This window comes from Lissotriton helveticus, chromosome 11, assembly GCF_964261635.1.
Source record: "Lissotriton helveticus chromosome 11, aLisHel1.1, whole genome shotgun sequence".
In the NCBI taxonomy this organism is placed as follows: domain Eukaryota; kingdom Metazoa; phylum Chordata; class Amphibia; order Caudata; family Salamandridae; genus Lissotriton; species Lissotriton helveticus.
The window spans coordinates 1,014,436,930-1,014,581,108 of NC_136072.1; positions in this window are offsets into that span (position 1 = coordinate 1,014,436,930).

Consider the following 144,179-nt stretch of genomic DNA (forward strand, 5'->3'; position numbering starts at 1 on the left):
ACTGAAAAGCAAGGCAAACTCTTTTTAGGAGGTGAACCTCTCCCTCTTGTGCATGGTACATTACTAATGACGTGGCATGGGCGCCATATGCACCTGGGGAAATAGGGAAAAAGCCTAGTTTGGATACTAAAATAGAAATACAGCAATAATCAGAGTTTGGTGATCCTGGTGCCACTGCACCTGCTGTCTATAGGTATCTACGCCCCTGCACAATACTATCAAAAGTGAGGCTTAAAATCTGTCACATAAGGACTTTATATTTGATATAAAGTGCACACGTAACATTTGATACACAACAGCTGCATGCTCTTGTACAATATGCTGCTACGTTTAAAGGTGCTCTGGAGATAAATCATATGCTTCCCCATCTGCCATATTTCCCCAAATAGTTAGGGTCCATGGAGACATATGTAATTTAATGCATTTGAATTAAATGAAACTCTTAACTGTGGCATCTATTCTTATATAAGGTACGTTATAAGAGGTTTGCAAAAATGTACCTAAATTCCAATTGCAACGTTATGCGACATTTCTGCAAAAATATGTCAAATGAAACACAATAATCCTCCCACTTAGCACTATATTTGGGAGGCGAGGTCGTATTTCATGCTAAAAAAGAGTGGAAACACAAGTGCTGAGAATAAAAGCCTCTCGTGTTCTATTTGTCTGCAGTGTTATCGTGCTCCCACAATACGATGTTTAGCTGACTGAACTTGAAATTATACAACATGCGTAATGGCATACTTTCAGGAATATTGTGTAACAAACATAACACGAAATTCTGAAATTACATAAGCGTAATGAAAATTTCCACTACATATTACCATTGACACTCTTGATTCTTTACTACACTTCAGTGACTGGTGAAGCGTTTCATACCTGTGTATATTGCCAAGGAAGAAAACAAGCATTGAAAATCCAGAGGTCTCACATTTGGTTAAGTTAGAGCTAATGGTGTTGTAAATGACAACTCTTTTACCTATGTGTAATGGGGTGTATGTATGTGGTGTGCAGTGTAAATATGTGGGTTGGATTGGAAGTGTTAGTTTGGGAATTGTGTGGCATGTAATTCTGTGGATTTGTGTAGTGGAATTATGTGGCATGGTGTGCAGTGGAAATATGTGTATAGTACTTATGCGGTAATGAGTACTGGAATTATGTAAAGTGGGATCCTGAGTTATGGGGTGTAATACTGTGGAATTTTTTTTGTGTTGTGGAGTTTAATTATGTGGTGGGCTGTTGACTTATGTGGCCTGGAACTGTTTGGATGCAGCAATCATTTAACTCTTTCCCCACCAATGACATAATCGGGTTGCCCCGGTATAGTAGTTCCTTTAGTACTTCTCGCTCTAGCCAACTCTTGCATATTCCACTTGTCCACTGTCCCCTAATGAAAACAGCAAAGTGCTTTTAATAAAACGTGTGTTATTTTTATTTCTGCATAGCTGTGTGAAACGGTCGAAAGGTTAGTGAGTTAAAGGATGGCTGGATGGATGCGTGAAATGGTGGATGGGTGGGTGAGTGAAGGGGTTGATGGATACACGCATGGATGAATAAGTGAAATGATGAATGAATGGATGGCTGAATGGGTATGTGAAAGGGTGGATGAACTGTGAGGGAAAAATGGATTGATTAATGAGTGAAAGGATGGATGATGAGAGAAAGAGTAACTGGAAGGATGGGTGAAAGGCTGGAGTGATGGGCAGGTTGAATGAGTGGATGAATGGATAATGGATGAATGGGTGAGGGAAAATATGATGTAAGGGCAGATGAGGGAAAGAATAAATGAATGAGTGAAAGGGAGGACAGATGATAGCTTGGTGAAAGGGAGGATGGATGGATGGATGAGTGAAATTGTGAATGAATGGAAGGATGAGTGAGTGAAAGGGTGTTTGGATGAGTGAAAGGATAAATGAATGGATAGATGTGTGAGTGAAAAGAAGGATTGCGGTGAGTGAAAAGATGGATGATACATGCATGGATGAATGAGCAAAATGATTGATGCAAGGTTGTATGAATGAAAGAGGAAGGGTGGGCGGCTGAGTGAAAGAATGGATGGATGGATGGATGGATAGGTGGATGAATGGATGGATAAGATAAAGGGTGGATGAGTGAGTGAGTGCAAGGATGGATCGTTGAGTGAAAGGGTAAATGGATGGATCAATGAGCAAATGGATGGATGACTGAGTGGAATGGTGGATGGATGGGTGAATGGATGGATAGATGGATGAATGAAGGAATGGATGGATGAGTGAAAGTGTGGATGGTTGAGTGGAAGGGTGAAATGGATGGACGAATAAGTGAAAGGGTGGATGGATGAGTTAGTGAAAGGATATATGAGTAAAAAGGTAAATGGATGGATGGATGGATGGATGGATGGATGGGTCAAAGGGTGATGGCTGAGTAAACGGATGGATGGCTGAGTGAAAGGATGGATGAGTGAAAGGGAGGATGGATGGATGGATGAACTGGTTGGTTGGATACGTGAAAGGATGGATGGATGAGTGAAAGTATGGATGGATCACTGAAAGGATGGATGGGTTGATGAAAGGGTGGATGGATGAATGAAAGGATAGATGACTGAGTGAAAGGAAGGGTTTGTGTTATGGATGGGTTTAAATATAGATGAAGAGGTTTGGATATGGATGGGCGGAAGGTGACAGACTGAATGTTAGATGAAAAACTGAATGGATGACAGAATGTAAGCATGAAATGGTGAATATCAGCAGGTGGATGAATGATGAAAAGATGAATGGGCAGATGCTTGGATGGAATAGACAAGCAATTTATTCTGGGGAGGTTCACAATGACTTGCTTTGCCTGCCGGTGCCATAAGACCTTTGGTTGAAAATGGGGTGTATTTTAATTTTCTGGCTACTCCCTTGATCTGAAGAACACCGGCTCACCTTGCCTGTTAAATGTGATCAAGTTTGAATAGCAGTCTTTAGAGTCTCTGATCAATTCAATCAATCAATCAATCAATCAATCAATCATAACACTTGTATAGCGCGCTACTCACCCGGGAGGGTCTCAAGGCGCTTGGGGGAAGGGGTCCGCTAGTGTTCGAACAGCCAGCTCTTGAGTTGTCTTCTGAAGGCGAGATGGTCCTGGGTCAGTCGAAGGTGGATGGGGAGGGAGTTCCATGTTTTGGCCGCCAGGTAGGAGAAGGATATTCCTCCGGCGGTGGCTCTTCGGATGGGTGGAACGGCGGCGAGGGCGTGGCTGGTCGATCGTAGCTGGCGGGTGGGTGTGTAGAAGGTCAGGCGGTCGTTGAGGTACTTGGGGCCCAGGTCGTGGAGAGACTTGTGTGGGTGGGTGAGGAGCCTGAACGTGATCCTCTTGTTGACGGGGAGCCAGTGTAGGTCCCTCAGGTGGCTGGAGATGTGGCAGCATCGGGGGATGTCCAGGATGAGTCGGGCGGATGCGTTCTAGATGCGTTGAAGTCTTCTCTGTAGCTTGGCTGTGGTTCCGGCGTAGAGGGTGTTTCCGTAGTCCAGTCGGCTGGTGACGAGTGCCTGGGTGACCGTCTTCCTGGTTTTGGTCGGGATCCATCTGAAGATCTTGCGGAGCATGGGTAGGGTGTGGAAGCAAGATGATGAGACGGCGTTGACTTGTCTGGTCATCGAGAGGGAGGAGTCCAGGATGAAGCCCAGGTTGCGTGCGTGGTCTGTTGGTTTGGGAGCGGTGCCCAGGGCGGGGGGCCACCAGGAGTTGTCCCAGGCGGAGGGTGATGGTCCCAGGATGAGGACTTCCGTCTTGTCTGAGTTCAGTTTCAGGTGGCTGGTCTTCATCCATTCGGCGACGTCTTTCATCCCTTCGTGTAGGCTGGTTCTGGCGGTGTCGGGGTCCCTGGTGAGGGAGAGGATCAGCTGGGTGTCGTCGGCGTAGGAGATGATGTTGAGGTTGTGTTGGCGTGCGATGGCTGCAGGAAGTCTCATGTAGACGTTGAAGAGGGTGGGGCTGAGTGATGATCCTTGTGGTACTCCGCAGATGACTTCAGTGGCCTCGGATCGAAACGGGGGGAGGCGAACTCTCTGTGTTCTTCCGGCGAGGAACGAGACGATCCACTCCAGTGCCTTCTCCTGGATGCCGATGTTGCTGAGGCGTTGAACTAGGGTGCGGTGGCAGACAGTGTCGAATGCTGCAGCGAGTTCCAGGAGAATGAGTGCCGCTGTTTCCCCGTTGTCGAGCAGGGCTCGGATGTCGTCAGTGGCTGCGATGAGGGCGGTTTCGGTGCTGTGGTTGGCTCTGAAACCGTACTGCGAGGGGTCGAGGGATCCGTTCGTCTCGAGGAAGGAGGCCAGCTGTCTGTTGACGATCTTCTCGATGACTTTAGCAGGAAAAGGGAGGAGCGAGATTTCGGCGGAAGTTCTTGAGGTCGGTGGGGTCCGCTGTTGGTTTCTTCAGTAGGATTCATAAAAGGGGGTGGTGATGGACAGAGCATCTGAATTAAGCAGAACACTCATACCCAGTCAAAAGATCAGGGCTTGATCCATCACCGTTTTTTAGCTCACTGCACCATCCCAGTTCAGAACCTGGCTACATGCAAATTAGTCTGGCCCTGGCCCAGTGCATCATGGGAACAGGGCAGACCAAACTACCAAGCCAATTCTTTACTGGAAAGGAAACAAGCTTCCGGGGACCGGTTTCTGGCATTGCAGCCGTCTTCGGCCCGGCTTGCTTGAATCCTGATGGTGCAGTGAGCAAGGGACTCATGTCTGAGCATACCCTTCCACACCTGTAGTGGCCAAAACGATTCATAAAAGGGGGTGGTGATGGACAGAGCATCTGAATTAAGCAGAACACTCATACCCAGTCAAAACATCAGGGCTTGATCCATCACCGTTTTTTAGCTCACTGCACCATCCCAGTTCAGAACCTGGCTACATGCAAATTAGTCTGGCCCTGGCCCAGTGCATCATGGGAACAGGGCAGACCAAACTACCAAGCCAATTCTTTACTGGAAAGGAAACAAGCTGCCGGGAACCGGTTTCTGGCATTGCAGCCGTCTTCGGCCCGGCTTGCTTGAATCCTGAGGGTGCAGTGAGCAAGGGACTCATGTCTGAGCATACCCTTCCACACCTATGGTGGCCAAAACGATTCATAAAAGGGGGTGGTGATGGACAGAGCATCTGAAATAAGCAGAACACTCATACCCAGTCAAAAGATCAGGGCTTGATCCATCACCGTTTTTTAGCTCACTGCACCATCCCAGTTCAGAACCTGGCTACATGCAAATTAGTCTGGCCCTGGCCCAGTGCATCATGGGAACAGGGCAGACCAAACTACCAAGCCAATTCTTTACTGGAAAGGAAACAAGCTTCCGGGGACCGGTTTCTGGCATTGCAGCCGTCTTCGGCCCGGCTTGCTTGAATCCTGATGGTGCAGTGAGCAAGGGACTCATGTCTGAGCATACCCTTCCACACCTGTAGTGGCCAAAACGATTCATAAAAGGGGGTGGTGATGGACAGAGCATCTGAATTAAGCAGAACACTCATACCCAGTCAAAAGATCAGGGCTTGATCCATCACCGTTTTTTAGCTCACTGCACCATCCCAGTTCAGAACCTGGCTACATGCAAATTAGTCTGGCCCTGGCCCAGTGCATCATGGGAACAGGGCAGACCAAACTACCAAACCAATTCTTTACTGGAAAGGAAACAAGCTTCCGGGGACCGGTTTCTGGCATTGCAGCCGTCTTCGGCCCGGCTTGCTTGAATCCTGATGGTGCAGTGAGCAAGGGACTCATGTCTGAGCATACCCTTCTACACCTGTAGTGGCCAAAACGATTCATAAAAGGGGGTGGTGATGGACAGAGCATCTGAATTAAGCAGAACACTCATACCCAGTCAAAAGATCAGGGCTTGATCCATCACCGTTTTTTAGCTCACTGCACCATCCCAGTTCAGAACCTGGCTACATGCAAATTAGTCTGGCCCTGGCCCAGTGCATCATGGGAACAGGGCAGACCAAACTACCAAGCCAATTCTTTACTGGAAAGGAAACAAGCTTCCGGGGACCGGTTTCTGGCATTGCAGCCGTCTTCGGCCCGGCTTGCTTGAATCCTGATGGTGCAGTGAGCAAGGGACTCATGTCTGAGCATACCCTTCTACACCTGTAGTGGCCAAAACGATTCATAAAAGGGGGTGGTGATGGACAGAGCATCTGAATTAAGCAGAACACTCATACCCAGTCAAAAGATCAGGGCTTGATCCATCACCGTTTTTTAGCTCACTGCACCATCCCAGTTCAGAACCTGGCTACATGCAAATTAGTCTGGCCATGGCCCAGTGCATCATGGGAACAGGGCAGACCAAACTACCAAGCCAATTCTTTACTGGAAAGGAAACAAGCTTCCGGGGACCGGTTTCTGGCATTGCAGCCGTCTTCGGCCCGGCTTGCTTGAATCCTGATGGTGCAGTGAGCAAGGGACTCATGTCTGAGCATACCCTTCCACACCTGTAGTGGCCAAAACGATTCATAAAAGGGGGTGGTGATGGACAGAGCATCTGAATTAAGCAGAACACTCATACCCAGTCAAAAGATCAGGGCTTGATCCATCACCGTTTTTAGCTCACTGCACCATCCCAGTTCAGAACCTGGCTACATGCAAATTAGTCTGGCCCTGGCCCAGTGCATCATGGGAACAGGGCAGACCAAACTACCAAGCCAATTCATTTACTGGAAAGGAAACAAGCTTCCGGGGACCGGTTTCTGGCATTGCAGCCGTCTTCGGCCCGGCTTGCTTGAATCCTGATGGTGCAGTGAGCAAGGGACTCATGTCTGAGCATACCCTTCCACACCTGTAGTGGCCAAAACGATTCATAAAAGGGGGTGGTGATGAACAGAGCATCTGAATTAAGCAGAACACTCATACCCAGTCAAAAGATCAGGGCTTGATCCATCACCGTTTTTTAGCTCACTGCACCATCCCAGTTCAGAACCTGGCTACATGCAAATTAGTCTGGCCCTGGCCCAGTGCATCATGGGAACAGGGCAGACCAAACTACCAAGCCAATTCTTTACTGGAAAGGAAACAAGCTTCCGCGGACCGGTTTCTGGCATTGCAGCCGTCTTCGGCCCGGCTTGCTTGAATCCTGATGGTGCAGTGAGCAAGGGACTCATGTCTGAGCATACCCTTCCACACCTGTAGTGGCCAAAACGATTCATAAAAGGGGGTGGTGATGGACAGAGCATCTGTATTAAGCAGAACACTCATACCCAGTCAAAAGATCAGGGCTTGATCCATCACCGTTTTTTAGCTCACTGCACCATCCCAGTTCAGAACCTGGCTACATGCAAATTAGTCTGGCCCTGGCCCAGTGCATCATGGGAACAGGGCAGACCAAACTACCAAGCCAATTCTTTACTGGAAAGGAAACAAGCTTCCGGGGACCGGTTTCTGGCATTGCAGCCGTCTTCGGCCCGGCTTGCTTGAATCCTGATGGTGCAGTGAGCAAGGGACTCATGTCTGAGCATACCCTTCCACACCTGTAGTGGCCAAAACGATTCATTTCAGTAGGGCGCTGAGCTCGGCATGCTTCCAGCACTCCGGGAAGGTGGCGGTGTTGAAGGAGGAGTTGATGATGTTCCGGAGTTGGGGTGCGATGGTGGAGTCGGCCTTGTTGAAGACGTGGTGGGGGCACGGGTCGGTGGGTGATCCGGAGTGGATGGTGTTCATCGTGCGGGCTGTGTCTTCGGTGGTCACTGTGGTCCAGGTGTGGAGGGTGGTGGTGGGGGGCGTTGGTTTGACGGTTGGGTGCGTGGGTGGTGCGCCGAAACTGTTGTGGATGTCGGCGATCTTGCGGTGGAAGAACGAGGCGAGAGAGTCGCAGAGATCTTGTGAGGGAGTGATGTCGTTGTTGCCGGTGCTGGGGTTGGAGAACTCCTTGACGATGCTGAAGAGTTCCTTGCTGTCGTGGGCGTTGTTGTCCAGTCGATCCTTTAGTGATTTCTTCTTGGTGGTGCGGATGAGCTGGTGGTGCTTGCGGGTGGCTTGTTTGAGGGCGGTCATGTTGTCTGTTGTCTGGTCGAGGAGCCAGGCTTTCTCGAGGGTGCGGCAGTTGTTCTTGGAGTCCTTGAGTTCGTCGGTGAACCAGGAGGCCTTCTTGCTTCTCGGTCTGCTGGGAGGGTTCTTCAGTGGTGCGAGGTCGTCGGCGCAGGCGGTCAGCCACTGTGTGAAGTTGCGGGCTGCTTCGTTGGGGTCCGTTGTGCTGGCAGGTGGGCTCTGGCTGAGGGAGGTGGTGAGCTGGTCGGCGGTGATCTTGCTCCAGCTCCTGTGAGGTACCTGTTGCGGGTGGTGGTGGGTCGTGGTTCTCTTGAAGCTGAAGTGGACGCAGCTGTGGTCGGTCCAGTGGAGTCCGGTGGCGTGGCTGAAGGTGATGTGCTTGCTGGAAGAGAAGACGGGATCAAGCGTGTGGCCAGCGTAGTGGGTGGGGGTGTTCACCAGTTGCTTGGCGAGGTTTTCCAGCAGGGCAGCGGTGTTGCGGTCCTTGTTGTTCTCCAGGTGGAAGTTGAGGTCTCCTAGGAGGATGTAGTCGGCGGAGGGGAGGGCGTGCAGGCTGATGAAGTCGGCGATGTCTTCGCTGAATTGTGTGCGTGGTCCCGGGGGTCTGTAGATGAGGGTGCCTCTGATGGTGGTCTTGGGGTCGGTGTGTATCTGGAAGTGGAGGTGTTCCGCGGTGGCGAAGGTGTCGTCGGAGTCGGTCGTGATGCGGATGGTGTTCTTGTGGACGATGGCGATGCCTCCTCCGGTCTGGTTGATGCGGTCCCTCCTGATGATCTTGTACCCGTCCGGGATGGCGATGGCGATGTCGGGGGCTGAGGAGACGTTCATCCAGGTTTCCGTGAGGAAGGCGATGTTGGGTGATGTTGCGTCGAGGAGGTCCCAGAGTTCCACGGCGTGTCTGTGGACGGAGCGGGTGTTGAGCAGGATGCACTTCAGGTGGTTGCTGCTGGAGTTTGGCTTGGCGGGTGCGGTGCAGGTTCGGAGGCAGGTGAACTTGCAGCTTTTGCAGGTGAAGGGTCCGTGGGTGCGTTTCGGGGTGGCTCGGTAGCAGGCGGTGTTCCGTCCGGCGTTGAGTGCGTTGAGTCTGGCGGCATTGTAGGTCATCTTGCATCGGCGGGGGCCAGGGGGTCCTGGCGCTGGGCGCGGGCCAGGCGCGGATGGGCGCAGACGGGCTTGCCTTTGGCGTGCCTTCAGCGCACAATCGGCGCGCCCGCTGCGCGTCAACTCTGCGCGTTCATGGGAGCGACATAAGAAGGAGCCGGGAGGGAGGAGCAGCTGGGTGGCGGGAGCGGGGCGGCGAATGGGCAGGAGTGGGGCGGGGCCGCAGGGAGGCAGCGGCGGGAAAGGAGGGCAGAGGGCGGCTCAGCGGCGGCTGGGTCGCCCTGTGGGACAAATGCAAGTGAATACGAGTAAAAACAAACTAAGGCAGCAGAAATGAAGGCAGCAGAGGGCAGAGGGCACCAAGGGCAGCAGATGGCAGATGACAAGAGAGAAGGAGGAGGCAAAACGTGGAGTGAAAAAAACGAGAAAAAACGGGAAAAAACGAGTAAAAAATTAAGACTAAGGCAGCAAAAACAAAGGCAGCAGGGGCACCAAGGGCACCAGAGGGCTGATGGAGGCAGTAGCAGGGGTGTGTGGGGGCGACCTCGCCTGGTTACAGGCTCAGCGGTCGCCCAATTCAAGTACTTCAATGAAGCCAGGTCTTTGGTTTTGAATTGCCATAGGTTGGAAACGTGTGACTGGACAAACTATAGACATTGTATCTCCTTTTATAGCTTTCTGATCTCAATTGAATGTTTTGGGAATGTTTACAGTCTCCTTGAAAAAGTCATGTCAGTCAGAGTCAACTGTACATTTATTTATATAGCACTTGCAACTGACAGGGCTGACAGGCTTGCTCTTCTGCCCTCAGTCATTTAAACAACAAATGTCCTTCTTTGAAACTTGACAATACTGGGAAGTGAGAGGCAATGTGATCTGTCATTGGTCTGGAAGAAATACATTTACTTTCTTTTTTCAGCGCAGTACTAGCAGAACAATACACAAACGTAGCATTAAATTTGAAGGTGGTATAAACTCGAAATTAACATGAATTTCTACAACTGCTCATTATTTTTGTAATGATGGGGTGGAGGGGGTCATACTTAAAATCAGATCCCTGCCCAGAATTTCTGTGCACTAAAGTAATGTGCTGAGCACAAACTTCAAAAAGTCATCACCTATCAAGCTTCAGACTGAGGGAAGCTTTGCAGAAGGAAAAGCTAGAATGTACTTTGTCCGTTCACCCAACTTTGTTAAAATGGATATTGGGATCCATGAAAAAAACATTTCCACATATAGCATTTGTGGGGAAAAAAAGTCCCTCAAAGTGATTCAGCGCCACTATTTCCTATTTAAAACTTACAGATATTGACCATGAAGAATGAAGCAGAGCGCAGTGAGTGTTCGGAGGCTGATTCAAGAGCTGTTAGTTTGTAGGAAGGTTCTGGTACTGGTGGGCGTGCGTGGAGTCTGTTGGTGAGCAGCTGCATTTAGTGGCTTGAAGTGATGCAACTAAACTGTGGAGCACTAATTGAGTCTGCAAAGCATAACATCAGAGGAGCTAATAAGGTTTCCAAATAATACATCCATCTCCGCACTGTTGGCTTCATCACGCTGCTGGCTGCTTTCATTTCTGCACTTTTAGCTCGCAATTCCCGCCAGCCCAGAGCCCCAATGACTGCCTCCCTGTTGCAAGGTCAGGCAGTTTCCGCATAAAGAAGTCCCCGGGCCTTTTCCTCTTGTCCGGGACCCCGCCAAATCTACCTAAAACTTAGGGATGGGTGGGTGGGCAACTGTTCCCGCTGCGCCTTTCCGGCTACTCCACAAGGCGAGAGGACAAAGAGGGCTACTCCCTATTTTATCAACTAAGGGGAGGGACCGCCCATGCACCTCCTTCTTTAATCGCATTTCAGGTGTCCCTCCCCTTGCCCACTTTCAGGGAAACGAAACTGTTCCCTCGGCACTAAAATCCCACTAAAGGCACCCCTCCCCTAGATGCGGGGGGTGCCTCTCAGGAATGGATTCATGCTTGTTGTTTGCACTGTTACATTGCGTGCCCTAGTCTATGTTTTATATGTACATATGTGAGCACATGACCACGTTCGCCAAGGCATTTTTGTATGTAATGTATGTAATTTAAACAAGGGAGCAAACACATTAGGAAAGTTAATAAAAAAATAGATCACAGAAATAAATGCCAGTCTGCTTGCACAGCAGCGGTGTGCATCAGTATTTTGGTTTGATTGTAAACATGCCAATGATTTTGAGAAATTATTTCATATAAAGTACTACATGTAAATAATTATTTCCAAGCAAGCGCTCTAATTTCTTCAACAAGCATGGGCAAGCTTCGATATTTACTGATACTAAGGGTTCTGCACGTGAGGAGAGCGCTAACTATAAGAAGCCTCTTATCGTGCTTTTTCAAAATCATTCATGGGTAGGATGCCTTGGGTTGAAAAAGTTGTGTTTTCGGTATGACTGGTGATTGGAGGGATGGCGAAAGGAAAAACAGCATATGATGGGGCACCATGGATAACAGCGGCTTGGCCTGATGAAAAGAAGTTGCGCTAGGCATGCCTGACCACTTAGTTTATTTTGCGTGGTTTGCGTGGATTGGTGGTGGGTGGGAGGCAGCATGGAGGGTATTTTGACACGGACAATGGCGGGTGGACATTCGGGAGGTCTGTTGACCAAGTGCAGATTTTATCAATTAGGAACCAATCCGGGGATCGACTATCCAAGTCGTCAAATGGGGCAGCGTTAGTAGGCTCATGGATCTTTAAAAAATGTGGCGCCCTATCACACAGTTCTCTGCGAGCAGCAAGGGGTTGTGATGTCCACAGCTGTGGACATGGGAGAGGTGGGGCTTGTGTGCAGAGCTGCATTCCACATTCAATTTAAACATAAATAAACAGTAAGCGTTCCTATTTTAAAAGCATAAGTGCAATGATAGCAAAAAACCTATTACAATCTAGCTGACAGAAAAAAAATTCGGAAAGAATTAACCAACATTGCTCAGTTTAAGAAATGAAGAAACAGTTTCAAAGTGAAAAAAAAACCATGAATTACAAAAGCACCATGTGAAGGTAGACTTTCATTGCATAGAAAGTCACAAATTGAAGCACGCTGCTTTCGGAAACTGCCTGCAAACGAACTCCCATCGGGTGAATGTTAGGGCAAAAACATGTACACCAGAACACAAGCCGAGGCAGAAAACAAAGCAGAGGCAGGAAAGAATAAAAAAATATTTGCAATGCAATAGGTCTCGCATTGAAATGTGAGACCTATGGCATTGGAAACAAGCGGCCGCCATAGTCCCGGCTTCTTTGCCTAATGTAGGAACTCAATAAAGAAAATAGAACACACTCTGTGTAACAACCAAGTAAAGGGGCTAGTAGCCATGGGAGGATCCAAATTACGACATTGACATACTAAGGAGGGACCAACAAGCCTATTAAGGAATCAGACGCCAGCAGTTACATAGGACAAAGACATAAGCCAATGACAAATGTGGGCATGGCTTCTCCTCCCACAACTGATTGCCAGACAAGTGCTTGCGCGCTGGCTCAGGCTCGACTTAAAAATCATACTCAAGTAACTGGTGTGATTTCAGGGAGCAATCCAAACTTGCTACTGTTCATTCAACTTGTGAGCCAATCCCTTTGGCTTGTCTGGCAATGAAGAATTCATTTGATGCTTTAGGCACACTGAAAAAGACAGACAAGGAACTCTAAGTCACCATATTGGTTTCATAAGGAAGTAGACACAAGGTTTTAGTGGCATGGAGGCAAGCCTCTTGAACTTTATTGTGGTTACTTCGCTGCTCCGTTGCCTTTGGTTAGATTCTTGGGACAAAATTATCAGATATGTAGAGATTTCAGGCTGCATTACGATTCTGGAAGCACAATGGCTAAGAGTTGAGGAGGAGATTTGGGCCCACTTTTCACGCCCCTGGGGACTCTGCAATCTCTGTGTTACATAAGCGACTGCGTAGACTTGTTCAGACTACCTTTGTAATACTCATGGTAGGGTGCCCTTTTACTCATGTTCAAAATAAAGAGTGTTACATGTTCTTTCACCATATTACTGGCACACCTGAAGCAAAGCAGTTTGTATACTAGCATTTTAGTGCTCTAACATACGTTTTTAAAAATAAAAACTACAAATCCCAATAATGAAACTTGTCCTGGAGCCATTTAGCAGCTATTGGAGAAAGCTGATGCTTGCACCAAAGTTTTGGACAAAAATACAAAAATCAATTCAAAAGGTTTATGTTTAGAATAGGACAAAATAAACAACAATAATGGACATTATATATCAATGTGCTCTTCCGTATCAAAAACAATATTACAGGAAAAGCAATCAAATACACTTACCCATAAGTGGCCTGACATCTGCTCTCTCTACTAAAGAAAGTGAAATGTTTCCTACTGGAAAGCGACATCAGAAATGCAGTCCAAGTCCTTTTGTACTCCTCTACTACAGAGTACCTTTTATCAACTCTCATGTGGAAATATGTCTTGTGTGCCCTCCTGTATACTATTAAGATTACGTTCCACTGTGAATGTCCTACTTGGCACTTGAGCAAATTATTATTATTATTATTATTATTACTATTACTATTATTGTCATTATCGTTAATATTAGTATGATTACTTAGGTCTTTGTCTTATTGTATGATTTATTATACTTTCTATTTGTCATTTGTTTGTTATTATTCAATAAAAACGATTTGAATAAAAAAAAGAAATGAAGTGTAAGTTGTATTTTTGCATGTTGATGCAGATGATGAAATAAACCGAATTGAGCCAACTCAACCACATCCCTCCCACCCTGAAGGAACTTTCCTGGCTTCCCATAAGCAGCTGCCTCTCATATATGGGTGACATGGTCACCATCTTAAGTGGTGAACAGGATACCCGGAGCCTGGAGACCACCCAAATGGAGATGAAGTGCACAAAAACGGGAAAAAAAACAAGAAACAGGCCACCTCTATTTGCACACTGAGATATGAAACCACATCTCCACACCCACCAGGATGTCCCAATCATTCATCCATTCATGAAAGAACTGAAGACAAGCCTTTAAAGAATAACAAATCTCAACAAGTAAAAAAGCCCCTTTCCACTCTACTACCCAGGACTTTTACTCCCCACCCTGGAAACTCTCTCCAGTTGTACGCTCGACCCTCACGCCATACAAATTCTCATAGCTGAACGAAAAGTAGAGGAAAAACTTCGAGGAACTTCATATGGAACTGAAATTGTCTGTGCCTGGGCCAAGTACACATGGCAACACCGCAATTCAATACTTAATGGATAATGCATGTGCTAATGACGTATCTCAAAGGAAAGGGAGAGACTGCGAAATCGTCTTAGAGTAACAAAACAGGATGGTTGTCTCCATTTACGATGAAATGTATTAATGTGATATATAGTAAATATAGTTTCTCTGCAGAAAGGAGAACATAGTGTGACAAGCGTCATTTCAAATACCGTAGACAACTACTTTCAGTATTTGCGACTCATAATGTATGTTTTGTTGATACTGATAACATATAGGGCAAGATGTATGAAGCTCAAATGGGTTCGCAAACGCCGAAATTCGGCGTTTGCGAACTCATTTGAGCAAAATGATATGTATGTAGCACATTTCAGTGCAAAATAAGGAATCGCAAATTTGCGATTCCTTATTTTGCGATTGCATTTAAGGAATCGTAAAATTTGTGATTCCTTAAATGCAATGTATGATGCAAATAAAAATTGCTAATTGTCCCTAAGGAATCGCAAATTACCACCAACTTCAAGTTGGTGGTAATTTGCGAATTTCTTGAAAAATTCCCATTTTTGCATTTTTCAAAGTGCCATGTGATGCACATACATGCCCTTAGGGCATGTATGTGCACCCATGCTTATTTCATTGGTGCAACAGGGTGTCCTTTGGACACCCCGGCACCCTTGAAATTATTCTCAATTTGCGATTAGCAAATTGCGAATCGCAAATTGAGAATAATTTCACATTCATTCCTATGGGCCTCCTGGCCCATAGAAATGAATGGGAAATTATTCCTTAATTGCGATTAGCAATTTAGTAATCGCAATTAAGGAATTTTAAGAAATCACAAAAAAATTGCGAATTTATACATGCATACCATTTTGCAATTCTCAAATAGCGATTCCTTAAAAATCGCTATTTGAGAATCGCAAAAGTGTATCTTGATACATCTGGCCCTTAATGCCGTTTTTGTAGGAAGAAATGAAAAACAATGTTGGTGTGACTCGGAAAAGTGTGCTGAGTGCACCAAAACGCTCTGATCTCAAGACGAGGCAGATTCGGGTTTGCTGATGAGTCTTACATTGAACGGTTGATTTTTGTTCATTTATTTTTGGCTAGTGTGTGCTCTTACTGTCTCTTAATATCGCTCTGATAGGAAGTGATAGTCCAGCTCGGAAATGAATGGTGGCATTTGTTCTTGTTTTACTCCATTCAAGTTACTTGTAAGCAATGAGATCCAAACTCGGGCAAAAGGAAGGTGTTTACTGAGGCAGACCTGCTCTGCAAACTAATCACAGACCAGTGAGAACCTAAAGAGTGGAGGCTCAAGTGAAAACAACCAGCTGCCTCCCGCAGTCCTCCATGCCCCTCCTTTGTGGTGCCATTGAATGGCATGGAAAATAATGCCCATTGACTTCTGTGCAACATCTCAAACTACATACCTGCTGTTTTTTTTCATAGATCCATTTTTCCTCCTAAGATATTTTCCTGCCCACCATTTAATCGGTAATGCCATGTTGTGGAAATTATGATGCTGCAGTTAGACATTTCCTCTTTAAATCATAGTTTCTCTTTTCAAATGCTATTGTGCTGTGCACGCCTATTGTGTAAAGGTGTATTTTTTCTTCATGTTTTAAAATACTCTTTCAAGTCATCATTTTATACTGGTCATTACAGCAAAGAAGGACGCTGGGACATTTCAAGAGACAAAGCATTGTATGTTAGCAGAATTAAAGCTGCAATAAGCCCAATAAAATATGAACATCTGCAGAGTGAAATTTTACAGCTGACACTTTTTTGTTTGTACCTACCTACTGGCAGATGACCTCTATTCCATTTATTTTCAAACCTCCTAACACTTTGCCTACTTATTATCCATTTCCTTTTTTTCTGTCCATTTCGAGGAGCCCGTATGGGTTTGTATCATTTTTTCGGCCGAGCTGGGACCTAGGGAGAAATAACATTTTACATGTTAGGTATTTCCAAGTGCCTTCTCCATCTCACCTGGCAAAAAATGCTACACGATCAATCGGTGGGGTGCTGCAAAACTTTGAATGCAGATAGATTTCTTAGTGATCCCTTAATTGTTTCACCTTTTTTGAGGAACTTTAAAACTCAGGAGCCAAACCTGATCATCTTGAGGAATTGTACTAATTTGCACCCTGCGTCACAGTGAGAAGACCAGTCTTTTGCCTTTAATTAACGCACCAAACAGGTGCCGGGGAAGCAGCTGTGTACAAGGAGTGCATAGGGCATCAGGTTAATATTCATGAAGAAGTGCTGGGTGCCCCCGCTGGTATCTAGCTGCAGACAATAGCAAGTAAAGGAACAGAGGCCTGCAGGAGACAGCAGATCTCCATGTGTGCATTCAATCTCCCAATGTTTTGGTATTTCAGCCATTATGCCTTAAGGCTAGAGAATCCATAAGTTACAATACCACCAAAAGAGGTGCATTGAGAAAGAGACATCAGGGGGACTTGCTTGCTCCTCCTAATTACATTTGCACAGTAGAGGCTCTTTGGAATGAGCACCTGTGGTTTTATAATTGGGTACCACCCAACTTCAGAAGTGGGTAATCATTCCATGAATAAGAACAGCATGTACCAGAAGCCTTCCCCTTACTCTCCTCAATATACATGACATTCATGGACTGTCAGTCTTTTCGTGGCAACCACAAATGCCTCTCCAGAAATGCAACATTTGCGAATGACCAGTGATTGAGTCAGTGTGTATGATGCCGAAGCAAATCAGGAACCTCAAATAGCTGTCTAACCCTTCATCCAGTGCTCACTTTGCAAAACAATAAATGCCGGTGTCCAAAGCTGAGCTCAGAAGTCCGCAGCGGGTGAAATTAAACTTCAGCGTGTCAAATACCAAGGATGCTAATCTTAAGTGCCCCTCAGGCCATTCCCTGCCCCTTTATCTCACTTTTGCAGGGTACTGCTGTCTCCCTTTGTGGTGATTTTTCCATCTTCCTCTTCTCCTGTCTTCTGGTTTGTGTGTGCTTTCCTCTCTTGACCCCGGTAAATGTCTAATGCTGAAATATAAATGCCTGTCCCCAAAAATGAGTGCCTTACCAGTAAGCACCAGCTCGTATTAAGCACTGCCCCCAACTGGCTATATTCTAATTATCATCCTGCCATTTTTGCTAAAAAGAACTACAGACAACGCAGAGTTCTAAACGTGGCTAAAGGGATGAGGCATAGCTCTTTATAAAACTCTAAAATAAATAAATATATTACATGATGATGAGCATATTTCTCATTTTAGTTTTTTGGCACACTCTACCTCTCTCATCCTTTCTTTCTAGACTCTTTTGTGGTCCTTCTTTACCAATTCACTCTTACTTACCCTCTCTTTAATGCCAGACTCAATATTACCAAATGCAAGCTGAAATTGGCAATGTTAGAAACGGGGGGTCTCTAGTTGGCAATGTTTTGCACCTTTGTTCAAGTAGGGACCCTTCTTCCTAGTCAGGGAAAGGGGGTTACACTTCTAAAATAACCCCTGCTTACCAACTTGGAAGCTTGGCACGATCAGGCAGGCTTATCTCACAGGCAGTGTGTAAAGATTTGTACAGTAATACAGTGAAAACACAACAAATGGACACCACACTAGTTTAGAAAAATAAGTAATCTTTATCTAAACCAAACAAGACCAAAATGACAAAAATCCAACATACAATAATCAAAATGTGATACTTAGAATGTAAAAATAGTAATGTCCATAGAAAACTGTAGATGCTGCACTTTCAACACAAATTACCTTGGATACATCAAAATCATAAACAAAAACAGCCACAGGGAAGGCGGTGCATCGGTTCCTTACACCCAGTGAAGGCGATGCATCGGTTCCCCACTTCAGGGGAGGTGATACGTTGGTTCCTTACTGCCATGCAGGAGAGGTGATGCATCAGTTCCTTATTGAAGGGGGGTGATACATCCGTTTCTTACTGTGCGGGGAGGTGATGAGTTGGCTTCTTACTGCGAGCCTGGTGTTCTTATAGACTTGGCACCCTGGCGCGATGTGTGGGGATTGGGGTTGCGTTGGTTCTCGATGCGGCAATGGCGGCAATGGCGGCAACAGCGCTGCATCGGTCTCTCCAACCACGGTCCCACGATGGGTTGGTTCTCAGAGCCGGAGAGCAGGGCCTGCGTCGGCATCGGTGCAGTGATCTCAGACTTCAGAATTCAGTGCACAGGATACAGCGTGCAGCAATTTCACTAGCCATGGGCAGGCGCTGCATTGGTTTCTTCAGCGGTACAGTGGCGATGCATCAGAAACAGGTACGGACGCGTCACACTTCTCTTTGTTCTGTCTCTTTCCCAGCTCCCAATAGCAGGAACAACCTCCAGAGTCCCAAACAAGCAACAGGCACCTCTTAGCAGGTCCTAACTCCCAGCAAGCAAGTTCAGGGAAGCTGGTAGTGAAGTCTTTGTGTCCCTAAGACTTCAGAAGAGTAGGCAAGCTCTACTTCAAGCCCTTGGATATCTTCTTCAAGGAGGGGACACAGCACACAGCACAGACTTTATACTCTCCTTGGCAGACACAGCCACTGTAGGCCAACCCCAGACAGCAAAGGGGCAGTACTTCTCCTCCAGTCTTCCCAGCTCTTCTCCTTGGCAGAGGTTCCTCTTGAGTCTAGAGTAATCTAAAGTTCTGGGGTCTGGGCCCCAATATTTATACAGCATTTTCCTGTGTTCTCTTGTGGCAGAGAGGCTCTGTGCTCTGACAAAACCAGTTTTGTCCTCTCTGGTCCAGCTTCCCAGCAGGAGGTGGAGACAGCATTGTGTAAGGCTGACCAGGCCTATTCAGGTGCAAGGAAAGCCAGACAGTCAATCCATAAACCAGCAGAGGCACCCAGATTGGCTAAGCAAGAAGATACCCATTTCTAAAAGTGGCCTTTTCAAACACATAATATAAAAATCATCTTCATTAAAAGATGCATGTTTATATTCTGAGTTCAGGCATATTAAACTCCATCTTTCTCTCTTGTTCTAATGGAAAGCTATACCTATAAGATGGTATAAGTAAGCTCCCATTCTATCCTATAGGACAGATAGCCTTTCAATAGTGAAAAACTAAATACACTGTATTTCACTATCAGGACATGTCACACACAGCAGTACATGTCCTGCCTTTCACATACACTGCACCCTTCCCACAGGGGTACCTTGGGCCTACCTTAGGAGTGACTCATATGCATTAGATGTTAAGGTTAGGGCCTGGCAAGTGGGTGCACTTGCCAGGCAATATGGCAGTACCAGACTGAGCACAGACACTGCAGTGGCAGATCTGAGACCCTTTTGCAAGGCTGCTTGTGTGGGTGGCACAACCAGTGCTGCAGGCTCACTAGCAGCATTTTATTTACAGGCCCTGGGCACATACAAAGCACTGTACTTGTGACTTAGTAGTAAGTCAAACAAGCCAATCATGGAAACACTAATCCATAATAATCATTTACACAGAGAACATATGCACTTTAGCACGGATCAGCAGTGGTAAAGTGCCCAGATTCTCCAAATTAACAAAAACAGGTCAGAAGCAGTAGGCCAAAAAGCAAAAATTCTGGGGATAAACCTGCTGAAAAAGCCAGGTATAACAGGCAACATCTAACACACATGCTTTGTGTTTGTCCTGTCATTTAGTTTACAGGTCTTCCTCACCAAGCTTTACAGGCTATCCTTTCTATGACTTTCACATGACATGCCTCCTGATTATCGAAGCTAGAATATTGAGATATACAAATATCGAGGAAGGGCAGATGTGGAGTCAAGAATAGTAAATCTATACTTTCTCTTTATGCACTTACCTTTCAATATTTATTTTTCAATATTTGTCCAGATACTCTTATATCTTGATATTCTTATCCTCAATAGTCTTAGCCTTGATATTTAGTAGTACAGTCTTTCACATACACTACTCACTACAAGCCTAATTCACAAAGATTATTTTTTCATCTGTAGGTATGACCTATGATAGTAAACTCAGCAATAAAGAATAAGAAACAATTCCCCAGAGTAACTTTGGGCAATCAAGAATTTTTCCAGTGTGATTGCTCAGGCTTTATGTAGTTAAAAGGTATGGACGGGGGCGTGTTCAACATGGTGCCCGAGTATGAAAAGCCTTGCGGCGCTCCACTGCACCCACTCAAGGAAGGGAGGTCTGGGGAGCAGGACCATCTTGGACCACAGACATCAAGAGGCCATGGGGTAGGGTGCAACAGCATCCACTTTTATTCTTATTGGGAAGTGAAGTTCTGGCCCCTGCGGCTTGAAAAGGAGCAGCAACGGGGTGCCATGATAGCGGCCATCACAGACGGAGCAGTATGGGTCATGGGGCCTGTTTCCCAGAGCTCACGACGGAGAGAAGTCCTACCATCCTTGAAGACAGAGCTTCTGGATCCTGGCCTGGGACAGCAGTGCCCCACTTTGAGCTGAGGTCCAGATAGCCCGCCAATTCCATAAGAGGCTGGTGCTAGGCCCGCCACAACAGGGGAGGCAGCCCACTGCAGCGGGGAACACAAGAGGCCTCAGCAAAAAAATGAGGAGAGTGTGACCTGCCTGCACATGAGCCAGCTGTGGAGATGGCAGCCCCATGAGCAGTGAACCCGGGAGAGATAGGGCAGTTGCGGGGGTGCTCTCTGGGGGGTTGGCAATGCGGGGGCCGTGGGCATTTGACCTGGGATTTAAGCTGAGAAGCGCAGCATAGAAATTACCTGAGAGACCAGAGCTGGGCCCATTGTGAAAGGGGAAGCAGCATGCCGTGATGGGATCACGTAAGATCCCGGCGGGTGGAGAAGGAGAGCATCTCCTACCTGCGCCAATGACGATGGTGGAGACGATAACCTGACCCCATGTGAGGTGAGCCCCGGGGAGGTAGAGTGATTACAAAAGTGCCCTACTGGTGGTAGCCCGTGTGAGGGCCCTGGGTATTTGGGCTTGCTCCGGCAGGGAATTGCTGAGAGCAGGCCCCCCCACAGACCCTGACTGTGTCGCCCTGCTACAGGGACCAGGCACACTGATCGAGGGGCTCACTGGAAGGCAAAGGGAGTGCGGCCTTCTAGTGTGCATGGTGACGATGGCCTGGCCCTGTGAGAGTGTTTTCAGGGGACATAGAGCAACTGTGGGCCACCCCTTGGCAATACCCACACAGGGAATCTTAACTTTTGACTTGGGAGGCGTAGTTCTGCTGGCTTCTTCTGCCTGATAGACCCAGGGCAGGAACAAGACAATTTGCAGATGCCCAAATGCCCCAATTACCCAAGATGGGCATGACACCTCACCCACCTCGTGAACATACCACTAGAGTCTGCAAAAAAGGAAAAGCTGCCGGGTTGTAGGAGACTGCACTACCTGTCACGTGGTATGCTATTATTGCCCACCTCAAATGATCAGCTGCCCCTTGACCATAAATAGAAACATAAATATAAAAACGAGTAACAGGTAAAGAGATACAGTGTTTACAAGTTGACAAGCAATAGAAAAAGCGTTGGTAAAAATCTTTAAGTAGTTTTATTTCAGGAACGCTTGGTTTGCATTAATTGTAAACAGCCAACCCGTTTTGCCCAACATGGGCTTATTCAGGGCGATTAGCGATGCCGTGTAGCGGGCATCATAGGAAAAGATAGGTGTAATGGGTATGAGAGGTTGTCAGTAATGAAGCCTCACACCCTGAGAGTCGTCTGTGGGTGAGTTACACTATGGTCCAGTGTTATGCAGTCCATAGAGGGGTATTCACTCAGTTGATATATTAATTTGTTCTTCAATCGTAGCGCTGTCTGAAGAGAGCCATGTCCGGATATCGCCTGAAGTCTGCGGGATGAAAGGCTCCCCCGGACCATAGTCTAAGTCATCCACAGACGACTCTCAGGGTCTGCTGCTTCATCACTGATGACCTTGCATACCCATTACACCTATCTTTTCCTACGATGACCGCTACACAGCATCGCTAATCGTCCTGAGGAAGAGATAATAGGGGAACAGCTCGAAACATGTTGACTACCTATTACTGAGAGAATCGGACTCATTATGGTCCTAGTTTTCAGTAATAACCCTTGATTTTAACCTTACGACTAGGGGCGGGAATAAAATAGTGGCCTACTAGTTAGGTATTTGTAACTTCACTTTTTCCACTCCCCCTTACTTCACTTCTTAAACACACCAGTAAGTGCTGCTGCGTAATCGCTAAGTCGCAGCATGCCTCAATCCGTAGAGGATTGGGATAAACCCCAATGATGAAGCATGCCACCTAGGGGCTACCCTGGTGGGTGAGGGGTCTCTAGAATTTTTTTTTCCCTATTAAGTGATTTCAGTGGATTTTCGCTGTATCCTATTCACCATTCCCTTGGGCAGGTTTTCTTTGAAGTATTCAATTGTTGTGTGTCACATTCTCACGTGTCTCCACAAGAAGGAATTCATCCTGGATAAGCCCCATGTCCTTTTTGGGGGGATCAAAGTGCACCTTTACCAAGATCACTCCTTAATCACGTTACAACGCCGTCGAACCATGAAACCGGTGACCGCCTTTCTGAGAGATAAAGGGGTCCGCTACAGGGGGGGTCCATCCTTCCGTCTCATCTTTGTTTGGGAGGGAGAGACACATATGGTTTGCACCCCGTCTGAGGTGGCAATGATTCTGGGACTGGTCTTGAAGCAGGATGACCCCTTGTGACTCCGAGGTCCCTCTGCGCCCTCCCAGTAGCTAGAACCCAGGAAATCACTTAAATCTGGGTGACCGTTCTCTCCGCTCCTGTTTGCACTTTTGATGGAGTCGTTAGCAGAGTGTGTGCGTGCGTGCCTACTCACCCGCTTATTGAGGAGGTTCAGATGGGGGTCTCAAAAGATAGCTTTGTGCGCAGAACGCTGCCCCCTTTGTTGGAGGAACTTAAGTTGTTTGGGAGGGCCTCAGGTTTCAAGGTGAACACCACAAAATCTCAATCAGTGGAATTGTAAGCATGCTACTTACTCGTGAGGGTCTCAAGGCGTTGAGGGGTTCTACAGATCTGTTGGCCAAAGAGCCAGGTCTTGAGGAGCTTCCTGAAGGTGTTCAGGGAGGGGGCGCATCTAATGTCTGCTGATAGCCCGTTCCAGGTCTTGGCTGCAATGTGAGAGAAAGACCTTCCGCCTGCTCTGGTTCTGTGGATGCGTGGGCTCTCGGCCTGTGAGAGTTTGGAAGATCAGAGATTTATTTTGGTTACGTGGAAGTTGATTCTGTCGTTGAGGTATTTGGGTCCATTGTTGTTGAGGCATTTGTAGATGTGAGTGAGGATCTTGAAGGTGATTCTTTTCTCCACAGGGATCCAGTGTAGTCTTCGTAGGTGTTGGCTAATGTGTTTGTGCCGGGGGATGCCAAGGAGTCTGCTGGTGATTAGTGCATGTGTGACAGTCTTCCTTGATTCAGGGGGGATCCATTTGAAGGTCACGCGGAGGGTGTTGAAGCAGCTGGAGGCAACGGCGTTGACCTGTCGGTTCATGGTTAGAGATGAGTTGAGCATGATGCTGAGGTTCTTGGTGTGGTCTGAGGGGTTGGGTGGGCTTCCAAGGGCCACCAGCCACCAGGTGTTGTCAAATGCTGAGGGGGTGGTTCCAAGGACGAGGACTTATGTCTTCTCGGCGTTGAGTTTCAGGCAGCTGTTGGGCATCCAGGCTGCGATATTCTGCATTCCCTTCTGGATGTTGAGTTTGGCGGTGGTGGGGTCTTTGGTGAGGGGAGGATGACCTGGGTGTCGCCGGCGTAGGATACAATGTTGAGGCTGTGTTGTCGGACGATAGTTGCGAGGGGGGCCAGGCAGATGTTGAAGAGGGTCAGGCTCAGTAATGACCCCTGTGGAAGTCCGCAAATGATTTTCATTGGACACGAGAGGTAGGGTGGTAGTCTGATCCTTTGGCTCCTTCTGGTGAGGAGTGATCGGATTCAGTCCAGAGCTGTTCCTTGTATGCCATTGTCGTGTAGTCTGGAGATTAGTGTGCGGTGGAAGACGGTGTTGAAAGTCGCTGATAGGTCAAGTAGAATAAGGGCTGCAGAGTGGCCTTGGTCCAGGAGGGAGCTGATGTCATCTGTGGTAGCAGCGAGTAGGGCAGTCTCGGTGCTGTGATTGCTTCGAAATCCGTGTTGAGACGGTTAGACGATGGCGTTCTCTTCGATGAATCACGTCAGTTCCCTGTTGACTGTTGTCGCTACAACTTTGGCTGGAAAGGGGAGGAGCGAGATGGGCCGGTAGTTTCTCAGGTTGGTGGGGTCAGCTGAGGGCTTCTTTAGCAGGGGCCTGACTTCTGCACGATTCCAGTCATCTGGGAAGGTGGCTGTTTTGAATGTGTTGTTGATGATACGTTTTAGTTCGGGTGCGATGGCGGCTGCGGCTCTGTGGTAGATGTGAGGAGGGCAGGGGTCGGTGGGGTCCCCAGAGTGGATGCCTTTCATGGTCAAGGCAGTGTCCTCCCCTGTGACCGGTGTCCAGTGGGTGATGGTGGGCTGGCTGGTGTCTCTGGGAGGTGGGGGTCCGGCTGTGGCATCTGCTGGGTGGTTGTTGAAGTTGTTGTAGAGGTTTTTGATCTTGAGGTGGAAGTAGGTTCCAAGCTTGTTGCAGAGGTCTTGGGACGGGGTGATATCTGTGGCTTTGCTGTGTGGGTTGGTGAATTCCTGGATGACACTGAAGAGTTCCTTGGAGTTGGTGGAGTTGGCGCAGATTTTGTTGTGGATGAAGTTCCTCTTGGTGGTTCTGATTTGGTTGTGGTAGTCCGTCATGGCGTCCTTGTAGGTGGTGTAGTCTTCTGTTGTCTTGGCGTTCCTCTAGTTCTTTTCCAGATCTCTGCAGGTGCATCTGGCTTCTTGGAGAGCGGTGGTGAACCAAGAGGCTTTCCTAAATCACTGTTTGTCTGGGTTGTGTAGCGGGCGAGCTCGTCTGTGCAGTTGGAGATCCAGGTGTGGAGTCCTCTGGCTGCGACATTAGCGTCTGACGCACAGGCAGGGTTGTGTCAGGTGAGGATGGAGATGAGTTGATCATCGGTAACCTTGCTCCAATTCCTTCGTGGTGGGTGTGGGGCTGGTTTAGGGGCCTTTTGTTTGTCGATGGTGAAGTGTACGCAGTGGTGGTCGGTGCATGGTGGTTGCATTGTGTGGCTGAAGTGGACGCTGTTTCCTGCAGCGAAGATGTCGAGGGTGTGTAGGTGTGGTGACCAGTTGCTTAAGTCCGATGTTGGCGAGGTTGTCACGAAGGATGGTGGAGTTGGGGTCGCTGAGGTTGGCGAGGTGGAAGTTCAGATCTCCAATGAGTATGTAGTTCATTGAGGCGATGGCGTGGGGTGCGATGAAGTCGGTTATGAAGGTGGCCAAGGGTGTCTGAGGGCCGGGGGGTCTGTAGATGAGGGTTCCTCGGAGTGTGTCATTGAGGCTGGTCTGGATCTGGAAGTGCTGGTTATCGGCGGAGGGGAAGGTTTCGCTGGAGGTGGTCGGGCATAGGGTGCTCTTGTGAGTGATATCGAAGCCCACTTCCGAGCAGTTGGGGCAGTCCTTACTCTGGACCTTGTATTCGTTCGGGATGGCGGTGTTAATGTCGATGGAGGAGGAGACGTTGGTCGAGGTCTCCGTGAAGAAGGTGATGTCAGGCGAGTGAGAGTCGAGTAAGTTCCAGATTTCCATGGCGTGATTGTGTACGGAGCGCACGTTGAGGAGGATGCATCGTAGGGTGTCGCCGGTGGCGGTGTCTGTGGTGTTGGAGGCGAGGGTGGTGATGAAGGTCTGGCGGCAGTGGAGGCAGGAGAACTGGCTGTGGGTCTCTCTGCATCTCCCGGTGTTGAGTGCAAGGAGGGTGGCGGTGTCGTAGCGATGGATGATGGGAGGTCCAGAGTTCCTGGCGCTGGCCATGATCGGGTCGCTGACTGGAGCAGACGGGCTTGCCTTTGGCACACTTTCGGTGCGCCGGCCGTGCGCTCACTGCGCGCTACCACCCTTATGTAGGGGAGGGGGAAGGATGAGAGGCTGGGAGGCGAGAGTGGGGGCTGTCCGGAGGGGAGGGGTCGCAGGGGCAGCAGCGGCGGAGCAGAGGTACAGACAAAAACAGAGGTGGGAAACAGATATCTACTATGACCAGGCACTAACGAAAAGTAGTGGGTAAAAGAAAAACAATATTACATATACAGTGGTGGCACAGCAGTTTACCAGACAAACTGGAGAAATTAGTTGCGGCAAGAGCAGCAGCCTCAAATCTCACTGGAGGAGGTCGGGTCTGAAGACAGGAGCAGGCGACCGCACGGCGGAGCTGCGGGAAGAGAGTGGACCTAGACCGGGGTCTAGGTACTGAATCTCACCATTCTGCAGGCCAAGCAGGCCTCCCTGGCCATAACCTTTCCATTTTCATGGGCTGCACAGGGATTTTCCTACTTCGGCATTCAATTGATCTCAACCATAGAGAGAGCCATTTCACACAACTACGCGTCTTTTTTAGGTACTGCACGCTCCCTAATACAATCTTGGTATGGGGGGGCCCACTTTCTTGGCTGGGGCGAGTAGCCACCATCAACATGTCTCTGCTACCTAAGATCTTATTTTGGATGCAAGCGATACCGCTACATTGCCTCCCTCCGTGTTGAATACACTCCAACACTCCCTGGAGACCTTCATTTGGGGTGGCAAACATGCTAGAATGGCACAAGATTGCACATGTCTCCCAGTGGCCAACAGCGGGCTTAGCATACCTCATCTCCTGAATTACTATCAAGCAGCTCAGCTGCGATTTGTGGTGGAATGGCAACATCCAGACACAGAGAAACATTGGTGCTTCCTCAACCAGGCCGTGGTGGGGATTCACATTTGGAAGATTCCATGGCTTCCACGACTAAACCGATAACCGGGAGTATATATCTCCCCAGTGATCTGGGGCGCAGTAGGGGCATGGGATAAACTTTGTGTCTCCAAGCAACTTTTCACCCCCATTTCCCCCCTTACCCCAATCATAGGGAATGCAGATTTCCCTCTGGCACTACATGGTCTGGCCTACTCTTAGGGGCCTGAGGCGAACTTCGAACGCATTGGGGATCTGTTTGATGTACGGGGTCTGATGGAATTTTCACAGGTGCAGCAGGATTTTTGGATTGCCGGACTCTGAACACTGGCACTATGTAGCAATCCGCCATTGGGTAACTCATTCGTTAATATGCCCATATGCTAGTTGGCAACTCACCCCATTTGAACGTTGGCTCTTATCAAGGAGGGATAAGCAGTGTCTGCTGTCAGGTATTTATGCCCTCTTGAACACTTCAACGAGATCTTTGCTTTCACCGGCTAGCACACGGTGGGAGTTGGAATGGGAGTGCCAATCCTGGAACAAAGAAGGGTCTGATATTTTACGGCAGGCTCACACTTCGGCCGGTAGCGCCTCGGGCAGGGAACCCCTTCTCAAAAATGCCCACTACTGGTATTATAAACCCTCCCAACTAGTTAAGTGGAAGAAGGGAAATGCCTACAGGTGCTAGCACACGGTATACAACGGTAACCACGCATTTTTTACAACGCGGTACCGTTACCACGCTACTTTTACCACGCAAGTCGTTACCACGACTTGCGCTGGGGGGCGCTCCAGGATAGTAAATAGATTCATTTACTATCCAACTCCTTTCCCTAGAGTCCACGGGGACTGGAGTTGGAATAGTAAATTAAAAAATTTACTATCCAGCGCCCCTCCACGCAAGTCGTTGTAATGACTTGCGTGGTAAAAGTAGCGTTGTAACGGTACGCGTTGTAAAAGTACGCGTGGTACCGTCATATATCCCTAGCACACTATCCCATCTATTGTGGCACTGCCCTATATTAAACTGCTACTGGTCCGAGGTCCTCACAGATATCAATATTATGTTAAACATTGAACTGCCCGGCTTCCCCAGCTATATTTTATTGGGATTTCCCAATGCTCTAACGTACCCACTACACTCAGCTAGGGGGGGAGCCATATCACTGGCATTGTGCACCGCAAAGCAGGTTTTGCTGTCACGATGGAGCCAAGATTTCATACCCACTCCTGCAGATTGGACACAGAAACTCTGGGATCTGCTCGTCATGGAGAAGTTGACAGCAGTGGTAGACAACACAGTGCTTAACTGTAAAATGTAGGAACCCTGCCTGAAATACTTGTCTACCATTTTTAGAGAGCTCTCCTGCCCAATACATTTGCGAGTGCTACACCTTAGCACAGGTAGGGAGCCCGACTCATAAGACCTTTGCATGGTGGGAGGGGGACAGGAATTAATACAGGTATTATATGTACCGGCATGGTGTGGTTACTTTGTCTATTTGAATGTCTAATATTCATGATTTTGGCCTCTTCCTCCACTTCTCCTTTTCCTTTGTTCATCGCCAACCGTTGGATGTAGGTGACTGTATTTGTAACTTTCTTCAAAAATAAAAAAGACAAAATCCTAAAAGGCATGGGCAAGGCCTCTAAAATATTATTAAATGTCAAGGAGCACTTTTTGTGCTATGCTGTTTCATCTGCAAGGTAACCAAATGTTAACATTCACCATATTTCCATGTTTGGGATGTCCTATTACAAAATATTGTAAAATTTTTCAGCCATCCAATGAGTTTGTTTGAAATTAACCATGAGAACAACTCATAGAACTCATTTACAAAACCTTCACAGCCAGCACCCCGGAGCAAGATGTAGTCAGCGTGAGTGTTCGCGCTGCTCACGCCAGACGCGTGAATGATCGGCTAGCTGCCCCGCGCTTTGTGAGGAGATGCCGGTCTGCCGAACGCACAGAGCGCACCGGATTCAGAGACTGCAGAGAGCGCTGCGGCTGCTCACCTGGGATCGTGATCTGCTCAAGCTTTATCCCGGATGTGTGAGCGGTAATAAGCGGACCGCAAGGCTTCCTCTCTATCTGTCCGCGATTCTGCTTCCCTGGGGTCGTGACTTTTCTCGACCTCACTCGGGACGCATGAAGGAAAACGAGGCGTTCCGCAAGGCTCCTTTGACCTTGGCTTTGATTTCGCTGGACACTCATGTTTGGATATCTCTCCTGGTGGCCACAGCTGCATTCTTCGCTTTTCCGCGTGTCCCTCTGGTCCCAGGTACTGCTGCTGCCCTCGGGTTTTCTGACTGCTCAAAGCTGCTCCCCGCCTCAGCTCCCAGACTCGGTCCAGAGATGAGCGCATGGGGGACACGGAAAGGAGGCAAACCGAAGACTCCTGCAGATGCCAAGGCTACAGCAACGAATGAAGGAGCTGCTAAATCAAAGCAAGAGGTTAGTGGCAACAAAAAACTGAACTTGGGCAAAACAGGGGGGGTTCTGCCTCGAGACAGTAAAGATCCGGGACTTACTCACCCCCCTCACAAACATGTTTATGGGAGCTAAAAATCAGTCTACCTGCGCCAGTCTTAAGACTAATATAGGGAGACCCCTCTCAGCTACACCTAAGTACGCTTGCAGCAGGAGGGCTCCATTGCAGAAGACAATCCTAGGGAAACTTTATCCAACAGTATTAGCACCAGCAATGACATGAGCATTAATGACTCCTCTGCCGCGCCAATCCAAGATACCTCTTCCAGGGCACCTGATAATGACCTACCTACTGGGAATGCTGGGAATGCTGCTCAACAAGGCATTCCGCCTCAGTCCCCACCTGTTGCTCAACAACAAGAACCGAACAAGGGATCCGGTAATGGTAATAGTAGCTTTGGCATTCCTCTTGCCACCCTAGAGACACAGATGGCAGGTACAAACGACATCATCCAAGGCTTAGTGGTCCCTCCCGGTGCACAGAACCCTTGGACCCCTGAAGCAGGGATTGAGCACTTTTATTCAGTCTCAGATAGCACACCCAGCTCATCCGGTGAGGGGGGGTCCGACGACGACGCTAGTGAAGGTGACAGTGAGGTCTCTTGTAATAACACTGGCACAGTCTTGCGCCATAAGAAGCGTAGAAGTAAGAGCAAGCGGCGCAGCCAGCTGAAATGGGACTACTCCGACTCCCAAATGTCCTATCCTTTGGAAGAAGACGATCCCAACCTAACACAGTGGGGGAGCTCAAACAGCTTACAAGCAGATACAACCGAACCCTCCCTAGCTTCTATATTAGCCTCTATAAAAGAATTCCAGGAGGAGGTGCAGGCTGATAATCGCACCGCCAAAATTGCGGCCATAAAACTGCAGGGCGGTCTAAGACGGCTGAACAAAACGTGCACGGATATCAACGATCGGGTCAGCATGGTGGAAGCTCGAACCGAGCACCTAGAAACCGAAGCTGGGGCTTCTAAACAGCAGACCTAGTCTAATACCGCCTGCCTTGTAGACCTGATGTCCAAGATGGAGGAGCAGGAAAACCGTCAACGCAGGAACAACCTCCGCTTGCTTGGTATCCTGGAGAGGAAAGAGGGGGACGACCCCAGACGTTTCATTGTTGAACTACTGCAAGACTCCTTTCCGGAACACCAGGGCTGGGACTGGGACCGGGAGGTACAGAGGGCACACCGCTTTCCATTCTACCAGAAACGGCAATATAACAGCGGCTACGCAACTGGAGGTCAACCAAGGGTATTTCTTGTGTACTTTGGAAACTTTCGCCTCAGGCAACTAATATATGACCAGGCCCGTCCTAATTCCAAGAAAGAGGCCAATGGGATAACATTCTTCGCCAAGCCAGACTTTTGCCACCAGACAGTGGAACGGAGATGGCGCCTGAGGCAACTGATCTCTCCTTTTCAGCAACAGGGCGCCAAAGTTTACCTAATGAATCCTGCCAGGCTTAAAGTAATCTTCAATGGAGCTATCAAGGTCTTTCTTTCCGAGATCAAAGCTGGCAAATATCTGGAAGAGGTGAAAAACAAGAAAAACAGCAGATAACCAAATGAACAGATTGTTTACTACTTTCTCACCAGAAGTTCCACAATATCACGGGTTGGGACAATGGCTTTAAACATGGCAGATTCTTTTTTCTTTCTCGAACTCTGCTGCTGACCTTATTCAGTCGTATTTAAACCCTCACCGATGGGACATATATGTTTCTCTCTTTTCTCTCTTCTTCTTTTCAGGAGACAACCAAGACTTTGAGACTCTCGTCAAACTTAAACTACCTCGCTTTCTTGTGCTGCCTTCTCTTCTACAAGGCCACTAGCCGATCAAAGATTTAATCGGCTTCTTTAATGCGTGGTAGACAGCCGGGGCTCATGTCTGACTACCATCATTCAGGCTTTTCCTGATTGCTCAAAGAAGGGGTGGGTAGGGTGGGCGGGACGGGCACTTTAAGAAACAACTCGGGCGCAGAAGCTTTGAGAGCACTTTGTTTAACTCACATATATGGACACTCATAAATACAAAAAAAATTCTAGAGCAAAAATCAAAGGCCCTTTACCTCTTTTTTTTCGTTCCCTCTTAGATGGCTAGTATAGACTCACTATGAATTTTTTCTGTTAACATCTGTGGACTGAACGAATCCTCTAAAGGCAAAATGTGGCCCAAGGATTACGGTCCCTTGGGGGAAACATCAACTGTTCACAGGAAACCCATATGGAAGGTTCACAAAAACACTTGCTAGAGACATTAGGGCTTAAAGTAGTCGGGCCACTACACAGGGTGCCAAAACTAAAGGGGTCGGAATTTTGATGGATAGAAGACTCCCTCTTCACCCCTTCGGGGCGGATGATGAGCTCAGCTCGTCATGGGCGTAACCTGCGCTACGCGGATGACGAGCTGAGCTCGTCACGTAACGCGGGTTTTTTTAAAACGCAGCGCGCAGCGGGAAAACCGCTAGCGCGCATGCGGGTAATACTCCCCGGAATAAATCCGACTCACTGGGGAGATGGGTCGTCACTGAGTGTCAGCTTCCCAACAACTTTTCCTTCACTCTTTGCTCAATATATGGAAGTAACGCTGATGACCATGGGGTTCTTAAACTGGTCTCAGGCGACCTCGCACACTGGCCTACCCCTATCATTCTGTGTGGGGATCTTAATATTCATTTACCCTGTAACTGGGGGGCTGACAAGAAATGGAGATACAAAGGCAGGAAGCCTTGGGTCTTTCAGGCCCTAGCCAATCTTGCTCAGGCCCATGGATAGAGCGACATCTGGGCCTGCTTAAACCCCACTCAGCCCGGCTACACGTTCTTCTCAGCTCCGCACTAATCATTAGTCAGACTAGATTACTTCTTTGTTTCATCTATAATTGCTAACAATTGCACAATTGACACTGCACCTCGCTTCATGTCTGATCATAACCCTCTTATTCTCAACATCAAGGGATTTGGGAAATGGAAGGAGGTGCCTAAATGGAGCTTTGAGAAAGTGTTCTTATACGATATCAACTACCAAACACACATGCAAGGATGGCTTCAGGAATTCCAGGAAATAAATATTGGCTCTGCCTCCTTAAGGACTGTCTGGGACACCTTAAAGGCAGGGATTAGGGGCGAAACTCTTAGGTTCTCAGTCTGTAAGAACAAAAAAGAGAAACGTCTGATTGGTGACCTACAGGGCAAACTTAGGATAGTAGAAACTAAACTGGCCCAACTGATTCAAGCAGGACTAGATACCAACGCTGTCCAAAATGAAGTAGTCCTTGTTAAAGCTGAAATATGGGCAGTTTTTGCTGAAAAAAACGCAGCTAAGTGGGCATGTGCACGGGAAAACAATTATGAGTGTAGTGATAGTATTGGACAACATCCGGCCGTTAGGACTAGACAACAAATCACCAGTAGCGAAACACATGCAATAAAACTTCCTTCTGGGTCTGAGACCAACGACTACTAACTCCATACGGAAAGGATTCCAGGAATTTTACAACAAGCTGTACACAGAAGAAAATCACCAGGCCACTGAAATACTCGAAAACGAGATTACTAACTATCTCAACGAGATCAACCTTAAACGGCTCAGCCTCGATAATAGGAAGCTATTAGATCTCACCCCAACCTGGGAGGAAATTCTGGATTCCCTTTTAAGTCTCCCATATGGGAAAGCCTCAGGCCTGGATGGCATCCCGGTGGAGTTCTATAAGATCTTTGCACCTCAAATTTAAACAACTTTCTCGGGGGTAGTACCCTCTATCTTCAACGGGGCCCCCCTCCTGCTTCTTGGTCGAATGCTAGAATATCTATATTTCCAAAAAAAGATAAATCTCCATTAGAGATGAGCTCCTATAGGCCCATCACTCTTATCAACTGTGACTCCAAAATCTTTTCCAAAGTACTGGCGTCTAGAATCTCCCTCATAGTCGAGTCATTAGTTTCCGAATGGGAACATGGATTCATTCAAAAAAAGGGGACAACAGAACACGTCAGGCGGGCCATCACTCTGTTCGACGCCGCTCAAGCGGCTGGAGACCCAATGTCACTAACATTGCTCGATGCCGAAAAAGCGTTGACCGGGTCTCCTGGCGATTTTTGTGGGCCGTTATGAGCAGGATGGGATTTGGGACAAAGCTTATACAGGCGGTGCAGGCACTCTATCTTGAACCCACGGCATGTGTATCCATAAACAGGCAACTCACCGGCCAGTTTAACATCTCTCGGGATACCAGGCAGGGTTGCCCCTGCTCCCCCCTGCTGTTCGTTCTCTACTTAGACCAGGGGTCTCCAACCTTTTGTGTAGTGTGAGCTACTTCTGGTCAGTGAAAATCGTTATGAGCTACTAAACCCCAAGCAACTCGCGCATTTTTCGAGCGACCTCCCCCGCCCAGTTTTATTGACGTTAAGCCTATTTCTTCCGAGCCCATGGGCCCCATACTGTGGCTTCAACACAATAACACTGAAAGAAACAACTTTTTTTCCCTTTTTACCTGTGCACTGCCTTCTGCAGCACAGTGAGACAAAAAGCTAAAGCACAAGCCACAACAGTGACACAACAAAAGCACAAGCCGTGCAAGTGGAGGCTGATGCTTGTAGGAATGGGACAGAAAATAGGCTCTGGCACCAAATTAAAAGCAGCCCCATAAGCCATGTCTGATGGCTCACTGCACTAAAGCAGCCACTGCAGGGGCCTGTGCTTGACCTCATGGTCACAGGTTTAAATTCCAGCAGGTCCACTCATCCTTTCATCCATTTGCGGTCGATATAATGAATAGCCTTGAGTTGGGTAACAATAAACATCTGGTATTCAGCCCCAGGACACCTTCGGGTAATCGTGTGCTTTGCAATTAGACCTGTTATGTTATTAAATATAGGCCAGGCAAATGAAATAGCTCAAAAAAGTGGCCCACATTTGCAAAATAAGTAAAACTTAGACATGTTGTAGGACGGTGTTTTTCAAGGTATGGAAGACTACTTGGCTATTTGTGCTTGCAGCAGGCAATGTTTGGTACTATCAAAAAAATTTACAATAAAAAGCAGTGCACCAGCCAATAAAATCGGCACACAAATAGCCAAAAACCCACGCACAATCATTAGTACAGACTACCAACCAATAAAATTGTCACACAAATAGACCACAAAACAACCATACATAACATCCTGAGTGGCCACACGACACCATGAAACAGTCAAGGCCTCACTGTGGAGAGGCCAGAGCTGGGAAGCCAGAGCTGCCTGTGTCCCTGAAGAGCACACAGAGGCCAGAGAAAAGGCACATTGTGGTCCAGCCCACCTCTAGTTCAGTCAGCACAGGCTCAGAATGGACCAGCTTGAGAGGTGCTTCCGGTGCCCTCTTCCTGCCCCATGCCCATGCTATCGCCCCCTGCACCCTGTCCCCTGTTTCTGCTCTCTGTCCTCGCCTGCTCTCACTCCGTGCTTCCGGTACCCCCTGTCTGTCCAGTTCTGTGCCACAGGACCCTGCCTTTGTCCCACTCCCTACTCACTGCATATCCATGGCTAAGGTCCCTGCACCTGTACCTGCCCTGCTCACCACTGTCCTCTATCGCTGCACTCCCCCCTGTCCCTTGTTCTGCCCAACATGTCTGCCTTTCTGCCTCTGCTCCCTGTCCCAACACCTGCACTCTGTCCTGGGTCCCGGACACGCTCTCTGTTACTGCACCTTGCCCATGCTCCCTGCCCCTTCTCTAACCCTACACTGCCCTTATCCTGCCCTTGCTCCTGCCCTGAGCCCTTTTCACCATCTCTGGCTCTCCCTCACTCTTTCCTTGCCCCCCTCTCTCCCGGTCTACGCCCTAAGTCTGTCGGTGACATCTCAACAATCTTCTCGTCGAACCCTCTGTCTCTCTCCATCCCCACTGTCTCTCCCCAGCCCCTCTCTCTCCTCCTACCCCTACTGTCTCCACCAGGCCCCCTCTCCATCCTGCCTCTCATGGTATCTCTGCACCTCCACTGTCTCTCCCGAGCCCCTCTCTTGTCTGCCCCTCACTTTCTCTCTCCGCCCCAACTGTCTCTCCCCAGCCCCTCTCTCTCTTGCTCCTCACGGTCTCTTTCAGTACAGCTGCGCCTCTCTCTCTCACTCTCTTTCCAGCGCCCCAGTCTCTCCCTAGCACCACTGTCTCCTCCTCCCCCTGTCTGTCCTGCTCCTCACCGTGTCTCTCCAGCGGGGTCCAACTACGAGGGGTCCTTCCTCCTCTCAGCCGGAGGGTTGGACACCGGGAAGGTTGCCTTTAAGCATGTTGCGATGTAGCACTCGTCTCCCAAGCCTGATCGGGGTTCCAGGTTCACCCCGCCCCCTTTGTGTTGGCGGGGGCCTCCACTTATGAGCCCCTCTCCCCCCTCACCACACCTCCCGGTATATTTTGACTGCCAGCAGAGCTGGCTCTGGTCCGCTGCGGGTAGACAGTATCTAAGAGGCTCAGCCTCGCACTGACCGCGAGATATCTTCGCGGCCGCCGGGTTTTACTTGAGTGGGGGGTAGGCTTGCAAAAGCCCGCGCCGCGCTGCGGCCCATAGTCGGGGGGGGGGGAACAATGCCGGTGGAGCACTGGGGGCTGCCCAGGGTCTCTGGGCCTCCAGGTTTGTGCCAAAACGGGCGCCTGTGCCTCTAGGTCTGATGCATCGCGTCGGGAGGTAGATTTTTCGGCGGTGAGTCCGTGCCCTTAGGGCATTTTCCCTCGACTTGCACATTGCTTCGGCCCTCGTCACCATTCCACTGATCCTCCCTCTCGCGAGACTGCAGCATATGAACGTCATCCTCTTTGGCCCGCCCCACCCCACCCCACCCCATCTAAGCGCAAGCCAATTGGAGCAGCTGCGTTGGGTGAGGGCGGGCAACAGACACGGAAATAAGCCTGAACAGCCCAAAATAAAACTAATGGGCTAATAAATTGAGCAGCACTCGGCGAGCTACTCACAGGGTCTCGGCGAGCTACCAGTAGCTCGCGATCGACCGGTTGGAGGCCCCTGACTTAGACCCATTCATCAAACAAATTGAAAGAAACATTGACATCTTACTGGTCAGCTTCCAGGGTACCAACACTAAAATCTTGGCCTACTCTGACGATCTGGCCATTACCTCCCCTGACCCGGCGAACACTATACTAGCTCTTGAAAGGGAGACTCAAAAATTTGGGAGATTATCCGGATATGCCCTGAATAAAAATAAAACAAAGTAATAGTAAACAACCAAATTACCTGGGTGGACAGCAGGGTAGTACCAAAGGCTAAATACTTTGGGGTTTGCATGTCATCCAATATGGAGGAAATTGTGACAGACAACCTAACACCTCTTGCTGCTCATACCAAGAAGGCCCTAAAACAAATTGACAACTTGCACCTAACTCTTGTGGGCAGATGCAATGTCCTAAAAATGACATACTTTCCTAAATTTATTTATTTCTTTTGTATCATACCCCTGGAATTTAGCAAAGCAAATCTGCTCAAATTCCAACAAATCTTCACACAATTTATTTGGGCCTACTCCCAACCTAGGCGGGCTCTAAAGCAGCTATCGCTTCAGACAGAACGAGGTGGCTGGTACTTCCCCAATATCATTTTATACTACTGGGCCTCAGTGCTGCAATACAGTTCTGAACTAGTGAGGGAACCACCCCTCCCTCCTGCACTTGGACCTCCTTCGCCCTTTCAACTTCTGCTGGGTGAACAGCACTGGGGATGCTTGCTCCGAGAGATGTCCTTAGGATACTATAAGCGCGTGCAGATTAAGACCCTAATGAATTCTTACAAAGTCTTCCGCAACATCCGCAGAACCTTCGGGCTGGGTAGATTCAACTACTACTCTCCCACCCTTAATAATAGCAACCGACCAGCTATCTTTGGAAAGTCCTACTTTTCCGACTGGTATAAGGCTGGCATCACAAAACTAGTGGATCTGATTACCAGTGAGGGAGTTAAATCTTTCTCAAACTTACAAGCTAAATTCAGTCTTAAAAATCAAGATGCCTTTAGGTATCTTTCCATTTATGATTGTCTTTCTAGGAAGGTTGGGGGGCCATTGGGTTTAAGGAAATTGAGCTTCTTAACACACTGCGCAATGCCTCGACCCCCCGAATTGGTCTTATATATAACATTCTTAATAGGTAAACCCCAGATGACTTACATACCCTTGCAGACAAATGGCACGTAAAACTTGATTCCCCTCACAGTATCTTTTATAACTCTCTAGCCCTCTCACAAAATGTTTTACTTTCAGCCAAGCTGCAAGCACAACACTTTAAAACTATCTTTTTTTTTGTACATTACCCCTAGTAAGATCGCCAAATGGGGAGTAGGCAAAGGGACATTATGCCCTCGGTGCTCTGAGTTTGGGTCCGACTCAATCCACATTTTTGCAACTTGTCCGAAACTTACCTCAACACTTTTTCGTATACATGAATCACTAACCAGTCCATTTCACTAAACCCTACAGTTATCTTGCTGGGGACCCAGTGTCAATCCCCCAGGATCACAAACGACAGACTAGTTTTTATTGCTTTGGCAGTTTGGAGGATTTGTGTTGCCTACGCTTGGCTGGGTTCTGACCCCCCTTCATTCTCTCAGTGGTTGGCCAGACTAGTGGCCACATACCATTTGGAAAAAGTTGTATATTCCAAAAAAGGGCGTAAGAATCGGAAAAAGGGCTTGGAGTTGTGGGAAAAATTATCCTCATGGTTGGAGCAACCGGGGCATTAGGATAACCTTTTTTTCCTGTTTTTGTTTCCAGAATGTTATGCCTTTTTAATTCTTTCTGCCTTTTTTCTTCTTCCTCCCCTTTTTTTTCTTTCCTTCTTCTTTCCTGTTTCTCTCTTCGTTATCCTTCCTTTCTTTTCTTTCTTCAAACCCGACAGCTATGTGCCAACTAGATCTCTTTCTTCTTCTCTTTTGTCCTTCTTCCTTTCTTCTTTTTTCTTGTCTTCTTGCGCCCGTTATTTCTTTTCAATACATTGCTGTTTCTTCTTTGTGGGGGGGGGGAGAGATTGAAACGTCATACCTATGTATTATTTCGTGTTATCATGGCTTAAAATAAAATTTAAAAAAACCAGCCAGGACTTACATGCAGAAAAGCTCACAATCTGTTGTAGTTCTTGGCACAACCACAGCCAGGACATCCTCAAACTGCAGACAAAAAGCAGTTAAAAAGAAGAAAAAAACAAGGCTTTAGTCCCTTTTCCTCTATGATCTGAGGGACAGAAACACACATCAGGACCACCTCAAATCCACCCCATTTTAGGCAATAGTTGAAGACTCACCTCTTAGAAGAACATTCACCTTATCTATCCATAAACCAGCTACCTCTCTATCAATCAGTGGCTTTATGCTTATCCTTGACCCAGTACAGCGCTTCGCTGCGCTTTGGTTAGGTTCACGCTATAGAAATATGACATACATGCATAGAATGCAGTGGACTGTAAAATGAAAACCGAGACCGGGAACAGTAAAGTGCATCTACATATTTTATGAAAGCATTAGGGTTCTTTATTATGATTCTTTAATATTAATACATTGGAATAAATAGAGACCTTTAAATATTGCCACAGTGCTCGTAGCTTCACATAGTAAGCCGGTGTTCAGTGCCATCTGGATCAGTTGGCAGCATCATTACTCAGGCAAAGAACTTTTAGTGATGTGTTTGTTTATGGCTGTGGGATTATGATGATTTACAGGAGGATAAAAATAAGGTCAACTTTGGAAATAAACAAAATCAGAGCATGTTGTTCTGTACATTTTGCAACCATGGCCATTTGTGCAGATTCTTTGACTCTACATCATACAGGAAAAATATAATTAAAATGTAAATTAGAACGCATTAAATTAAGAATACCAAACAACGGAATATTCAATTTCCTCTCGAATTATTAGTGTAACTCTAAACGACATTATGCAGAAGGTAGTCCTCCAAACTAGACGGCTGTAAGAATCGGGAGGTGTCCAAGGAGTGAATGGTCAGGTCAGTAGTTCTGACAGACGGCTGTAAGAATTGGGAGGTATCTAAGAACTGAAAGTTTAAATGAGTAGTTCTGACAGCAAATTTGTTTGTGCCTTTTAAATAGCTTGTAAATGCCTCCAAGGCAAAATAAAAAAAATCACATGTCACAAACAATTCCTTAAAAGGCCACTGTGACTGGTCAAATTGCTTTAGTTTGCTATTGTCATTCGTGCAGTGCAGAGGTGCCACTTGTGTGTCCCATGGGCGCCGGTTCATTGCCCAAGGGATTTGCAAGCTGGAGCCCATATGGGCAGAAGGGAGCGTATGTTGAAGGTTTTCTATGTGCGAAACCTTTGCTGCCATCTGTAAGAGCCAGGTATGAGCATATGTTACTCAATTCAAATTCTTAGGGGTATATTCACAAAAACATGTGATAACTACCGCAAGAGTAGCGTAACGCAACTTTCAACATCGCAGCCTATCGCAGAAAAATAACCCTGTGTCAACGTGGAATTCACAATGCGACTGTAGTATGCGTTAGTCAGCCAAAACCGCGGCCAATGTCCGCGATACAACCACCTCGATGGAGACAATAACACAACACCAAAAAACCTGCAATGGGCCAAAGTGTGATGAGGAAATCAGCGATAAGCAGAGCCAGGCCTGCAACACACACCTGGCAGGCGGAAAAAATCACCATCAAAGTAGAAAAAGCACCCAAACACAAACTGACCAACACCCAAGCACCATGGAGGCAGCCGGAGCAGGCGCAGTGGACGAGCGCAACCCCACAAGCATCCCGGACGACCAGCCTGGGACCTCGGGGACAGGGAAGGGCAAGGACAAGAAGACGAGGTTCAGTCCGCAGGCAAACAGGATCATAGTCATGGAGGTGATGCAACACCATCAACAACTGTTCGTCACCTCCAACGTGTCATTGGGCACCTAAAATGGAATATGGAGGGACATCGTGGACAAGACGAATGCCGGCGGAGAGCTCAAGAGGACAATGGATGTGGGCAAGAGGCGAGGGAATAACATCAAGCGGAGGACCAAGTAGGAACTCTCCGCCAACCAGAAAGCAGCAACGCAGACTGGAGATGGGGGCCCAGCGCCACAGGTCGAGCTGGGCGACATGGAGGATCTGGTGTCCACAGTCATCAGTGTGGAGACTGTGGCCAGAGTCTGGGTGATTGGACACTGCTCGACGGGACACAACACAACCGCAACAGGGTGAGTGACCACCAGGTACTGGGGCGACGGGTGGAGATGCGCTTAGAGACCGGCGGTGATAGGCGCTATACAAATATTCCATAACATAACATAACAGATGGGCACAATGGCACACATGCACAATCAAGCAGAGCACAGTGCACACCCACAATGATTCTGGGTCCTCGCCCAGATCTACAGACTGTCACAATGTACAATGCCATGCTGTCTGAATGTCAACATGCACCATGCCGCTACATAGATGTGGACACATTGTAATATAACATCTCCCCTTGATATCGCAGGGGCACCGTCAACACCTCCTGCAGAGGAGTCCCAGCCACTCTTCACTGATGACGAGGAGCCAGCATGGACATCCAAACCGTTAAAGGCATCATTGACCTCATCCGCCACTCACCTCCAGGATCAGGGCAGCACAGCTACATCGAGGAGACCCCAACCACTGCCCAAAGCACCCAGCAGGAGGCACCAACAGCCCCGGCACTCCATCAAGACTCCCAGGACCAACAGGACCAACACATGGCCTTCCAACGCCGTGTGCTGGAGTACCAGAGGGGGACCGCAGAGCACATGCGGTTGGGCTTCGGCATCATGGCAACCAAACTTGACGCCATCCTTGGGTGTGTAGACCTGCTCCATGGTCTCCAATGAGCCCTGACTGACATCACTGGAGTCATGACCCGGAGAGAAGAACACCTGTCCGCTCAGAGTGGCTCCAGCGATACCAGCCGTGAGCTGGCACACATGCGGAGGCTCCTGGATGACATGGATGACATGGTGCGGATGGAGGCGGAAAGGATGGCAGTCACCGCTGCACATCAGGGGAATGTAGCTGGGATCTACCATGCCCTGCAGATCCTCATCATGGCATTGCTGCCACAAGGCGTGGTGAGGATGAATGCTGCTGCCCCCACACCATCCACATCTCCGCCCCCTGGTGTGTCCCTGCCTCCCAGTGCGGCAGGCCTAACCACTCTGGTACCTGATGTGTCAGTAGGACACAGTGCGGCCGACAATCCACCTCCGGCCCCTGATGTGTCAGTGGGACACAGTGAGGCCGACAATCCACCTCCAGCCCCTGATGTGTCAGTGGGACACAGTGCCGCAGCCGGTAAAGCAACACCCATAGGTGGGGCAGAGCACTCCTCCGGGGACGAGGAAGTGGATGTGCCTGTGCCTGTGACCAGAAGGACTCAGTAGCATTCATTTCCGCCACTTGACCTGTTTGTGCTTGGTCCCACACATGGCCTCATGACCTTCCACTGACCCACGATTCACTCAGATGCACTCACCTTGGACAACGACATGGACTGCCACATCCTGTTTGATGACCAATGACACAGCGACCAGACTGTGGACTGTACCCTTCCTCTTCCGGAGTACTTGTCATCCCCGGATGGACTCTGGTTGGCCCTCCACAGGCCCATATTGTGTAGTGTGCTCGGTATTGGCCTGTACCGCTCCAGCTGCAGAACTGCACAGGTTGTGCAATAAACATCCAGTGACGCCCTACTGTGTCATGTCTTTCATCATTCATGTATGTATATGTGGATGAATGTAGGGTCAGTGATTTTCCTTGTGTCAATGATGCTCATCCTGTGGGATGCCAGTCAGAGGGTGCTATATTGCAATTTGTGAAATGGGTCCTGTGGACACCACAACAGGGACACACGTATCAGCCACTTCCTTGTCTGGACATGGACTGAACCATGCCCAGTGCCCACGGGTCATTTGTGCAAGCCCAGCGCTGTTCCAGTGTACGGCAGGCCAGACCACTCCGTTAACGCTCGGAGGGGGAGGGGGCCTCATTGCTACCAGTCGCAAGCGTACTCACAGGGGGTGTGCAGGTCACAGGTCTAGTTGTCAGCATGTCACAGTCACTCCCTGAGGGCATGTTTGCACGCACATCACACTCATCCAGCACAGGCATCACAGGCCATGTGACCCCGCAAATATAAGGGGCTGATGACGTCACATACCCCTCTGCTGGTGGTGACTGGATGACGGACCCGAGGCTTGAGGCCGGAATGGGCCTACCACCACATGGCGCTGACTGAGGTTGAACAGGGTTTGTGGCACATGGTGCATTGCGGCCGGCACAGGCACCCCACCACGGGATGCCGACGGGTTGAACAGGGTTTGTGGCACACAGTGCATTGCGGCCGCACAGGCACCCTGCTAGCGGACGCTGACTGGGGTTAAACAGGGCTTGCGGCACACGGTGCATTGCGGCCGGCACAGGCACCCTGCCACGGGACGGTGACTTTGGGTGCACTGAGTCATTGGCACCTTAAGCTGCTGAGCGGGTGTGCAGCCTGCGATGATGCCCCGTCCCGGCAGTCCGGACTTCTCAGGATTTGTGTGCCCTGATGGACCGCAGTGTAGGCCGAGCCAGCGGGCAGTGCGGGCCTACTGCCACGTGGCTTCGCTTCTGGGATCACAGAGTAAGTGGAACCTATTGGGCTGCGCTGGTGTGCAGCCTGCGATGGTGCCGGGTGCCCTGGTATGTCCTATGCCATGGAGTATTCAAGAACCAGCACCAGACGTGAGACCTGGTGGCCTGCGCAGCGTGGCTACATGGTGTTGAGGGTGCCATGCCCATGGGCCCCGGGCTTGTGGCTAGCAGCGGCACGTGGTGGCACCTCCTGTCTACACACCGGTGGCAGGAGGTGAGCTCTGAGGCCCGGATGTGCATGGGCGGGCATGCTCCGATTGGCGGCGGGAGGGGCTGGGGTGCCTCTGCTGGGGTGTACAGGGGCAGGCGGGCGATGTTGTCTTGTGCAAGTGTGTGTATTGTGCCAGTCATGTATCTGGACTCTGTTTCAGATGACGGCTCTGACTCTGATGTGTGACCTGGTGTACTGCTATACATACCGGCAAGTGGTTGGAGACACACCGGTGTCAGCAGGTGAGCAGTGTGGCCTTGGTGCGCAGGAGTGTCACTCTCTCTCTCTCTCTCCCCCTCTCTTCTTCTCTCTCTCTCTCTCTCCCCCTCTATTGTTCTCTCTCTCTCTCTCCACCTCTCTTCTTCAACCTCTCTCTCTCTCTCCCCTTCTCTTCTTCTCTCTCCCCCTCTCTTCTTCGCTCTCTCTCCTTCGCTCTCTCTCTCTGTCCTTTGATGTGCGCAGTTTTTAGCAACAACATATATCCAGGCATTAACAAAGTAGACAACTGGCAAGAGTAGATCAAAAAAACACAAGTAAAAAATATACTAACACATAATCATGATGTCATGAAATTTAATAATACTGATAAAAACGATGGGCATATTCAAGTACATACTCATAATAATAAAAGATATACACAATAATAAAAAGAGAATTTCACATTCAATTATTATGTTCTTTAAAAGTTAGTGAGGGGAGATAGACTGAAATAAGTTCCCCAGCTGATTGGAGGAACGCCTACTCTGCATCACATTAGCGATAGTTGCAGGGGTCCTCCGTGGCAATGTTTTTTCCAGCTGCTATCTTGGGTAAACTGGTGCTGTGGGCTGTTAACACCAGCTTGTGACTGAGGAGGTACATTTATCACGACTTTGGCTGCGTTAAAGTGCCATTAATTAGGCGATAGCTCCTTGTGAATATGCCCCATAGTTATATTCAGCAGCTCTTCCTCTTCCATAGCTCTATGGAGGCCCCTTGCACCTCTCTGTTGATATCTCCTCCATTACAATAGGCGTTCTTAGGGCAGGAAGCACTACACGCTTGTTATCCTCCTAGAACCCCACTTTCTTGGCAAAGTTATGAGAAGTCGTGGGGTACCTGATGGCTGTGCTTTCATTAGGTGGGTGACGTACCCTGGGCTGAATATGGACATAGTATAGTCAGTCACCTCTAAATGACCTCAAAGTTCCATTTGCGTGGGTCAATGACTTGACTTTGCCTTTTTCTAACATATCATATAGTACTCTGCTATATTTAAAGGCCTCTTCCATAGTTGCCAGTGTGAAACTAGAGATAACAGGTGAGAGGTAAGGGTAATCTTGTGGGCCAACTCCTTATTGACAGTTCATCCAATGTCTCGAGAGCCATTTTTGTAAACTGGCTGTCATTTAGATTTGTGAGTCGCTGATCCTAAGTTAGCCAAGTAAAATCTCATAGTGCCCCTCTGAATACTGCCACATTTTTTGATGGTCTCTTGGACCACTCATTAAGGGTGCAGAGGTGTGAAGCCTGGTATTATTTTCATAAAATATAGGCATGACAATCTCCCCTGCCTTTCAGGGCTAGTTAGTAGTTTACTTTATATTCTCTTGCTGCCTCCTGTCCAAACAAGTTTGAATTATATTTTCTGTATCTTGTAACCCTGGTTGCAGGATAACAAGTTGCAGTGACTGGACTAACGCGGAAGTCAAGGAAGGACATTTATTTTTGTGACATATATTTTCCCAAACCAGATGAGAGAATGAGATTTCCATTTGACCAGTTCTGTAGTTATGTACTCAGTGAACTTGGGCTAGTTGATGCCGTACCACTTGCCTCTCAGCTTAGGCATCAATTACACGTCTCTGTTGTCTCTGCAGGGAGAAGTCAAGGTTGGAATGAATGATTCCAGCTGGTATCTCCCAATGAGAATACCAGAAACACAAGTGAAAGCCTCTCGAACTGGTACTTAGCCGCTGAACCTGGGAATACTGTGTCCTTTTGAACAGGTTTTTACAGATTCCTGAAAGTTTAATTCAAATATTTAACACCTGGTCTGAGCAGAAGTGAAAAATATATGGGGTTGTCAGAGGATGTGGTTTGGGTGTGCACACTGCACCTGGGACGTGGAGAGGCTGCAGGCTCTCAATCAATCAATCAATCAATCAATCAATCAGGGGTTTGTTAAAGCGCGACTACTCACCCGTAAGGGTCTCACGGCGCTAGGGGTGGGGGTGGGGGGGGGGGGGTGCAGGTTCCATTGCATCAAGGAGGGGGTCTGTCGAAGAGCCAGGTTTTGAGGTTTCTTGCGAAGATGGGGAGCGATGTTGTCTGTCTGAGGTGGAGCGGAAGGGCTTTCCATGCTTTGGCCGAGAGGAAGGAGAAGAAGTGGCCTCCCGATCTGGTCTTTCTGGTGCAGGGGACCACGGCGTAGGAGAGCTGGGCTGATCGTAGGGTCCTTTGGGGTGCGTGGAATTTGAGTCGGCTGTTCAGGTATGCTGGTCCGGTGCCGTAGAGGGCCTTGTGTGCGTGGGTGAGCATCTTAAAGGTGATTTTCGCCTCGACGGGGAGCCAGTGGAGTGTGCGCAGGTGCTGGGAGATGTGGCAGTTTTTTGGCAGCTTGAGGACCAGTATTGCGGCGGCGTTCTGGAAGTTCTGTAGCTTGCGGATGAGGTTTTTGTTTATTCCGGCGTAGAGTGCGTTGCCGTAGTCGAGTCTGCTGGTGACCAGGGCGTGAGTGACTGTCTTTCGGTGTTCGAGGGAGATCCATTTGAAGGTCTTACGAAGGAGGCGGAGGGTGTGGAAGCAGGAAGATGAGACAGAGTTGATCTGGCGGTCCATTTTGAGCTCGGAGTCCAGGATGATTCCTAGGTTGCGTGCGTGGTCTGTGGGGGTTGGCGGGTTTCCGAGGGCGGTGGGCCACCAGGTGTCGCTCCAGGCGTCGGAGTTTGGGCCCATGATGAGTACTTCTGTTCTGTTGGTGTTTAGTTGTAGGCAGCTGTTTTTCATCCATTTGGCGACGGCTTCCATGCCTTCTCGAACGTTGCGTCTGGCGGTGTTGGGCTCATTGGATAGGGAGAGGATGAGCTGGGTGTCATCTGCGTATGACACAATGTTGAGTCCGTAGGTTCTGATGATGGGGGCAAGTGGAGCCATGTAGACGTTGAAGAGCGTCGGGCTGAGGGAGAAGCCCTGGGGGACTCCGCAGGTGGTAGGTGTGGGGTCCGAGAGGAAAGGGGGGAGTCTAACCCGCTGCATCCTGCCGGAGAGGAAGGAGCAGATCCAGTCGAGGGTCTTGTCCTGGATTCCTGCGTCGTAGAGTCTGCGTATTAGGGTGCGGTGGGAGACTGTGTCAAACGCCGCTGATAGGTCGATGAGGATGAGGGCTACTGTTTCTCCTTTGTCCAGTAGGGTGCGGATGTCATCTGTTGCGGCGAGGAGGGCGGTTTCCGTACTGTGTTTTTTTCTGAAGCCGGATTGGGAGGAGTCGAGGATGTTGTGTTCTTCGATGAATGTGGCGAGTTGGCTGTTGATGGGTTTTTCGATGACTTTCGCTGGGAACGGGAGCAGGGAGATCGGTCTGTAGTTTTTGAGGTCGGTGGGGTCTGCTGAGGCTTTCTTTAGGAGGGGGTTCACCTCAGCGTGTTTCCAGTCGTCGGGGAACGAGGCGGTCGCCAGGGAGCAGTTGATGGTGTGGGGGAGCATGGGTGCGATGGTGTCTGTTGAACATGTGGTGGGGGCAGGGGTCCGTGGGGGCCCCTGAGTGGATTGACTTCATTGTCTTCAGAGTGTCTTCGGTGGTGAGGGCTGTCCAGTCATCAACCGCTGGTTTCCGGGTGTCGGGGGTGGTTGGTGAGGGTTCAGTGTGTTGGTTGTCTTCGTCGAAGTTGTCATAGATGCTCTTGATTTTGTGGTGGAAAAAGGTGCTGAGTTTGTCGCAGAGTTCTTGTGAGGGAGGGATGTCGGTAGACTCGCTGGTGGGTTGGGTGAACTCCTTGATGATGCTGAAGAGTTCCTTGCTGTTGTGTGCGTGGGTGGAGATTCTGTCTTCAATCGCTTTTTTCCTCGTTTCTCTGATGAGTTGATGTGGGCGTTGGTGGCGGTTCTGAAGTGGTTGTGGGCTTCTGTGGATTTGGTGTTTCTCCAGGCCTTTTCGAGGCGGCGGCATGTGCGCCTGGATTCTCGAAGTTCGGTGGTAAACCATCTGGCTTTCTTTGCACGGGTATTGTTGTTTTTCTTGAGGGGGGCTATGGTGTTGGTGCTGTCCGAGATCCATCTATGCAGGGTTCGGGCTGCGGTGTTGGGGTCGTCGTTTTCCGCGATGGTTGGGGTGGAGTTGTTGAGTGAGGAGGTGAGCTGGTCGTCGGTGATTTTGGTCCAGTTTCTTTGTGGAAGCAGGTGCTGGTGTCTGTGGATGGTGGGTGTTCTGAAGGTGAAGTAGACGCAACGATGGTCGGTCCATGGGAGTTCGGTGGTGTGACTGAAGGTGATGGAGTTTCCTGTAGTGAAGAGGGGGTCGAGGGTGTGTCCTGCTGAGTGCGTGGGCTCGGTCACGAACTGGCGGAGTCCAATGTTGTGGAGGTTGTCCAGGAGGCATGTGGTGTTGGGGTCCATTTGATTGTCGAGGTGGAAGTTGTGGTCTCCCAGCAGGGTGTATTTGGTGGATGCGATGGCCTGCGGGGAGATAATGTCCGTGATGGAGTTGGCAAAGGGTCCGCGGGGTCCAGGGGGTCGGTAGATGAGAGTTCCTCAGAGGGCGGCGGTGGGGCTGGCCAGTATCTTGAAGTGAAGGTGTTCCATCAGTTCTGTGGACTCGTCAGGGAGTGTGCTCAGGCGGAGGCTGGATTTGTGGACGATGGCGATTCCTCCTCCTGGGTGGGTGGGGCGGTCCTTTCTGGAGATCTTGTATCCTTGGGGGATGGCGATGGGGATGTCCGGTCCCGAGGTGGTGTTGGTCCAGGTTTCGGTGAAGAATGCTACGTCCAGGGTGGTGCTGTCGAGGAGGTCCCAGATTTCTGTGGCGTGTTTGTGGAGGGATCGGACGTTGAGGAGGATGCATTTCAGGGTCTTCGGTTCGGTTGTGTTCTTGTGGGCGGGTTGTGGTGGATCCGTGTTCTTAGCAGTGCTGCAGGTGTGCCGGCAGCGGTGACAGCTGAAGGGTCCATGGGTGTCGGCTGGTGATGCTAGCTTGCAGTTGTTGTTGCAGCCTGGGTTGAGTGCGTGGAGTGCTACTGGGTCTTAGCGTTGGCGGGGCGGAGGTCCAGGGTTCCTGGTGCTGGTCGCGGACGGGTCACAGACGGGCGCAGACGTGCTTGCCTTTGACGCGCCTTCGGTGCACCAGCAGCACAAAAGAGCAGAGATGCAGAAAGGTGCAGAAAGGTGAAAGATAGAAAGGGTAGAAAAACGAGTGAAGGAGCAGAGTAAGAGAAAGGAGACAGAGGTCCACTGGACCACCAGGGATGAGGCGCAGGGAAACCTGCGGGTGGAGGAGGGCCTCGAACAACAACACTCAAGAGTGCGGGGGCAGGGGTACCTCACTTAATGGTGGAGCTGCGAGGGTGGGAGAGCAATTTCACTGACAATGAGTCAGTGGTCTTGCTCGCCTGTCCCCGTAGTGGCCGCCATTAAGTAGGGGTCGGGGAGGGCTGGACAGCTGGGAGGCGGGAGGGGGAGGGGATCTGGATTGGGCCGGTCGCACTGGGGGGGGGGGGGCCGCGGGGGCAGCAGCGGTGGGGAAAGGTAAAGGGAGGAAAGAAGGGATAAAGAAAAAAGGGAAAATAAGCAGAAATAAGGCACAAAAGAGCAGAGATGCAGAAAAGAGCAGAAAGGTGAAAGATAGAAAGGGTAGAAAAACGAGTGAAAACGAGTGAAGGAGCAGAGGGAGAGAAAGGGAAAATGGGCAGAAATAAGACACAAAAGAGCAGAGGTGCAGAAAGGTGAAAGATAGAAAGGGTAGAAAAACGAGTGAAAACGAGTGAAGGAGCAGAGGGAGAGAAAGGGAAAATGGGCAGAAATAAGGCACAAAAGAGCAGAGATGCAGAAAGGTGGAGAAAGGTGAAAGATAGAAAGGGTAGAAAAACGAGTGAAGGAGCAGAGTAAGAGAAAGGAGACAGAGGTCCACTGGACCACCAGGGATGAGGCGCAGGGAAACCTGCGGGTGGCGGAGGGCCTCGATCACCAACACTCAAGAGTGCAGGGGCAGGGGCACCTCACTTAATGGTGGAGCTGCGAGGGTGGGAGAGCAATTTCACTGACAATGAGTCAGTGGTCTTGCTCGCCTGTCCCCGCAGTGGCCGCCATTAAGTAGGGGTCGGGGAGGGCTGGACAGCTGGGAAGCGGGAGCGGGGAGGGGAGCTGGATTGGGCCGGTCGCGCTGGGTGGGGGGGGGCGGGGGCAGCAGCGGCAGGGAAAGGTAAAGGGAGGAAAGAAGGGATGAAGAAAAAAGGGCAAATAAGCAGAAATAAGGCACAAAAGATTAGAGATTCAGAAAAGAGCAGAAAGGTGAAAGATAGAAAGGGTAGAAAAACGAGTGAAAACGAGTGAAGGAGCAGAGGGAGAGAAAGGGAAAATGGGCAGAAATAAGGCACAAAAGAGCAGAGGTGCAGAAAGGTGAAAGATAGAAAGGGTAGAAAAACGAGTGAAAACGAGTGAAGGAGCAGAGGGAGAGAAAGGCAAAATGGGCAGAAATAAGGCACAAAAGAGCAGAGATGCAGAAAGGTGCAGAAAGGTGAAAGATAGAAAGGGTAGAAAAACGAGTGAAGGAGCAGAGTAAGAGAAAGGAGACAGAGGTCCACTGGACCACCAGGGATGAGGCGCAGGGAAACCTGCGGGTGGAGGAGGGCCTCGATCACCAACACTCAAGAGTGCAGGGGCAGGGGCACCTCACTTAATGGTGGAGATGCAAGGGTGGGAGAGCAATTTCACTGACAATGAGTCAGTGGTCTTGCTCGCCTGTCCCCGCAGTGGCCGCCATTAAGTGGGGGTCGGGGAGGGCTGGGCAGCTGGGAGGCGGGAGTGGGGAGGGGAGCTGGATTGGGCCGGTCGCGCTGGGGGGGGAGGGGCCGCGGGGGCAGCAGCGGCGGGGAAAGGTGAAGGGAGGAAAGAAGGGATCAAGAAAACAAGCATTTGCAATGCAATAGGTCTCGTATTAGGAAAGTTTGAGCTATTGGTCTTGTAAATGACAATTTTATTATTTATGTGTTGGTTTTGAAAATAGCTAAATTAATAGCTTTGTCATTTACAATGCCAAAAGTTATACCTTTCGCAAATGTGACACCTATAGCATTTGTAATGCAACATGTTTTGTATTTACGTGACTTAGATGTATGGATATTACAAATTACAATGGCTTTTAATTTTTTTAAATAATTAATACCTAAATAAAAGTGATTGTAATTTATAATGGCAATAGCTTAAACTTTTGTAAATAACTTTTGTGAAGATTATGTTCAGTGTATTTTATTGTGACGAAAATTCAAGAACAGAAGTGAAATATTAAAAAAATGTTGTGACATTTGTAATAAAGCTTGAAGCATTGAGAGAACATATTTTAACCAGTTGTTGTTGAATGGTTGCGCAGATTGATGCTGGGGTGGCACTGAGTGATGCTGTGGTGGTGCAGAGTGGTGATATGGTGATGCTGAGTGGTGCTGAGTGATGCTGGGGTGGTGCTGAGTGATGCAGGGGTGGTGCTGAGTGATGCTGGGGTGGTGCTGAGTGATGCTGGGGTGGTGCTGAGTGATGCTGGGGTGGTGCTGAGTGATCCTGGGGTGGCGCTGAGTGATCCTGGGGTGGCGCTGAGTGATGTTGTGGTGGCGACGAGTGATGCTGTGGCGTTCCGTGGTGCTGTGGTAGTGCATAGTGATGCTGTGGTGCCCCTGAGTGATGCTGTGGTGGTGCGATAGATAGATAGAGTGAGGGCAATAGATAGATAGAGGGAGGGCGATAGATACAGTGAGGGCGATAGATAGAAAAATAGAGTGAGTGCAATAGATAGAGTGATGGCGATAGAGTGAGTGCGATAGATAGACAGATAGAGTGAGGGCGATAGACAGATCGATAGAGTGAGCGGGATAGATAGATAGAGTGAGGGAGATAGATAGATGTGTGTGGTTATGTGTGTGATTGTGTGTGTGTGGTTGTGTGTGTGGTTGTGTGTGTGTGTGTGTGTGGTTGTGTGCGTGTGTGTGTGGTTGTGTGCGTGTGTGGTTGTGTGTGTGTGTGTGGTTGTGTGTGTGTGGTGCTGTGTGTGTAGTTGTGTGTGTGGTTGTGTGTGTGGTTGGGTGAAATATTAACATCTTTTTGTGACGTTTGTAATAAAGCTTGAAACATTGAGAGAACATATTGTAACCAGTTGTTGTTGAATGGTTGCGCAGATTGATGCTGGGGTGGCACTGAGTGATGCTGTGGTGGTGCAGAGTGGTGATATGGTGATGCTGAGTGGTGCTGAGTGATGCTGGGGTGGTGCTGAGTGATGCTGGGGTGGTGCTGAGTGATGCTGGGGTGGTGCTGAGTGATCCTGGGGTGGCGCTGAGTGATGTTGTGGTGGCGACGAGTGATGCAGTGGCGTTCAGTGATGCTGTGGTAGTGCATAGTGATGCTGTGGTGCCCCTGAGTGATGCTGTGGTGGTGCGATAGATAGATAGAGTGAGGGCAATAGATAGATAGAGGGAGGGCGATAGATACAGTGAGGGCGATAGATAGAAAAATAGAGTGTGTGCAATAGATAGAGTGATGGCAATAGAGTGAGTGTGATAGATAGACAGATAGAGTGAGGGCGATAGACAGATCGATAGAGTGAGCGGGACAGAATGATAGAGTGAGGGAGATAGATAGATGTGTGTGGTTGTGTGTGTGATTGTGTGTGTGTGGTTGTGTGTGTGGTTGTGTGTGTGTGTGTGGTTGTGTGTGTGTGTGGTTGTGTGCGTGTGTGTGTGGTTGTGTGCGTGTGTGGTTGTGTGTGTGTGTGTGTGGTTGTGTGTGTGTGGTGCTGTGTGTGTAGTTGTGTGTGTGGTTGTGTGTGTGGTTAGGTGTGTGGTTGGGTGTGTGGTTGGGTGTGTGGTTGGGTGTGTGGTTGTGGATGGATGGATGGAGTGGGGGGATGGATGGATGGAGTGGGATGGATGGATGGATGGATGGAGTGGGATGGATGGGTGGAGTGGGGGGGATGGATGGATGGAGTGGGGGGGATGGATGGATGGAGTGGGGGAGCCGAAGGCAAGAAACAACGAGTACAATCAGGGAAGCAGAAGGCAAGAAAATCAGGGGAGCAGAAGGCATGAAAAAAACGAGTACAATCAGAGGAGGAGAAGGCACAAAAAATTAGTACAATCAGGGGAGCAGAAGGCACGAAAAACGAGTGCAATCAGGGGAGAAGAAGGCACGAAAAACAAGAGAGGGTGAGAGAGGCAGTCACAGAGAGAGGCAAAGGCAGGAAGTGGATAGTGAGAGAGAGGCAGAGACGGGCAGTGGAGTCAGATAGAAGCACAAGAGAGAAAGGAGAGAGGCAAAGTAGAAAAGGCAGGCAGACAGAGTCAACCGAAGAGAAATGGCGACAGGCATTCAAAGAGAGAAACCGTGAGACAGTCAGGGCAAGAAACAATGAAACAGGCAGAGAGAGCAAGTCAAAAAGAGAGAGCGGGGCAGAGATAGAACGTGGAAAAGTGAGAGAGGCAAAGTAGAAAAGAGAGAGACAGCGGGACAGAAAGAGAGACGGGCAGTCAGAGAGAGAGGCTGAGACAGACAGTGGAAGAGAGAGAGGCAGGGACAGGCAGGGAAGAGAGAAAGAGGGGCAGAGACAGACACATTGACAAAGAAAGAGATGCAGCAGAAGCAGAGAGCGGATCAGAGAGGGAGGGAAATACAGGGGAAACGATAGAGGGGCAGAGACAGACAGTGGAAATCACAGAGACAGGGAGGCTGATACACAGAGCAAGGCAGAGGCGGACTGTGGAAAGATAGATACAGAGACAGACACAATTGAAAAGACACAGACATTCAGGGGCAGAGATAGAGAGAAGCGAAGAATGACAGTGGAAAAGAGAGGGGCGCATACTGAGGCACAGAGAGAGGCAGATAGCGACAGCTGAAAAGAGAGAGGCAGAGACAGGCTCAGTGGAAAAGATAGAGAAGCAAAGGCACAGAGAGAGAAAGCGATAGACAGTGGAAAAGAGGGCACGAGAGAGGCGGATATATTAGAGGAGAAAGAGCGGCGAAAGAGAAGGAGAGACAGAAACAGGAAATATTTCTGCGGTTTGTTTTGGTTCTGGCTGGCGGCGCCTCGGCCATAAATAAATGAAAGATAAAGGGAGAGACTGCGGCATGGGGAGCGGGGCTGAGACTGGCTGCAGAGGAGAGAGCGCGCGAGTTGGGAGGGGGTGACAGACAGTCATAGAGAGACCTCCAGCAGAGTCAGAGGAGAGAGAGCGCGCGGGATAGTACCTCATACCCTCCCAAAACAGAAATGTCGTATTAGTAAAGATCCCCAAAAGAAAATACATCTGATGCAATTCACCTGCAGGACTTTGGAATGGAGAATAATTCGATATATGTAACCCAATAAATGATTCCAGGAGGATGTTTTGCTTTGTCAATACTTTGCTTTGTCATGCTCTTTGTAAAACTGTATTGTTGGGGAAGCTGCTGTGCCGTCAACAATCCAATCAAAAAGTGGCTAACAGCTAAATATATTGTTTTGTCTTAAAGAGCAGATATTGCCACAGTTGTCCCTAACACAAAAGAAACTTCTTGGGAAGCAAATATGCTCCTTCTGAAACGACAGAGTGCTATCCCTCACAGACAAGTTAGCTAATGGCTAAAATGGGCTGACCCATTGCCCCATGTTGTGCGCTGTAGTGGTCGGGAGAAACCCTGAATTACAAGACACCAATAGATGAGGAGGACTTTCTGAAATTCCCCTTTAGTATATTACAACTATATTTCTAAAAAAAGTTTGTAAAATTTTATAGTGCCAAATGAGCAAAACATGTATATTTGGAAACCAGTAAGGCAGTCTAGCAAAGTAAAGTTAAGTGCATATGGAAGCAGCGCAGCAAGTAACAGCACTGTATTTTTACGGTACTATAACTTGATTCCCCTGGCTTAGACATTTAGGCCAGCACCTCAATGGCTGCAATTAAGTAGATTAGTAACACAAAGGCCGTGGAGGTGCCACAGAGTTTGGTTTTGAGTTACAGACCTTAACTAGGCTACACAGCTACGGGTAGAATTTAAATACATGTTCACTACTACTTCCAGAAACGGAGGCTTGTACCACGCTGTGCTTTATGCAGGGAAGAAGGGGGAGAGACAAGGGGAACCAACAGACAGACGGAAAACAAAGGTGCCTGTGTGTCTGTTGTGTCTGTGCGCATGTATGGTTGTTAGTCCGTGTGCAAGGGTGCTTGTTTGTCTGTGCGCATGTATGTTTGTTGGTCCGTGTGCAAGGGTGCTTGTTTGTCTGTGCGCATGTATGTATGTTGGTCCTTTTATAAGACGTACCTCTACTATTCTGGAGGGAATACGTTTTGCTTCTAACACAAACATCCGCATCAAGATGTCTGTACTATATGACTGTCAGTAATCCTTTGACACGGTATGTTCGAAGGTGAACCCAACAGGCCAACCCAATGCGAATGCAGATACTTAAAACAGAGGCTAAATCGGTACCAGTTCCAAATGGGGAAGCCTCGGCACTTATAGTTTCCCGGAAAGAAAACGGGAAATAAATATTGTGTTAAAATTGCGGTAAAGAAACTCGTGGCTTTCATCTCTTTCTACACAGTCACATTGCTGCTGTCAAAAGACCAGAAGTGTAAAACCCATCAAGGGCCAGATTATAGGTGCACGACCTTGAGAATTTCTGTTGCATACAAGCTTCAAAGCGCCGCATGAACACCCGAACGGTACACCACATTTAAACAAGGGAGGAAGGGTGACGAGACTGCTAGCTCTTTGTTTCTAGTTGTGTGAAGTTGAATAGAAAAGGAGGTTGTGGGAGGGCAGAACTCTACGGGAAAGAAAACACAAATGAAAGAGCAATGAAAGAAGGGAATGCATTACTAGCTACCAGCATTCGCTGCTTAATTTGTGCCGGTGTTTGCAAGTGTCGGCTCAGGCTATCGCTGTTAGAGATCAGAATGTATATTTCAACATTACACTTTGATTTACATCAAGCGAGAGAAAGGGAAGGAACGAGATAAGTAAAGACTAAGAGAAAGATAAGAAAGCAGGAATGAAAACGAAGCTGTAAGAGTGGACTACAGGCAGTAAGCGCAGGCCGTGGGACAATGTGGCATGTGCGGGAATCAAGACTAACCCTGGTGTTTAAATGTAAGTATTCGACGGCGCCAGCAGTGGCCTTCCTATAAAAACATTTGTCTGTTACGATTATTAATAGTTTTTTATCTTATTTACAAATGGATCCCCGTGAGTTACATTGTTGTCAGTCTATGTACTAAAAAAGAGTTTACACAGACAGTGACAAGAAACAAAACACTAATCTTATTGGTGCAATGAAACACAAATGTGACTACAGGTCTGGGAACGGCAGGTGACAGGACATGACAGAGACAAGGAAGGGTTAATCTGTAGGGATTCAACAGCAGACCAAGCATTAGGCGCATTTCAAGATGTCATTTAAAACTCAGTGGGTCATTTCGTTCCAGGAAGAAATGCTGCAGTGTAAAGCTGCACGTTTTGTTCAAGACAGGAGTTCACGTGTTAATGAAGCTGGTCGGGGCAGCGCTTTCTGGATTAGCAGCTACGTGTGAAATTGAAGGCTTGGTCTGCCAAATGCCGGAGGCCAATTAACGCGTTATGCACACAACACAAAGGTGGCAGACTGTGGATCAGTAAAATACAAACTATAAGCAGACAATTGTGATAATACAATGAGCTGAGCAGTCTATGGCCAGTGAAGAAGCAGCTTCTGATGAGAGCCAAAATGAAGCCCGTGGAATGTCAGGCAAGAGTAAATATACGGTGAATCAAAATAACACGAGAAAGAGACATGACAAAGTGCTGTGGATGTGGCAGTATTACCCCATAACGAATAATAAAAGATGTTCAGCAACTGTAAAGCTCGACAAAGGGTTTGAAATAAACGAGTCCTACGTATACCTATACAAACAAGCAGCAACAAGCAATGTCCTGAGCAAATGGTGGGGGCCTGAAGCAGTGGAGTGGGAGAGGTGAGGGGGGAGTCACAGGGAGATTAAGGCGACAGGGGCACTGCCTGGCGGCCGTGAAGTGAAGATAACGAGATAGACGAAAGGAGGGTCCGGCTGGGAAAGAGGCTAAAAGGGCTGAAAGGGAGGGGAGAATGCACGTAGCACATTCCAATGAAGTCTGGTGGGGGGCGGGGGTGGGGAGCAGGCATATGGTGTTTCAGTGAGCAGCCTTTGATGTGAGAGCGAGTAGGAGGGAACAGCAGGGGGCGGAGAAGCAGATTGCCTTCAAGGCAGGAGGCAGGCAGAAGGCTCGGGCAAAATCGTGCACGAGAGCACATGCACTCGTGAAAAACCTCTTTTTTGGGCTCATGGTGAAACTCTTGGTTTCACTGCTATAGACTCGTCCTATTCCATTTCCTGCGGAATGGAAATAGTCCGAGACCTAAAAAGGGAAAATAAGCAGAAATAAGGCACAAAAGATCAGAGATGCAGAAAAGAGAAGAAAGGTGAAAGATAGAATGGGTAGAAACACGAGTGAAAACGAGTGAAGGAGCAGAGGGAGAGAAAGGGAAAATGGGCAGAAATAAGGCACAAAAGAGCAGAGGTGCAGAAAGGTGAAAGATAGAAAGGGTAGAAAAACGAGTGAAAACGAGTGAACGAGCAGAGGGAGAGAAAGGGAAAATGGGCAGAAATAAGGCACAAAAGAGCAGAGATGCAGAAAGGTGCAGAAAGGTGAAAGATAGAAAGGGTAGAAAAACGAGTGAAGGAGCAGAGTACGAGAAAGGAGACAGAGGTCCACTGGACCACCAGGGATGAGGTGCAGGGAAACCTGCGGGTGGAGGAGGGCCTCAATCACCAACACTCAAGAGTGCAGGGGCAGGGGCACCTCACTTAATGGTGGAGCTGCGAGGGTGTGAGAGCAATTTCACTGACAATGAGTCAGTGGTCTTGCTCGCCTGTCCCCGCAGTGGCCGCCATTAAGTAGGGGTCAGGGAGGGCTGGACAGCTGGGAGGCGGGAGCGGGGAGGGGTGCTGGATTGGGCCGGTCGCGCTGGGGGGGGAGGGGCCGCGGGGGCAGCAGCGGCGGGGAAAGGTAAAGGGAGGAAAGAAGGGATAAAGAAAAAAGGGAAAATAAGCAGAAATAGTAAAAGTAAAGTAAAAAGTAAAGTCCACATTTGTAAAGCGCACAATCACCCGTAAGGGTCTCTAGGCGCTGGGGGCCGTCGGGAAGATTAAGCGAGCTATTGCACAGAGTCACATGGTGCTGGGCTAACCTGCCGCCGGAGCCGGGGATCAAACCGTGGTCCCCAGATTCCAGTGTCAGTCGCCCTGGCCGCGGCGCCACACCTCTCCCTCTAGGGCACAAAAGAGCAGAGATGCAGAAAAGAGCAGAAAGGTGAAAGATAGAAAGGGTAGAAAAACGAGTGAAAACGAGTGAAGGAGCAGATGGAGAGAAAGGGAAAATGGGCAGAAATAAGGGTCTCAGAGAGTAGCATTGTCTGTGGTGCCTGAGTGGTGGGGCAAGCCTTTTCCTCTTCCCTGCACCCACTGCCTTGTTTTTTCCAGGGACAGATATTGACCCAGTAAAACTGGTCCGATGTTTCGCACACGGAAATGTAGAGTCTAAAAACAGTGGACCACTCAGAGTTGTCTAGGAAACCTGTAGTGGAGGCCTAAGTCAGAAACAGTATTGGTTTCAATTATCCAGTGAATAGAATGTTGGAATGTTAGTGCCTTTTCTTGTTGTGAGAATTTTAGAATCAGATGCCTTCTCAAAAGGGTCTAGTTCTCGCATAATCTCTGACATGGAGCTTTGTAGATCAGTTAGAGTCAGGAAATACCTTCTATGAAGAGGCAGAACTGATGGGTGTTGGTGCCAAATATCAGCCCCCTCATGTATTGTACTTTGTGATGCCAGGGACTCAATGGTCATTTCAATCAGTATTGGTGACAAGAACAACCCTGTCTTCCCCCTCCTTGTAGCAGCTTCCTGTTTAACAGTGAAGCATTGATCATGTTCTTTGTCTTAGGTGATCAATATCTAAACCACCTTTTTCTGCCACATTGCTAATACATTTTCTTAAAAGAAAGTCAGAGAAACACAGCTAATTAATTTCCTCTTAAATTACTCTGCCCATCCTAGGCTGTCCCTCCTCACCTCACTGTCCTGAAGAAGACCTGCTGTGACGTTTGTCCAATAATGCACTTTCCCAGGTCGAAACGTCGACGCTCCACACCAATCGATGTCCTACAGTTTCTTCACCCCAAAATCAAAATAAGACTTGTGTCAAGGTGTTTGAAAATACATGGCAAATAATTTACTTAGGACAGTTGTTAATTGAGTCGCTCATTTTACTTTGTCGCATTGTTGCCTTTTTGTACATATTTTTACGGAACATATCAATTGTTCACTTTATTTACTTACTCACTAAAACGTCCCTGAATTATGATTGCAATTTGTTGAAATGCTCTTGTGACAGCCATACATACGAACAACAATGTGTTCACCTGTTTGAATCATTCAATAACTGTTGTGGTGTGTTTCTTTGTACATATTAACTATATCAGAATAATGCTGACCGACACGCGCACGGTGGAAGATTGTATTCTCCTTTCTTTTTAGCGGACCGACTTATCAAGGTTGGATTCCTGTGCAATATAGATACTTTTATTTGGCTGCGTTTGCAGTGTGTGCCTGGATGCTTCGTGTAGGATTGCAGTGTCCCGGTTGGGGTCAAGACTTGGGATGGTGTTCACTCTACTGTAATTAGACACCAACTACTTGCTACGTTTTTGATAGTTTGGCTGATTCGCCAACTACGTCAGGGTGGTTTGACTATTTTGTTCCCCTTACTTGGACACCACCCACTTTAGAAACGTTACACGATGTGGAACCCAGACTTGACTCTCTATTTTGCCTTGAAAAAGTCTGAATACTAACATTGTACAGATGAAACACGTGTTGGCTTTGATAAAATTGCTGGAATTTGCACTATACAAATAAAGGAGATCTGCTTTCATCTGTTGTGGAGAATCCCTGAGAACCTGTGTGTTTTGTGGACACGCTTTATTCGCCTCAAAACTAGAATCTTTGAGAATTTGTGTGTTACTAGAACACGCTTTATTTACTTTACAACCAGATAATTGTGACATATATTGTTGTATTATGTTCCAACATTAATTATATGCTTTATTGAAATTGATTGTGTCTATCCTAGGGAGTGCTTTACCTATATTTCTCAATTATTAACTATATCATGTTAAGAAATTGTGCTATCCGACAGAAATATTTGTAGTATTTTTGCACAATGCCCAGGTTCTGAGGGACACAGGGTTGTTCCTTGAGTGCGCTGACCTCCTGGGTGGCTACAGCTCGGTGGACCTAGTGGACAGCAACTTCTTTAAACTGGACATTGCAGTCGGTGGCTGCAGGGGAGTTGCTCCTCTACTCCAAGAGAGACTCTGGCTGCTTGGTGAAGTGCTGGCAACACTTCTGGGCTTGTGGAGGATGCACAGCTGCAGGAAAAGTCGGGTTTTTGTAATTATCAAGTTTCTATGCAGCAAGCAGGGTTTGGCGCAAAAAGTCCAAAGCAGTCTCCTGTTGTAGTGGGGATCGGCACTTGATTGTCATCTTCTTCTTTGTAGTCAGTGGAATCTGAAGCTCTGGGTTCAGGGAGCCCCCTAAATACTAAATTTGGAGGTATGAGGGGATTGGCGAGTAGTAGCCAATGGGCTACCTAACCCTGAGGTCACCACACCTCTATATGACCACATCCTGTGGGAAGTGGCCATAATCCTGTCCCAGTTTCCTAAATTCTGTTATCACCAAGGTGGTGGACTGTTCCTAGTGTGGGGCACATCAGGCAGCTCACCTCTGGGGTCTGACTGACTTGGGGGTGCTCCACACCTATTTTGTTTGCACACTAATTTCCCATATTTCCGGGTGCCAAATGGGCCTCATGGCAGACAGTGGCATCTTGGAGGTCTGGGGGATGCCGGGGTCGCATATCAAAGGTGGTATGCTGATTGTTAGCCATCCTGTTTATAAGAGGTATAAATACCTCCTTCCAGAGCAGGCATTGTTCCTGACCTCTGAGAGTTGGGTCTCACCCTCTATGAGGTCAGAAGCACATCTGTTGTGGAAGGCAGGACTGTACCAGTCAGCAATCACACTAGTGGACTAGTATGTTTTTGGGGGGTACCTCTAAGGTACCATCTGGGTGCATGTATTAATAAATTCATCATTGGAATCAGTGTGGGATTATTAATACAAATTGTACTATTCTACACCAAGCATGTTAACTTTATGTCCCTCAACTTTGTTGAACATCAAACTTTATTGGCTTATTTTATATATTTATTGCATAGCCTGCAAAGACCATGACAGGACACAGAATGATCAGCCCTGACCCTTTTGTAAACAAATGTTTTTTTTTTCTTTAAATGCATCCTTAATGCTATTTTTACTACTGGTATGCTTAATGTTTCTTGGACAAAATAGTTGCTTTTGATGTGGGCATTATCCGCTGAACACACTGTTGTTAATGTTGAATTCCTTTGGCAATATTAAAACTGACCTGAAAAGCAATGTCCATGCCAGCTCACAATCTCCCCTAATGCTTTCCTTTCTAAACAATTCTTGAAGTAGGAAAATGTTCTTTGAACTGAGCAATTTATTTCTTCTGGGACCACCACAAAAGCTAAAGATGTTTCTTACTAAAAAACCTACCCGTATATGTGGTTTGGTAAACATAATTACCAGTGGCTGTGATTGATTCAAGTATAACATACAATGACCTTTTATTCTGCTGCTATGTTGGCCAAGTGCAAGTATGTCCTGTCAAATGATCCAATTCATAAGGATGACCTACATCCAGCCTGCTCAAACAGCCAACAGCAGTAAGTGTACTTGGGCTTTTAAGTCCATTGTTTTAAAAGGAATAGTTGAAATACAAGTACCAGGGTCAGTGGTGGCTGTCATCTATGGGGGGAGTGGGCAAAAGAAAAAAGAAAAAGAAAAAAAACACTTCCTTACACGTCCTTCTCGTTCCAGAACGTGGACTCCTTCTTCCATCGACTGCAGTGGAGGCCTGCACTTGCTCTCAACCCAGTTGTCCTAAAACAGCTGGGTTGAGATGTTTAAAGTGCGCATGTCTGGCTGGCCAAAGAGACACACACACTTTAAACAGTGCACAGGCAGCCCTCTGCCCACCAGTCCTCCTTGCTGCCACTCCACAGGCCCCACCCCGTCCTGACATGGTGATGAATTACCATTTTATTTTTCATCTCTGGGGTTTGGGGGTATTTAAGTTGGGCGACTCTCCTCGGCTCTCACGGAGGAGCCGCCCCTGCCCAGTGCGCTCAGTGCTGTTGGAAGAAAAATAAGGAGTGCCGCAAGGTCATCCGCATGATACTGAACCAGTTGACAGCTATGCTGAGTAACACTATAGGAGCTACATTTACATTTACCTTTATAACATAGTGATAAACATACAGAAGTGGCAACATCCTGAGTGCAGTGGATAGCCGCAGCGCATTCCCTAAAGCTGGTAGATGGGAGAGCGGCTCAGCTTGCTCTACAATGGAGCCGCTCTCAGCATAAGAATTAGAAGGAGCCGGGGGCGATAATTCATCGGATAGGAAGCATACGATGCAAAGATAAACCAGGAGTGATGCACAGTCCCTATTTTATGTCTGTCTTTCTTACACAATTGCCTCTAATCTTCGCAGTATTTCCCAGCATCAGCTCAGAGAGAACAACAGGCAAGCATAAATTTCCAGCCGTGCATCTGCGGTGATTTTATAGGGCTGCCCCGGATCACGCGCTGAATGCGGCCACGAAAGTAATTATCGATTCCTATTCTCTTTCACGCTACGGTTTGCCTTCTCAGCCTCCACCTGTAAATTTGGTTGACACAGCAGGATTCCTTGTTTAATCAGGCTTTGGAGTTTGCCTGCAGTCTAAAGGGCTCGAAGTAGCTCAGATCTGCAACTGGAAAAGATGGTAATGATTTAAGGCTTGCGGTAATGGAGTGGGATGATTTTGCAGGGAGCTAGCTGCTTTATGGAGAGAGTCAGGTAGAGTTGGTTGTGTCTGGTCATGAACTAGGAGTTAATTTTTAACCTATGAGCATATTTAATATTTTTAAAGGAGAGACATTAAAAGCGCAAGAAAGTGCAAGTTCACGAGTTGCAATGATGGCAATCTGTCTTTAACTGAAGTGAAACATGTTAAATATTATGTTTTATTATTTGACTGTATATTCAAACAGAATTTTTTTTAACCTAATAATGACATAGTATTTATATGGCCCTCTTGCCGAATCAAATCATATGATTACTGTTACCCCAACTGAATTTGGCAATCATTTCATTGACCTCAGAGGGAAACAAGCACTGTCAAATCTATTAAATCTCGGTTTTAATACGTAAAGCTATTTGCTTTGCCAGTGCTTCTTTGCCCTGGCATTAGTTCATGACAAAAAGTATATGCCAGTGTGTTATAACAAACGTGCAAGAACCCATCTTTGTACACAGCAGCAGCCAGCTTAGAATGTATTTATTAAAGAAAAACCATTCCAAGATGCACACCAATTTGCATACATGCGCATGGTCAGCGACTAGCTGCCGCCTCCCCCCCAATCCGGCACCCAACACCCAGGAACGTGGACACGAGACGTGTTTTACTTTTTGGAAGGCGGGCGCTAGTCGCCCGGCCGTATTTATTAAAGTATGAAATTAAAAAAGGTTTTAATTGCATAATCAACAATGAATACAAAAATCAGCAGGATATTCAGTTATACAATCGTTATCAACAAGTTTGAGAGCCTGACCTTAACAAAACTCTAATACAAGTTGTTCCTAGCTTAAACTAAACATCCTACCTTGATTTTTGTACATTTCTGGCCATATGGCAGGGTCACTACCGGTGTCAGGTCCTACAAGCTGCGCCTCCCCCATAGAAGTGCGCATGCGCAGTGTTACCCCGGGAATTGCCCGGTCTACGCCCCAAACTCCATTTACCCACTAAAGGAGGGCCCTTACTCTGCGCCGGTGGCGTCATGAGTCCACGCGCGCGGGGTGGCTACCAGCCTAAGGAAAGCGTGAACTACTCCTACCCGCGCTCTTTTGCATATTACCTTGCCCCTGGAGTACTGGGAGTGGCCCGCAGGCCCCTCCCCCCGGGCGGGAACCTCCATAGGATGATGCCCGCCCCCTCAGACCTCAAATATGTGCTCACCGATAATGACCTTACCGCATGCCCCATACCTAATAAATACGACGACCTATGGAAAAAATTCTAAAGGACAACTACACTGGCTAATAAATAACAGTATCCACGCATAGCTAAAGGGGAAAAAAGGCCTAACGACACATGGCATAAAATTACAATTCGGTTCACGCATGTTACTCAAAATCACAATATCCACGTATATCTACAAAGGGAAAAAAGGCCTAAAGACACATATCTTCAAATACAGTTCACTTCACACATCACTTTTCTACAAAGGGAAAAAAGTCCTGACAACAGATCACAAAATACAACAACAGCCTACTCTCTCCCGCGGTCCATACATTTGAAACTTACCATTAAACCGGACATAACGCTGCTTAAACTTTGTACCAAGGGATGGTGGGTGGGAAACAAAGAAGCCCCGAACGCGGGGCACAACGTTCAGCGAGGGAGCGTCCAGGGACAAGGGGGTCTCCTGGGCGCTCCCTACCTCTTATTCCCGAGGGGCCGGGTGGCCCCTCCTAACGCCCGCCCCCCCGACCCGGAACCAGTCCATTGAATCCGGGTCAGGAGGGGCGCCGGCCAATCGGCGGTGGGCCGCGCCCCCCGGGGCACGCCCCCACCGTCGAAGGACCCGAGGGGAGAGGAGGTGAGGCGGTCGCCGCGCCGCCATGCGTGCGGGGGGGCCGAGGGCCCCCCCTTTTCACATGGTCAGCGACTAGCTGCCGCCTCCCCCCCAATCCGGCACCCAACACCCAGGAACGTGGACACGAGACGTGTTTTACTTTTTGGAAGGCGGGCGCTAGTCGCCCGGCCGTATTTATTAAAGTATGAAATTAAAAAAGGTTTTAATTGCATAATCAACAATGAATACAAAAATCAGCAGGATATTCAGTTATACAATCGTTATCAACAAGTTTGAGAGCCTGACCTTAACAAAACTCTAATACAAGTTGTTCCTAGCTTAAACTAAACATCCTACCTTGATTTTTGTACATTTCTGGCCATATGGCAGGGTCACTACCGGTGTCAGGTCCTACAAGCTGCGCCTCCCCCATAGAAGTGCGCATGCGCAGTGTTACCCCGGGAATTGCCCGGTCTACGCCCCAAACTCCATTTACCCACTAAAGGAGGGCCCTTACTCTGCGCCGGTGGCGTCATGAGTCCACGCGCGCGGGGTGGCTACCAGCCTAAGGAAAGCGTGAACTACTCCTACCCGCGCTCCTTTGCATATTACCTTGCCCCTGGAGTACTGGGAGTGGCCCGCAGGCCCCTCCCCCCGGGCGGGAACCTCCATAGGATGATGCCCGCCCCCTCAGACCTCAAATATGTGCTCACCGATAATGACCTTACCGCCACAGGCCAGTATTGTTAACCGACGATCTGGCCTCCCCCTCTAGCCCCTGCCTAAGGACACACTCCTCCTACCCCAGCCCTCTAGCCAAGCCCAGATATTGTCAGCCCATAGGACATTACCCTCCTCTGTCAGATGCACCCCGTCCTTCAAGTAATACTTTTGACCCCAGATGCACCCATGAGGTATTGTATTGACTGTAACACGGGGGTTCGAAACAACCTATCCAACCGTGTGTTGATCCTCTTTACCGAGTGATTCAACGCCCTGACCGAATGACCCCCCCGCCACTGAAGTCGAGGTATTAGTTGTGACCATACTAGTGTGCACCCGGGGCAGGTCCTGGCTATCCAACCCGCTGTTGAGATAATCTCCTCAATCAAGATGCGCCTGCCCAGTGTTGCCAAATCGTTCTCCCCAAGGTGAAGTATCACCACTGACGGTGGAGCCCACTGGCGTGCTAACAGCCCTTGGAAGAATCCCCTAAACTCGTGAAGACACAACCCTCCTCTGCCAAAGAACGTGATATTCAACCCTAGTTGTGCCGCCCTTTCCTTCTTGTCACCTGACAGGAAGACACATTCCGCTCGCTTCACATATGAATGACCGACAATCCAGACATTGTTCTTTGTTGTTTCCTGTTCGCCGCTCCGTGCCGATGAATATTGGCGGTGCCCGACGACAAATTCCTCCCCTGCGTAACAGGTCTGAGAAACTGTAAGAGAGCGGAAAGAGACCAAGCGTGAGTGACAGGTAATCATAGCATGTCAATCCGAACATAACGTTTATAGCAGTCTGACGACCACCTCCCAATTGTCTTCACTCTTTCCACTGGGAGGCCCCCCGCCACCGCCTCAGTTGCTGCCCCAATCCTGAAGGAATGAGATCCAAAATCTCTAGGATCAAGACCCGCTTTTGTAACCCCTATTTCGAACACTCTCCTGAATTGATACCTGGTCAAGGGGCTCCCGTCGGCGTGACAGAGCAACGCCCTGCCCGCTGAACCGACCAATAGTCCCATGAGTGATTCTACGTGCCTCACCGGGCAGCACGGGTTGGCGGGGGCCCGTTGCAGAACTATGGTGTGACCCCTAGCTTCTTGATCGGTCTTTGATTTCTGGATAATCACCCACATGGTGTCACCCCTTATCGTCACCCCAGCCTTCTGCAAGCCACCTAGTATGTCAGACTTGGATCCTGCCACAAGTTCACTAATTCTCAGTGCCCCATAAAATGCCAGGGAGAATGCCGCCCTAAAAAGAAGCACTTCCCACTCCGAGTTACAAACAATCTCCAGCATGCCCAGTAAGGCTGTTAGCCGGGCCAACCCCATGGGCTTCCTCTTATCCTTCTGGTGTCCCTGAATACGGCGCCATCCCCTTAACGCCTTGCGTATCATAAAGGTATTAGTGGGATCCCGGAAGCCCCTAGCTTGAGCGAAGAATGACACTGCTGCCCTATGTCTGGTTGCCGCTGCTACTGAGCGCCCCTCTTTGTGCATCCATTCTAAATAGGCTGCAAACCCATCCTCCTTCGCCCAAAGCACTTCCCACTGTGGCCCCAAGAAAGAACAATAAGACAGAAACGCCCCTTCGTAAGCCGTCTTGGTCCTGGGGGCTAGGCTAGCGACCACGAGGTCTTGTAATCTGGGGCACCAATCTGCCAAAGTACTGCTGGGAAGTGTGCTGGCGAGGGGTCTGCTGTGGGGAGATGTTCCCTGAAAACCTGCATTTTGAAGCGAGAAAGGGAGTCAGCAGCATTGTTTAAAACACCAGGGACATGTTTGGCTCTAAAATTAGCATTCAGTTTAAGGCACCGCAGAACAATTTCTTTGATCAAACGAAGTATGAAAGGACACCGCGCCCCCTGCTGATTGATACATTCCACCACTGTCATGTTATCTGACCAAAACACCACTGATTGGTTACATAGGTGTTCGGGCCAAACCATCAGTGCCACCCATATTGGAAAAAGTTCCAGGAAGCCAATGTTGCTGAGCAAACCCCATGTGTTCCATTCTTCTGGCCATTGTTGGGCGACCCACCTATTCCCTAGGATGGCACCAAAGCCCACACTACCGGCCGCATCAGTCCATAGTCCCAACTCCGCTGATGTCGTGAGCGGGTCGGGCCAGACCACCCTACCGTTAAAATCCTCCAGGAATGCCATCCAAATAAGCATATCCTGGCGAATTTCAGACGATAGGCGCGTGCGGTGGTGCTTTTCCCTCAGCCCCTTCATCGCGTGCGCGATGGAGCGAGAGAAGGGGCGAGCCATTGGGATGATTCTTAGTGCAAAATTCAGTTGCCCTACCACCTCCTGTAATTGCTGCAAAGTGACCTTCTCCTTCCGGAGGCATAACTGTAGCGATGTCTTGAATTTGCACACCTTGTCCTTAGGTAGTCTAAAACATCTCTCCATTGAGTCAATCTCAATGCCCAGAAATTCCAAGCAGGTGGTCGGGCCCACCGTCTTCCAAGGCGCAAGCGGGACCCCAAAAGCCCGCATGAGCACGCAAAATTCCTGCAATGCCAGTGCGCACTCCTGAGAACCCGCTGTACCGAGGAAGAGGAAATCATCTAAGTAATGCATGACCCTTTGATGGCCCGTCACTTGTCTCATGGCCCATTCAAGAAATGAACTAAACATTTCAAAGTAGGCGCAAGAAATAGAACAACCCATAGGCATGCATTTGTCCATGTAGAACCGATCCCTAAAGGTGAAACCTAAAAGATGCTGGTCCGCCGGGTGGACTGGGAGGAGGCGGAAGGCGGATTCTATGTCTGATTTCGCCATCAGCGCCCCGGGTCCAGCGGCCTGCAATAAGGTAACAGCCTGATCAAAAGAGGCGTACTTAACACTACAGATACCCTCGTCAATGGCATCATTCAGTGACGCCCCCTTTGGCGCTGACAGGTTATGAATCAATCTGAACTGCCCCTTCTCTTTCTTGGGGACAACTCCCAGTGGGGAACACACAAAATTGGGTACTGGTACTTCAGTAAAAGGGCCAGCTATCCTGCCTAAGGAAAGCTCCTTGTCAATTTTGGCGGCCACAACAGCCGGATTGTGTTTGACTGATAATTGATTTCTACAGTGCGCACTGCCTGTGTATCCCCCGGCCGGGATCCTAAAACCTTTAGAAAAACCTTCTTGGAGTAAGGTGGCCGCTTTGTGGTCCGGGTATCTGTTCAACAACGGAATCATCGCCACCACGTCCACTGGAGTGGGGGGGCGTAATCTGTCCGACTTATAGTGGCTTACCCCTACCCCTCTGTCCTGTGTTACCCTGCTTGGACCTACAGGTAGTTTCTGGATGAGAGGGGTGCCCACAGGAGGAACATGCATGCCTAAACTTACACGCGGCCCTTGTGCAGGTCCGCCTATTAAAATCCCAGCACACCCCTTTCTTCTCTGGCCCACCTGCCCTAAATTTCCCAGGTATTTCACTCGTTTGGGGGGGCCGAAAGGGCTGCTGTGGTCTAGTGAACACCTTGACCGCACCGAACTGAGGGGGAGGTGCAGTGTCAGAGAACTGTTTGTGCCAAGCCATGGAATCTACCGAGTCCCATGGCAATGATCTATTGAATTCCAATGCCTTCCTAAAATTGACATCATAACCTTTCCATGCTTCCCCAGAATACTGTTGACTCCACCCCACAATCCTGCTCGAGTAGCAAGCCAATGCAGCCTGCAGATCCGGAGGACGCTCAGCCTTAATCGCAGTGAAAACGGCCCATGCTTGCATCCAATTATTGAGATTTTCCTCAACCCTGAATCTAGTACACTGCGCCCTCCATTCACTTGGGAGCATCCACTCTTTCAGTGCTTTTGCCTGCTCCATTTCCCTATTATCCAACAATAAAGAATAAATGTACACGTATTTATCAGCCCAAATCATTTCTTTCACAGCTAATGACACATGCTGAGCTAGATTTTCGCTCCTGGAAGGTATCACACCGTCCCCCAAGAGCGGCAATGCCACTTCCTTACCAAGTGCGGGCACCGGGGGCGGCTGCCCTTTAACTCCGTCCAGCTGGGGAACACTTGGACCTGCAAGGGGAGAAGAAATTGGCAATGCAACACTGTCGGCGACCGGTGCCGATCTGATTTTTTCTACAAACCTTGCCGCCTCTGCCGCATGGTCTGCAGAATTCGGGAAGGCTCCCCCTTTTTGGAGCCATGGCATCATGGCCGTTAACTGAGATACCAATTCGGGCGGCATTGAATCTACATTACCCCCCGGGACAACAGGTACCACTGGGGTTATGCCCGATGGTCCTGGTACAGGTGGCAAGGCGGGCGCCGGGTGAGGCCAGCCTGTACCCGGGATTGTGGGCACCGGTGCGGGAGCAGACCCAGCGTCTACTGGTTGACCTGCCGGCACCGGCACCACAGGGGCAATGGGTGTAGGCACCTGCGGGGGTGGGACCTCCGCGGGCGGTGCGGCGGGTAACGGATCCCCTGTGCCTGGGGTGGGGACCGCCTCCTTGGGTCTTTTGGACCTAGGTTTCCCTTGTGGGGTGACAAATTCCCCTCTTGGCACTGGTGCCACCCTCTTGCGGATCGGTCGCCCGGACGGGCCCGGTGCCTCACTCTCTCTGTCATCCAACCGAGCTTCCCGCTCCTTAATTTGACCTAGCTGTTGCTTAATGTCACTCATCTCCCGCATCATAGCCCGCATCATAGCCTCCATGTTGGACCCCCTTTTTCCACCCCTTGGGCCCGGCATGACGCTTACCCCAAACAACACCCGCTGCCTACTCTCTTAGTTCCCAACAGGTCAACTGTGTGTACCTTGCAGATGGAGGGTCACCAGGGGGCTTTCAGCACCATGCAATGGCGACCGCAACACCAGCGGCTTGTCCGCTTATGTAAGGGGTGAGTAGACCTAATGTAAACCCACCCGGCGGCCACCAGGAGCAATGAATGCTAGCCCCCCGTACCCCTCTTACCGATCAGTCCTGCGTCTCCGCCGCTGATGATGATCTGCGGTCGCAGCTCCCACAATGTTGCGTGCCCTGTCTGCGAGTGAAAACGTGCCGAGAGTATTGTTAAGGTTGCCTGAAATTGAAAAAGGTATTACTACTGTGCCATAAAGCCGGAAAAAATTTTTGGGAAATCCCACTTAAATACCGTCCTTTAAAAAGCCACCAATGCAAAAGGCCGGTACACTATATTGCAAAGGCTCGCAATTATTCTCTGTTTTGTGTCATTACTTGAACAACAAGTCATGAGATAAGTAATACCACAGTAGAAAAATACTTTAAACAATGTGACCTCTTCTGTATACTTGGACAACAATTCAACACAATTTGATACCACACAGTAATGACAAACCCCTAAAGAAATGCCACCTCGTTTTCTGAAATTGCACCCTCTGTTGAACAATCTGTAAAATGTATTATAACGCACAAGGCAATGTCACTTCGTTTTCCTTCAAATTGCACACTGTGTTGCCCAAACAGTACAATGAATTATCACCAAATATATGAATGTAACGTGAAAACATTTACATAGCCTCCTCGTTTTTTGCACAACCCTCTTCTTTCTTAAATTCGCTCTCTTCGCTCTTGCACACACTTTATATGGGGCCCCCCCTACAAAAATGCCCTACGCGCACCAGCGTGAAACAACAGCGAAAAAAGGGCGCGAAGCGGGTAATCCCCGAAGCGAGAGCTCCTTCCAACCGCCCAACAATCACCGGCCGTTCGTTTACCCTAGGCCACAATCCTTTGTCTTAAAGCAAGCCCATGTGGGGCGGGCAGGGACACAGAAACCCTCCGTTCGCCGAGCTGCACCCTCTTCTCAGAGGCCGACGCTCTCCCGCACGTCTTTGCCCTGCCCCTTCCCGCCGTCCACACAATACCTCACGAGGCCCGACCGCCTCACTTTCCTTCCGCCGCTCCTCCGCTAACCCGCACTAGTTGTACGCGACGCTCCTGCCTCTCGACGCGGTTGGCTCCGACGTGGCTCCGCTAAATGCGCCACAGTCACCGCTCCTCGCCACCTCGCTCCTGCCTCGCCACCTCGGAAGCCTAAAGGGAAAAAAGGGGAGAGATGAACCCAATCGAAGGCGCTCTCTGCCCACTCGACGTCTCCCCTGCACCGCTCCGGAAAGTCCTGCAAAATAAAGCAAAAAGAATTATAAAACAAAGAAGCCCCGAACGCGGGGCACAACGTTCAGCGAGGGAGCGTCCAGGGACAAGGGGGTCTCCTGGGCGCTCCCTACCTCTTATTCCCGAGGGGCCGGGTGGCCCCTCCTAACGCCCGCCCCCCCCGACCCGGAACCAGTCCATTGAATCCGGGTCAGGAGGGGCGCCGGCCAATCGGCGGTGGGCCGCGCCCCCCGGGGCACGCCCCCACCGTCGAAGGACCCGAGGGGAGAGGAGGTGAGGCGGTCGCCGCGCCGCCATGCGTGCGGGGGGGCCGAGGGCCCCCCCTTTTCATTCTGACGCATGGGAGCATTCAAAGAAGGCTACCTAAGCATTCTGATGCGCCCACAGCAATTTTGCCATTGTTTTTAACGATTCCAACATGGCCTACAGGCATTTTAGAATGCTAGATTAAAAGTGGAAAAAATAGTTTGCAGGAGCACCAAAAAACGAAAGCAAGCAGGCTGGTAAAACTTTGCACGTGTCAGGTCTGCGTTGTAAACTAACCTAAAAACAGGGAGCGAGCTGGGGAGGTGAAGGGCGAATGGGGGAGAGATCGTGACGGGGGCATCAGTGAGCAATTGAAGTGTATGAGAGCTGGAGGGGAATAAACAGAGACCGGCTGGGCCTCAGGTGGGTTAGTATGTCAGCCCGAGCAACCACTGATAGACATGCATTCTCCTGAAGGTCAGTAAGGAAAACAAAAAAGAGTTCCTTCAACGGAATCAGTGGAAGGATACAGTTTATCCAGTAGAAACATCTAAAGACTGTTAAAGCTGTCAGTAGCTGAGACCTAACAAGCCTGTGTTGACTCGTATATGATTAAAAACAAAGGCACATTATACAGAGATATTAGTCGAGAACACATTTCTTGTGGCGCTTTCTTATTGGCTCCCAGCATCACGTTAAAGGCCTGCAATCTAACTTTTGAATGTGACATCAATTTGGGTGGAAACCTTAGTTTGTAAACAAGTCAGCTTTATAAGAAATGTGTACTGCATGTGGTCTCACGATTTCCGGTTTTCTTAGGACAAGTTTTGCCATGTAAACCTGGTAGAAATTACCTAGTATAAACAAATCACCTCTTGAAATAGGAAGCTATCACATTTTTCTCTGTTAATTCTCATTTCAATGGGAAAATATGTAATGTAGTTACAATTTTGAAAATGTGATTTAACAGTCTATGATGGAATAATAATTTAAAGGTGAAAAATTACTGCATCTGGAGTATATCAATGTACATAATGAAGACCTCAGAGGCAGATAAACTCACTTTGCTTCAATAGGACTTTAAGAAGCAACGAAATATAGAAGATAACACAGAAATTTTAAAATAAACATTTTGAAATAGAAGGCAAAGTGGAGTATGGCATACTTTCCTAAAGGTTGAAGAAAAAAGTTAAAACGTGCAAGAATTCAGTCACTTATATCACCAAGATCACATTTAGAAACTGACTATTGGCCTGATTTAGATCTTAGATCTTGGCAGGAGTCGCGTTGTCCATCTGAGGTGGAGTGTCCAAGTACTCTACCAAGCTGACGGTATCTTGCCTGCTGTATTTGTACGTGTGCTGGCTGAACCGCCGTCATAGCACACAAACAACACACACACACTACTGAAAGAACACCCACAGGCACCACAAGCACAACACCCACAACCACCACAATAGCATACGTTTTTTAAAGTTTCAAAACAGGTGTGTTGATTGTACCTTGAAAAGTTGTAAAATGTACACTAGGGCACTACATATAAAATAAATGCATGTAAGAGCAATGTAAAAATACACAAGACTAAAGTAATTGTCAACACACTATTCATAGTATGACAAGTGTAAAAGAAGCCTACCTTAGATCCCGGCGACAGCGAAGTTGATCAGCATCATGTTTATGTAGTGGCAGCAAAGGGAGGAACTGGAAAATGAGGTTCAAGATGGAAACAGAAGTGGGAAACAGAAAAAAAGGTAAGTTTCTACCTAATTTCCTTTGATTCCACCAACTCACAGTAGGAGGTATCCCTGCCACAGTTTCCGTGACTGAAGAGCACATCGTGCTTGGCCCGGCAGTAATCTTGGCTGGAGTCCCGCTGACAACCACTTCTGCCTTTGACACCGTTGACGTGAGTGAAAATTATTGGTGGAATCAGTGTGACTCTGGCGGCCTTTCGTTCATGAACCCGCTACCATCTAAATAGAGCGGACAGACCACCAAGTAGGCAGACAGTGAAACCATTCAAAAAGTGACAGTGAAACCAGATCCACCAAGATCTAAATAAGGGCCTATGTCTTAGGTCCATGTAGATAATATTGAGTCCCATGCTCTCCACACCACTGGAGTCAAGCTATCCTGGCTGAAGACGGCTGATACCCAGAAACCGGTCCTAGGATGCTTGATTCTGGTCCAGGAAAGACATGGCTTGGCAGTTCGGGCTGGACTGTTCCCATGAGGCACAGGGTCAAGGCTGATTCGCATATGGCCATGTCTGAACTGGGGTGGTGTGGAGTGCAAAAAAATGATGGATTTAGGCCCAGGTCTCTGTACTGGGGTGAATGTATGACATTGTTCTGCATTCTGTCCATCAACTGTTGTTTTTGCATTTGTCACCCCGAGTGGGATGGGTATGCTCAGACGTGCGTCTCATGCTCTCCACACCACTGGAGTCAAGTTATCCTGGCTGAAGATGGCTGATAGCCAGAAACCGGTCCTAGGATGCTTGATTCCGGTCCAGGAAAGACATGGCTTGGCAGTTCGGGCTGGACTGTTCCCATGAGGCACAGGGTCAAGGCTGATTTGCATATGGCCATGTCTGAACTGTGGTGGTGTGGAGTGCAAAAAACCAATGGATTTAGGCCCAGATCTCTGTACTGGGGTGAATGTATGATATTGTTCTGCATTCTGTCCATCAACTGTTGTTTTTGCATTAGGTCCATGTAGATAATATGGAGCCATCTACATAACAAAATCTACTAAAATAAAAGTAGGAATCCAAACAACATCACTTTGTTTATGAACAATTGATTATGAATAAAAATACAGGACACATGCAGAGAGTGTTCACCATTCTGTATTAAACCTCAAAGTATTTACTCAAGAAACAGACACTTTATAGTTTGGAGTAAAAACAGGAGAAACTATTCCAACAGAATAAAAAAAATATTCTTATCATGCTCAATTTACCAAATACACTGCATACTGATTTTTTCAAATTAAAGACCAAACCAATCTAAAATGTCATTGCTATTTTAGCAACTCACACTTTCCCACATAGTCCCCGTTGACATGCCTGAAGTATGAGCTACAAGAGGCATTTTAAGAACCCAGAAAACTACCTTCTGCTGAAAAAAACCCTGAAACACATGAACAAAGATTCACGCACAGGCTGTGCATCAAGGGTGGCAAACACATTTCTACTAAACTGCATCTACCATAATGCAGCTGTAGAACTGGTTCTGTCTTAATTGTGGAATGCTTCTCCCCTCCTTGACATTTATCTATTTTACATGGCTTACCCCTTGTCAGTCATCTTCACATAAGTTTTAGTCAAGGGGGCAACCTGAGTATACTTTCCACGAATTACACCAACCCTTCACATTTGCACCACCCTAAATTACTTAGCGTCATGTTAAACTCTATTTTTGAGTGAACACAACCAGCAATTACACAATTTCTAGAGTTGGTGCTGGACCAATTTTCTGAATTCACAAATGCAGTGCTGCAATTTCTGATGCTGCGCCTCATTGTGTGAGTGATTGCAAATTTGACAATTGTATTGTTACCTCAGCACAGTAAATGAGGTTCTATTTTAAATAACAGGTAAGAAACAAGCCATGCAAGTACTAACATTGGCTTCTTTGCTATCAATCCACCAAGTTAGAGTATGGGAAGTGACATCACGCTTCTTTTACCCCCTATAACATAACACAGAGTTGACCACTTGTCCCACCCATTTTCTCTCGGCTGCCTCCTATTTGTTGTAGAGACACTAGATTTAGGATGACAGTGGACAGCACAGAAAGTAAAATGGCCTGCTTCTTTGTGTTCCTGACCCTGCCTATATGACCTCTGAGGCCAAGGGCAGCATTGGTCACATAAGGGGCAGATAATGAAACTTCTTCCCTTGAATACGTCCAATTGACATCAATGAGTTGCTTTATTTACGTCTTTCAGACCGACTAGTGCTGACATTTTGTTTTCGACAGTGGCAGTGTGCCACGAAAGACTCGTGGGTAACATCTGTTTATGACTCACGGTTCCTTCTTTGCCACAGTCACATGAAAGTAATGACGAACAGTTCGACTGTTGCCCAGACCGCTGCGACTCAATGAGCATCAGAGCTCTGGTTCACAAGCGAGGTATGGTTCACAAGTCATAGATGGGTTTATATGTATCCACTTCTCGCCAGTCACCTCTGCTCTCTTGCACAACTAGATTCCTGGTACACAAAAAAGTCTTGCTTGTAAAATCAGCAATCTGAAGTTTCGCAGTCTCCCTATGGCAATTACCCAAAAGGTATATTACCCACGAAGTGTTTTTTGAAAACACGAGACAGGGACCTGAGATAGAACAGGCTCTTAGGGAAGTAAACACACAGTTTTGCAAGTCTTGCATAAAAAGGCGTTCTTCTTCTTTTTCTCTTAAACTCTACTTTTGAAAACAACAACAAATGTTAACGAGGAATCAATAAACACGCATATAGGTACAAACGATTAATCCTAGAAATCATCAAAAACCATGAAACATTATTACAACGTTTGCACCTGTACTAGGTAACTTTGCACCAGTGTGGTCTTGCACTGTCCTTTAAAAAGCAAAGAATTGCAAAAATAAAAGTTGCTGATGATGACAATTTGCACCAGTTGGTGAATAAAGGTTTCAAGTTCGCACCAGCATTGGTCCAAAATTGTCTGACACGGGTTCAAACTATGTCAGCCTGCATACATACCTCCCACCCTTGCCCCGTCGAACTGACATGAAATCCATGGGCAAAATTACTACTTCCACTAATAAAAAGGTTCGCCAAAAGAGTTAAACGCAAGCTAAACTTTTTTAGTGTGTCATGCTTTAGTCCGTGTATCCCTGTAATGTTTTAAAACCCGTTTTTAGATTTTTGGAAGCATTCTTGATTTTAATTCGTCCCAAAAATTGTATACGTTCGCAGTTTTGTTGCATTTTGTTTTATTTGGTTGTCTTTTACTCTTGATCTTACCAAGTTTATGCAATAGAATGCATTTTTGGCAGGAAAGTCAATGCCACCACCTCCGTTGCAGGATTCGTCTCTTTCAGTTTGATCATCTAATACCTTGATCACCAGTATCTCGGTATTTGGGTGTTATTTCTTGCACCATCATTCAATGGATGCAATATATAACGTCTATAACCAGTTTTCCCACTCAAAAGGGAAATTATATGGGATTTTGGTTATAACCTCAACAAAATCCTCCTGTCCTGACACTTAGTGGGCATTTTTCATCTGGAAAATACGAGCCGATTTGATCTGCGAAAAGGCATCACGGAAAAAAAATTGACTGTCCTGTCTAACTCATTCTTCGCCCACCTGTTGTATGCATAGGTTACGGATTTGAGGCACTTGTACTCAAGGCCCAGCCGCCCATATGTATCCCTTTGAGAATGTGGTTGGGTAATATTTATTGCCTAATCCTTACGAGAACCCCTGCTGGGATGGAAGAGATCTATCTAGTCCTTAATGTGTCTAACACCAAAATACCACCTTGTCATTCGAGTGACCAACAACGCTGAAAGAAGCCCTAACACCAATGAAAAACCTTGTAGAGCTTGGAGTCTTGTTGAAATAAGGCCTCACATCCCACCAGCAGATCACAGAAACCACGAAGAACACCAATTCACAACTTGTGGTCAGTTTAACTAAAGGGCGCACCGCTGACACTGCCAAGTACCAGCAGGATTCGAAAGCTGACTAACTTTTATTCCACCTATGCCTCTTTCTTCTACCTCCTTCCACTTGCAGCCTCTCTATCTCACATTTGCATGTTTTTTCCATCCCCGATTTCTAACCTTGGCATTGATTCCTTGTCTTTGTCTTCCTTACTTTTCCCTTTCCTGCCTTTCAATCTCTAGCTCTTGGTCAAAGTCTGATGATGAAAATAGGTCAAATATTCTTAAAAATGAATGCTGGTGCCCAAAACCTGCAAAGACCAGCACAAACTAAGCACTGCCTGTGATGCATTGGAGGGTGCTGCCACTGCTGTGACCCGAATAGCTCGTATAAATCACAAGAGCTCACTTCTACATCATCCTTACTACTGCAATAATGTCTACATACGAGGCAACAAGGAAAAACATACTAAAACTCCACTGGTTCCAGACACAAGAAGAGTGACTATGCTTGACTTTATGGAAGACAGACATGGGTCCTTATCATACATAGGGTGCACTCTCCCTGTTTGCGCACGCCACACCTTAAAACAGGTGCGCCAGGCGCAAACAGGGAAAAAAGGTGTTGAATGGACTGCCCCTAGGGCAACCACAAACTAGTGCTGTCCCCATGGCAGCGCATTCAATTGAAAAACGGGGCTGCTTTGAAGCAGCCGCTCTGTTTTTCACAGTGCAGGCAGCAACCCACTTGCACTTTTAAAGGGGATTAAAGATCACCTTGCAGGTGGGTGCAGTGACTGCACCCACCTGCAAGGGGATTTGTGGAGGGTTCAATAGGACCCCAGTTCCCACCGGCTGAGGATTGCGCACTGACACTGCACCACCTTTTGGGTGGCGCACTGTCAGTGCGCCTCCTGACAGCTTCTATGCCTCTGCACCACATCTATAATACGGCACGTGTGAAGAAGCAAAGGGATTCCCTCATTTGCATGGGGTAATGCCCCATGCAAATGAGGGAACACCCTCTGGTTGAAAGCGCTGTCACTATATGTATGCCAGCACTACCTGTTTTAAAGAAAGGGCCGAACACATGTCTGCAGCGCTTTCTATAAATCCAAAGTGCCCTGGGGGAAAGCAAAGAGGGCGCACATGCCCGTTGCACACCCAAGGCACTTTCCATAATACTGCTCCAGATCTGCTTGCCCTGACAAAGTTGCATCTATTCCCCTAAACAGCATAATTAAACAAATTCTATTGGCAGTATAGAAAGCCTTCAAATTATGCACTACATGTTAGTCTGTACCTACACATTTGGTTTCCTGTGTTAGGCACTTCAAAAAGTTTTCTTTTATATTGCCATCCTTCTTGTTACATTTTAGATCTGGCTTTCTCAGTTTTAGAAATTTGGGCTTTCCTAATATGACAACGAAAACACAAGAAATGTTGTTCCGGGGAAGAGAAGCTTTACATGATGAGAATTGTTGACCCCATTGACCATTGCTGCACTCCTCAAGCATTACTGGAATAGATTGTTTTCTTCATCATAATTACATCACGGCAACTGATTACACTAAATTTAGTCCTTGCCTTCTCTACTAAATTCAGCACAGATGGTCTTTTACTTGCCTGCTGAAAGTGGCTGAGGGAGTAAATAATTTAAGATTATAGTTACAATGTATTCATCCGTAAAAGACCACAAACTCCGAATTCCCGTTTATGGATTTTATTATAAGGCCAAAAATAATTGAATATAAACACACCTTAAGAGCAGAGAATATAGGTACATGAAAATCAATACAGAGCCTAGTCTACGATTATAATTCAATCAGCATGAAAGGCATAATACGATGAACTCCAAATTCAAAATGCAACACAAAATAGATGCGGAGTCAAGTCCTTTTTCATGAGGAAGGAGAACAACATTTATCTTTAGCTACACTGCTCTCACGTTAAATGGGTCCGATAGCTTAAGGCTATGGAGCTCGCTCTAAGATGCTCCTTCTCCTTCGAAAAATGTAGAAGTCTCCTAACTCTGTCCCTTTGCATCATACAAAAAGACAAAGTTCAGCCCCCCAAATGCGTCACATGATGAACTGTTTCACTTGTAATATTTTTCAATAGAAGCTTTAATTAAGTTCTTCTTGTCTTCCAGTGGCCTTGGGTTTCAGATAGACTAGGCACAGAAGGCATCCTCCCTTCTCGCCTTTCAGTCTTCTTCAAAGACATTTTGGGTATCTCCTTAAATCTAAGAATAACGAGGTCAAATTCCTGCACCTGCAGTGGGATGAGAATATACTGTCTTCACACATAACAAGGATTCATTTCATTATTTCTTGAGCAACCAAGGATTTGAAACCAACAACGACCTGCCATTCGGGGCCTACTGTGCAGGTAACTTAAACAAAACACAGTTACATTTATATGGATATTAATGTGATCCTGCACAATATGCATATATGAATTATAAGTATCTGTAATACATGTAAAATCCTGCTTGAATGTGTACACAACATTTCAATACTTATATAGTGCAAATAAATGCGTCTTAATAAACATAAAACACTGCAAACGATATAAATACATGTGAGTGCGTTTAAACCATGAGTATAATGCACCCATGCAATTTAGAGTGCTGTAAGCGCTCTTTCACAACCTTTTTTTATCATAAACCATAGCCCCTATCAGGTTGACCTCTGGCTTTCAGCAGTCACACTGACCCTCTCCTTGAATCCAGCATATGGACTCGCGCAGATGGATGGAAATTCAATGTCATTGTTCAAGTTGTTCATAGACAAGGGGCATGCACTATTCTATAACCCAATGTTTTTTGCACTCAGATGAAGTCTAAAAACATAGTGAGGCCTAGAGCATCAGTGCGCGTGATGGCTTGCTCTGTTTATACAGGTTGCAACCAAAATGTCCTCCTGAATGCGTCTGCCCTACTCTGACCCTTATTACAAGTGGGTCGTAGAGTGGTGCAATGTTTATTGCACCTGAAAATATCTGATTCTCCTGGGTCAGAATGCATCAGGTGCGATAAATACCACGCAATTACAAGTGTGTACCTAAGAATGTGCCACAATAGTGATTTGTTGCTTACTGCACCAAAATGTGCTTATCCAGCCTTTCCCCCTGCATTTTCCTTTCGAAATGTATCAGGGGTGTGTGATTTGTACCACAATACTAATTCTAATTGTTAGACCTGGCATCTTTTGGCATGGATTCCCTGATCTTTTTGCATCTGACCTTCCTGATTTTGACTTTGTGCTGCATTTAGATTTTGCTTGTTTTATAACCCTCAGCACTTTACCACTGCTAACCACTGCTAAAGTGCAAGTGTTCCCTGTCGAAAATGTAATGATATTTGGTTTATCCATGAATGGACTATTTGATATACTAGTAAGGCCCTATTTCAGTGCTCTGTGTGTGCCCAGGGCATGTAAGTCAAATGCTATTAATGGGCCTGCAGTACTGGTTGCACCTCTCACACGAGTAGCCCTGTAAACTTGTATCATGCCAGCCATTGCAGTGTCTCCAAGTGCAGTTTTCAACTGCCATGTCGACCCCAAACCTTCCCTTTTTTTACATGAAAGGCACCCCTAAGGTAGGCCAAAGGCACCCCTAAGAAAGGCACAGGATAGCCCCATGGGCAGGATGGAGTGCACTTAAAAGATAGGACATGCACTGTTGTACTTTACATGTTCTGGTCGTGAAGTACAGCAAATTTTGTTTTTCACTACAGCAAGGCCTATCTCTCCAATAGGTTATCATTGGAGCTGCCTTGCAACATTTTACAAGTGTATCTGGCAACTAGGAGGTGATAGAGAATAACAAGAATTCTACCTATCACATCAAGAATTTTCAATTGTTTTAAGGACAAGGAGGCGAGGATTATGCTTCTCTTTTATTTACCACGTAATACACAGCAGCCAACCACATTTCAATAAAATGAAAAACTACATTTCCCATAAGCCCCTGTTGTAAAGTGTCCATTCATCGGGGCATACCACATATATAACGCCATGTAACATATTACTTCTTCTTTCTTTGATATTAGTCTTCAACAGTCCTTTCCAACAGTTTTGGTCACAAAGTTCAACTTGAATCCTCTCGGAACCTGGATTCATATATCCAACTTTAAACCATAGAAACTGTGAAGGTCCAATCTCTCTTTCAATATTCCTTTGTCCTGAGTCAAAAATCGTTTTGATCTTAAAGTTGTTTTAGTCTCTGTACCTGAAACAAAGAGATGAAGCTGTAATACTTCCTTCCTCAAACCACAACATATTACACAGGGTGGGCAAAACATATCCATGTAAAAAAAACCTCAAATTAACATTAAGAATAAACCTTTAAGCATGATCAGGAAGAGACCATACCTTCTGAATCGTCATTGGGTGGGATAAACCTCTCCTGAAGTGTTCTTAATAGAATTGAAAGTTCTTGACGCGATAGCTAAAAATAAAAGTATTCTATGTCAGGAGATGGAGGCTTTGAATTATGCTAATTTAAAACTGTGCCACAATATTAGAAGCTTCATCCACCACTGGTTTATGATAAAAATGCTTAAAAGTTGAATCCCGCAAACAATCTGCTCTGGCCATAATGTTTTCCAAATGAGAGGCAGTAGAGAACTCCTTAGAGGCCATGGCTCCCCTGACTGAATGTGCTCCAAAACGAGACACATCAATTCCCGCTTCAGTGAGGCTCCATCCAACCCAACGAGCCAGTGTTGCAGACGAGACCAGGTGGAAAGGTTTTTGCAAAAAAATAAGTAATTGACCTGCTTGGTCTGTGCACAACTCTCGGGTGTGTTCTTTGTAACATTTTAGACATTTCACAACACATAACTTTTGATGGTGAGGAAAAGCTGGATACGCAAAACATTTCAAATCAGTTCTTGTATGTTTTGATCTGGAAAATGAAACCCCCGAAGGAGAGAATAATCTACCTGCTATGTCCAAGGTCCTTACATCCGATACCCTTCTGCATGATATAATGCACAACAATAATGTAAGTTTCACCGTCAGCTGCTTGGTCATAAGATCTTCATTAGCTGGCCAGGCCCTAATAAGGAACAAGACTATATCTATGTCCCATAAGATGGAATATTTTGATTGCAGAGGCTGCACCTTCCTTATACATCTTAGAACCTTGCATACCAAGGGTGTTCCCCCACTGGTGGACCTTTTACATGGGGGTGCCCTGCCAAAATAGCTGAACGGAAATTATTCACTGTTGGTGTGCCAAACCTTGCGTTGCCAAATCTGACAACAAATGTACAATTATATGGATACCGGGATCCACCTCCTGTTCACTGCACCAAGCCACCCATCTATGCCATGCGCAGCCACAGTATTTGTGGGTAGAGAGGGACCAGGATTGGGACAAGGAAAGCAACTTGTCCTCCGAAACTCCTGGCACTTGCCAATGTCTCCAGAAAGTCACCACACCATGAGGTACAACAGCTCTTGACTCATCAGAGGTGGAGATGACCCACTGGGTCTGTTGGGATATCCGTTCGAGGTAGATTGTGAATTGGAAGCTCACAGGTTAATTCCATCTCCATTGGAAACAAGGATATCGCTTTCCATATTGGGGTAACCAATACCACCTCTGCTATTTTCCTGTTCACTTGTGCTCGGACCCTCAGAATCATCGAGAAAGGGGGAAAAGCATATGACAGGTCTCATGACCTCTCAAAGAAAGAAGTAATATGGTTACATGGCGTTGTATATGTGGTATGCCCCAATGAATGGACACTTGACTACAGGGGCGTATGGGAAATGTAGTTTTTCATTTTATTAAAATGTGGTTCGCTGCTGTGTATTATGTAGTTAAGAAAAGAGAAGCATAATCCGAAGCCTCCATCTCCTCACATAGAATAGGAGTTTAGTGTCTCTGGACTCACAATTTAAAAACTGATTTTTTAGTGAAGTTGTTTTTTAAATTGCAGGTCTCAAAATGCCACTTTTAGGAAGTTGCAGAACAAAAGAAATCTGCAGCTGAAATGCACTCTTTTAAACTTGTTCAAACAAAATTATAATTTCTTCCAAAATACATACTAGTAAAGTGTGCACCTAATTAGGGGCTCTGCCAGCCACCTTTATCAAAAATTAAACCTACCAAACTCAGATATATATCTGAGAATGCTAAGTGTACTACATATAAGTCACTTAACTATAAGTGGACATAAACTTAACACGCCACATAAACAAATAGTTGCAAATGAAACAGTTCTTAAACTATGTGAACCACAGATGAATCACTGTATCCAATCTTTCAGAAATTGATCAGACATGAAGAGTTATTCAATCTGCTTTTATTTCAGTATATTGCAGAATAAATCAAGTCCTCGAAGGAAACTCAAAAATTGCTTAACACCTTGGATGCTTGTGACGGAACTACTCCGTCACCAGCCAGGAATGGGCTGTGCTAATGACGAAGTGGTTCCGTCACGGCCCGGCCACCGCGCCTTCGCGGCATTCATTTCGCGCCTGCGTTGCGCGTTCTATTAGGTGGGCGGGGCGTGATGGAACCACTCCGTCACAAGCACAGCGCGCCCATGGCTGGTGACGGAGTGGCTCCGCCACCAGCATGGCAGCGCCGCACGGCTCCCCCTACCCCCCAGCACCGCGGCCAAGGGGTTAAAATACAGCAAGATGATCAACAGAATGATTTCTCCCAAAGCATTTCAGGCTTTTTCACTGGCCCTTCGTCAGGGGGATCTCAAAGCATTAACATCTGAATCAATTACAGATACTAATGGGCATGATAAATCAGCTTTTTGTTATAGGTATGCTGATTTATCATGCCCACTAGCATTTTATTACACCATTGCATGTTAAGCGTCAGAGTCGGAGGTCCTTGGCACATCCCTCCGACTCTGAAGCTGTGGCCTGGCCCGACATTGTTGGTGCAGAAACTGACTCTTGACTCCTCATCGATGTCGCTCCACAGTAAGGAACTGAGGTACTGCACCAGCAATCACAGTATCACCTCTCTTGCAGCAGTAAGGAACAGACAGATCACCTCCCCTGCAACAGCAAGAAACTGACTGCCTCTGCTACGCCTACCCTCTTCTGTGTTTTGCATTGTCTTTGTTTTCAAAACACCTCCAAGGTACTGCACTGAGGTCTGCCCAACTCCATAACCGGCCGTCGCTCCATTGAAATCGGACTGAATTTGTGGAGTTGCCAATGCAAACCATGACTTAATAGCCTCGGTTGGAGCTATTTTCTTTTTAAGAAATCATTTTTAAATAGTTATATCTTTATTTGTGTATCTTGGATTATTGTTATTTTGGTCTTGTTTGATTCAGATAAATATTGGCTATTTTCCTAAACTGGTGTGGAGTCCTTTTGTAGCTTATGCACTCTGCTACTGTGTTTATACAAATACTTTACATATTGCCTCTGGGATAAGCCTAATTGCTATGTGCCAAGTTACCAAGGGGTGAGGCAGGGGTTAGCTTAGGTGTATAACTTACTTACCCTTACTAGAGAGGTGGGTTCTGCCTGGCTCAGGTGCATACCCTAGCCAATCAGAAACCCCATTTCTAACACTGATACATAACAATAGGTATCACACATATCAGAAGTTAGCATACGTCCCATAATGTGACCCTCAGAAGAAAGCAAATGTTCCAGACAGTTCAAATTGTCCATCATTGTAGTCCCCCAGAGACAATGTGTTAAGCGAAAAATGCCACCTAATGAAGTCTGGGATAGAAAGAAAATTTCAGCTCTAAATATTGTATAACGCTTTTCCTCTTGGTTAAATGGGTGGCAGCAGTTAGTTACATCATATTTACTTTATCAATTGCATTTATATCTGGGAATTTGTTCACCCCAACTGTATTTAGAAATTCTGGATTGTTTTGTTTGTCTTTAAGTAGGAGTCTTGGCAGTCCTCTATTCTCACCTTCCTCAGTACTCCTCATTACCTATAAGAATAGAGCACAAGTGGAATGTTTTTCTGTTCAGATGAGCATTGTGCAAGAGAGATTTCAATTTAGCATAACTAATGTGATATGTTATGTTATTTTACGTTATGCTATGGTATGGTATAGGATGGTATGTTATGTGGATTTGTTGAGCACGCTTGTCACCTGTGAAGATATACAGGTGATTGAGCAGGTGTATAAGTCAAGCAAGAGTAGGAGTGAGTCATCTGAAGGAGATCCGTGGGGTTCGTTGAAGAGGCAGGTCTTCAGCTTCTTGCGGAAGTCAAGTAGTGAGGTAGAGGTCCTAAAGTGTTAGGAATGGTTGTTTCAGGTCTTTGCAGCAATGCAGGAAAAAACCCGACCTTCAGTTATGCTCCTGTGGATGTGTGGCTATATGTGAGAGAGAGAGAGAGAGAGAGGAAGATGGCAGTTATCTGGTTAGTTGGTAGAAGTGTATGTGTTGCTTGAGGTAGGCTGGTCCAATGTTGTGGAGGGCTTTGAACATGTGGGTGAGCAGCTTGAATTGAAAGCGTTTCTGGACAGGGAGCGAGTGACGCTCTCTAATGTGAGGTGAGATGTGGGTTTGGCGAGAGTGGTTGAAGGTGAATCCGACGGTGGTGTTCTGAATGGTCTGTAACCTCTGTGTGAAGTGTGTTGGGATTCTGTTATGGAGTGCGTTGCTGTAGTCCAACCTACTCATGATGAGGGCTTGAGTGACAGTGCTTGTGGTGGCTTGCAGTAGCCACTTGAAGATCTTACATAGTATATGAAGGATGAGGAACCAAGAGGTGGTGACAGTGTTTACCCGATATGTCAGGGTGAGTTTATTTTTCAGGATGAGTCCTAAGTTTCTGGCTTGTTCTGATGGGATTGGCTTGGGTTCTGCTGGCTACCAGAAGGAGTTCCAGGATGAGCTCTTGCCTCCAAAGATCAGTACTTCGTTTTTTTCTGTGTTGGGCTTCAGGCAGTTCTAATTCATCCAGACTGTCATGCTGGTCATGCAGTTTATGAAGTTGTTTAGGGTGATCATGGCAAAATGTCTGCCAGAGATAGGATGAGCTATGTGTTGCGGCATAAGATATGATGTCGACTCCGAGGACTCTGATGATGCCTGCATGTAGATGTTGAAGAGTGTTGGGCTGAGAGAGGATGATTGTGTATGCGGAAAAACATATTATTAGACAGGTGTTCCATACCTAGATACCATTGTGGAAGAAGGCTGTCTCCGGTATGAGGGATTTTTCAGGGAGAGTCCAAAGAACCTTGGATATCCTGTGGGTCAGTTGGCAAGTGCACCTTTTCTAAGCATTAATTGCACTGAAAATATGCTATTGATTACTTATTGAAGACTGAAGATAAAGAAGATTACACAGTCCACGGATCAGCAAGGCATTCACTCATATTTTGTTCGCTGCCAAGCACAAAAAAAGTCAAAGTGATTACTGTTTTGGTCTGTCTCTTTTCACTTATTATGGTCGGTGTTGAACCTGACATCCTTGGTGCAGTTTCCCCCCAATGTTTTGCCTTCAACCCTTCTTCTTTTGCTGACTTCCTTTTTGCTGGGCTTAGGATCTCTGCCCTTCACCACTGCTGATCAGTGCTAAAGGGATTGTGATATCTTCTTAAAATATGGCAACATTGGAGTACATCCAATTGGCACATTTAAATGTACTGTTAAGTCCCTATTAAAGTGGTACAAAATGTACCCAGGGCCTGTAAATTGAATGCTACTAGTGGGGATGCAGCACTAATTGTGCCACCCACTTAAGTAGCTTTTAAACATGTTTCAGGCCTGTTATTGCAGTTTGTGTGGGCAATTTTAAATTGCCATTATCTTCTTACAAAATAAATATTTTGCCAGGTCTAAAACTTCCTTTTTAATACATCTTAGTTACCCTTTGGGTAGGCCTTAGGCTCAAAGCATGATGCAGTTTATTTTAAATGCTGGACAAGTAGTTTTAACTTTCACATGTCCGGGTAGTGTTTTTTTGCTGCTGCAAGGCTTGACTCACACATAGGATAACATTGGGTTAACCTATTTCATTTAATAAGTGATAACTAGTAATTAGGAGCAGGAAGGAATCTCGAATTTGGTGCCTGAAGATTTGTAATTTAAAATCTTCTTTTCTGCTAATGTCGGATTTTAATTCACAAATCTGAAATTTAGAATGTTGGCATAATCTACCTATTTGGTGCCCGGAGAGTGAATTCCGGGTTACATAACTAGGTGCAGCTGACAGTTGATCTTTGTGTATTGCTACTAACAATTGAGACAAAGGGGGAATAGGTGTTGGCAGAAAGGGCCATCTCTGACTTGATGGGGGGCGAAGATGTCACCTACCATGCTGGCACATCACAAAGCCTCTGCATGAGTGCACTCACAAAGGGCTTGACACTTGTCTTTGCAACTGAAGAAAAGCTGGGGCCAGGGCAGGGAGGCAGGATATTCTAGATGCCTTTGGGGTGGAAATCTCCAAAACCTTCTCCTAAGTCAAAGTGAGTACCAGGTATAAATAAATATTCAACCCTCAGACCAAACTGTTCAGTATATCTGTGGGTGACTCAGAAGGACCACTGTGCTGCTCTGCAAGAAGGACTGCTACTCCAAATAAAACTACAGACCATCCAGAATGCCTCTGCCAGACTCATCCTGAACATCACACTCCACAACCAAATCATCGACCACCTGAAGCACCTTCACTGGCTTCCGGTCAACAAAGAAATCACCTTCAAGCTTCTCACGGACGCCTACAAAGCCCTCCACAGTGCCGGACTGGTATATCTCAACCACCACCTCTCCTTCTACACTCTCACCAGACATCTCCGCTCCGCCCAACTGGCCCTGGCCACCAACCCATGGATACGCAAGACCACGGCTGGAGGAAGATACTTCTCCTACCTCACTGCAAAGCTCTGGAACTCACTGCCTCTGCACCTCAGGCAATCACCATTGCTGCCGCAATTCAGGAAGAACCTCAAGACATGGCTCTTCAACTGAACCACAGCCCCCCCCCCCCCCACTCAGCGCTTTGAGACCCTCATGGGCGAGTAGTTGTGCTCTATAAGATTACTGAATGATTGCTTTCCTGCTGCAGGACAAACAGAGAAGGGCTTCTTGGCTGGCCCCCTGATCAGCGCCTCAGAGACAGAAAAGGCTCCAAGCCCATTGAAACCAGCATCTGGACTCTGTCTTCTGTGAGTCCCCCCCAAGTGGTGCCACCCTAGTCCTGGATTCTTTGAAGTGGGCCTGAAGGTGCTTTGCCAGCCCAGCTTTGTGGTCTTGTGAGGAGAACCGATGCAGCGCAATGCATCTCCTAATAGCCTCATCGGAACCACCGCTGCATGATGCCTCACTGATACAGGATGTTGCATCGCAGCCAACAGCTTTCCTGGAACCACTGCTGTGCGTCACATACTCAACACAGCATTTCATTACAAGTCCCTTGTCGACAGCTCCCTTGGTGGCTATGCAGGGCTTTGCAATGCATCCCCGCAGTTTTCTCTGAACCACTGCTGCACTATGTATTCTTGATGCAGGACTTCGCATCGCCCTGCTGCATGATGCATCCTGGGCACAGGATCTTGCAATCCTAAGTAAACCTGTATTAAAATTACTTCATTCAGTGGGCTTAACTTAATCCCTGTATCTGGCTGGCGCTCCATCATGGTCAGCCTGAACCTGTGACTTTTTCCCAGTCTAGACCTAATCAATTACCACAATTGGTGCATTGTGTTTTTATGCACTATTCTCTCTTTAATCTTTAAATTTGCATATCTCCGGTTCTACTGGTTTTTGTTTTGTTGGTCTCAAATAATTTATTACATTTTACTATACTCTTCTAATTTGGCATGGTGGTTTTCTTGCGTTGTTTTGTTAACTTCATTACTGTTTGAAATACTGCATAAATACTTTACACATTGCCTCTAATTAAGCCTGACTACTTTTGTGCCACGCTACCAGAGGTTGATCACAGGCTAATTTGGGGCTTGTTTGTGTTTCACCATGACAAGAATTGTTGTTGCTTTTTTAGTAGGGGTTCACCCCCGCATCCAGTTACCCAATTTCCTACTGTCAGTAATCAAAGTTCTGCAATGATTTTGTTTTTGTTATGCTGCACGAGATTTTATGAGTGCCAGGCTCCCTCAAATCTTCTCTGCTTTGCATATTCTGTCTGCCTGGTTGTTAATTGTGCGGTGATGCTTTTTTCTCCAAATAGGAACCCTTCTATGAGACACCTGCTACTTTCACATGATATCCCCAGGTGTCAAACAGCACAGTGACTAGAGGAAAGAGATCCCTCTCTAAAGAACCAAAGCTACCTGTTGTCCTGCTTCCCGCCTGCCTCCCGCCACCCGCTCCTCTTCCATCACCGGAGCGCGGCCGTAGAGTGGAGAGCGGGCTAGGGGACTCCAACCCCCAGAAGCACTAGCGCACCCACCAGCGCACCGACCACCAAACGACCGCGCCAGGAGGCGCATAAGTTCTGCATCAGCTCCGCCTCGCGGGACGTCGGGCGAAGCCCGGGCAAAGGGCGGGCCCTCTACGGCCCTCCGAGGCCGGAGGAGGCTGGGCTGGGCTCACTCCCTAACTTCTCGCCACTGGACTGCTGTGAGGACACCATACTCATCTAAAGGTACTGTGAACTTCGTTATAAAGCTCAGTCGCCCTAAAAGTGCTTGGTGACACTGCATGGACTTCCAAGTCAGAAAGAGATAACCTCAACCTGGTAAGGACACCTCTTACACCTGACAAGCATTGATTCTCAAAGAATGAGGAAGGTGACCAAAATCGCTAAGATGCCCACGCTACGTTCAAACACCAGACTGAAAGCAGCTACACCGCAGCCCCTATCTAACTTAACAGCAATAGATAAGATGTTGCAACAAACTATAGGGGCAGTAGCTACGGCAATTGTAAACACTGAAAGAAGGCTATCACTTCCACCCACCGTATCTATCTAAGACTTAGGAGGGGACCTTTCAGTGGTTGTAACAGACGTTCCAGACACAAGCTTTTGCCTAACGTCCTCTTATGCCGAGCTCCCCTGTGCACAGGCACCCGCAGGGACCCCCATAGTGGTTGAGGACACTCCTATAGATCTAAACCCTCCCCTTGCTCCAGAAAAGCTGATAATAAGTAACACAGGCCAGAGAAGGAATAAAGAAACCTCAGTAAATAAGAAAAAGGGAAAAAACCACATTACCAATCATAAACTGGTGACACCAACACCTAATACTACACCGGGTATACCCTGTTGGGTGGCAAAAATGGCATCAGACTTACAGGCATGTCTGGAACAAACTATTATCACTCATATCAAACCCCTGGTGTCAAAGATTGATAGACTAACCTCTATAATAAATACTAGGGGGGTAGGAATGGCAAAGCCGGCGGCTTCCGTCGGAATTCCAGCTTCGACGGAGCAGGAAAGGGACACATCAAACAACACACATAGGGATAAGGTGGCTCCAGTAGTTAACCCTTCCACAACAAATCCAAAGATGGGAACACAACTTACCACTTCTAATAACACCAGAGTTCCCTTACCCCCTTGTGCTACCACTACCCCTCATGACCGTATCCACCAGGGAGCGGGAAAATGTCTTTCTGCACATGGTAAAAAGGGCCCCAACCCGAAGGAGAGCAATAATGTGACCACAAATACCCTGCCAAAAAATGTAATAGACAAACCAGGCCCAGTTCGCTTCCCGACTATAAACCTCCCCCGGGAAGCCCTGCCTTTGTCGTAGTATTAACAGGCGTTCCACCCTTAAAGGAAGGGAAAAGTGAAAACCACTCTGAGCTAAAAAAACAAGTGTGTGCAATGGTTAAAGGTGAACAGACCGCTACCCCCAAACATTTCAGGGGAAATACTTGCCGTTAGAAGAGGGGAGTGGATTGGGAAGGGATTAAAAACGGTGGCAGGAGACCTTATAATAATACATTTTAGGGACCCCTCTGCAGTGAATTATTTATGTGATGCCCACTCAGGCAGCTCAAACACCCAGATATACCCACTGCACCTGTCATATTTTTATCCCACCTCACCCCAGAGACCAGCGCATATAAACAGGGTCTGTGTCAGCAGGGACTATTATGGCCCCCAAAACAGAGTGCAACAGTGGCGAGCACCTGGGGAGGGTACACCTGCATACGACCTGGCTATCCCACTGTATGCCCATTGGAATAGGTTCTGTGTATTAGATGAGGTGGATTGACTCTCCTGGGATGTAACTTGTCCACTTCAATCTGCAAGGGGATTACCTGGTAAAGGGTCCACATGGATGGGAAACATATTATCCACCAGCCCCGAAGAAAGTAGCAGCAAGGGAGCCAGTAAGAAGGATGTCCAAGAGCAACAAAGGGGGTTATAGTGCATAGAGCATAAGGCATGTAGGAAAGACAGGAGGGTTACATCTACTCTAGAGAAATTAGTAAGTCCAAATGCAGATAATGTAGCCGCCTTAAATGACAAAATAAAATTGTGGAGGATAGGAAGACCCTTCCATTAGGGGATGGGGCAAATATGTTGGGCGGGCAGGACGGTCTCAGAGTCATATCCTGGAACATAGCAGGTTTGGCGGCCAAATATGAGGGCCAAGAATGGAGACAGTATATCACCAGTTTCAATATCATATGTTTGCAGGAGACTTGGGTGACTGATCCCAACAATTATACCATTGAGGGGTTTAAGTGTTTTCCAGTCCCTGCTGTAAGGTCTTCATCAGGGAGAGCGATTGGAGGCCTACTAATATATGTAGACCTTCACATACAAGGGGTATGGTCCAACCATAATTGGAATTCACAAAACATGCAGGCGATAGGCTTCCGTTCGAAAGGGACTAACATTTTATTGGTAAATTGGTATAATGCGGTAGGCACAAATAGTAGAGGAAATGTAATAAAAGAATTAAATTCCCGCTTAGATGCTCAGCTATGGCTAACAAATGTAGCAGCTGCCCCGTCTGTTATCCTCGCAGGGGACTTTAATTGTCACCTCTGTGAGAACTTGAGGCCATTGAATAAGGACTGGTCGCGGTGCACAGTGTTAAAAGGACCACACTTTGTACACTCCGCAGAGGGGTGGGAAATAGATAAGGTGACGAAAAGGCACAATTTGGTGCACACGATGGACCTGATTGAGATAGGTAGCAGTGGGGAACCTAGCCCAACCTTTAAGGGTAGAGGCTGTCACTCATATATAGACTTCATTATGGTTTCTCCCACACTTAGAAAGTGGATTAGCAGCGCGGCAATTGAAAATAGCATTTTTAGCGACCATAACCCTTTTGTTATGGAACTAAAATGTCTAAATTTCAAGAACCCACTGAGCAGAGTAGACTCAATAGAAAAGGTGGTAGACCAGGGGAGGAAGCTTAGATGGGCTAAGATAGATGGAGATAAGTTTTTCAGGAGTTTCGTAACTGCAGGGATAGACGGTATAAATGTATGCCTTGCCCCAAACAGTGAGGGAGTAACGGTGGTTACCGCATTCGAAGAAATGGCACGTCTCGTCGACGGTCTACTAAAGTAAAGACCACTGAAAAAAGCGAACCAGCCATTACATCTCATTGGTTTGACAAAGAGTGTATCAAGGCACATAAAGATCTCAAATACAGCCTAAAACAGCGTCCTAGGGACAACATTCGAATTTCCCAATGCAGATCGATATATAAAAAGGCCCTGAAATCCCGTAAAGAAAGTCATCAAAGACAAGCCTGGGAGGACCTAAGGCAGGCGGCAGAAAGAGGAGACCCGTCTGGGTTCTGGAAAGTTATAAATAAGCCGTGCTTCCAGGACCCAAGTGCACCACAAATTCTGAATACTATCCTACCAGCACAGTGGCATACCCATTTTCAGAGTTTGTATAACCACACAGGGAAAATAAACCAAGATGAAGGGGAGAGGTCAAAACTGACTGCACGGCTAAACTTTTCTATGGCAGAAGTGGAATTGGCAATATTGGGGCTAACTAAAAATAAAGCACCTGGACCTGACGGCATACCCCCTGATCTCTATTTGAGTAACATGGAACTGTGGGCTCCCATTCTCACGAGGGTCTTGAACGAGGCAGTCGTGGCAGGGCTGCCCCGCTCTTGGTCTTTGGCGACCATTGTACCAATCTTCAAAAAAGGGAATCGGGATGACCCCCAATGTTATCGTCCCATATCTCTAATTGACGTCACGGCGAAGGTGCTGGGCCATGCCATTTTAAACCGCTTACAGGATTGGGCAGAGGATAACCACATAATTACAGATATTCAATACGGGTACAGGGAGGGAAGGTCAACCACTGATCAGTGTCTGAACCTATACCTCCTGATTGCCAAGTATACTATCGCCAGTAAGGGGGCCATCCACTTGGGGTTCATGGACCTTTCCGTGGCCTTCGACTGCGTGAATAGAGAAAAATTATGGGCACTGATGACAAGCCTAGGGGTGGAGCAAGAGCTAGTTGACATCCTTAAGGCCCTACACTGGAACACATCGGCAACGGTCCGCTACAATCAAGATGGAAGTAAGACCGCACCATTTCTATGTACGAGCGGAGTGCGGCAGGGCTGCATTTTAGCGCCATTTTTATTTTCCCTATATATCAATAATTTGGATAGGGAACTATCCAAATTGAGTGTGGATTCCCCTCAAATAGGTCATCGTCCGGTGCCCGTTCTGCTCTACGCGGATGACGCGGTGTTGTTAGCCCGAACACCGCGGGGGCTGCAGAGGCTGATCGATGGATTTGTTAACTTTATGGCCACACTTGACCTGTCAGCTAATCTGGAAAAGTCTTATGTTATGTCAGCTGGGGTAAGATCAAAGAGGAAATATGTCTATAGGATAGGCTCCCATAAAATAGGCCTGGTCCAGTCCTTTTCCTACCTGGGCGTATTATTTGACGAACGATTAGATTTTAAATCCCTGATGGATAAACACGCGGCAAAACTGGTGGCTTGGTCAGGGGCTATAATGGGTTATGGGAGAAGACTAGGCAGATGGTCGCCGGAGCAAGTACTCAACATGCTGTGCCAAAGCAGCCTATGGCTCAGAAGTGTGGGGTTTCACAAATACGCCCATGCACCAGATTCAGGTGGAGGAAAATAAGTTCTTTAAAAGGATATTGAAAGTGCCACAGAGTACCCCATCTTACATTATACACGAAGAACTGGGAGAACCCTACATTGAAGACCGAATAAAGGTCAGGACGCTCCTAGCATGGATCAAAATCTGGACTAATCCAGAGGCCGGCCTTAGCAGACAAATCATTAAAGACTGTCTGAATCCTGATAGAGGGAGCCATATCCCCTGGATAAAATATGTAAAAGACTCCTTGGGGGCAATCGGCTGCAAAAAAATGTTCACCGCACCTGACACCCTAAACGCTCAGAATAAGACTTTGGTCAAAAAACTGTTCGGTGAATGGACATCTACGAGCAGGGCTGTCACCGAAAAGTGCAAATCTACAGTTTTGTTCTAAAGTCTATTGAAAATGGAACATGGAATGGAACCATATTTATCAGTGATGTACAATGCACAGGACAGATTTTACATGACCCGTTTTAGACTTAATATGTTACATCATTTACTGTCTGTCCCCTTTGGATTTACTTTATCAGTGGAGTTGAAGGGTACCTGCGGCTGCGACGGTAGGTCTCCGCAGGATACCCTTCACTTTGTACTGTTATTCTCATTTTATTCAGCGCCTAGACGCAAGTTCCTGGTGGGGATTCTCAAAAAAGCTAAATTCAAACAGGCAAAAGCAGCCCTACTGTTTTTACAGAAAGCCTCAGACGCTCACACATTGTTTTGTATAATAAGTTTTATTAAGGTGGCCATGAGGTTAAGGAAAACAAGAAAAGCTAATGATTGTAATGTCCTGTAATTAGAGACTGATAACAGAAAATCTCAGATATTAATTTAATGCCCCTCCTTCTTTTTAATCATTTTAATGTGGTTTTTAAATGTTTTTATGTACTTTTATGGTATCTTTTTAAGTGCCGAATAAAGATATTTGAATTTGAACCGTACATCACAACAATGCAACAGTCCCACTCCACTTTTAGAACTGAGCTTCCTCTCCAGTCACTTGCTGACTGCAGCTTTGTCTGTAATCTTGTACTTTTGGCTACATTTATATATACAAATCCCACATAAACACATGCAGCTGTTGAAGAGAGCCTTTCTGCAGGGTCATCCTAGAACTTTTTGCCTTCCTCTTTCACTTTGCCTGACCTTGTTTTGTTGGCTTTAGGAGTCTGTGCACTTGACCACTGTTAACCAGTGCTAAATTGATTGTGCTGGTTCCCTACAACATGGTAATATTGGCTTATACCCAATTGGAATATTTAATTTACTTATACGTCCCTAATAAAGTGCACTACATGTACTCAGGGCCTATAAATGAAATGCTACTAGCCGTTCTGCAGCACTGATTGTGCCACCTACTTAAGTAGCCTTTAAACATGTCTCAGGCCTGCAATTGCAGCCTGTGTCTGCAGTTTTAAACTGACATTTTGCCCTGGGCAATTTAGGCTTTTGCATGACCTGTTTAGGCTTTTGCCAGGCCTAAATGTTTCATTATAATACATATATGTCACCCCTATGATAGGCCCCAAACAGCCCAAAGGGCAGGGTGCAATGTATTTAAAAAGTAAGACATGTACTTTTAAGTCATACATGTCCTGGTCGTGAAAACCCCGTAAATTCATTTTTCACTACTGCAAGGCCTAGCTCGCCCATAGGATAACCTTGGACTTGCCCTATTACATTTTGTAAGTGTAATTTCCAAATGGGAACATATAATCCCTTCAAGTTGGTGTCTCTGGAATCCTAATTTAAGACCCTAACTCATGGTGAAGTCTAATTTTAAATTCTGAAAATGAAACTTTTAGAAAGTGGCATTTTATTTCTCAGGTGTGTATTATTTTATTTCTTTAGCCATTTGGTTCCTACAGCTTATGTGTGGCTGAGTGGGACATCATTTGCAGAATGGCTACTTATACTTGAATAGGCTGTGTTCTGCCTCCACACAAAGGGCTGCATACCCCTTGAAGTTAGTCTGGAGCTAGGGTAGGGGAGGAAGGAAACCTGAGACTTCAAAGGGAAACCTCTAGAAGCTTCTCAGACTTTAAAGGACTCATCAATTCATGTCCCCAGATGTTTTATAATTGACTTATTCGCAGGGGGGGCCATGCAAGAAGGCCAGTCCAGATCATATTGTGCGGGGGATGTATTCCAGAGAGTCATTCATTTGGTTTTAGCTCCATTAAGCTTGAGACTGGATTGATTCATCCAGCTGGCTATCATCTCTCAGCAGAGTCCAAGATTAACTAAGGATGTATCATATTCTGGGGTAAGTGAGAATACCAGTTGGGATTTATCCACGTAGATGTCTACAGACATCCCAAAAGGAGCTACAATGTCCACTAGTGGTTGCAGATAGATGTTAAATAATGCAGGCTGAGTAAAGACCCCACAGGCAACAGGCAAGGTATTTGTTGCACAGCCCTTGTCAAAAACCTGAAATGTACATCCCTGGGGGCGTGGCCAACACCATGGCCGGTTAAGACGTGCTAACGCGGAGCTCCTGAATAGCTGCTTCCAGATCAGACGATATACTGACTTGTACCATCCCAAACGATGAGTCCTGAGGTGTCCTACACCAAATAGTGGCAAGAAACCAGAGGTATCTAAGCGCTCCGGACGAGAAAACCGCTCCGTATTCACCCGCTCGTGAGCCCTGACTACACCAAGATGGGGGCCGTCAGCACCCGAGTGTCCCGGGCATCGTGCTAGCTGGATCCTCGCTTCACTGCTGGAGAGTACCAAGGGTGGGGGACGAAACGAAGAGCCTGCACACCCTGAGCGGACCCGGGAGTCAGCTCCCCCACCAGCAGAGAACTACTACCACGAGCAGACCTGCACCAAGATGGCGCCCGGGGTCGCGTAGAAGCTCCGGCGGTGCTGAGCGGCACGATCCCAGTCCCCGACTTGCAAGCGAAGGCGGAGTGGCTACGGTGGGGGTCCTAGCGGAGCACTACTGTACACCTGGGAAACGCTGCGAGTCACCCTTCCGCCTACGGCGAAACACCCTGGAAGCGGGGGTTGAAGATACCCAGACCACTGTACTCCGGGCCACGAGTCGGCTGCGGCCTCCTCACGGTTAGGCCTTCACATTGGTCTGGCTCCCGGAGGAAAACGAGGCACTTGAAAACAAAATCGGCGGACAACGCTCGCCTGAGACAGGACCACAGAAACGGCGGGGGAGACTGGCGGGACCCAGGGGCCTCCGTAGGCCACACAACATCATCACGGGCGCGCTCCTGAGAGCTTGGTCCTGGGGGGGGTCACGTTGGTACACGTGAGGAGGCCTAGCGACATCGATGGACGGTCCTGCACAGGTGGCTTCGGTACGATGCGGAGACCTGCGGTCCTATTCCGCTGAGTTGACCTACCCTGGGCCTGCCACAGCGACTGCTGCGAGGGGCGGAGAAGCGATACTGGGCGCAACCAGTTCTGCATAGGGCAGCCGACCACCCGGGCATTACTGGGGTCTGTAAGTGCGCATCCGCACTCTGGAATACTACAGGGAGACAGAGAGGCAGGGACGCGAGGGCAGAGCTAGAGGTGAGCGGTCTGGGGTGAGCGAGAGGCCCGGAACCTCCCCGGCCCAACGGCTGCTGACCGGACTACGATCCTGACTGTGCTTGACAACCCGAAGGCCTATCTACAACATAGCGTGGATCGAAGAGACCCCGCTGGACGAGCGAGAGGTGAACGTCGGTGTCCTGTACGAACTGTGAATTGAGGCTCCTTCGCCTGCCACCCTTGGGACGACACGGAACCGGCAGACCATCCTCCGAGCTTTGAGTGGCGCTCAGGGCCTGGGGTGCCTCGCTGCTCGCCCAGAGAATTCGACGAGCTGCCCCAGCGAGCCATGGGGAAAAGAGATATCCCTCTGAAAGTGCCCAAACAGGGGACCATGGACAATTATACTGCCCCGCGCACGGCGGCGGTGAGCCCTCACGACGCGTCGAATGCGCGTTTGGACACCGCGCTGTTGATGGAGGCCATCCAGGCCTCGCGCACAGACATCCAGGAGTCCAGAGCAGCCCTGGAAGTGAAGATAGGAGAAGTATGTTCGGAGGTGACACTCCTGCGACAGGACTTCAGGAACCTATCCGACAGGGTTACCTCTGCAGAGATGCGTATGGGCGAGACGGAAGACTCGATCACTACCCTACGCAAGGACACGGCGGAGCTGCAGGCATCCCATCGCCAACTCCTATGGAAGGTCGACGCCGCCGAAAATAGAGCGTGACGGAACAACCTCCGCTTTGTAGGCTTTAGGGAAGGAATTGAGAAAACTGATATGGTGTCCTTCCTACGCACGTGGCTCACGGAAACTTTCCCGACAGTGCAAATCTCCCCATGCTTCATTATTGAGAGGGCGCACAGGGCCCTCCTTGCGAGACCTCCGGAGGGAGCAAGACCGCGACCAGTCATAGCACGCTTTCTTAATTTCGCTGACAGGGACCTTATCCTAGGAGAGGCGAGGAAACTGGGTGAGATCCGTCCGGAAAATGCACATATCATGGTCTTTCCGGACTATAGTCAGGAGGTGCAGAAACAACGCTGTGCTTTCGACTCCGTGAAGGCGCAACTCAGAGACTTAAAGATCACATACATGCTCCTCTTCCCGGCAAAACTTAAAGTGATATACAAGGAGCAGTCGCTTTTCTTCACCCATCCGGAGGACGCTTGGCAATGGCTGGAGGAACGCCCGATCCTCAATAGCAGGGAAAGAGTTGGCCGAGATCCACCAGAAAGATCCCTACGGAGTGCAACCCAATGGGAACTACCGAAAGCACAAAGGCTGAGAACATCGAGGAGGTCTAGGAGACAAATCCCGACGACACCCTACCATGGCCGAGATAGGGGACATTCGCGGAAAGGGCGCTCGGCCTCTCCGACAGGTGATACCAGGAAAGGTTCAAGATTTGCTGGACTACGATCTACTGCTCGCTCGGAGGGCGGAGATGAGGATGATCTGGATGGCCGTACGTCGGGAAAGGACAAAGTAGATGAAGGGAGTCAATCCGCACACCCGCTGGTGGAGGAGATTCGAGTGCTGGAACAGGACATCTCTGGACAACTAAGTGCGCCCGAATCAGAGCCGCAAGACTCCAAATCATGAACTGTTGGGAATCGGGACACAGAGTTTACCTGCTGGGGTGCGGATATCCTCACGCTGCCACGACCTTTGCATGGTGGTGCGCTTGGACCACGGGCATGGCAGCCCGACAGAGGAGAGCACGCAAGTTGACACGCTTCCCTGTTTTACACGTTTTATTGTTTTTTTGCTCTTTGTTTCCTGGGTACTTGGTAGGGAGGGTGTTTGTGGGTGGGCGACAGGCCTACTCTTACGGAAAGTTATGTCCTGTCCAAGGACAAGACTGGAAGGGGAGGGAGGTGGGGAGTGGGGTGGGAGAGGGGGTTTTCATGTTTGTTTGGATGGGGGACAGGGGGGGGATAGTTGGGGGGCGTAAAATTTCAATGGAACCATGCAGCAGCACACACTGAGCCCCCACATCGCCTGCACATGCCAGGGTCGGGCCGCATACAACTACCACGTAGTCCTATGGCAAGTACCGTAGTCACCCCACGGGGGGGAGATAGGAGATTGAGCATCCTGACATGGAATGTCAATGGTCTGGGTTCTAAGATCAAAAGAGGCCTGGTGAACGCTTACATTAGGAGGGTGGACCCAGACATCACCTTCTTACAGGAAACACACCTCAAGGGTACTCTGTGCGCCTTTATTGCTAGGGGGAGACACAGGGTTCTAGCGCATGCGGGATATACCTCTGACTCTAGAGGGGTGGCAGTCATCGTAAAAAAAGCCTCACCATTCTGCATTACCCGCACCTGGCTTGACCCACAAGGAACCTACGCCGGATTACAGGGCACCTGCAACAGACGCACCTACACGCTAGTCTCGGTCTATGCACCACCTAAACTACAGTTCCGTACACTCACAGCGCTTAATCATATACTCCTAGATACCTCTGATACGATACAAGTAGTAGGGGGGGACTTTAACGACGTTATGAACATCGGACTCGATAGATCTGGGGACATGAATGGAGGCGAGCGCCAGACCACACTCTGTAGTCAGATGTCCGCCATAGGACTAACAGATATCTGGAGGTGGCTTTACCCGACACAGCAGACATACTCGTACTACTCTGGGGCGCACAAGGTGTTCTCACGACTCGACTACAGCCAGTATCTGAGAGCTGACGATATTGCAGAATACAGGGCCAGGGGCATATCGGACCACTCGCCGCTGTATGTGAGAGTGGGTCGGGACCAGGTCAGAGACACGGGCTCTTGGCGTCTGGCGGCCTGGGATCTGCAAAATGCGCCCATAACGAGAGGCATCCGGGCTGACATTAAGGTATATCTGGCAGAAAATTAGGGTACGGTAGACTCGAGTGTTACCCTGTGGGAAGCCGTGAAGCCGGTAATTAGGGACAGGATACAATCTAGGCTGGGTGAGGAAAGACGGAGACTTCAAGCAGAGGTGGCCGCTCTAGAACAGGCTATCCTAGAGAGAGAAAGGGAATATTCGACCCATAAAGACACCGAGACCCTTAGACGGCTTCTAGAAGCTCAGAAACAATACAGAGAACTGGTAACCAATGAAGCAAAGACCCAGTCCCTTGCCACCCTTCACAGGTTATACGACGTAGGGGGCAAGTCGGGGAAGCTACTGGCGTGGCTCAGCAGGAAAGAGCGGGCGGCGAGGTGGATTGACAGTGTAAAGGCCGCAGATGGCGTTACTGTCCGCACCGATGCGGAGATAGCCGAAACTTTTGCTTAGCATTTTGAAACATTCTATGTAGCCCGTGACCTTGCCACTCAAGAGGAGGCGCTACAGTATTTGGACGCTACTGTCCTACCGGTCCTGCCCCCCCCGAGACCATGGATGCCCTAGAGGCGGACATAACGATGGATGACATCTCTGAGGCCATTGCTGGATTGAGACCGGGCAAAACCCCGGGCCCTAATGGCTTCCCGGCAGAGCTCTTTAAGCGTTCGGCGGACCTTCTGTCCCGCCATCTTGGGGGCCTCTTTACTGGTGCCTTTGAGGAGGGAGAGCTTCCCCCAGACCTCGCTAGGGCTACGATTGTCCCGATTTATAAGGAGGGCAAACCACGAGAGAGTTGCGCCTCATACCGACCTATCTCCCTACTAAATACGGAAGTGAAACTGTTAGCAACCATCTTGGCTGCCCGCTTGAGAGCGGTTATTACAGGTCTGGTTCATTTAAACCAATCAGGCTTCTTACCAGATAGAGCCACTAAATTGAACCTTAGAAGAACCCATAATTGGCTACAAGAAGTGCGGGACCGCAGCGATTGGTTCCTCTCCTTGGATGCCGAAAAGGCGTTCGACGCGGTACACTGGCCCTTCCTCTTTGCAGTATTACTTAAGTTTGGTTTCGGACCGAATTTCATTAAGTGGGTCCATCTCCTCTACACTGCTCCGAGGGCCAGGGTGAGGGTGAACGGGACCCTATCGCGTGAGTTTAAGATTCAGAGAGGCACTCGTCAGGGATGCCCCCTGTCCCCCCTCCTCTTTACGCTCACAATAGAGGTGCTTGCCGCCAGGATCCGGCAAAACAATGACATTCGTGGGTTTACGAGCAGCGACGCTGACTCGATACCAGAAAAAATCTCGTTATACGCAGACGATGTCTTGCTCTACGTAACCAAACCAGAAACCACGGTCCCAGAGCTCTTCCGAGAACTAGAACGATATGGCGGGATGTCCGGGCACAAAATAAACTGGCACAAATCCGTACTTTATGACCCTAAGGGTCGTAACCGATGGGGGAGACTACCAGAAAACCTACTGACAACCACCGAAGGCTTCCAATACCTCGGAATATACATTACCACGAGTGAGACCCTCTTGTTCCGTATAAACTTATAACGGATCATACTTAATGCGGTGGCAGATATGGACCGTTGGAGACTGCTCCCATTGACACTCCTGGGCAGAGCGGCCATGTATAAAATGGTCACATTGCCGAAATTTCTGTATGCTCTGCAAAACGAATACTACCCGATACCTACATCGGTCTTTCACAGGATCCATGCGGACCTGCGATCCTTCCTTTGGCTAGGCAAGCATGCCAGGGTGGCCCTCTCCACGCTCCAGAGGCATCAATACAGTGGTGGGATCTCACTTCCTAATCTAGAGGCCTACTATTGGGCGGAACATATAACGCCGATCAACGACTGGCTTCATGCCCCGGCGGACCACCCGACATACGATCTGGAAAGAACAAGAATGTCGCCCAAAAACTTACTAGGCTATCTCTATGGGACCTCTAGAAGGACTCCCCTGGTCCCGGCCACGTCCGTAACACTTTCCGCATGGACGAAGGGCAATCGACGCATGGGATGGGATAAGAAGCCCACACGGCAGAAGCCATTGTGGCATTGCCAGTGGTTGACGGAACTTCGCAAACTGCGAGGTTTCCAAAGATGGGACGACATTGGCATCTCTACCATAGGAGATGTAATTGCCAAGGGGGGCTCTAATCTTTCCAAGTCCTCAAGTCAGACTTCGGGCTCATTGACACACAACAGTTAAAATACATACAACTACGGCACGCCTGGAAGGCCCAAAATATTGCACTCACAGATATTCCAGAGTATGCACCTCTAGAGGGGAGGCTCCTTCAAGAGCAGATACCGGAAAAGGCGGTCTCCCTGACATATAAAACTTTAACTAACCATATGCTGGGGGATCTGGCAAGACTACGGGCCACCTGGGAGGCTGAGGTAGGTGAGATGGAGGACCTAGACTGGGAAGTAGTGCTAATGCATCCCCGGGATGTGGCAATCAAGACACGACTGCGACTTATTCAGTTGAATGTACTCCATAGAACCTACTACGACAGACTGCGGCTATGCAAAATGGGGAAAGTAGAGGACCCACGTTGCCTTAGATGCCATCAGGGAGTGGGGGATTTCTACCACACAATATGGTCTTGCAATATAATACAAACATACTGGACCCAGGTGTTCAAAGAATTAGAGGAGGTCCTAGGGGCTTCGATCCCACAAGATCACAAGCTAGCACTGTTGGGCATGACTAACGATGTGGATCTGACACGCCCACTTCTTATATTTTTGGTCCTAGCGCTGGTCGTTGCGAAAAGGGACATCGCAAAGCACTGGGGGGCGCCGGAGCCCCCGGGTCTGGAGGAATGGAGGAGAGGGATAGATCTATACATGGCAGCCGAGAGGGTAACCTATAAGGCTAGGGGATGTCCCAAAAAATTCCACAGAGTTTGGTCTAAGAGGAGGCACTACCACGGGCTGGATGGGGGGCTGTAAGGGAGGGCTTCCTTGGAAGGGTGGTAGGATGGGTGGCCAGGACAAATGGGACATCTACACAAAGGGGGTGACAAACACTACTGAATTTGTGTACTATGGTAGGATACCTGCGATGTATGGCTCAGAACGGTGAAGGGCACTACTGGCACTAGCGGGAGGGGGGAGGGAATGGAAGTGTAACTGCTGCAAAGTTTTGTGTGTAAACTGTTGAAGGCATGAAACCTGAGTTATATTGTTTATTGGGGGGGGGGGATCCAGCAAAAAGAGAAAAAAGCAGATGCTCGGAATGCCCATTAAATGCTCAGAACTGTATATAAGTTTGCGCCAACAGCGCTCTGCTGCACCTCGCCGCCCGACCTCCGGGGTGTGGGCTAAATGGCTGTGTATCCCTCTGCCGATAGTGTGATGCGCTATCTGTGGCTACTGTCTGGAGTACCTGATTGTTTGTTAGTGGCTCCCAGTGAATCTGCAATAAAAAATTTTTTTTAAAAAAATGAAATGTACATCCCTTTAAAAAAGAGCCGACCCAGTCCAGGGATCGTCCTGTGACACTAGCCTTATGAACTATATCCGGAAGTAGAGTGGTCCACAGTGTTGAAGCCTATAGTGAGATCCAGGAGTACTATAGTCACAGTAGCCCCTAGATCCAGTCTCTGTTTTGCCTCTTACACCACCGTCAGAAGGGCTGTCTCAGTGCCGAGCCTGGGATGGAAGCCAATTGAGTTTGGTGCAAAAAAGAGTTGGCATCCAGAAAATCAGGGAGGCTTCTATTTACATGCTTTCTGCTACTTTACTTATAACAGGTAGTAGCGAAATAGGATGGAAATTCCCCAAACACGTGGGGTCAAAGTTGGGTTTCTTCAAAATGGTTTTAACTTTCGCATGCTTCCAAGGCAGAGGCACAGTCTCCTTATTCAAGGACAGGTGAATCATTTTGAGCAGAATATAATGTCCTGCTCAAGAGCAATAATCCTAGGGGTTCCGACTCGAGGGGTGATTCCTATTTAATTTTAATAAAAATATCTGTAAGTTTCTCTAAAAAAAGGGGGGAATTGGGCCAGGAAAGAAGGGCACCTAACCTTGGTAATATTGAGAGGGGGTGAAATGATCTCTTCCACTGACGTTTTCAAAGGATTACTATATATTCAGTTAAAGAAGGAGATCAATGCATTACATCTATCAATTGAGGGATCGGATACAGGAGAGTTGGAAGAAGAATCAAGCAACAATTCGTTAATTTTGAACATTTCTCTAGGGAGATCACAGGCCTCATTGATCCTGGCTTCAAAGTAGGATGCCTGAGCAAGACCGATTTCCTAGTGGTAGGCCCTAACTTTCTCCGGATATCGTACCTAAAGCAGAACACTTGCGAAACCTTTGAGTCATCAAAATGAAGATTTAAATCTACCAAGATAGTGAGATGAGTAGATTTTGGAGCCAACCTCACAAAATCTTCAGGCATAGCCTGTATAAATTGACTGTCAGGACATAATGGACGATAAACTAAGGTTTCTGGAAATGTGGCGGTATGGGAAAAGGAGATGGAAAACACAAGACTTTCACAGTGTGGGAGAGTGGGGGTATCGATTCTACGGTTAAATTAGTTTCTCCCCTCGCTATCATTCCAGATGATATGATAATCTGGAGGAAGGGCCTGGACAATGTCTAGTTCTAATTTGTCATGAAGCCATGCTTTCGTAAGGAAAACAACATTCTGATTTTTATCATCCAGGAGGGAGAAGACATCTAACTTATACCCTAGGAGGGACCTGCAGTTAAGGAGAAACAAATTACCTCCAGAATCATGTAAAGGGTGTTAACCAGATACAGGGTTGGTATAGAAACTATAGGGGCAGTACTTACACATGCTGTCTGCCTTAGAAAAACCATTGAGTGGCTGCAGTTGGCATTATTGCCCCTCTCATTTTGAGCTAAATATTCCTGTGATGTCTGCCAATAAGAAGCTTGAGAGGCAGGTTCCCTGGCCCCTGTTCCCCGTCTGGCTTGGACAGGCGCTATCCTCTTGTCTGGGTGGGAAGGACTGGACCTGCAACCTGTCCTCAAGGACCACAAGAGTGACTCCAAGGGCTAGTCTCTTGTAACCAACACTTGGACTCTGCAACTGTGAGTTGTACCTTGCCAAATGGTGCCAATCCAGTCTAGGACCCTTGGAAGTGGGTCTGAATCTGCTCTGCCAGGCCATCTATGGATCCAGCAGAACCAAAGCATCTCCTCTGGGGTGAGGATTTTCCTGACACAAGGACTCCTCTTCGACCTTGCAACCCACATTGGAACAGGAGCAGAACAACATATTTCCGATGCCGGCTCTAACACTGCAAATCTCTCGTCAACGGCAGCCTATACAACAACTCAGGACCTCGCATCGCAGATTTGCAGTTCCTCTGAACTCATGCATCACCTCACCTGTGCAATGCATCCTCTATGCGAGACCTCACAATGCTCTGCAACTCGGATTTATGGTACTCTTGTTCAGCGGGCCTAACTGGGCGCCTGTAGCGGGCCTGTGCTCCGTTGTGGATGGCTTGAACTTGTGACTTTGTGCCGGTTCTGCACAACCCAAAATACACAGTTGGTGCTTTGTGCTATTTGGGCCTATTTTCACTCTTCAAAATTTCATATCTAAGGTTCTAATTATTAGATTTTTGTCATTTCCGTCTGGTTTTATTTATTAAAAAATTACTCAATTTTTCTAATTTAGTGAGGGATAATTATGTGGTGTATTTTTACTGTGTTACTGTTTAAAGTGTTGCAAAAAATACTATGCACATTGCCTCTGAGCCTCTGAGTAAAGCCTGACTGCTCTGTGCCAAGCTACCCAAGGGTTGAGCACAGTTTAGCTTATGGCTTGCTTGCGACTTCACCCTGACAAGGATTGAGGTTCCTCCTTGAGAAGGGATCCACCTCCCTCAACCAGCAACCCAGTTTCTTTCAAGCTCTCTTTCATTCTCTTTTTGATGGAAGTCCCTAAGTCCATATTTTTCTACCTCATCACTGATGTATATGATGCAGCCATTTTTGTCTCTGGCAATTGTCTCTATTACTGGATCACATCACTTTCGTAAGCTTGCAATGGCTACCTAAGGATACCAGGTGCATTTACAAAATGTATGCCAGGTTCATAAAATCATGCTCACATTCAGTATCTGGTGAAAAAGCTACACATTAACATCCTAGGAGGTGTTTAATCTTTGCAGATCTCTGAGTCAACAGGCTTTTGTTTTCAAGTCCTCATATATCCTATATGATCAATTTCTGAACTAAAGTGAAATCCCTTCATAAGTCCATTGAAGCATATGTTAGTTTCTTTAAAATGCCTTGTTTTTTCTTATTTTTTTAAGAAGGAGGTGACTGATTCATGTTCTTCCCAATCCACTCTCCTGGGCAAATGCATAAGTCTGGGGTGAAGAGAGAGAAACAAGCTTTGGCAAAGTCAATAGGTTTCACCTATGTTTCAAAAAAGCACTATGAGGCAGCCAGCAATTAACTATGTTGTAGCGCTTTTTTTTCCCTTTAAGCCATGTTACACAGCAGCGTGTGCTGCTGTGCAACATGTATAAAAACAGAGGGGGGTGTTTAGGGGAAGGGGGCAACACTTTGGTGAGTGAGGGAGGGCAGGGGTGAGTGAAAAACAATACAGGACAAGGGTGGTGACATGCAGGATGATGGAGAGTTACTTTGGACATGCTCTAAATAAGGACGGATGTTCAAAAGTAACAAAAGAGTACCTGCAATAGTCTGCATCCAGTGGAAGGAACATTGGTCACAGGAAGATGTACTTGGTCCATGCTCTACAGCAGGAATACACAGAGAAATCTGAAGAGGAAGCTTAGGAGTGGAGGAGGTGCTGACCAATGGTAAGTAGAGAAACACAAGTGACATAGGAACCAACCAATGGTAAAGAGAGGTGAGTAGTGGGAGGACTCTAAACCCCTTTTTTTTTCAAAGAAACAATAGCTTTTGAAGACAGTGCATGTGCAATGTAGGCAAAATCTAAAAAGAAGAGAAGGGGAGTGAATATACTCACTATTGAGCTCTTAAAACTCTACATTCCTTCCCGTTTTATGGGAAGTATCTAGTTGACAAATAGGTTTAACTGATTGCAACCACTCACTCTTTTGGATCCTACGTTCAGCATCCATTTCTTTTGCAGATTTCTCTTCTTCCTAATAATATCATAACGAAAAGTCGTTTTGCTGATATTTAAAAACAGGTTTACTGCTGCTGCTACTCCAAAAAAAAAACCTAGTTTAACATTTACCTCTTTTTTATTGCCTGCATATAGAGGTTAAGCGAATACTCACAGCTAACCTAAAGGGCCTGAACTGAAACAACAGGTTAAAGAAGCCCGGGACCTTGGCACAGTCTTTCTCAGACTGTGTGTTGTGGACTCGGAGTCCTATCCCACAGAGTTTTTGGTGGCTTCTGCAGTAATAAAAACAGGGCCCCTCTTTAAGGGACATCTCTCACCTGCGTGCTTCTAAAGTCTCATGCTCTTGTTATAAGGTAAAGGCCTTGTTTGTTGTTGTTTGTATTGTTTACAACTGCTTTCTGTATTGACCTTGTCACAGCGCTCTGACACACCTCTGGGCCTGATTTTCACCAGGAAATACTACAAATAAATTAATAATGCATTGAGGAAAGGAATGCGCCGTATCTTATAGATATGGCTCATTCCTGCCCTTTTCTTTTGCTGTAGGGAAGCGCACCAGGAAGGCCTGCTGCGCCTCCCTACGGCAAAAACCTCACTAATGAGGCCCCTTGAATCTTTAGAAAACCTTAAATTCACCATTTGCCTTTTGCTTTCTCATATGAAAAGTGTGTGTGTGTGTGGGGGGGGGTATTTACGTGCCAATTTTTGCTTTGTGAATACAGAAGTCATGCTTTTTCGAAGTTTGGGGCATATTACCAACCAATAGAGATAATTTTTGTCTCTAACTTGTTTAGAGACAAAAATTATCGCCGCACATCGGCGATTTTTATCGCAGATAAACCTTGCTACTAGCAAGGTTTATCGCAAATGCGATAAAAAACGGCCGCAATGCATGAATATCGCTGAAAAGTCAGCGATATTCATGCATTATCGAGCAAATGCTCTTAGCCATGTTATCCACCTCCCATTGGTTAACATGGCTAAGAACTGCTCAGGGCAGGTGTTAGCTTTTGGAGATATTCGCGCTTAGCGAGAATATCTCCAAAAGTTGGTAATAGGAGATAGCGATGTTAGCGACTGTTTCCAGTCGCTAACATCTTGGCACGCCCACTTTGCATTTCATTAGTGATAAATATCACTGACATGCAAAGCGGGGCCCAAGATGGTCGCTATCTCCTATTAGCTGTCGCTAACTGGTGTTAGCGACAGCTTGGTAATAGGGAGATAATTTTATCTCCGCTTTCTTGGCTTTTAAAGCCAAAAAAGCAGAGATAAACCCCCTTGATAATATGCCCCTTTGTTACTTTGTACTGAAAATATTCTATTTAAGCGTCTACATTAAAATCACTCCATGGACATCCAGATAGAGATAGCAGTGAGGCCCAAATCCTTCTGCTGAGTCTGTAAGACTTCAATTGATCTGTCCATCACTCCCCCATCCCTCCTTCAGAGTGCTGGCGATCAGCTCTGTTCACCTAAGCCTGGCAGGTTATTCTCGGCATCAGGAACACGACGGTAACATTCTCTTCCGAGTTTCCGATAACTTTAGAAGATCCCTTAAGACCCGCAGCTTCAGGCCAGAGCCCCAGGGATTACCCTCCATCTCTAGCAGTTGCCTGCTTTTTGCTGCAGTTTGGTACATCCCTTATTATTTTTGGGCCCCTTGACCTTGCTCTAAAGTCCTTACAAATGCTTGCTGCTGCTAATTAAGTCATTCACTCACTGTAATTTGGAATTACATGTTCTTATCAAAGGGAATGCTAGTTTAGCAAGTTATCGCTGGAGTGAAACCATGCAGCGATTTTGCCAACATTATACATAAAATGCTACGCTTCAATTGTTCAAGGTCAGGCGCTCAGGATGCGCTCGTCTCTCTGGTCTGTCACTGTTCTCTTCTCGGTTTATATAACCGAGGGAAAACAATATGCAGACCTGGAGGCCGATACAAAATATTAACTGTCTAATGGTTACCTGCTTTCTATGTACCATGCCATTCACAAAGGTATTTATTCCACAATCTCTTTAGCTATGGCCTAATTGCAAAGTACAATAGACGCCAAATGCCAAAGTGCAATGCTTTTGACAAGTATGTTTCATGTAGAAAGCAGCTTGCTGAAAGAAGAGAGCTCTGTTGTTGTAAGTGGAAGAAATTGCCCCTTTTCAATTAAGGGGCATTACATCTGTTCAGGGTTTCATGGAAGGGTGCTTGAACTATGTTTATAAGTTTTTTTTTAAGTAAATGGCTCTCTCTTCATAAAGAGGGCAGTGGTTTGATTCACAATGTTGGGACCAGGACTAAATATGCTACAACCTCCTCCCACTACCATTAGATAAGAGCTAGTACCAGCATGTTAGCAATGGCTCAATAAATATTTGCAACGCTACAAAACAACTGAATCTTTCAACAAAAATACACAAGTGTATTCCCATACAACACCTATGTACTGTCAATCAAATGCATTTATTTGTAGTTAATGAAAACCATTCAATTTTAGTATCAAAAATATAAAATTGGCTATTTAAGAACAAGGAACAAGGACAGTTCATTACACCTCAAATTAAGTGGTGTGAATAGTAAAACAAGTAATACAATATAATTTGGGACTTCTGATTAATTAGACCTACATACCTAAGTACTAAGCATAGACTTTAAAAACAGCCATCTTTTCAATGAGAAGCCAATGCATGATTTGAATATGATAAGGTGAAAGGTCATGTTTAGAACTATCCTTTTGGGGGAGCTGCTCCATTTTGAACTTGATATGTTTAATGAGTGGCTGTCATTACTCGAAAAGTGTCTCAATGTAGCAGGAAGCATAAGACCCGATAAGAAATAACAAGAACACGGATACACAAGAAAAGATCAAGATCAGAGACCTTGAGGGTGTGGAAGACTGGTCCAGTGGCAGCAGGAGCTGAGCTACAGGGGCGAGTCTTACACTTCAGACAGAGAAGAAAGACTAACCAGAAGAATGGAAACTGTTTCTTTTTGGTTACATACATTGCCTATGATGACGCCTCCTCTGTCAGTTTTGGGCCTTGTAGACCTCTTTTTATCGGAATTTGCCCTAAGCAACAGCGTCTCCTGGTAGGTCTCATGGCACTTCATGGGTTTGTTACTAGTGCTACCTTTTCGGTCCAACAGGTGAGCCAAATGGCGTTTGGGTTTGCTCAGTACCATTGTATATTTATAGTGATTCGAATACTCATACATATTGTTATTGTTGGACCTGGCCCTTTTGGCAGGTTCACCCCGAAACTTTTTGCTGTTTCCTAGCCTATTTCTGTAACCTGGTGTTGGTGACTTTAGGCCTCTGCGCACTTTTTCACTGTGGTCAAGTGTAAAGTGCGTGCGCTCTCTGTGTATGTGTGGTGAGAGTGACCTGCCCTCCCATAGGAATGCATGGGGAATATGTGTGACCATGGTAGTTCCTGATGTGTGGGGTGTGCAGGGTCGAGTTTGGTATGTGCGAACTCGTGAGATTGAATGCTGCGCGATGATGTGTGCGGGGTTCATGTGTCTAGTGTGGAAGTGCCACTTCTAGAAGTTGGTATGTCTGTGCAGTGAATGTGCTGGTGTGTGATTGGCTGGAGCTGGCTGGTGTGCCTGGCTCCAGGAGGCAGGATGGGTCTGCCCCGGTGGTGAATGGGAAATCTGCTTGTTGATGGCTGGGGAGGAGTGCACCTGGGACCTGAATAGGGCTGGGCTTTCCCCACACAATGCTGGCTCCGCCCCCTGTGGTGCAACTGATGACCCTAGCCTGGCTAGTGAATAGTGAGAGGGGCTGAGCATAGCAGAGTGCTCCAAAACCAGCTGCATCTGGTTTTTCCCCCACCCAGCACCCTAAAGACAAAGGGATTTTTGTGTATAAAATGAGGCTGTGACCTCATGTTCAATGCTCTTGTTTTCCTTTTTTTATTATCTTTTTATTTTTTCCCTTTTTACACACATTGAACGTTTTACATTTTATGTCTTTTAAATGCTTCAACCATTATCATTATATATATACAGTACATATTCCTTATAGTTCACCTTCAATAACCAATTAAATACAATATATTATGACATAGTAGGCTCTGGTAACAGCAAGGAAGGAGAAAGAAAAAACACAAGATAACAGCGAACAGTAATCGAACAACATAATATACAATTTAATTTAACACAATTTGATTTAACAACGGTCCAGCCTATAATCAATACCTGCAGCCTTAATGCAGTCTCAGAGCCTCCTTCCATCTAGCTATAGGCTCACAGCTTTTAAGGCCTCGCATCCTACCCCTCCTGCCTTTCCATGCATAGATGGATTTCTCTAAATTATAGGCGGCCAGTAAATTCGCCAGCCAAATACGCATAACCGGGGGATTTTTATCTAACCATGCCCTGGCTATGGTCAGCCTGAATACTGCCGTGGCCATAAATATAAATTCTTTCTGTGGGTTATTCCCCTCTGAGCCTATCCCCATCAATATCCAAGCAGGAGTTAGAGTTAGTTGTATACCTAATAACCTATCCAGAAAGATCCCAATATCTTTAATCAAAGTATGTAGTTGGGGACAGGTAGCGAAGATATGGATAATATCTGCCTCTATTGAATTACATCGAGGGCAGGAAGTACCTGTTGTACCCCCCATTTTGCAATCCTAGCTGGGGTAAAATACAGTGAATACAGAGTTTTGTAATGCTGGGACTGTAGAGGAGCTGAGCACAAGATTGTGCGACCCAGGTCCAGTGATTCCTGAAACCTTGCAGGCTCTGCACCCAGTTTCTCAGCCCACTTATTGCTATATTTATCCATATCGTCAGTTTTCCCCTTTACCAGATCTGCATAAAAGGATCTAATCGTGCAATCCCCACCTACCTTTATCTTCTCCAAGATTTCATTGCTATCATATCCTGCTGGGCCACCCTGCTTATTACTTAGGAAACTCCTAACTTGCAAGTACTTAAAAAAATCCCTTCTGTCAATACCATATTTAGATATCAGATCTGTAAACTGTACTATCCCTTCTGAGTCTCTCAGGTCACCGATCTGTACAATCCCCTTTTCCACCCATCCAGCCATTATTGAATCGGCAAAAACTGCGACTGGGAACAATCTATTCTTGTATAACCTAATGTACCTATTGTATCTCGCTAGTCCGGATTTTTTCAGGAAGGCATTCCATATTTTGATTGCTGCATTAACCGTTTTAAATCTTGTCTTCTTGTAGTATCCAAATTCAGTACTGTTTAGAAAACAGTTTTCTGCCTCTGCTGCCAAAACAGCTGTATACACTTCCGTAGACATCGTTGTAACTCCTTGCTCAATAACCCCTCCACCAATCAATCCCTGCATATACTGTATACCCGCAGCCAAATAATAAAGTTTAAATTCAGGAGCCCCCCATCCACCTCTCTCTCTTGGGAGAGAAATTAATCTATAGGCCCTCCGGGTCTTGCCGTGGGCCCATATAAATCTATTCAAGATTATCTCTAATGTATTTAGCCATCTAGCTTCAAAAAATAAAGGAATAGAACTAAAAAAATAAAGGAATTTAGGCAAAATCAACATTTTTATAACATTAGTGCAGCCCACAAGAGAGAGATGTAAATTGTTCATTTTTCCAAATCCGTCTTAACCGTGGAAATTAATGGAGCCATATTATTCTCCACCACCATGTCTAAGTTTGCCGAGATTGCCACCCCAAGATATACTGCTGAACTAACCACCCTTATATCATTACAACTAGAGTACAAATTTTGTACTATTTGAGTCTTAGTTCTATTCAAGCTATAACCAGAAACCTGGCCAAACAGCTGAGCCTCAGCTTCCACCTCCCTAATAGCCAGTGTGGGATTAGGAGTTAGTATGGTCACATCGTCGGCGTAAGCCAAGGTTTTTACCGTGCAGCCATTTGCTCTCATTGGTATAATCTCAGGGTTGATTTCAAGCCTACACAGAAATGGCTCTAAATACAGTGCAAACAGCAGTGGGGATGACGGGCAGCCTTGCTTAGTCCCCCTACCAATCTTCACTACTGCCGAATGCCCCCTATTAACTCTAATCTTGGTGGTTTGTTCATTATATAAAACCTGAATAGCCTTTATGAAACCTTCTCCAATACCACACCACTTCATAACTAGCCATAGGTAGTCCCAGGAGACCCTGTCGAACGCCTTCTCTGTTTCTAAAAACAGATCTGCCATAGGATCTCCCAGGACATCTACCACATCAAACATTGTAACTACCATCCTAACATGCTGTGTTGTACCCTTGCCAGGTATAAACCCGTGCTGTGAAGAGCTTACCAGGTTCTCAATAACCCCCGCCAATCTCTTTGCTAACATTTTAGAGTAGATTTTTACATTAGAATTCATCAGAGTGATTGGCCTGTAGGAACCAGGCGCCGTCGGAGGCTTCCCCTTTTTTATAATTACAACGATGTCTGCCCCACCCCATGATTCCGGACTCAATTCCCCTCTTTGTGCCTGCAGCATGATGTTAAACATATCCACCAAGAGTACTTTTTTAAATACTCTGTAAAACTCCACTGGGATTTGATCCGGTCCCGCTGCCTTTCCCGAGGGTAGGCTACTCAGGGCCGCAATGAATTCCTCCAGTTGTAATGGGGCGTCTAAGACCTCTCTTTCTTCTTGGGGCATGATTGGGGAATAAGTATCCCTAAGATAATTTTCTATATCCACCAATCCCCCTAGGTTCTCAGAGGTATACAAATCTGTGGAAAAGTTCCTAAAAGCTTCTCCTACCAAATCAGTATCGATAATCAAATTACCCTGTGCATTCAAAATCTCTTTAATATCAGCTGTAGCTAGTCTTTGCCTAGTCCGTATGGCTAAAATATGCCCCACTCTTTCACTTAACTCATAGGAGCTTTCCTTTTTAACCAGGGACTTATCTGCTGATTTCTTTGCAATACCTTCTATGGCTTCTGCTTTGAGCGCTACTATTCTAAGCAAATACGGTTCAAGCGAGTAGTTCTGAAGTATAGCTAAAGCTAATTCTTCTTCCTCTCTTAGCAGATTTTGCCGTACTTCCTCTATCTTCAGTTTCTCCTTCTTTTGTCTTACTAGAACAAAGCTCAGTGTCTCGCCCCGCACCCCGGCCTTAAAAGCATCCCATACCACCCCCGGGGGTGCTGTGCCTCTGTTGATATCCCAAAAAGATTTAATCCACTCTTCCATATATTCCCTATATGTCTGGTCCTTTCATAGTGCTCTCTCAAAAGTCCATTGCATAGTTCTTCTTTGGACTTGACCCAGCTTTAATGTCAACACCAAAGGACTGTGATCTGAAACAATGCGGGGTGTTTCTCCATCCAAGAGCCAGGAATCAGGGAATTGGAGATTAAAAAATAATCCAGCCTAACCATGGTTTTGTGAGGAGCAGAGAAAAAAGTACTGCCATCCAAGCAAGGATGTAGCTTGACCCACGGATCCCCCAAAGAGTTATGAAAGACCATGTCTGAAAGTGCACTATGCACTTTCTTTTTCCTCCCCATATATTTTCCCTCTGGTTGTACAAATGAGCTATCTGGGTCGTGTATATTAAAGTCGCCACAGCATACTATAGGCTCAGGCCACTGTGCTAATTCTGCGTCCAGAAAGTGGAAGACATCAGGGTCATCCTCCGTAGAGCCATATATCGTAACCAGCTTAAAATTCTCACCTTTAAAACCTATTTCCAGAATCGCCCACCTGCCCCATTGATCCTCCTTCTTCCTTTTAACCGCCACATCCTTACTTCTCCCCAATACTGCTACTCCTCTACTTTTTGTCCCCTGTTTGCTATTTGCTAAAACTGTAAACCCCAGTTGTTCCAAAAGGTATGACTTTGTTCCCTCTATGTGGGTTTCCTGTAAACATATCAGGTCTAAATGCAGGGTTTTAAGCAATGCCGCCACTCTCACTCTCTTATTGACTTCATTGAGCCCACATACATTAATCGAGGCAATCCTGCAGGCCATTAAAAAACATCAAAAACCCTTACAAGAATAAACAAATTAAATAAGCATACACTGCAGCTGCCACGATGTCCAATTACTGATTTTATGTACCATGTAACCTGTGCTCTAAACCAAGTAACAATATGCTGATTCAAATAAAAAATACCAAACATTGGTGCAACTTTCGCCACCCTCTTACCCCCCATTAACCCCCTTACCCTTCCCACCCCTCCTAACCCCTCCCCACTCCCATTACTGGCAAATAGGTCAAGAATGACCTATATGTGGCCGCTTTTGGATTGCGTCAATCGCACCCCCCTCCCACCTGTCATTCTGCCATACTGTAACACCCCCCTTGCCCTCTTATCCTGATCTTGGATAACCTTGAACCATTTATAACAGAACACATTTTCAATTCAGACATCAGAGATGAGTTAGCCCCCCTTCTGGCTTTTGACCTCATCTAAAACTGCTGTGTTTTGATCTCTGAGAGGAACATTCTTACTTTCCCCTTCTTGACCACCTTTAGCCTGGCAGGGAAGAGGAGGAACGCTTCTGAACCCTGTGATTGGAATGGTGCGATCATCTGCCTGAGCCTCCACCTTCTCTCCACCGTAGCGTGGCAGAAAACCGGCCTAGCGAAGAAGGTGGTACCCTCAAATGACCGTCTACTATCAGGTCTAGCTTTATCAATGATTTCTTGTCTTAACAAGAATTTCCCTATATTTACTAGGATCGCCCTGGGCAAAGACTCCTGGCCACCCCCCCGCTCCTTGCTCCTTCTTCATCGTAAATGGGAGCCTGTGTGCCCGTTGTACCTCCTTCTCCCATTGCCACTCAGACTCAGGAAATGCCCCCTTTAATAGGTTAACCACAAATCGCCTTGTATCCTGCCCTTCTAGCCCTTCCGCAACACCCAGCAGTCTAACGTTATTAGGTCTCTGGCGATTTTCAAAGTCTTCCAGTTTCCACTGAAGGTCCTCAGTTATTTTTTCCTGTGATGTCTTGAACGTCTGGCTATTTCCGACATCGTCCTCCAGCTTGCCCGTTTGTTCCTCAACTTCCGTTACTCTGTCTGCTATTTCATCATATAATTTATTCATTTTCCTCATTGTATTCTGGATTTTCTTTGAGGCCTGCCTTGCTCTCCGGCTTTCTGACCTAGCCTCTGCTTGCATGGGCTTAAGTGTATTAAATAAAAGATCAAAAGAGGCATGTTGCGCTGAAGTCCGGGGAGATGCTTCCATAGTGGTATCCTCCTCCTGGTATGTCTGAGAAGTTGCGGAGTAGTCTCAAACTAGGTGTTTTTCAGTGCCCCCCGGTAACTCAGCAAACTGCCTATTTAATTTCGTTATTTTTTTCTTTTTTTTCCGGGTAGTGTCTTCACCTGAGGTGCTAGATCCTGAGTTTGAGATCTCATCAGAGCTCCCCTCACTGATTAGGTCTGATTCTGTATCCTCGTTAGGGGAGAAGAAACACTCCCCTTCAGTTGAAGCTCCTTCACCCCTTTCCGATTCTTCGTGAGTCTCACCGTTTACTGTAGTGTCCTTGTTAGCCAGACTAACACTACTGCCCCAGGTGTTACTTTGTTTTTGTGTAATATTCATTTTGGCTTCCAGCATCATTATGGCTCCCATCATGTCCGCCTTCCCTAGCTCACGCAATCCCACTCTGACCTCTCCCCCTGCGCTTACCATGCCTGGAGCAGAGCTTCTCCTTTCGACAGACCGGTCTGCTGCTATGGGCGCCTCCGTGAGTGAGGCGGGATTGCTGTCTGAATCTGGGCTGGAGCGTTGCCTAGCAACCTTGGGCTCGGCGTTCACCGCGTCCTCAGCGTCCTCGAGGACGTTCTTGCCGGCATCTGGTTTTCCACTGAATTTGTCGCTTCCATCGGTTTGTCCTGATGTCTTCGGGGTGAATACCTCTGTTAAGGTAGGCTGTCACGGCGCAGTTTCTTTGCTTTTTATTTTCTCGCCAGCTCTTCTTGCATTATCTAGGATCGCACTCCGAGAATCTGCTGGGCTGCCCTGTTCACCTCTGATGTTTATGGTTGTCTTCCCCTGCAGGTCTGGTTTCTTTCTCAGTGGGGGAGCTGTCGTTTTCCGTATTGCTCCAAGAGATCGTGGCAGCCCACCCGTGTTGACTGCCTCCTCGCCTGTAATTTTTACCGGTGTAGGGTCCGCCTGTTCCTTTGCCTTTTCTTGCCCCTTCTAATGCCTCACAGGGCGTGGGGGCATTTTAGCCGCTTGCTGTTGCTTCTTCTTGAAGCCAAACATGCTCATCAGGACAACACATTTTCCCTTTACCCAGATCAAGTCCCAGGGTAATTTCCATTTGAGCTGCACAAGTTGCTTCCTAAAAATTTCGTAGCCCTTTAGTCCTGTATGTAGCCAGCTCGCCGAGGCCATCAGGGGGTATTCAGCATATCCAAATCTTTAGTGCATACTCAGTTCAAGGTGGGAGAGAGAGCAAGTGCGACTGCTCACCACAGCCCAGCCGTGGCCATCTTGCCTCCCCAATGTTCTTGTTTTCCTAACTTGAAACATCCAGGGGCGTGCTGCTGCTGGGGCCCAGGGGAAGGCTTGCCTCCTTGGGCCCTGCCCAGCCCCTGGATGACTGATGGACTTCCCCTGGGAACCTTTGCCTGTGTTTCCTGGCTTGCAGACTGCTGGGGACCCTTTCTTTACCTTTGCCCAGGCTTTTTGAAGCCTAAGCACCCAGGGAGCGCTTTTTAGAGAGAAGGCTGGTGACTTTGCCCTAAGCGCTTAGAGAGCGCTTCTATTTTGTGCCTTGCAGCACTGGGCTGCTGTCTAGGGATCCCCCCCGTCATAGCCGCCTATTTTGTTTATCTTTAGCAGGTGCCCACCCTGCTTTATGGCCGCCGTGCCGCCGTGTATTTAAATTGCGCGGCTGCCCACCCCGCGACTTTGCCCGTATTCCTGTTCTTAATTTACGTGTGCCCACCCCGCTCTGATGCCGCCTATTTAGAGGGAGCCTACCCCTCGTAGAGTGGCTCGCTGCTGCCGTGAACCGTGGCCCGCCTGGTTATGGGCGGGGCCTGCGGACAGAAGCAGGAAGGGAAGTGCGGCAGGAAGTGGTGCGATGGAGGAGGTCGGGAGCCTACCTCGCCTCCTCAATTGCCGGTGATGAGCCCCGGTCCCGAGATGGGGAACCGGGTGAAGATACCGGCATGAGCATTGTGGCGGGGCTCCCATGTGGAGGAGAGAGCCCCGCCCGCTGCGCCATCGAGGCTCCCCGGGCCGAGTTCTCATGCCCGAGCCCCAAGAGGAAGGCAGCATGGTGAGCAGGGCTCCCGTGATCGAGAGGAAGCCCCGCTGGATGCACAAGGAAGAGTCCCCCTGCGCCGGAGCCCGGTAAGTGAGGGCTGGGCAGGGGGATGGCAGTCTCATTCCCCGAGCGGCCCCGGATAGCAGAGGGCCGCTCTATCCCTTGTGGAGAATGTCTTCAGAGCCTACGTGGCTCCACCGAGTGGGGCAAGTTTATTTCAAGGGGCCCGTGCGCTCCACAGTGGCAGGGAACATTCAGGGCGGCCCCGGATGGCAGTGGGTCACCCCAATGTTTTGTTATCTCCAGAGCCGCTCTGCTCCCATGCTTGGGGGCATTTTTGTTTTAAAAGCCTATGTGGCTCCGACACCTGAGGGGGCATTTTGCATTTAGAGCCCGTGAGGCTCCCACGAGGCCCCAGTATCCCCAGAGCCTGGAGGGCTCCAACAGCTGGCGCACATTTCTCTATATAGCGCCAGAGTGCTTCCAGGCACACAGAGTGTGCAGAGCCTAGAGGGCCCCCACGTTTTTGCGCAATATGGGTGTCCAGAGCCTAGAAGGCTCCAACAGTTGGCGCAGTTTTGTCCTAGGGCCTGTGAGGGCCCTGTCTCAGTTTTGCTGATTCCCAGCTGCCCAGCAATTAGTGGGCAGCTGCACCGTTTAGGCGCCAAGGGAGAGAGAGTCCCTGAGAGGGACAAAAGTGGCACGGAGGTGCCAGGCCTTCTATAGCTGCGCAGCACTTAGTGCCAGCTGCAACGTTCAGGCCCTGTTGTTGTTCTCAGCTGCCCAGCAAGTAGTGGGAAGCTGCCGGTGGCGGACCCCTGACTGGCGCTGCCTTGGCAGCGCGCCCTGACAATCTGGACACAGGGCATTTGAGCCCCTTCTTGAGATGGCCAGTTGGCCAGGGGGGCTGGTATGTGGACAGGGCGCAATGTGATTTTCCACTATGTTTGTGATGATAATTGCCTAATGTGATTTATGGGCTAGAGTAATGTGGTGCTAGGAAATGTATTGTTTATAGTATGTTTGGCACACCCTGTATCTGATACTTCTAAAACTTTGGTTTACGATTATGAGGTTGTTTTACCTATGCAGGTTTATGCTATTGAGGTGTTTTCACTCTGTGAGTTACGCCCCTAAATGTGAGTTATTCTTAGGGGGTAGGGTCTAATGTGTTTAGACTAGTGAGGAGATTGCCTACTGTAGTTATACTGTTTAGGCCTAAAATGTAATTGCTGCGTAATCTGCTTTGCCTTTATGCTTGTGTTATACTTCTAAAGGTGCTCATGCTTAGAAGTTTGCTTTGCCTCGTATGTTATACTAGTGAGTTTGTATCCCTGCGTGATCTAGGCCTATGGTTATTAGTATTGCATAGTATGTACCTACCTTTACTAGTGGTTACTGGTGGTGTTCTACAATTGTCAGTTTGTGCTACAACTGTTCTAAGTACTAGTTTTAACAAGTGCTTGTTCCTGACAGTGGCCCACGTGGCACTGTCCTATATAAATATTCCCGTGTGAATATTGCCCGTGCCAGTTGGCACAATGTATATTGTGTGATTACTATCTGATGTGTTTTTGATAATACAAACGTTATTTTTATATAACCTTGTGTGGAGTTCCTTTTGTAGTGTGCCTGGGATGTTGTTGCTGTGTGCGTGCGCAAATGCTTTACACATCGCCTCCGGGATAAACCTGTCTACTCGTTTCAAGCTACCAAGGGAGTGAGCAGGGGTTATCTTGGCGTGTGACTCCCCTTGCCCTGACTAGAATGGTGGTTTCTGCACTGCTTTGGCGCAAGCCTTAGCCAACCAAAAATCCCAGTTCTAACAGTTATATTCAGACCTGCTGTCACCATGGTGCGTGCCTCACCACTGCTATTGTAAATTCACTGAGAGAGCTAGAGAGATGATCTCGATATAGAATCCAGGGATACAAACCTCCAATGTCTTTACTTTCCCCTCCCTACCGCCCTAACCCCATTTTGAAAACTTGTATTTTTGAATTCACTCGTCTCACCCCACAGACCCTTTTTGGTGGAGAGGGTGGACTAGCATCAGGGCCCACTCATCTGAATCTTTCATATGATCCTCCCAGGTTGTAACAGTGGCTTGCTGAAGTACTGCAAATTCCCATAATCGAAGGGAGGATTCACAAAGGCAATTGTAATTGCATTCTTATATGTCTTTTTCCTAAGAATTCGGGTGTTTGCAAGAGGAAACCGTTTTTAGTTCTGACAGCGTAGCTTTCACACAGACCCACTGTATCTACTGTACTTAAAGTGGGCTTTCATTCAACCATTCGTGTAAACAATGCGGTTGTTTGTTACTGAAAATGCCTTGATATTAACTTTTGAGTTTTGAACAAAACTCTCTTTATCCACAAATATCAGCTTGCCATTCTCTGAAAATCCACAATATATGTCAACAGTTTTTCATGTTTTATTAAATTAGCATTATTTTACTTGGGATGGGCACAAATGTTTTCCTAAGAGTAGTCGTTTTATGTCTCACGATACTAGCTGTATTCTGTGTAGCATCATTTTCCTTCGGACATCAAGTTCTTTTTTGAAAATGCATGAATTTGTGCCCGAATTCTGTCTTATATATTTATTGTTTAATAACTAATTTTTGATCACCCAAATCCCAGTTTTCAAATTAACTAAAAAGAGAAACACTTTTACCCATAATAAAAATAGAAAATGGACACTTTTTGTCCTTAAACTCCAGATTTAATTTTTAATTACTGCATTAATGTGTGTACCCTCTGCACGCATTACATAAACCACACCGATGATAATCTCAACAGCTCACTTCACCTTCTTTAATATTGGGGTCCCAGACCAGGAGTATCTTCAGTGCTCCAGGCTCAAGTGATGTTACATACGTGACCACACCTTCTACGAACAACCTTCTACCAATAACCTTTTACGAACAGCAATAACAATACAATATTAAATACTTGCTAAGAGTTACATCTGCTCTTTGAATATGCATTTCTGTATCTTTCTTTGTATCCGGCTTGTGAATGCAGGAAACATGGCACAGCACAACTCCATCCCTGGGATCAGAAAATAGAGATCAGTCCCCTGAGAAGCCCTGTCAAGCACAGCTCATTCAGCACCTGATATGGATTTGCTCAAATAGCTGTGAGGCAAGGGAGAAACCATGAAGCATGTCCCCTAAAAGAGAAGCCACTCACACATGGACAGTGTGTTTCCAGTTAGTAACTATTCTGTATTTTGGCTTCCAATGAGAGTCAAAGAAGGCTCTTAAAGCAAGCATACATTGTGTTGTTGGGTGGCCATGAAAATGATCTGAAGTTTGGATGTTGGATGGAAGATGTACTACTAGGGGGTTCTATGGGACAACTTGAGATAGACAGGAGGGCTAGAGTAGGAAGCTAATGTTGCTGCAATACCTTGATCATATTAAATGACCAGGATTTCATCTAAGGAGCACCTATTTTTATTTTATTTTTTATTTTTTTATTTATGGGCTTATAACGCGCCGGCATCACACCCGAAGGTGTATCTCCGCGCGGTGCTGTGAAGAACAGGTAGGGCAGCGCTCCAACTAGAAAAGAGTTGTCTTTAGGCATTTCCTGAAAGCTAGATGACTCGGGCACTCTCTGAGGGAAAGGGGAAGACTGTTCCAAAGACGCGGGCCCATGATGGAAAGGGCGCGACCTCCCTGTCTGGTCTTGTTATGTCTAGGAACCTGAAGTAGCAGCTGATTGCTGGACCTAAGATTGCGGGAAGGGCGGTGGTATACAAATTTCTCGGCCAGATAGTGTGGACCGAGGTTGTGGAGACTCTTGTGTACCACACAGCAAATCTTGAATTCCACCCGTTTCCGGATGGGAAGCCAGTGGAGGGCCTTGAGGAGGGGCAAGGATGGAGTTCTAGGGGGGGCATTGGTCACCAGGCGGGCCGCAGTGTTCTGAACCACCTGAAGTTTGTTAAGCACTCCTTCATTGGCTGCTAAGAATAGGCCATTGCAATAGTCCAGGCGGCTCAGAACGAGGGCCTGGACCAAGGTCTTTCTAGTATTCTCTGGTAGAAGGGGGAACACCTTCCGAAGGAGGCTAATGATGTGGAAGCAGGAACCCGCCGTGAACCACGAGTCAATGGACATAATTTAGAATGATGACGATAGTGCAGCTGATTTGGGGGTCAAGCTGCAGAGTTATTGATGTTGATTGGTTTAATCCACACTAACTCTGGGAAAGACTATGGGGAAGAAGCCGAGAGTGGGGGCTGTTTTTTGTTACAATGTAAACTGCACAATGTGCACAATTTGTTTCTTTTGTGCATTTTCTCTAACCTTCTATAAACAGCAATAACAGTATATTAGATACTTTCTAAGAGTTAAAAATGCTCTTTCAGTATCTTACTTTGTATCAAGTAACTTATGTTTAATAAAGAATTGTATTTAAAAAAAGAGAGACACCTAGCCCTCTTTAAGTTACATCAATAACAAGCATTGGCATAGTCTATAGGTCTCGCCTTTGGGACCTTATAAGTGTTTAGCCATGCAGCACATTATCCTGGATGCTGCTCTGCCGAGGATTGAAGAGCTATACAATTACTACACACTGGGTCATGCAGTGTGATTCAGAAATACATGCTAGCTTCAGGAAACATTTATGGACACAATTTTTTACTCACAGGCAGAAAGACAAGTGATTTAATTCATGTCAACAGCACTATAACATTCTGTGTGTGAGACTGCATCACTAGAGTTTCGAACAGCCTATGAAAAAAAGAAGTGACATACTTTCCAAAGGCGGAGACATCACATCCCTCCTCCCCAGGCCTATATTCACCAGGCACCCTTCTCTAGCATACTCCATTGAAAATACTGCTTGTAGTACCAGTTTACCAGCAAGCCCCGGCCTCACTCTCTGTCCCAACCCCCTGGGTATGGGAGCACTGGACATAGCAACAACAACAAAACACTCATATTTGTCAGGTGGAGGGAAAAAATGAACTAACAGGGACGGCATCGGCATCACTTAATCTCAGCGCACCTAAAAACAAAAATAAACTTGACCTTGTGCAATGTGACTGGCGCTTCTGTACAGCGCTTCAATACATTTGGGTCAGTCGAGTGTGTGCTCTATAAAAATTCCCCAAATTAATCTGACCTTGTGTAATGTAGCTAGCCACAACATCAAAACTCCTCTGGACCGACCACCACTGCGTGCATTTCGCCTTCACCTCTTCCACCGTATACTACCGCCCTCGCAGTCCTCCCCATCATAGCTGGAACAAGGCCACTGAAGAACATCTCACCACCCTTCTCAGCACTACCATTCCGCCGACATCAGTAGACGCTAACACCGCAGCTCACAACCTCCACCAATGGATCTCCAACTGCACTGACAACCTGGCTCCCCTCAAGAAGGCTCCTGGCAAGCAGCACTCCAAGAAAGCTAGCTCATTCACTCGCTCTCTCTACAAGTCGAGACACAACTGCAGACGCCTTGAGAAAAGATGGAGGAACAACAAAACCCCGGAAATGTATTCAATCTTCAAAACTGCCATTACTATGAATCTACGCCAATGCACAAAACAGCAAAGAAACCTTCACCGTCGTCAAGAAGTTCACCAGGCCCAAAAGCAAGACCACAAATGTCCCACCCACCCAATACCTCTGCAACAAACTTGACACCTTCTTCTATCACAAGAGCAGGCAGATCTCTGACAGTTTTGACACACAAGAGCCTCCCACATGCCCGATACCACTGCACCCCAAAAGATACTGCTCAACTGGACTCCGCTCACCACAGACAACACACTCAGACCCTTGCAGGCATCACATCTTCCATAGAGCAGCCACAGCCATTGCCCCGAGCTTCGTCGCACCATCAACTGCTCCATCAAGACCGTCACCTTCCCCGAAGACTGGGAACATTCCAAGATCAACTCCCTGCTGAAGAAACCGTCTGCTGAGCTGACAGACCTCAAGAACTTCAGACCCATTACCCTGCTCCCCTTCCCAAGGTCATCAAGCAAGCCATCAATGCTCAACTCTCTGAGTTCTTTGAAGTGAATCATGTCCTGGACATCTCCCAATCCAGCTACAGAAGCAACCACCACTCTTAGACAGCACTCCTCGCTGCCATCGATGGCATCCATGCTCTCCTTGACAAGGGTGAAACCACAGCTCTTATCCATGCTGGACCTCTCTGCCACCTTTGATACAGTCTCACACCACATCCTAACCACAAGACTCCACACGCAGGTGTAGGACTTGGCCCTTTTTGCAGGGTCATCCCTGAAACTTTTGCCATCCTCCTGGCCTTTTTTCTGACATGGTGTTGGTGGTTTCAGGACTCTGGGCACTTTAGCACTGCTGTCCAGTGTAAAGTGTGTGTGCTCTCTGTGGTAAACATGGTAAGATTGGTGTACACCTGTTTGGCATATTTAATTTACCTTTCAGTCCCTTGTAAACTGGTATCTCAGATAGCCAGGGCCAGTAAAGTAAATGCTACCTCCCTTGCCCTGACTAGAGTGGTGGTTTCTGATTGGCTTAGGTGCATGCCCTAGCTAACAGGAAATCCCATTTCTAACAGCTGTCATCCATGACAAGGCCCTGGACTGGAACCATTCCTTTCTCTCCGGCTGAACACAGTGAGTCAGACTACCTCAGTTCCTCTCAGAATGGATCCCCAAGACCAGAACCGGGGGAAGGTCCTTCTCCTACCTCACCACCAAAACTTGGAACAGCCTGCCCCTCCACCTCAGGTGATCCCTGTCGCTGACCCAATTCAGGAAGGAACTCAAGACCTGGCTCTTCGACTGAACACCTGCACCCAGACGGATCAGCAGCCCCTCCCCCACAGCGCCTTGAGACCCTCACGGGTGAGTATTCACGCTGTATAAACCCCTGATTGATTGAGTGATGTAGAGCACTTCAACACCATCCGGTCACTCGCGTTCACATTATATAATAAACAATGTCTCACAATCCTTCTGAGCTGCCATGAATGTGTTTTGAAATTAGAGCTCTGAGAGGAGGATGATGACATGAAGAGGCATCAGGGTGGGCTTGCAGCGATGTGGGAAGGAAGAATGCTGCACCCATTTCTCAGGTAGAAGGGAAATAATGAATGAACAGGGGTGGCGTCGGCATCACTTAATCACTGCGCACCTAAAAAGAAAATAAATTATCTTCACATTGTGTAATGTAACTACTGCTTTTGTAAAGCACTTCAATACCTTCGGGTTAGTCGGGTTCGCGCTCTATAAAAATGCCCACCAAAATTAATCTGCGATTGTGTATTGTAGCTAGTGCTCATGTAAAGCTCTCCAACACCTTCGGGTCACTTGAGTTTCCATAATATATCACGCATCAAAGAAAATACAACAGGAGTTGCCCAATCTTTGCCCTTAACTATGCTGCAAAGTTCGGCTGCTGAAAGTCTGGTGACCGAGGTGCGCTAAAGCAACAAGCAGTGAAGTGGCAGGGGTTTGGGGAAAATTTTTGCACTTTGAAGTCAGAGAAAATTAAAGAGGCGTTTTCAAAAACAGCGTCTGACATTTCATCTCGCCATTTGAACAGGACAGGGAGATTAAGTGAGGTGTGCCAAAACTGAACCACCAAAGATGGGCAAACGGTCTTACGAGCAGGAATCAGAGAAAACATAGTCCCCCAAATCGACACATAAACACAAAAGCGTAATGTTAACAGGAATTGGAGAAAACCAAGCATAACAAGCATTGGCATAGCCAATAGGTCTCGCCTTTGGGACCTTAAAAGTTTAGCCATGCAGCAGATTATCCCCTATTAGCATGCCCACACAGTCAACATTTTGGCAATATTGCAAGGGAGAAGCAAAAAGGTGAGTGGGGAGAAGATGAAATTAAGGTTGTGGCTTAAATATACGCAGACTAAAAATCTGTACTTAGATAGTGTGCCACCCAACTGGTATTTTGCTGCTTCTGTCTTTGCATACAGATATATAATACTGATATAACAAGTAAAATTACACGGACAACAAGCTAGGGCTATTGGCTTTGTCAATGGTTGTTGTTTGGGCTACTTTGGGTCCCAGTCCGGCCCTCCTTATAGCGCACAGAAGGAGGGTCTGTCGGTTCTTGAGAAGCTGCGAGTGCCCATAGAATGAGACGAGAGCCCTTAGCAGGCAGAATGTGGCAGCCAATTCTCTTATGTAGACCCAGTAGTGTAAAGAATGGGAAGCCCCCCCTCTCTGACAGAGCCTGGGAGGTGTGGTGTGACAGAACCCTAAGAGATCCTAAGTGTGCACAGAGTACGAATGCCACAAGGCTGGCAGAGCAGGGACACAGCTATCTATGGTGCGGCAGGTGCAGTGGCACCAGAGACCAAAGGTTGAATGGGGTCAAAGGCTTTTTTTTTTTAACACAGTGCTTATCTCGTCCTAGCTCTGTGTGTACTCTTTTGAGTGGGTGGATCGTGGATCAGAGTAGAGGAAAAGCAAGAAATATAGTAGAGAGAGGAATGGAATAAAAGAAAAGGAAAAAGGGGCTGAAAGGAAGCAGAAGAGAGAATAAAATAAGAGAACAGGGGAAAGGGATAACTAGAATAAGGATATAAAGAGAAGCCTAAGAGGCAAGCGATGAGGAAGAGAAATATGCCAGAATAGGGATGCTTGGGAGAGAAGGAGATATGGGCAAGTGAGAGACCGGAGAAGGGAAAAGATTGGCATACAAAATGATTAGGAAGGAGAAACCCTGAAAGGGATGAACGAAATGAGAGGGGAAAGAGATAGGGAAAGTAAGAAGACAAGGAAAGACAGGCAGAATGAGGAACTTGGAAACCTGTGACAAGGGATGCACCTAATATTAGTGCTTAAGAAAAATAAGGGCAAAAACAGCCAATAAACGCCCCACATACTAGCCGCTCAGACCAGCCCATGGGGCTTGATGACCCTATAGGGCAGCTCGACCCTGGTATCCATGGTTGTGAGGGACCCACTGGCCCCAAATTACACTCGTATTTTAACCTCAGCTCGGGGTGCCTAAGTGTGCATTTTCAGTGATTGCATTAGAGCCTGTGAGACCCTGACGGCGCGAGGACCTGGGGCAAGGCACAGCATGGAAACACACCACAGGGTGGTCTGCAGAAGCAAAAGAGAAAGCTGGTCACCGTTCATGAGCGGGCAAGTTGTAAGTTTCAGGAAAGGACGCCTTGTGTCTCTTTCCGTTCCGCTCCCTGCGCTAGGAATAGTGCCTCGCTGAGCGGTGTTGGTAAATATTATCAACAAGCCTTCTGAGCTGCAGTGACTTAGCCCTTCACCTGCAACATGACTAACCCCGGCAGACCCAGGGGACTCCGGGACCTCTCATGATCGTGTGGCCTGGGAGTCAGGAAAAAAGAATCCACACAACAACCCCGGCACGGAGAGAGAAACCAGGAAAGGCGAGAGGGGACGGCTAGAAGGAAACAGCGGTAGTAGAGAAATGAAGGAAGAGGGAAAGAGCAAATGACAGAAGGGGCAATATGAGACAGATACCAGGCCCCAGGAAACCGAGAGCTTGGGTGCATAAGAGAACAAGTTGCTAATTCAAACAAGCAGCCGAAACAGCTGTGTGGGAGAGCTCAGTGCGATGGAGTGTAAACATGGAGCTTTTCTTTATTGCACGAGATTATATGAGTGTGTAAAAAAAAATATATAACACCTCCTCCTTTGGGTTCAAGTTTCCAAGATTTTAGTGCGCGAGAAGTTGTCAAACTTTTTATGCTGCTTATCCCATTATACATACAGGACTACAAATAGCAGAAGAAACTAAATCAAACATCTGATCGAGGCGAGCTAGTCATGCATGTTTATTGGTTATATAGCATATTTTAACTCTGGGTATAATTTGTCATTCCCCAAAAATTTAATTTAGTGCAAGGGAAGGAATTAGCAAAAGGGAGGGCCTTAGAGGCAATGTGAACAAAGGTGGGGGTGGGTTGCCGAGTGAGGGGTGGGTGAATCAATGCGGCCAAGGGCTAAAGAGAAGAAAGGGCAAGAAAGTAACTGTGTCAAAACTCAGAATGTATATGTATTTGCGCAGCAGGCGCCGCCGCTGATATAAAATAGCATGCCAATAAAGCTGATTTTCGCTTTTCTTTTTGAGACTCGGACAGTGAGGCGCATGGAATGTACACGCGCTGACGGGGGGATGGGTCAGGGCATAGGAAAGGGGAGGCGAGGGTTAAGGCGAGGTGAGTTAAAAAGTACGATGGACTGAACAAATGCATGAGAGAACAAGCTGCTAATTAAAACAAGCAGTCGAACCAGCTGGGTGAGGGAGCTCAGTGGGAGGGGGTGCAAACATGGAGCATTTCATTATGTACGTAAATGAAGCTTAGCGGCAATGCGCTCAAGACAAATGGTGGGGGTGGGCACAGGAATGCTGACGCCTCCCTGCGCACGCCGCTGCTCGCTTCCGAGACCCCTAGGCCATGGAAGTCTCTTGGAAGTCTGAAGTGATTCCTAGAGGCCCTCTTCCTAGAGTAGCGCATGCGTGCTGTGCTAGGTGAAACCTGAATGGAAGGGACAAAAAGGAAAGATTAACCACTAGCTAGCAAGCATTTTTGAACGACAATCGAAGGGACGAATAAAAAGGCAATGGGCGGCCTATAAGCCCACAGAGTGAATACAGCTTGTCTCGAAGAGACAGCACATGCGCTGCCTAGGCTTGACCTAAAAAGGATTTGCTAACCAAGCCTTATTCTTCTCTGAACCAAACACTGGTGCCTTGAGAACACATAATGTTTTCAAATAAAACTCCGGAGGAAGAGAATTGATTCAGGAGGATGTCATATAAAATACACCCATGGCTCCAATCCCTCTTCCAACCATTTAAACTCAGTTTAGAAGTAATGGGTAAGTCAGTTTAAGACAGCGTTATGATAATCTTGTGTGTTTCGAGCTGTGATACTAGTCGGCCAATAGTCAATTGTGTCAAACGTTGCTGTGGTATCACAGATGTCAATCCTCTGACTAATCTCAATTACCTTTACCCTTGATCCCTAGATAGGAGAGTAAGGAAACTCAATTTTGAGATGTATAGTCTCAATGTAATTCATTTTTGCTATGCATCTCTTGTAATCCACATAACTGTATTCAACATGATCCATAGAACGGCCAAGATTTCTTTGAGCTTTGAAATTAGTGAGATTGCACCCTTCAGGTTGAGACGTTATATTATAACACAGCCAAATGCATTCCTTTGCTTTATTTAACTAGTCATTTGCTTTACAATAATGCTGATATGAAACACACAGAGAAATAAATATATATTCATCAAAAATGTAAAATTCAATGCAAGTTCATCTAGTTAAATTGCAAAATAACGTGAATGAGCAACTAATTTCCCTCCACAAATACATAAAAATATCAAATATTGTGGTTACTCGAGGAGGGTATGCACTTGAATCTCATGGGAAGATGCAATTAGCAAACCTCACTACCTCAGCTCACATTAAGACATTCATTATTTCATTTAAAAGTTTTATATAACACGAACAAGACCACATATGGGTATCAGAGCGCTTTACATATTGGCAGTTAAGAAGGTACAAGCAGTAAAAACCATATCACAAGCAGAACAAGAAACGAACATAACAGACCATAGCAAATGTGACTGCGTCCTTTGAGAAAAAAAGCTTAATGGCTAAAAAGCTGATTTGGAACAATGTTATAATGTGACATCTGTCAAAAAGACAGATTTATTGGTTGCTATCTACTTTGTTATGCAGCTTATTTTAGAGGGTGGTGGAAGGAACTGTCCATGAAGGCAAGGTCCCCATCAGCTCCATCAGTGGAAGCACCTTTGTCAGACCTGATGCTGTTGAAAAAGTCATTAAATGGCTACCCAGTTTAGGGTGACCTGTGTTCAACTGATGTTTATTCTGTGTGGGACTGCAACAAAATTAAGATGGTCCAGAAGAGAAATGCTTTAAAAGGTACACAATGTCAGGGCAATATTTAAGTAGGTCTTGGAAATGAAGCTCACCTTAGAAGCCCATTTTAGGATGTAATTTATTTCAACTGAGCTGAATATCACATACACCCTGATTGTTCGGTTATGGTATTACGTTAATTTCTGTTTTCTTCATGTTTGCACTAATTTTCCCTCATATTAGACTTTGTTGAAGCAGAAAATATATCAAGGCAACTGTGTAGGTGCATATGTCTCATGGCTACCCCTCCTGCACCAGCTATGTTCACTATGTGATTTTTAGACGCTAGATGAAGAATACATTTCTGGCTGACATTTTGTGAAACCTTTGAATGTAGAAGGATACCTTGCAAGAAATGTTCAAATTGATGACCTCCCATTCATACCATACGACTCATCAAGTCCATAATTTATGTATGCATGCTGTGCTTGGAAAAATTGACACAATTTGACCACATATAGTCCATGTCTAGGACTAATTCATGACAGCAGCACTTCTATTCCACCACTGTCATTTCCCCCTATTTGGCTCCCATGATGCTTAAAAGTGGTGACCTGGTGGTAGCTGGTGTGATGGAAGAAGTGCTCAGCTACACACGCCGATTGTTGGCTGGGCCGTCAAACTGTAAATTATGCACAAAGTCTTCTTGAGGTGCAAGTAAAGACATCATTATCACAACAAAATCTTAGCGATTATGGGTGAAACACATCCTCGTGAATTCATTGATGACAGTATGCCTTTCCATGTGACACCAAATATTGAGACTGGCCCATCACCATGACAAAACCAGTTACAAAACAAACTTAAACTATAAATGGACTGCATTAGGAAAACAGTGCTGAGGTGCACACTCTAAAACAATGCACATTCCAAGCACTGAATCGGCTGGACATACACGTCTCATACTTGAGACTCTAGTAAATACAAGATTGCATTGATGCAGACCAAACATATTCTTTCAAACACAGACAAAACCATGAAAAAATGCATGAGTTCACGACACCGTAGCACTGACTACTTGCAAGGCAGAAGACCGAACAGAGAACACACAACTCCTGCACAAACATGAGCCTCACCAAGATAAACTGAAATGAGAGGATAAAACCGCTAGCCCATGTTTTCAGAGAAGTTGCAGCAATAACAACAAAACCAATGAAAAGGAAATGTGCAAGTTACCGAGCACTTTCTAAACTCCTCGAGCAGAGACGTTATATATACACCGGGGCTTATTTACAAGGCCCTTGCGACACTTTTGCGTCATTTTTAACATGGGAAAAGTGACGCAAGGGACAAGTAAATCTGCCCCACCATGCGTAAAAGTTTTGAAGCCTGGCCACACTTTGGAACCCTAAATACTCCGTCAGTCACACAGCTTTATTCGATCTTTTTAAAACGGATCATAAAAGCACAAGTTATCTAAAAATTTCAACACAATATATACACATATATACACATTTAAAATAAGAATTAGTTGCAGTGATCCAGATAAATTCATATAAAAACGTTTATGAAAAAAGCAGTTCAGAATTTAAAATTAATTAATTAGTTGTTGCTACTAAAATGTCGTCCCACCTTTTTCCTCTTCCTAAGACAAGCCCAAAAAAATGAGGCAACAGAACAGCATACAAATAGATCCTGTAGAGATTTTAAAAAGTACATGGCCACCCAGCACTGCCTAATATTGTGGTACCTCATGATTGGGAGTATGAATGTTTTACTTTGATCTGTATAGGTCTTGCAAAATAATACAATGTGTAAATCTGAAAGTACTGCGTAGGTGTTACAGGGACAGGGTGAGAGGTCTGCTAATTTATGTTTATTTTGGGGGTATCCCAGGAGTAACGGGATCATGTTCATGTAGAAACGCAAAAGGATAAATCTGTATTGCGCCTTATTTATACGTGATAAATACTGAAAGCCTTCCCCCGATCTTGGTGGTACCACATCATAAAGAATGGAGGAATGATGAATACGTTTCTTTTCTCTTCGGGCATACTTTGATCTCTTAATGAATAAATTAGTTATTCTTTCCTTTTAAACCCTTTTGCAGGACTCAGGGTCCTGAAATAATTCTCCCATCCCTAACACTTTCAGATGGACCTCTATGCAATGTAACCATCCAATTCTATTATAATAATCTAATTTATAACAGTCCTTGATAATGATTTGTGTCAAATCCACTGTAGACTTCCACCATACTGATAGCCACAGCAAGACTGGAGGCAGTCTCATGTTGTCGCTCAAATAAGGAAGCCCCAATTCGCAATGTAAAATATGATTTGGGGCTGATTGCGGTAAGGACACACGGTTTTTAAAAAAGGAGTCTTCTATTTGTTGTAGCGGTGCAACATTAGCCATACCCCACACTCCTGCCCCATATAGTGCAGCGGACTTTGTTTTAGCTGAGTATATATTCTTAATTTCATCCAGTGGGCTGCCTCCCAACTTCGTATGCAAATCTTTTGACAGCGTTAACACTCCTTTGCATGCCCTGGGCTCTTGCTGCCACTAAATTAGACCATGAGTGGTCTTTATCAAAAAGCACTCCAAGGTATGAAAAGGAGTGGACTGTCTCGATTTTCTTGCCTGCCAACTGGAAATGGGGATGTTTCTCACCTCTTGCGGCTCCAGACACGATTATAAATGATTTTGATTCATTGACCTTTAGGTCGAGGGAGGCCATAAAGGCGGAGTAGGCTGTGATTAGCGTTTGTAGGGCTAAACCCGATCTGGCCATCAATACCTCATCATCAGCGTACGCCAGAATCGGAAGGGGGATACGATCAAATTTAGGCACATCCACCGGTAGAGCAGACTGGGCGGACTCTACCCCCTTCGTATAGATTGAAAAAAGGAACGGGGCAAGCACACAACCCTGTCTTACTCCCTTTTCGACTTTAAAGAGGCAAGTGCACTCCCCATTCCTGCCTTACCTTACACAGGCAGTGGCATTGGCGTACAACTGGCGTATGAAACCAATTATTGGTGGATCGATACCCATGCCCTCCATCATGAACCACAACCTCGGGTGTGACACACAGTCAAAGGCCGAGGTTAGGTCCATGAAGGCCGTGTACAGTTGTCCGGCTTTTGCCTTCGTGTATTTCCCTATAGTTAGGGAGAGGTTTAAACACTGATTAACCGTCCCCATTCCTCTACGAAACCCGTATTGCGCCTTCATAAAAATATTGTGCGATTCGGCCCAGTCCTCCAATCTGGCCAAGAGTACCCGTCCCATAAGTTTCGCAGTAGTGTCAAGGAGGGATATGGGACGATAGTTCTTTGGGGATCCCCTGTCACCTTTTTTAAAACTGGGCACAATTAGACTCTGGTTACAAGAGAGAGGCGGGCCTACTATCTGGATGCTATTAAAAATGTTTGTAAGTAAAGGCACCCACATATTATAATTCTGCTGAAAGAGGTCAATTGGAACTCCATCTGGACCAGGCGCCTTACCTGGGGTGCAGGCTTCCAATGCCTTTCTTTTCTCTAATAGGGAGAAAGTTAACCCTCCCTGAACTAAAATCTCTGGGGAGGATAACAGTGAAATTGAACGGGTTGCTAAACCAAATATTTCTTCATAGTGTCTCACCCATGCCTCTTCCTCAACATGCATGTCTAATGTAGGATCATTGTTGTCTTTAAAATGTGGGGCATTCATGATTTCCCAGAAATCTTTACTACTGCCTGGCATAGATGCTTCCTCGAGATCTGCCCATGCCTGTGCCCTAAGATCTTTTTCCCTTGCAGTCCTCGCTAATTTATAATCTTTGCGTAGTGCACAGATTACAGAGCAATCTCTAGGATGCGTGTTTAGAGCTTTAACAAGGGCTTTTTTTGCTGTTGTGCAGGCTGTTTCAAACCACCCCATTTTGACGGTAGCATTAGCGGACTTAACCCGTGTGAGTGTTTTTTTTACTTTTTCCAAAAGAGCAATAAACTGGGTGACCAAGAGATGAGGTGATGAATTCTCTTCCAGACAGGCTAATATTTCCTCCTTTATTTGAGCTATAATTTCAGGGTCTAAATTTAATCTTTGTGCTTGAGACCACTTCAGCTGATAACCGTTTTTTCTAGACAAATTAACACCTTCTATAACCTTATTGTACTCTTCAGGTTCAGATAAGATACGTAGGTAAATAGATAACATGGCGTGATCACTAAAAGAAGAGAATCGGGTACTTGTGTGGACAACTTTCCAATGTAAATGTGCTGAGGCTAAAATATGGTCTATAATAGACTCTTGGGTACCCCTTCTAAAAGTGGACCCTTGCCCTCCCTCTTCTGATACATTTATTAAGGACAAGTTCCACTTATATAACAAACTATTCAAAACCTCACCATACTCATTATGTGTGAAGTGTGAAAAGAAGTTATTGTGGGAGTCTTCTACTCCGCATACCCTAGTGCCATTAAACTTACAAAGATGAGCATTAAAATCCCCCACCCATACAAGATTTGCACTACCCCCATTTTTCCCATAGTACAATTTCTCATTCTCTAATGCTAGTGCATCTGCCACTTGCCTCGAGTTCCTCCCAAACTCATTATTGTAAAAATTAACAATTGTCCAGATGCCCTTTTTCCTACTACCCAACTCAAAGATCTGAAAGTGAGTATGCCTAGGACCAACTTCTTTGATTTGAAGTGGTAAAGTATTTGAGAATAGAGTAAGTAAACCCCCCTTCGCCCTTCCAGAGACTGATGGAACAGCTGGGGAATGGAAGGTGCGAAAACCAGAGAAGAAAATTGGTTCTATAGCCCAAGTCTCTTGAAAAAATGCTACCTCCATAGATTGCCACTTATTTGTCCATTCAGGATTGGCTATTTTGGAGGGTAGACCTGCCACGCTCCACAATATCATATTAGGTCTAGTTCCCTTAATATCAGTCGTACAGGTTGGCAAGGGGTGCTCATGTTCCTGAACCCTGGGTGCTAGATTTGCAGCTGTAGTGGCTTTCTCGGAGGCCACTACAGCCTCGGAGGATCATGGAATCGGTGGAATCCCCAACTGGGTAACCTCTACAAGGGCTGCAGTAGTTGCCCTTCTTAGTAGTTTGGGCAGTGATGTAGGTAGTCAGTCACATTCCTCCAAGTTCGACAGTGGTGTAAATCTATTATATAGCCTAATCCCAGGATTTAAAAGGTGTCCCTCATTCGTACCAGAGGGCGTTTTCAGTTATCTGCCCCTTTATTCCCCTCCCATGGTTACACCCTGGCCATTATAAAAGAATTCCAGTGGTAAAGGTATTATTTGTAAGCATGGGCGTAAAATCCGTTCCGCTCGCGGATTTTGCGGATTTTCGGCAAATTCGCAATCCGCGAACTCTCGCGAACTTGCCGAAAATTCGTAAAATCCGTGCGAAGCGGATTTTTTGCTTGGTCGCACTTGCCAACTAGAATACTATACAATTTCGCGGGAGTAAACACTTGCGAACACGTAGATGCGGCGGGCAGCGACAATCTCGCAATTGCGAGATAGCAAAATTTGCAATTTCGCACAAGAAATCCACCAGCAGGCAGCATAAACCTTGAAAATTATGATTTTCATCAGAATAACTCCTCAGGTTGACATTTGCCTGCACTTTTGCTTTGCAAGGAGTCCATTTTGGGGGGGGTGGGAGGAAGGAAGTGCCCCACAGTCTCCAACTTCCTGTTCCTGTCCAGCAGGCTCCTCCCAGTGCTTTCTTCATGTGCTGGTCACTTTGATTTGGATCTTGACCTGGAAGGCTTACTTTTTGTGGATGCTGCTGGATATTTGGATTTTTGCAAAACTGAAAGCACTCAGCAGGTGCAAAAGTTCAATCTTATCATTAGTAACCTTTCCCTGTAGTGCTTCCTGAGGGGCCCCTTCAGAGTTCATTTGCCTACTTGCAACTATTCTATGACCCTGCTCTGACCCTCACAGCAGGCTCAGAGAATAGCTACAAGTATACAACAAAGGTCCTGTTAAAAAAATTACACTGCAACAGAAAGCAATTACAGACAAAACTGAAAGCACTCAGCAGGTGCAAAAGTTCAATCTTATCATTAGTAACCATTCCTTGTAGTGCTTCCTGAGGGGCCCCTTCAGAGTTCAGTTGCCTACTTGCAACTATTCTATGACCCTGCTCTGACCCTCACAGCAGGCTCAGAGAATAGCTACAAGTAGGCCACAAAGGTCCTGTGAAAAAAAATTGCACTGCAACAGAAAGCAAATTACAGATAAGGAAGCAGGTGCCAGCCAGACTGGAAGTTTAAATTCAGTGACACATTAATCAACCCCAAATTAATTCATGTCAGTTGAAGCAGGGCAGGTGTGCTTGCTTTTTTTCACCCCCATAATCTACAGTGATAAACCAACCAGAGGGTGGCAGTGATGTACCAGATGGTGGCATGGGTGTACCAGAGGGTGGCAGTGGTGAAACAGAGGGTGCTGTGAACCTGTGATGATGAACCAGATGTAGAAACAACATAGTCGCGGCCGTTGCGAGCCGACAAGTAAGTTAGCAATTGCGAACTGGTACACAACCCTCGCGAACTGGCAGAAACCCTTGCAAACACAAAAAAAAATCCGCAAATTCGCGAGAGTTCGCGGATTTTGCGGATTGCGAATCCGTAAATACGCAAGTTCGCGGATTGCCAATTCGCAAAATCCGCCCATGCTTAATTATTTGGGAGTTCCTTTGAGAAAAGCTATGGGAGTTAGCTAAATGAGAGGCACTTGTGTACGCATTGTCAAAATTAATTACCACACAATCGCTACCAAACGATTTTCTTGAACCCCCGACCCATCCCACTCTCCTGGCCATAATAACTCCATTAGCCATTTGTCTCCTTCCCCCCTCGGCCATATGGACATTTCTTATTAACCAATGAAGACCTTTGTCCATTAATTGTCTTGTGGTTTTGCTTTGATTTTCTCGAAGGGGAGGGACATTTACCAAAACCAGGACCAGTGGTGCAGCGGCAGGGGGGAGATGGAGAGTTTGTTGTGGCTGGTGCTTAAGTATTCCAGTGGACTTCTCAGGTAGCCGTGTCTGGTGTATAACTCCTCTAGCTTCCATTCTAGGTAGTAATTGCTGGCGAGCTAGGTCCCCTTCAGTTAGCCCTTGGCCAGGCTGAATAACCCTTGTTACATTCGTATTCGGGAGGGGGATTAAGGGCTGTGCTGCAGGATTGGAGGAGCCTCCAGGGAGTATAGACGATGTCAATGTCATTATTGAAGATGGAAGCGGCCCTCGTGCTTCTACTGATAGTGTTAGTTCAATATTCCTAGGTGCTGTCGTAGAAGCAACATTCAACGGGGGCATACAGGCAAGTAGTAAACAGTTCTGCGCTTCCAATTCCCCCAGCCGAGTTTCAATTAAAGACAATTTGGTTAGGATGGGAGCCATTATATTGTTTAGCCTTGTAGAGACTTCTGTCCAGAAAGAGTCTGGCTGCAGTGCCTGAAGTGATGGTGTGTTGAGGGGCACTGGAGCTGCCGGTATTTTGGAATTCGTAATCTGCACTTTTGTTTGGACAGTTTTAGTTTTGGGCACATGAGTGGTTTTAGGTTGTTTTGCTTTTATTCCACTAACAACTCCCCCTGCTCTTGTCTGCTTAGCTGGTGGAATAGGTGAAGAATCCAATAATGAGAAATTCAAGGGGGAGGGCCCTGTACCTCTGCTTGGTGTGCTCCCTGTATTCGAGTTAGAGAGCAAAGGCCCATGTTGGGCTTGTGTACAGACTAGAGTATTTAGGGGCAATGGCGTTTGTATCGATTGTGTGTCTGGAATAATATCATTTACAAGGCCCGAGGACGCGCCCTGTGTTAAAGGGAATGGCTCCGTAGAGAGACGCCTTTCGGTCAGCTCGTTCTCATGCGAGAGGACGCTGGCTGCTCTTACTAGAAAAGAGTCCAAAGTGGCTCCGACCCCTCCTCCCAACTTCTCTTTTGTTCCCTTTGCTTTCGCCATCTGTGATGTGAAGCAATAGATTCAATCAACCATACCTGAATAGCTGCAGATGTAAAGAGGGTGGGTGGGCCCAGCCCAGCCTTCTCCAGGCTCCTACGGGCGTGGACGGGCCCGTCTTGCATTTTGTAGCGCGTCCACGCTAGGAGTTGTGGATGCTGTGGTCCTGTGGAGACAGGCAGGCAGGCAGGATGACAAACAAGCCCAAACAGTCCCCGCTGTACTCGACTTGCTACCAGTAGTGGAAAATAGTTGCCAAACACCTTCAGGTGACTTACTACAAAGTATCAGCCTTTCCCAGTTTTTACTTTTCCAAACTTTATTCCATTCCACAATGCGACTTCCACTACCCATGTACTTGCAAAACGCAGCCACTGTGCACGACCGGCACCGCAGGTGAGAGTAATCACAGGAGCATTCACATACCATTTTCGAAAAGCATCTATTATTCAACTGCGTTATTTCCTTTCAAAGCTTGATTTGAAATCCTTTTACAGCTCACACTTCCCCTCCGCTTCTTTCCAGCAATATCGTATCGTAGCAAATTTTCTGTCCAGTTAATCCTTATTAAGAGAGGGAAAGGGAGGGATGCCAAAGCCCCCATCGGAATCTGAGCGGTTTGCGATTTTAATTCCAGTGACTTCCCCACCCCTGCAGGCATCCAGCAGAAAGACCGATGTTCTTGCAGCGAGATCAGCTTTCGGAAGCTTCTGAACTGCACTTTCCTCACCCAAGTCAGAAGTTTGTTTTCTGTGGCCCTTGCCAAAAAACGATGCGAGCCCTTCCAGGTGGCAGGAGCGCCAGGTGCAGGAGCGCTTGCTCAGCCACTCATACTCAAGACAACCCTAAATACTCAAATACCTAAAATTCTAGCAGTAAATCATTTACATGTCAAAATAATTTTAAAAGCACGATTTGAACCCGTTTTGCCACTGAAGAGAAAGTAAAATTTAAGGTGGATTTGAACCATGTGCACAGACTTCATACAGTCTGCGGTCACTCTTTTAGTTAACCAAGCCTTCGCAAAATCAAGGCCCTTGTATGCCTGTTTCGTAGACCTTAAAGGGGCCTTCGATAAAGTTCCAAGAGTCTCTTTATGGGTACAAATGCAAGCTTGGGGGGTCCCGCCCGAACTTCTGGATGCCATTATCAATCTGTACTCCCACACGTGGGTCCAAATCAAGAAAGGAGATGGGTCCAGAGTAACCAGTAAGATTCCAACTTTAAATGGACTCAAACAAGGCTGCGTTTTAGCGCCTTGTCTGTTTAACATTTACACGTCAGATCTCGACAAGTGCCTTCAGACAATCCCAGGTGACCCCCCCAAAATTGGGTACAATACCGACACCGTGCCTCCAATATGCAGATGATATTGTGCTTCTAGCACAAACACCAGTTGGTCTGCAGAAATTGATCACGGGATTAGGAACCTACATCACTTCGAACCAACTTACAATCAATCACCAAAAGACAAAAGTCATGCGTTTCTCCAAACACAATAAAACATTGAATAGGCGCACCTTTTCCTGGAAATTGGGCGAACAACAACTGGCCCGTGTAGATTCCTATAAATATCTAGGCCTTCTGCTAGATTGCACGCTTAACTTTAAAGCAACAGATGGAGCAAGGACGCATTAAAGCAAAGCAACTGTTATTCGCCTTCAAAACTCTGAAGAAAAAACTTTTAGGCTGCTCTACTGGTCATCTGTTAAAAGTGATCGCAGTAAAATTCCTACCCTCCATTTCGTATGGCTCTGAAATCCTGAAGATGCCACCATACTAAATACCACACAATCCATATTCTTCAAAAGACAGTTTCTATTACCGTTACACACCTCACAAGAACAACTCCGTTTAAAATTTAGACTAAAAAATCTGATTATGGCCAGACAAGGTGCCCTAGTAAAGTTCTATTTGATGATGAAGGAGGCAGAAGATCATACTGTAGCTCACCGCTGTTGGGTTGAGATTGAAAATCAAGGAAGACAAGCTAACTCAACCACGACAATCCTGAAGGAATCTCTGTCGGCATTACAGCTAGAGGCGGCCTGGTCTACACCAGTAACGTATTCTGGATTGAAAAGCGTGGTGAACGCCACAACCAAGCGGATCTCCTTGTTAACCGATAAAATGATTTTTGCAAAAAAAAATCATGCCTGGGCTGTGATACAGGCCTACCAGAGGCTAAAACCGCAACAGTATTTGACCGAACACTTTTCCTACCACAAAAAACATTACCTTATGTTGCTACGAATGGAATCCTTCCCTTCAAAGGATTTGACCCCAAAATGGAAATTTATATGGCCTTCTAAGGAATGCCGTCTCTGTTGTCAAGGTGAGGAGTCACTACTACATCTACTATGTATATGTCCCTTTTTATTGAAAATCCGCAAATCCATTCTTCGGGAGATTTTAAGGAATGAACAGATAAGAACATGTAGAACTGCATTCATCAGGTGTCTTGGAGGGCTATCTATTCCCCTCTCCTGTAATGCCATAAAATTCTGAAAAATAGCAGCAAAGGAACTGGAAAAATTGAACTAAGCTAAGCAGCCAATAAAAAACCTGCCTGCTGACTTTTCATAAATATACTGCACAACTTGTTAGCCTTTTAACCATGGTAGTGACTTCAAGGTTTTTTCTCCTCTCTTATGTTTAAAAAAAATATATATATATATGTTCATTTAATTTTCTGTGTTTTACGATGGTTGGCCATCCTTTTACGATTTTTAAAGAATCAATAAAAGTATTTTTTACTGACTGACTGACTCTATACAGTCTCTCATGTGAAGGAAGCCAATGGGTAAAGTGGACCAGCTTGTTTCCTTATGCTCTGATGGGTTGTGAATGGCAGTTTAACTAATCAATGGATGAAGCCCGGAGACCTCAAGCCCCTATATGTATGTATAATAGTAGTAGGAAAATGTTGTAATGTTTTTGCGCCACTACCCACCTCTAATATAAAGCAGTCCAAATAATACAAGAGTAGTCAGGAAGGCAGAAAGCGTAAGTTGGTTATTTGCAGTTCCCGCTAGTTCTACAGTACTTCCTTTAGGGAAATAAAAAGTACTGGTTCATTGACAAGCATTACAGGTTTGTACTTTTTGTTTTTTTACTGTAATTAATCTAAAAAACATCGGAAAAATGTTGTTGTTTTAAATAAAAATAATGTGCACATCAACCCTGAGTTATAGAAAGCACATAGATGATCTAGTGTCACTTGAAATGACCATAATTCAAAAGAAAACGGCAGGTCCATTTCCAGCACAACAATAACACTAACAAGAAGATGTTAAAATTATGAGGTTCCCGTCAGTGAAACGCATTTTCATCATTTTCACGAAATACGTTCTCACAACAAGTAGCAGCAAAAAAAAAACGTTTCAGCTATTTGTGCAGAATATTTATGTTATAACAGAAAATGATGGGGAAAAAAATAATTTGACGAATGCCGAAGGAATACCGGAATTTTCTCAACCTACAGAAAGTTAACAATTAGTTTCAGAGCCATTGTGGTGTTAGTCGATCCAACACACATTACATATTTTACAGAAAGGCAGGACACAGACCTCTTTACATTACTGAGCATGAAATGGATATCCCAGGGTTCCATGGACGAAACCGTGGTAATAAAAGCCATGCATTGATCTTGTTATGTTTAGATATACACCTGAAGCACCATCAGTGCATGCACACAGGACCATTCGGTTGTGCTTTGTGATGTGAGCAGACATTTTAACAGACTATGCTTAATCGGATGCCCTGTAACTATTGTCTGGAGAACCGTTCTTTACGGGAGTGAGTAATTGACCCAATACTGCCATCTTGTGCCATCTTGTACCACAAGGACCTGAAGAAGGTACAGGTATATCGCAGTATGCAGCGGCCCCATCCATGTGCTTCTTCTATTCACAGACCTAACAATCTCACCAATTCACATTTCACTCATATTACACTGTTTCTCAATGACTGTTATGTTTATGTCCACATCCCTCATATTGAGGGGCAGATTTGTGAGGGGATTGGGCAACCGGAACAGGAAGATCACTTTTACCGGTGATCCGGTGTCGCAATGCCCTGCTCCAAATTTACAAAGCATCACTAAGCCACTTTTTGTGGCTTAACGTCGCTTTTTAGGTCTCGTCTGGCGTTGCAGCACGCATGCGATATTCGCTCTGCTTGCGAGGCCTCTTGTAATTGAGAACATTCAGAAGTGGAGTGTTGTTTCCGCCTCGTTTTTTCATAGGCTTGCATCATTGTTTATGTTCAAACACTGGCTTTTTATGGCTAGTGAGGCTTTTTAGTTGCACCTTTTTACCGCTCTGTCTCCTTTTCATCCAGCCCACCCGGACTGGATCTTTTACTGGCGGAGTAACATGGCGTGCTTTATAATTACTGGGCAGGCACTTTTTGGGACTTTTACGTTTATGTCCGTGGGGAGTCTCTGATCCTCATAGTTGCATTATCATGTTTCGACGTTTGAAATGTCAGATTGTTCAACCGCTTCCACATATAGCAATGCATCATGATAGCTAATTGGAAAGTTCCCTCCGTACAATATCGTTTTTAAAGAAAATAGCTGTATAAATGGAGGGCACAGGTTTGTCCAGATGCAAAGTCTACTCCTACAGTGATCGAAACAATATAACTATTTACTGGCAAAGTGTGAAAGTGCCACGCGCAAGATATTTTTATAAAAAACTAGGAAAGTGTGTTCAAGACCTGTGTCTGTGATTTTCAAACACAGCTGAATTGTCCCATATCTATGCAGCGTCTTCGACGTTGTTGTTTGTATTGAAAATCAAGACAGGTACTTGGAAAGGTTTCAAAGGGATAAAACACAACTGTGGTACAAATAAATAATGCGGCCAGTTATTTTACAAATAATTTCTAATGTATGCAAAATGTATTCTGGGCAGAAACTGTGATAGCTGGAAAATTGAGCCTCGCATGTTCATGTTATATTAATTTAAAAATTAAGAGTTTGCCACTTGCCTAATTTGAAACTACCATTTTGCTTCTGCGTAGATTTCGGGGTTGACCATTATTTTAGGAAGGTTGTTTCTTTTCACTGCGGTGTTCTGGGTCCTGCTAGTGACTTCTTTTAACCCTGCCTGTTACTCAGACGCAGTTCACCCATTTTTTTCATAAACAGACATGCAGCCCTTCGCGTTGTGCAGTCTACACAAAGGATAACTTCCTGATGCACATTCGATCTGAGGGCAAATGAAAGGCAAGTACAAAATGGCCACACTATATCAAAACAATTGTTTTCATGCTACACTCAAAGTCATAGTTTTAAAATACGGCCATTTCTGTATGCTTTTTTGGGGGCGCACACTACTTCGCTTT